The sequence below is a fragment of the Ceratotherium simum genome, chromosome 2 (assembly GCF_057802395.1).
Source record: "Ceratotherium simum simum isolate JZ-2026a chromosome 2, ASM5780239v1, whole genome shotgun sequence".
In the NCBI taxonomy this organism is placed as follows: domain Eukaryota; kingdom Metazoa; phylum Chordata; class Mammalia; order Perissodactyla; family Rhinocerotidae; genus Ceratotherium; species Ceratotherium simum.
Window position 1 is genome coordinate 32,209,065 of NC_141901.1, and position 144,179 is coordinate 32,353,243.

The 144,179-nt window shown below is 38.7% G+C and overlaps 1 long non-coding RNA gene across 3 annotated transcripts; it reads right to left on the minus strand.

Annotated features, from left to right (window-relative positions):
* Positions 1-6,188: 6,188 nt before the first annotated feature.
* LOC147917803 (uncharacterized) lies at positions 6,189-82,818 on the minus strand. 3 transcript variants are annotated; one of them, XR_015554531.1, is made up of 4 exons: positions 82,675-82,818; positions 78,724-78,813; positions 62,778-62,883; positions 61,248-62,619 (listed from the first exon to the last, which is right to left on the minus strand). It is a non-coding gene; the product is annotated as an uncharacterized LOC147917803 (long non-coding RNA). The 3 variants fall into 3 exon arrangements; XR_015554533.1 differs by lacking the exons at positions 61,248-62,619; positions 62,778-62,883 and adding an exon at positions 6,189-6,304 and having other exon boundaries at positions 82,675-82,811; XR_015554532.1 differs by lacking the exons at positions 61,248-62,619; positions 62,778-62,883 and adding an exon at positions 72,241-75,582 and having other exon boundaries at positions 82,675-82,810.
* Positions 82,819-144,179: the final 61,361 nt, after the last annotated feature.

Consider the following 144,179-nt stretch of genomic DNA (forward strand, 5'->3'; position numbering starts at 1 on the left):
TTGCACAATGTGTTTACAGATGCACTTCCTGCTTCCCTGGTTTTTAGTGAGACTCAGATGAAGACATGAATGGGAAAATATTCTATGACAAGAGATTGTAATATATAAAGTAACACTTGGCAAATGCAAGTTCATTTCTCAAACACGGATTGTGTGAATATGTTTTGGAGACATTGATGGATTTTTTTTTTTCACATTTTTTAATTGATTACTTCACTTCTCTGTGAAAATGTTTATATGGGATAGAATGTTCCTTATTGGCAGTAGAAGAATCTTGTGCATCGGTGAAGGAATTTAGGTGAGATGCAGGTATGGAGCTGAGATTACATATGTAGGTTATAAGGTAAATAATGAGGTTATAAGGTAAATAAATGAGCAATAATACTAGCCATATCATATATTTATGGAACTTTCTCCTTTTAACTTAAAAAACATTTTTAGTTAAAATACCTCCTTTGATCTTCATAGCAACTCTGAAGTAGGCAGAGCAAGAGGGTAACATCCCACTTAAACATGAAGACATCGATGTTCAGTAAGATCAGTTACTTACCCTAGGACATGCATCTTAAATACCTGGCAAGGCCAGAGGCCATTTCCACTTCATCATATAAAGAAATATTTAGTTGTCAAATAAAAAGGAACAGAACAGAATATCACAAGGACAAGAATAAGAGGCAAATACATGTAACATTCGTTATCTTTTATCTCATTTTTTTCCTTTGAATCGCCCTGAGATTTCGTCGCTTGCCCAAAGCTACCCGTGCTATTGCTGACTGAACCAGAACTGACATTCATGTTTTCTGATTTCAAGTTCAATGCTTTTTAAAGAAGCCTATTGTGGATGTGGGGCCTAACGTGAGAGGGCAGAGAGTGGGATTAGAGAGAATGCAGTAGGGTACCTGTAGGCTTCCTTGGTGTGTGGACCCTACCGAGGCAAGTTGAGGACATGATGGCTCAGATGATGGCCCCAGCACCTGAGTGTTTCTAGGAGGATTGGGGAGCTGGAAAACTGCAGCAGAAGTGGCTGCAGCCATCACAAGCCATGCTTGGCTGAGTCCAACAGCAGACTCACAATCAGATGCTGCCATATGGGCAAGGCACAGGGGCCGGCTAGCTGAACATATGAAGAAAAAATCCAGGACATGGGGAAACCAAAAATATCAGGCTGATTCCAAATACACATCTGATCCTCATGAAATAAAGCCCATTTTTGCAAATTCAATTTAATTTAAGAAGTATCATTATATGTATGTATAGCACTTATGATATGCTAAGTCCTATGGGAAGCAAAAATGATCCATAAGACTCCACTTCTCTGGACCTCAGTTTTTTCATCTGTGAAATAAGTGAATTGAAATAGATCATTTCAGAGGCACTGTGAGTCTTTCACACTATGACATAGTCACTGCCTGATCTTATTTGCAATCTGGTGGTCACAGAGGTAGAATGTCAGCAGTGGACAGACCCTTAGAATTCACTTGGTTCAAACACGAGGAATAGAGGAGCTGATTCAGGCTGTGACTAGAGCCTGGGTCTTCTGAAGCCAAGTTCCGGGTTCTCTGTACCACAGCTTCCACTAAACACACTACACGTAGAATTCCTGTGTTGGAAGAGACCTTACTGGCCATCGAGTCCATCCGTTCATCCAATGCTTAAACCTGTTCTGGGACAGCCTCACTATGTGGACAGCTCACACAGGCTGACATATACCTCAAGCACAGAAAACTCACTCGATCCAGAAAGAAGCCATTCTATTTTTGTAACGCTACACATTTTAGTTTTTTCCTTAAATTGAGCTTCCACATACTGCCCACCATTTGGAGCCATAGAGAACATATTCATGGTCTCTTTTAGATACCTGACTCATATTTTCCTGACTCACTCATAATTCTTGGCACTGGTCTACACAGCAGGTTGTTCCAGATGGTTTCTGGGATTAACAAGGAGTCAAAATTTGGAAAAAGCTTTGACATCCTTCCTAAGAAACACTTCGTTTTGTGCCAACTAAGAAAAGGATGATGCACTTCACATGGGGCAGAAGATGGCAGCCAGGGTAGCTCAGGACACTTTCTCAACTACAGGACTAGTTTTTCATCCTGTATCTCCCTCCTCTCTTTTTCCTGGGGACACAACCACCCTTTCTAGTACTCTGACTCCTATCAAACTAATACAATTGCATGAGATTTTTGTAGGGCAAAGAAAGGGGACAGACGTTCCTGGGGCACAATAATGCACCCCATTTTTACCATAGAAAGTCTTGTTTATATCAGTGCTGCCTCCTCAGCAGTCTGCTCTGGGAAGGGGCCCTTTCTTTCATCCCTCTCCCTTCCCACACCCTGCACAGGATCTGAAGCTCCCTCACTTCCCACCAGCTCCACTAAGGGAAAACCTAAGCCATAGGCTGAGAGGAGGAAAAAGCAGAATTCAAGGGGGTAAGCGTGAAGGAAGCAGAGGAGTTTAAAAAACAACAAAAGGAAAAAAGAAAACAAAGAGTACTTTAAGGGAAAAAAGAGAAAAGTAGGAGGCTGGGGAGGAGGGACTCTCCAATTCACATCTCAAGTAGAGTCAATGTGGGCTGAAATTCAAATTTAAGGAAAAAGTAGTGGACTCTTCTGCATTATCTATTGGACTTAGCGTGTGCACTTGATTGTCACAGTCAGCCATGGTGGTAATACATCTGCGTAACATAGCAGCCCTCCAAAGATCAAAGGCATAGGAAATGCTTGCATGGAGAGGAAGATGAAGATAGATTTTTCCATCAGCATCAAATGTAAGACATGTAGTCACTGTGTTATGTTAAGACCAGATGACTATTTGTTCATTAATTCATGCCTTTAAATAATAAATTTCAACACTTATGTTCAAAGAACTTTATAGGAACTGTGTTTTATCCTTGTACTGACAGCTTATAAGCTATTTGGGGAAACGAGACATTAAATTGCAGCATACATTAAGAGAAATTTCACAGAAGGATTTAGCCTTATGTATTAAATGAGTGGTACAAACAATAATTGATATGAATTCATGGGAGGATTATACTTTGGAATGATTAGAGAAGGCTGTACTGAGGAGGTGAGTATTCAGTTGGGTCTAATGAATGGGTTGGAATTGGATGAAGAAGAATGAGGAGAGAATCTCAGACGTGGGAAACATGCCAAAAGCACAGGGTAAGAATGAGCGTATTATAAGTGAGTAATGAATAACCCAGTTTAACCGAAGCCAACTTTCAAAAATAATTAGTAAAAGAATAACCTGTAAATGTAGGTTATGGACGATGTAAATATCAGGTGAAGAAAAAGAATTTTGAACATGAAAGGGACATGATGGAAATGATGTTTTAGAAAGAACTTGGAATGAGAATGGATAGCAGTGGCGGGAGGTGGGTGGGTGGGTAGAGCTTAGAGGGTAGATACCCTATATCAGGATTCTGTAATAATCCAGGTGAGAGAATCAGGATAGTGGAATTGGAGACATATAAAAGAACTGTTTCTGATTGCATTGTGAAGAGGAAACTAGTGGGATTTTGTGACTGATTGGATATGAAGCAAGAAGGGACTCGAAGATGATTTAGAGACTTTGAATTTGTGAGTTTTACCATTGACAGAAGATTTTGAAGACTGAACATATAAAAGGATCTGTTGCTGTATGAGAGAAGGAAGGAGTGATTAGAGGAGAAGATTGCTGCCTTGAATTTTAAACAGATTCGCAGTATTATGTCCATGTTGTTTAACCTGAGAGTCAAAGATTTCCAATTTCTGACCCTGCCTTATCATCCTAGTGTCAGATCCTACTTTCCCCTTACAGGAGTGGCTCTCAACAGTGGCAGTACCTTAGCATTACCTGGGGTTGGGGAAGGGGTTTTTAAAAATCTTTACTCTAGCTTTTACCGCAACCAATTAAATTAGAATCTCACACACAATGGAAAAAGGAAAGTCTCTTCAATAAATAGTGTTGGAAAAACTGGACAGCCACATGCAAAACAATGAAAGTAGACCATTATCTTACACCATACAGAGAAGTTAACTCAAAATGGATTATAGACTTGAATGTAAGACCTGAAACCATGAAACCTATAGAAGAAAACATAGGCAATACGCTCTTCAACATTGGTCTTAGCAGCATATTTTCAAGTACCATGTCTGACCAGGCAAGGGAAACAATAGAAAAAATAAACAAATGAGACTACATCAAACTAAAAAGCTTCTGCACAGCAAAGGAAACCATCAATACAATGAAAAGACAACATAACAATTGGGAGAAGATATTTGCAAACCATATATCTGATAAGGAGTTAATCTCCAAAGTATATAAAGAACACATACATCTCAAAAACAAAAAAACTAACAATCTAATTAAAAAATGGGCAAAAGATCTGAATAAACATTTCTCTAAGGATGATATACAGATGGCCAACAGACACATGAAAAGATGTTCAACATCATTAACTATCAGGGAAATGCAAATCAAAACTATAATAAGATATCACCTCACACCCATCAGAATGGCTATAATTAAGAAGACAGGAAACAACAAGTGTTGGAGAGGATGTGGAGAGAAGGGAAGAACTCTCGTACACTGCTGGTGGGAGTGCAAACTGGTGCAGCCACTGTGGAAAATAGTCTGGAGATTCCTCAAAAAATTAAGAATACATGAGTAAAGATATGTTCATTGCAACATTATTCACAACAGCCAAGAATTGGAAGCAAGCTAAGTGCCCATCAAGGGAAGAATGGATAAAGAAGATGTGGTATATATACACAATGGAATACTACTCAGCCATAAGAAACAATGAAACCCAGTCATTTGTGACATTGAGGGTATTATGCTTAGCGAAATATGTCAGAGGGAGAAGGTCAAATACTGGATGATCTCACTCATAAGTAGAAGATAAAAACAACAACAAACAATCACATAGAGACAGAGATTGGATTGGTGGTTACCAGAGGGGAAGTGGGGAAGGAGGAGGGCAAAACGGATGATGAGGCATATGTGTGTGGTGATGGATTTTAATTAGTCTTTGGGTGGTGAACATGATGTAATCTATACAGAAATCAAAATATAATGATGTACACCTGAAATTTATATAATGTTATAAACCAATGTTACTGCAATTAAAAAAATTATTTAAAAAAAAAAGGAATCTCAGGGGATGGGATGCAAGTATTTGTAAATTTTTTTTAAGCTCCTCATATAATTCCATTATGTAACTAACGCAGAGACCATTACTTTACAGGTATTCACTGCCTGCTATTTTCAGTATTTCTTCCTCAGAGAAACATCTTTAGATGTGCAAAAGGCATTGTGATAAACTTTGCCCCATCTCAGTGACCAGCCTATCAACCACCCAAGCACCCAAACCACCAATGTGGGCACATCCTGGCTCCTTTCTCTCTCAAACCTGCATCTAATTACCACCTCTTGCAACACCACTTCTTAAATAGCTCTAGAATTTGATCAATTTCCTCCTTCCCCATTACCACTTCCTAGCCCGGGTCATTATTTCTTGCAATCCAGATATCTGCAAGGGCCTCCTAATTCCTGCAGCCTCACTGCTCTTCAATCTTATAGCAGAACTGCAGCCAGAAAACTTCCTGTAAAATGCAAATCTGGTGTTATCACTTCCCTGTTTAAACTTCAGCAGTTCCGTAAGGCCATGAGGATAAGGTACAAACTTCTTAATAAGATTTAAAAGTTAGGCCATGATTTGTTGTTTGATTACTTGCCCAGTTTTACATCTTGCCATTCCCTCTTCACACCCTGTGGTCCAGCCGTACTGCATGCTCTCTCTCGCTTCTGGGTATTTGTTCATAGCGATCCCTCTGCCCGCAACTCTTTCCCTCCCTTTCCATCCTCCTCCCCTCATTTACTCCTGCTCCTCCTCTTTATCAACCTTCTCCACTTTTCAGCTTAGATGACAGACACTTCCATATGAAAACCTTCAATGGCCCTCTAGGTGTGGATTAAATGTTCCTCCTCCGTCCCTTGCCCTTATTGTAACATTTATTACACTTTTTCTGATCCTTACTAATCTGTTAGTTTTATAAATGCACGATTGTGTCAATTCTGTTCACCATTTTATCACCAGCAATATGCCTAAAACATAGTAGATGCTCAATAAATAATTTTGGGGTCACTAAGAAGTGAATCCCCTACTATTACGGTACAAATAACTTGGAAGCAGACACAGTGACTGATACACACTTGTTCCCATGCAGTGAACGCTGAGCAAAGACATACCAGCAGAGAATGTTTCTTCATTCTTCATTCTGACGTCCACACAGAAAACCAGTAGAAAAGCAGAACACTGCGGTTTTAATCAGTCCGGCCAAAAGCAGAAAAATAGGAGAGTTAGTCACAATTAATCTAAATGTTTATCTCTTTGAAAGAATATTACTAATATAACAAATATGAAGTTATCATCATTTCTATGAGATACACTAGACAAAGGAATAAAACTCATACAAAGTGTTGGCGAGACACCGATCATGAGAACCTCACTGGGATGGATTAAATGTCAAAATTGAATGGTTACATCTATTACTCTTTACTAATCCCACACATTTACTGAGCCCCCATTTTTGCCATTCTAATTGTTCCCAGAATTCAGATGTCCACATAAGAGCCATTCCATTTTCTTATAAGAGAAGATTGAGATGAAATTCTGCTGCTTCTATGTTTTGAGATTAAACTCCTTCAGGAATATGGGAAGGAGATTAAAATGCTTTGGATTTCTTATCTTTTGGTTTCTCACTCCTTTGGCACCCAGGAGAAGATGCTTGACAATCAGGACCAAGTGACCGTACACCATCAGAACTGAACATGTTGCCTTTATTCATTCTTCCAGGGGAGGACATTTTAGGCATGTAGCCACGCCCTCTGAGACACAAGAGTGAATTAAAAGTGGATTTAGAGAGCACCCAGCAATGATAAACTGCAGTTCTGAGAGGAATAAATTCACTACCCAGACTGCCTTAATGCTGCTGAGGGAGGGACTGAGGAAAGGAGCAAAATTCACCTTATACTGGCAAACAAACATACAACTGGGATGGCATCTTCTTATTCTTGCTATTCTACAAATAATCCATTAGAGCAAGAATAAACACCTTGCTTGTATACCTTATGTTCTAATGTTAAACAAAAGTTCAGAATTAGAATCACACCACAAAAAGAATTATCCAGGAATTGAATTCTAACTCACTTAATGACAAGCATTCTTAGAAGTATGGGTGGAAGGGACAAGTAGAGTCATTTAATCCAAGGAGTATCTGATACTGAATTTCCTCTGCAACCCCTGGGCCTTGGGGCTGTCTAGCATGTGCTGTCTGTTGATAGGAAAGTCCTTGACAACCAAGAGTAGGGGAGATTACTGAGAGCGACGGTCAAGGGCCTGCTTTCCTCCTGATCAGCTTAGTTGGCAGCTCTGTGTCAGCAAGACTTCTACTGCTTCTTCACAGGACTCAAACACCATAAACATATAAGAAATGCCACTATGAGATCCTTAGTCTACCCAGCCCAGAACTCTCTCTGACTGTGGAACCAAAAGACTTCTGGTGGGAAAACAGTAATTGTCTTTCATGGTCTCCTCTTAGGGGCTGGGGGATCACAAAGAAGCATCACGTGTTTCCCCATCCTAGACCTCTCAATGGCACACTTCATCTTGCCTCTTTTCTCAACTGACTCAACTCACATTTCTTGAATTCTAACTCTGGGCTAGCATTATGCTAAGTGCTCTCTCCTCTTGTGACATATTTATTCAGATTCTGCATAGAAGAACTTCTTGTCCCATTTAGCCTCTTTGTGTTTCAGGGAGTAGCCCTTCATTTTAGAGAAAGAATAACACTGAAATTAAGAGAATGAGCTCCTCTCCCCAGTAGGTAGAGTATTATCCATCCCTACTTATTGGTTCATTGTGGCTTTATTGCTAGCTTTTATCTTTGCTCTTCATTTCTTATTTTGATCCAATAACTCTCAACATTTTCCACTGAAGTATTCCAAAAAGATAGGCCCCCAGATTCTAGGGTCTGCAGAAAGAGATATATGTTTTAACTTCATAACTGACCTGAATTTTACATTGTATGTCATAAAATATGTAGTGGTTTTAATAAAACATATTTTATATGAATATTAACTAAAGTTAATGTTTATCTGTGACTTCACATTTCTCCTGGCAGATGAAGAGTGACCCTAGGAGACAAATATCTTCCATATTAAAAAGAAAAGGTCTGTAATCCCACCCCTGTAATCTCCTTTGGTCTTTCACAATATCTCCCTTGCCCTCACTGGTACAATCCCCAAACCTGGATGTTCTGGGCCCTCTGATAATTCCAAGGCCAGGAGTGTATCGACCTCCCAAAAAGCCCACGTAATGCTCAGCTGTTTTTCTTCCATACATCCAGCTAATAAATATTTCTTGAGCACCTACTATGTCCCAGGCATTGATATAGGTACACTCCAACTTTCCTTTTCTTTTTTGATCTCAATCCCTTATCACACAGCCCTATACTCTCATGACTATGGAATATAATAAAGAACATCAAAGAATGTCTGACCCTTATATGGGTGTGCCAAATGGTTCAATGTTACAACTTCCTGTCTAGATTCCTCTTTCTGTTAATTAACTTGGTCCAAAGAGTCCTAGTTTTTACAATTGGATCTTCTTGATTTTCCTAGAGTTGGCTCATCAGCCTCTTTCTTATTTTCCCCACATGGGCTAGGTTACAGAGACTAGAGATAATAGGGTTTATTAATTTTACTCTGGCTTAATATTTGTGTGATCTTAAGTAAGCCACTTAACTTCCTGAGTTTCCTTTCCCTCCCTGAAAAATAGGGATAGTAACACCATGTAAAGTTGCTGTTAAAGTGAAGTTTAAATAAGTCGAGCGATGTAAAACTCATATGTGGGCCTGACTCATAATAGGTCTTCAGTAAGTAAATGTATTTCAGAACCCAACTAGTACCAAGTTCCAACTTTTTCTTACTATGAGAATACAGCCATGAACAGGAGACAATCTACTACAGATTAAGGCACCAGCAAAGAATTCATACCAACAAACAATGAGGGAAAAGTCTTAAGAAAAATTATAGATTTTAAAAACATAGTAGTCACCATGAGAAAAAAGTAGAATTTTGATGGAGTTCCTCACCATTATTTTATGCTGAATTAGGGATGTGTGAGGTCGGGAGCAGCAGAGTCTTTTTAGTTCTTACAGCCACTGAAGGTCTTAGGCTGCCTAGTAGACACACTAGAAACTTTGCCTTGCAGCTAAGTGCTCAAAATTAATGCCCATCCCCAGAACACAGTTCTACTTGCTCAGGTTCTCCCCCCAAAAGACAGAGCAACAGTGAAAAGATTCAGTTCTCTGACTTCCTAGATAAAAAAGCCAACAGCTGTTGAGCACATACTCTAGGTCATGCAGTTTACAGGCATCATTTTATGTAGATCTTACCAGTATCCTAGTCTTAGCACTTGAGGAAACTGATGCTTATGGACGTAAAGCCATGTGCCATCAGCTATACAGCTACCCAGGTGAAGAGCTGGGATTTGAAGCTTAGCCTGTCTGATTCTGGAGCCTGGATGCTTCAACTCCATGCTAGACAATCTCGTTATTGTCCCAATACAAAGGATGATTTCCAAGGCAGTCGGTTTTAATACAGTTTAGGGAAAATTGTTTTTCTAGACTGTTTCTTCCAGTGTAAACTTCACATCAATGAACAAAAAAAGTGATGAAGAAAGTGAGCCAGAAGACTGGAATGGGTAGGACAGCAGATTGCACAACCTTAGAAAGAATTTGCAAAATGAGACAACAGAGCTAACCCCTGCCGCAAAGGGGTGCCAGGAGGACTGAGGAAGTAACTGGTGTGAGTTACTCTGTGTTCCTTGGAGGAAGGAGCTTTACAAATAACCGGGGCTACTTTTCTCTTTAAAAGAGAATTAAATGAATGTTGATTGTTTGCTTAACTAGCACAACTTGACCTTTATTGTGAGTGATTTTTTTTTCTTCTCATAAAAGGCAAGTCCCTTGAGATCATAGGGCATCTTCAACATGTGGAGCTGCTGAGAATTTGCATTGAGGGTCCCCAGAAAACCATCTTTGTCCCAGACAGCCTCGCCCAGGCAAGCATGCGGAGTGCATGGATAAGCAAAGGGCTGGGTGCCATGGCATTTGTTTTCCATTGAATAGGATTAGGGATTCTGACATGAATGATTAATCACCACATTGCAGACGGCTGACGAACACAGGAAAGAGTCCACTCAGAATGGATGGTGCATGCAATCTATTCCAAACAGCTGTTCCTTGTTCCTGTCTCTTCCACCTCCCTACTCTCTCCTCAGGTTCCTTCCTCCTAGCTTCTCCCTTGCTCATTCTTTCTCCCTCTTCTCCTCTAACTCCATCTTCTCTCTCTTTTTCTTTTTTTTAATAATCATCTCCCACTCGCCATCACCCAGTCCATCTTTGTTGATGTTGATTCTCCCTCTCTCTTCCTTTCCATTCTCGATCCCCTTTTTGTGGGACTTACATATCAAGCCAGTACTGGGGTCTGGAGCCCTGAGGGAGAGCACACTGAGGGCTTTTTAAGGGAGAGTACAGGAGACTAGACTTGAAAGCATGGGGGTAAATTGCAACTTTTCCCATCACTCGCCTACAAGGCAACGAAGAGGAAAGTGCCCTTCCTCTGACTGAGGTGAAGAAAATGAACAGAAGTGTACAAAGCCACCCACACGATTGTATGTAAAGAACACAGCAAGAGGAACAGGATTTGTATTTCCAGGTGCCTCAACTTCTGGAGGTTTTAAGTAACTCCCTTTTCATGGGAGTAGATTTGGAGGGAGACTATTTTCTCTCTGTTTGTTCTAACTTGTTAATCTACTATTTAACTTTAGAGTAATGTTTCCCTTTTAATCATCTGGGTTGTGGAAAGCTGTGTTTGCTTAGCACCCCTTTGGAAGATGATACCATCACAAGTCCTTGAGTTTTGATGGCCCAGAGCAAGAACTCTGGAGTCTAATTTTCTTGTTTGATTCCTGGCTTTACACTTCCTAGTTGTGTTGCCCTCAGTCAGTAGTTCTCTACCCTCAGCATGCATCAGAATCATTGGGAAAACTTGCAAAAATGCAGACTGCTGCTTCCCACCCCTAGACTCTCTGATTCAGTAAGTCTAGGATGGGGTGCAGTAGTTTGCATATCTGTTTCCAGGTGATCCTCATGCTGTTGGTCTAAGAATCCCACTTTGAGAACCATTTCCCTAAATGACTTCCTAGGTCCCTATGCTGGTGATCCCTTCCACATTTATAAACGCATGCAGGGTCTATAGCCTCGCATTTATAGCTTAGAAAATTTAAGATTACTCTTAGAGAAAAGAAATGTTCTAACAAAGTTGACCAAATATCAGAAATGAGTGTAATGTGGCCAAGAAAGTCATCTAAGACAAGGGTATGAACTAACTAATGGTCGTCTCCCAGTCCTCTAGAATGTTTTTTCCATACACATCCATTCGTAGAGCTCCTTCTTCCCTGTACTGTACTTAATAAGCACTCCCTATGTAACCTCCTCTCAAATTCTTCATTTTCACTCCATCATGTCCAAGATGTTTGTCCATATGGAAATGTGACCTGTGTCTTTGAAGTGTTGCCTGCCTAAGATTTTAAAGTGACGTATATATTTAAACTTAACTAGCCAGGCCAAACAAATTAGCAAGCTGGCAGGACCTCCACCTGCCCAAATTGCAGTGTGACTGCCTGCCACCAGGCGTCCTCTTAGCAGGCTGGGATCAATTAGTGATTGCAATTGAAACTGAATGTCATTATTTACATAACTTTGGGCTGTTCAAATTTTATTTCACTAAAATTACATCATGGAACTTGGGGCATTACAAAGGACTGCCAACAAAACGAAAATTGGAACCAGAAAACAATGCATAAGCACTTGATTCAAGTTGGGTGCTCAAGGTGAGCCCCGTCTGATTACTCTTAGGCACTTTTTTCATCATACTCAAATGAGGATTTCTGTGCATGTGGCAACAACTGTAAATGCTTTGAACCTTCTGATTTACAATAAAGTCGAATAGCTCCAAGTATCGCCCTCTCTGAGGTATTGGCTTAATAAATGCTGTTAGCCCCTTGAAACAAATGGCTCCAAACCCAAGGCTAGCTTTTCAGACACTGGTCCAACAGGCCAAGGGCTGTTGAAGGTATTGTTTTCTTAAGAAACGCACATCAAGCAACCCTGTCTATACTGCTGACCCCACCTACTGTAGAGCTGGCCCAGTGGGAGGAATTGTCTCAACAATTTGAGAATCTACCTCAAGCATAAGCCTAGAGGAGAGAATGAAGGACATTTGTCTTTGATGAGGAAATACGATCTTAAAGCCTGTGGATAGGTGATTGCTGTAATACACATGGTCCCAAAAAGCCGAGCTGTCACATTTAGCTAACGGATGGAAGCATGAAAAACTTCAGAAATATCAAAGCTTAACATTTTTCCAGTAACATTAATTCACTTATACTGTACATAATTTTTTTAGATTACTCATTAAGCTGTTAAAAGAGCTTTATATAGAATATGAGAAATAAGTTTGCTTGTACGTGACTAAGAGACTCTCAGGCTTTGTATCTCCTAACTTTTTTTTTTTTAGTATAAATTTGTACCTGAGTGCTTTATTAACATAGCTTTTTGCATATAATTTCCCTCGTGGTTTTTTGTTTTAAGAGAAAGTATGATTGGAGCAAAGGAACTGCCAGTACTTAATAATGTTTGCATTTAAATATCCTACATAGATTTTGAGGTTAGCACAGTGATGGGGTGCCTGTGTGAGGGGAAGGTAAAGTTCACCATTTCATTCCTTCTGCTGTGTATTCAGAGGCTTCTTTTTAACCAGGCAAACTTGAGAAGACAGGAGAAGAAAGCTTAGAGCAAGATATAGCTTCTCTCTTCCCTACTCTCAATCACCCACCAAGGTATTCCTTCCTATGAAGTGTTAATAGTCTACCCAGAAACTTCCCTGGGTGAAGTCCTCAGACTGGACACGAGTGTACACAACTCCACTTTCCTCATCAGAACCTGGCCCTATTACAATTCTTAACACAAATGTCTTGCTCTCTGTCATGTAGCCATGGTGGATAAATGGGTTAATCTGAGAATGAGTGGGAAGTGAGGTAAAGTAGAATTTCACTGGCACTTGAGTATTCCACCAAAATTCCCTTATGGTAAATTCTCTCCTATGTACAATGGGAATATTCTCTCATAATATTGAGTTGAATAAGTGTCACTGAGTTACAATTACATGAAAGTTCCTGTAACATTGTTTTGCTTTGTTTCCTGTATCTTCACTCCTCTCTCCCCACACACACCAAGAAATTCCAGAGGAATATCTCAACATTAGAAGAGTGTAAGCAGTGATTTTGTTCATGATGCATTGGGCAGAGGCAATTCTTTATTACACATGACAGCCTGGAGCCTCCCAAAACTGTTCCAACCATATCGAGATGCAGTGAATTTTAACAGTCCTCACAAAAAGTTAAAATTTAATGCAGCAACAAAAATTTATTTGCACAAAGCATGATGTAGGGTTCATTGTAATTGGGTAGAATCTCGCTTTGGGGAAGCAGGGTTCATCTGCTGTCATGAGAGCAAGAGAATCCAATATCTTTAACACATACAGTAAAAACCTGGAGCACAGATTGAGGCTCTTTGGAACCTGGGAAGGGCACCTTTTGCTAGACTGAGAGCCAGTTCAGGCTTGGGCTGCCTGACAACTGAGGTCTCCAAGGGAAATGCTGTCAGGAAGCCTGCTTGTCCTCTGTCAGGCCAAATTTGGAAGTTCGGCTTAGGAAAGATGGGCCAACGCTTAAATAAAATTTGGGAGGATATTGGGATATACGGACAGTGCTGATTATGTTCGTTAACGTGCGAGGCCCAACTTCTATTAGAAGTTTAGGTTTCTCACCGTGTTCCCTCCCACACAAACAAATTGGAGGGGGAAAAAAATGCTGAGTTAAATTAAATCATGAAAAAATAATTCGTTCTAATTTTCAAAGTAAACATTAATTTAAGCTTTTTCAACACTCTTCCCTGACCACAAACGAGAGACAAAAAGGTTTGTTTCCAGAGACAACATTCATTTGCAGCGTATGCTCTAGAAAACTGAACTGAGGACCATAGCTCTGCAGGCAGGTTTGGCAATGAATTTGAAGCACTGGGAACCAAAGACCCTCCCTTTCTTGTTTTTTCCTGATGTCAAGACATTGTGGGGAGTATTTTTTAATCTTGGAATTTCTAGCATGTAGCACAGTGCCAAGAACAGAGTATTTGCTTGATAATTTTTTGTGAATGAATGGATGAAATATATATGTGTGAGTCACTTACCAACCTCAGTTCTCTACTTCATTTTACTTATACATATTATTAGGGGCATTTGTGTGTGTCTGTGGGTATTTGTACATAATACAATATATGATTATATTTGTGTATAAGATATCGACATATCTTAATGCCTGTCAGGAAAATTAAGTTTACATGGTCATGTATACATTATTCACCATGATCTTTTATTGAAAATTACAAAGTGAGCCATTCCATTTTTATTCCAACGGATTTGAAAACTAAGCTTTTCTTATTTCTTTTTTTTTTTTTTTTGTGAGGAAGATCAGTCCTGAGCTAACATCCATGCTAATCCTCCTCTTTTTGCTGAGGAAGACCGGCTCTGAGCTAACATCTATTGCCAATCCTCCTCCTTTTTTTCCCCAAAGCCCAGTAGATCGTTGTATGTCATAGTTGCACATCCTTCTAGTTGCTGTACGTGGGACGTGGCCTCAGCATGGCGGGAGAAGCGGTGCATCAGTGCGCGCCCGGGATCCGAACCCGGGCCGCCAGGAGCAGAGCGCTCACACTTAACCGCTAAGCCTCGGGGCCGGCCCAGCTTTTCTTATTTCTTATTAACTTTCTTGTTTTTCACAGCAAAATTTATTGGCCTACACTTGATATTATAATCAATTGCAGTATATGTGCTGATGTGTATATTCATTACGTATAAAATAGATGTTCATGGTTTAAATAGACAACTATTTCTATAAGATCCGATGAAAGGCAACAGTATCCTGCCACAACTGACCTCTTCCCACTCTAAGGCCCATTTCCAAGAAGCATTGACTTTCAACTTTTTAGCAGTCTCTTTTGGAACTGAGTTCCATGCTGTATAATAACCTTCTTACACTGACATGTCTTAATTTTGTATTTGTAGACGTTATCTTTTGATTTCATCCTATGTAAAGTGAAGATTGAGTTCATTCTCTTATGCACACACATTCACACACATACCTAACATTCTCCATCTTTCCCAATGTAACCATTTCACAATTTTTAGTGACATCTATAGGCAGTGTTTAAGTTATGGAGATTACGTAATTATTGCTTAGCCACAGATAGCATTGTGACTACACTTCCACTTCATACAATATTTTGTTTCTTAATAATCATTGCCTTGTTTTTCACCTATGGCCTTATGATGAATTTGTGGTGAAACTTCTGACAGATTGCTAAAAGTATCCCCCAAATCGTCAGACACAGCAGGTAACTTATCAGTTCTGATTTGTTTTATCTCGTCTGTTTGTTTGGGGGACATTCTTCCTGGACCATGTCCCCCTGGCACCCATAAAAGGACTGCTCTCCAGGCCTGTCACACCGGCATCATCCTGAAGTGTTTGCTCCTATACTTTACCCTGGTTCCCGTGTCTTCTTCCTTGATTTCCTTCTTATGTGGGAGTAAGGTATCTTCCAGTAGCTTCTGAAAAAGTGTGCATGGGAAATAAAATGTTGAGCTCTTGCTGTTCTTGAAAGTTTCTTCATTCTACCTTACCCTCTGATTAGTTCAGCTGAGTAAGAATTCTTGGTGCAAATCGAAAGACATTTCTCTTTTGTCTTCTAACTTTCCCCTTGGCTTCTGACTTTTAGTGTTTCTGTGACATAAAATGCTACACGGACTCCCAATCCTTTATACAAGACCTATTTTTTCTCTCCAAAAAGTATCTAGGTCATTCCTGGTGTTCTCAGCTTCACTATGGTAGGCCTTGATGGAGATCTGTTTCCTTGCCTTGTGATGAGCTCTTAATGGGACCTTTCAATGTTTAGATTTGTCTCCTTGACTTCGGGGAAATATATTAAGTTAGCACTTTGGTAATGATCTCTCCTCTTTTTTCTTGTTCTCTTTCTAGAACTCCTATTATTTCAGGTGGTTGACCCTATGCAATGATCTTCAAATTTTATAATTTCTCCCTGATTTTTATTCCTTTGTATTTTTCTGCTTCTTCATTGTTTTTTGTTTTTTGTTTTTTTTTTTACTTTTTGGGGGACTCTTACTCTTTGAAAGTTCCTGTACATAGAATCCTTTCCTTATTTTCTTCGTGTAATCAATATCTACTTGGATATTAATTACAGTATTCTTTTCTTCTATTCCCTGCGATTTTCTCTGTTTTCCTCTGTTTGTTTGTTTCTCTCTCTTTTTGCCCTTCCTTCCTTCCTTCTCTCCTTCCTTCTTTCCTTCCTTTCTTCCTTCTTCCCTTCCTTCCTCCCTTCCTTCTTGCTTTCTTTCTCTCCTTTTTTCCTGCTCATATGTATTGGTCTCTAACTCAGATATTAAGTGTTTTCCTCAAATGTCTGGTGATTCTGGGTTATCCATTTATATATAAGAGTGAGACACTAAAAATTTGATTGTATGTGGGTACAGCTGATAGACTAGTAGCCTTCACAGGAAGGTTATTGGTTGGGGACCTTTTGGGTACCTTCAAAATGGAGATCTATATGTCTCATTTCTTGTCTTCATTTCCTCAGAGAAGAATTCCGATTTCTCTTTAACACAGTTCTTGAAAATAAAACAATATTGGCATCTATAAATATTTTATTGTTGTTGTTTAATTTTGCTATCACATTTTAAAGTAACAGGTCTTTACAAATTTAGTTTTGAAATCATGATGGGAAATATCCTGAAAGCAAAACTGGGAGAAAAAATTTATAATTTGTCATGACCTTCATGACCGAAACTTTTAACAAAAAAGTGCTTTTCATAAGGCAGTAACAGCTGGATTTCTACATGAGATAACTGGTTGGTTTTGTTCTTCATGGTTTTCTCATCTGTTTCACGCGGGCTAATGTGAATCAATACTGACAAGATTCTTAAAATAACAAAATGTGAGGGCCTCCATGGGGCCGGGCCAGGCTTTACTCAGGTACCTCTCACTTGTAAGTGCACACACAGCTCTTTCCTACTGCCTTGGTGCACTGCCTGTTGCTGGCAGGAGAAAAACAAGTGAACAAACAAAAATCCAGCATCTTCGTCAGTACATGGGACTCTTCAGAGCCTGGAAGTCAAGACCACGCAGAGTCCTAATTCTAGTAATTTATTAAATGGAACTGCCCCTGTGACCTCAAACAGGGAGTGCTCTGATACAAAGAAATGAGCAGTGCACTCACTTCTCACTCCTGACAGCTGGCCTGAGATTGATATCTGCCATTTCTGCCTTCACTAGGGTATCAGGTAATGAGAACTGGTAAAGGATTTGGTGATGTCGGAATAAATGCCTTTCATAATACTAAGAACTGTCAGAGTGTTTAAAAAATTGACCATGGTACATTGTTGCCAGTGAGAACTTTCTTGTGGAATGTGATGAGCAAGTGGATATCAACTCATATCAACATCGTGAAATGCTGCACTGTTGGTCACCAAAAAGAGGTGATACATCACACCAGAGATGGATGAAGTTATTTGCACCATTTCCAATGCCAAGGAAACAGAGAGGGTACCTATGGCTATTACTTCAAAGCTATAAACCTTGTGTCTTTGCCCCCAGTAGAATATACTCTAAATTGGTCAGGGTCAAAAGGATTCAAGAAAACCATGAGAAAAGCTGAAGGGAAAAAAACCTTCCCAGATCATTGTTGGACACACACACACACACACACACACACACACTTGAGTGTTAACAGAGAAGGAACTCAAGGTAAGTAGCACAAGAGTTAACAGGTAAACTAACAACTAATTTCTAATATAATCCAAGATTATGGAGCTTTCTACAAGATAGTTGATATTTATAAGCAGAATGGACAAACGAAAGATGATTTAAAAATAATTCTCTGCTTTACAGAAGGATCTACCTCAGAGCTCCTTTCCTGGGTTGAGGTTTTGATGGGTTTTAGGTTATTAACTGATGCAATTGTCAGAGAGTTGGGTTGAAGGGAGAGGAGTATGGGCAGCTGCTGCCAGGTGAAAATTAATTAGAAAAAGAAAATAGAGTCTTTGAATTGATAATTTAGGGAACTGGAAAACTGGAAACTCATTCGCAACAATTTGAGTTTTGCATGGTTTTTCAAAAACATGAACATCGGTAATTGGCAATCTACATCCACAAAAGCTCATAAAAATCAATGTTTATTTCTTGAAGGCTATACTCTGTGAGCATCCATGATACTTTGTTGGAGGAAGGGGAACACTTGTCTTCTTCCTGCACTTACACCAGCAGTTCTGACTTTTAAATTTCATAATCAATAAAATTAAGACAGTTAACAAGAAAAGATTTGTGTGCAGGTAGGTAGGGAGAACAGACACAGGGTGACCAGTTTTCTTTTGTTTTGTTTTGTTTCACAATAGAAATTTAAACAAAGCAAAGTCTGCTATCTTGTTATTTCTTTCATTTCATATAAAGACACAACAAAATCCAAAAAGTAAAAAATTAATAAGTGTAGCCTCAAAATAAAAGGCAGTCCTTCATTGCTTAAAATAAATTAAAACAAAATTTTCACCCCATAGTCTAGGTTTTCCGTCTTGGAACATGCTAGTAAACACCTTTGTATGATGCCGCAATGGTTTTTGGAAGCAAGTTTCAGAGCTACTAATCTAGACATTGCCAGATCCAGGAAGTTGTCTATTAAATCTTGATATAACTAGGCACTGGAGCTAGAAAGGGGCTTAGAAATTACTTTGTTAAATTATTTATTTTGCACTTAAGGAACGAAGGCTTTGTCTTTGTCTAGAGTAGCCCAGCTAACCAGGGCCTGAATGGGGTTTTGTCCAGCTCTCCTTCCAATGCACTTTATGATGTTTTCTGTCACTCCCCCTCTTGCCTGAGATGCTAACATTTTGGCACAGCTGTGCAGGATACGGAGGCTCTTAAGGAAGAACCCCTTTAAGCTGAAAGGTTTTCACTATCAAGAAGTATTCATTGGGTACCTACTCAGAGCGAGTCCCCGTGGAGAGGAAGAGTCTTTTTTTCTCAAGTTGAGTATCATGCTGTCTGGAAGACAGGTCAAGTACATGAAAATAAACCCAACAATGTGCAATAACACAGGATTGAACGTTTCATGAGTAGGCAGACAGCAGGGATCAACAGGGCCTGGGGAGATGGAGTGGTCATGTGTTTCTGAGGAACATTTATAGGAAGCAGTGTTGCCACACGTAATTTGCATCTGACGGTCTAAGCACTAAGAAGCTGGAGCCTTGCTAGACCTCTCACAAGAGCTTTGGACATCTTCACCTTCCGTCATTTCAGCTCTCACAAGACAAAGGACTCAGGAATAGGGGAGTTTTGAAGAGGGCAGGAGGATAAGCAATGAAACATATAACACCCCTTTTTCATTCTCATTAAATGCCGCAACCTTCACTGTTAAATATGCTCTTGACCTTGTAGGACAAACTCTAGAAGCAAATTTCTCATTTGCTGGCCTCTCCCTGGGCCTTCTGCGACATACTGTCGCTCAGACAAGTACCGTTCTTAATGGGTTTATGGGAAAGGCTTGGCCTGCCTTTCCATCTGCACCTTCTGCTGGCTCCCTCCGAAAAGCGCGAGCTTGCCATACGACATTCCCTTGAATTATTTAGATTGGTAAATCTTTCTGCATCTCACATCTTTAGTCCATCTGTTAGCCGGAGCTTTGCCTTTATAGGAAGTGTCCTTTATGCATGCTGGCATCTGTCAGCAGTACACTTCCCTCTTTTATTCATGATCTTCTATGGGAGAGGGTACAAGCCGCAGAAACGCCGCATGCCTGGTATGCATTTCATTTTAATGGAAGATTACATGACTGGGGTGCTGGTTTATTACCTTGCTCCACATGCATCCATTCATCACCTGGCAGCCCCCTCACTCACCCTGTTAGGAGGTGCTGGCCCTTCTGCAGCCCCTTGGTCCCAGCCTTATGCAGGAAGTGGGCTTGATGGGGGAGAGAAAACTGATCCTTTAAGAGAAGATGAAAGATCAGGAGAAAAGAAAAATATGTAATGGAGAATCATGGGCCAGGGGAAAGGAAAAGGTCTTAACCTCAGGCCGATACCCAGATGCAGACATGGAATTATTTGTACAAACCAGTAGCTGCATTAAGGAAAATGTCACCATGAATACCATATCCCAGCCGAATATATTCTCCCTGAAAAACATGCTCCTAAACATATACTTTTTTCTGTTTTCCACTCACAGGATAATTAAATCTCAGCGTGGTCTTCTCATGCAATTTTCTTTCTAATGCTGGAATAGCCTTTATGATACTGTTTGCCAAATGTGGGTTATCCACAAGAAATAATCTTCTATAAGAATTTTCAAATTATTTTATGTTATCATTTTGATGTCAATCTAAAAATAATCAATATAAAGATAACCTTAATGGGGTAATGATATATGCTAGTTGCCTGGAACATTCACAGTTTATGCTTGTTTATAATTGTGTATAAATTAGTGCCCGACAATTATTTTTATCACTCTCCTTTCACTCACAAAAGTGTGCTGGTTTGGATCCTAAATTACGGTCACCCTAATAAAAAATCATGTGAATGACTACTCTATCTGACAATTGCCTATATGATTTCAGTGCCCTTGTTAGAAATTGTATTTGCTTTCCCATTGGTACCATGTCAGGCTTCTTTACTGTCGAAATAATGGGTATGTGCCCAGGAGGAAGGGACCAACATCTATATTTGGAAGATGATTTCTCCTTCCAATGAGGGTCTTTTTCAACACAGCATTCCTTCATTTGCTTAATTAATATTTAATGAGTGCCTACTATGTATCGCATACTTTTCTAGATACTGGGGATACAGTGTAAATAGGCCAAAAATCTTTGCTCTCTTGGGACTTACATTCATTGAAAATGACTAAGATTATATTCCGATTGAGAGCCACTTACAGTTTATTATACATATCTACATTCGTAAAGGACATACAGTGTATGTTTTAGCCCTGGGTGAGCACAGATTTTAAGTAGTACAGATAAGCAGAGTGAGGCAAATAATAGGTCAGAAAGATAATGAGGGCCAGCACCAGTTCAGAGGAACCACGGATACCCAAGCTCTTATTACATGTGAGTTGCATTCCTTATCCCCTCCACAGCATTTGATACATTTTAAAGGAAAATGAAAAGGATAAAGGCTGAGGTCCTGGCACTTGTTATGGGGACCTATGGAAAAATGGAAAATGACAAAGATATATATGAGTTAATCCTGTGAGCACAAGTGAGAATTCTCTGATATTTTATCAAGAGACAACATTGGAAAAAAAAAACAAATCTAGACTTCTGTGAGGCAGTCAACTAGAACCAGGCATGTAAAGATTTGGAAGTATAGTTTACTGAAATTTCCCTCAATTTTCCACCTCTTCCATTAAATTTCTATTTCTACTATTATATTGTTAATTTTCAAGAGTTCTTTCTTGTTCCCTGGCTCTTAATTTTATATATCATCCTGTTAGACATTTATTAATGCAATATAATCTCTCATCTCTCTGAGAATATTAATTACAAATTTGGCTGTTAAAGATTTCTTCTCCTTACAATTGTCTTTGTTTTTTATGAAGTTCTTTTTTTTATACTTGATTTTGGTCCTATCTTTGATGTTAGATGCTTTTTATGAACTATAGTGTGACCTTTGATGGTCCATTCATAAGAGTGAGGTGTTAAAAAGCCAGTTGGAAGCTCCACTTGCCTGAGAAGGGCTTGTTGACTGTTGGGATTCACTGTATGGTGATTGGGCAGGTACCACTTATTTTCATTGGAAGTCAGTATCAGTTTCTGTAAGTCTTTTCTCTTTGACATTCAGCTTCCCGAGAGCGGTAGCTTCCGATCTCCTGCCTGGAGGACCTAAGGTGTTTGCATTCTAAAGGGGAAAAGGAGTGTGGAGACTGGAGAGTCTCATGGTTCAGAGTGAATACTTTCACTTAACCCCCTTTCCCTGTATGGCACCTGATCTCTTATCTCGTGCCAGGATGGGGAGGAAGTAATCACGGATCTGAGAGGATTGGAAAAGGGCATCAGGGAGACTAACTGGACTTCAAATGTACTTTCAAGCAATCTTCCCATTTCAGTCCCTTTGGACCCCACCTTCAGAGAAAGCAGGTGTCTTTCTGGGGTTCTGAAGCTTGAATTGGGTTGCTTCTTCTTCGTCTCCACTCTGAAGGATTGGGTTTGGATATTTTTTCTCTACTGAGTTATAAGCAGTCCATCTGCTGTCTGTTTTCCAAAACGTTATCTATATCCTTGATCTGCCACCATGTTCTTCTCTCTTCTTGTGAATTTATAGATTTATATCTTACTAAAAAATTATATAATTCGGGGCTGGCATGGTGGCGTAGCAGTTAAGTTCGAGCACTCCACCTTAGTGGCCCAGGGTTCGCTGGTTCAAATACTGGGCTCGGACCTATGCACCACTCATTAAGCCGTGCTGAGGCAGCATCCCACATACAGCAACTAAAAGGATGTACAACTATGACATACAACTATGTACTGGGGCTTTGGGGAGAAAAAAGGAGGAAGATTGGCAACAGATATTAACTCAGGGCCAATCTTCCTCAAAAAAAAAAATTTATAATTCTAGTGGAATTTCAGGAGGGAGCAGAGATAAAAATTTGTGTTCCATCTTCCAACTTTAACTGGAGATCCTTTTCTCTCTTTTCCAGGATAAAAGTTTCTGATTACTCTTGCAAGACTTGAAAAAGTATTGAGCTCTCCTGCCATGCTGAATGTCTTTTCATAACACAACCCATTGTTTTCTGGCTTATTTCAACTCCCAACTATTATAAGAAATGTAAAATAAGACCCATGGAAGTAAGGAATTTTTTTTTACATTACCACATACTAAAGTGACAACATAGAAATGATGTATTATGTGACCCCTGTCTTTCAGGTGATGATAATCAATTTGGGTTTTGGTCTCAACAAGTTAGGAGGTTTACCAGAGATCATTGAGAATAAAGACTGCTGCTCCTTACTTTCCCTACTCAGTGAAATCTCAGCTTACCAAATTCGTCTAGCCTTTTGGGCAGGTAAAATATGGGTAGATAAGAACCCCAAATTTCTCCCATTCTACGGATTCTCACTCCATTTGAGCTGGGATGATACCATTCTCTAGGTGGTAGAGAAGCCTTGGTGCACTGGGAAATATGGACTAAGGATGTTCTCTCAGCCCTGGGCATCAGGGCCAGCTTCATGGGTTTCTAATCTGGACAGTTGCTTAGTGTTCTACCCAGAGAAAGACTAATGCTTTGTTTAATGCTCTGCTATCACCATCTTGAAATTCTTAATAATTTTTGAACAAGGAGTCCAGTATTTTTATTTTGCACTGGGCCCTACAAATTACGTAGTTAGTCCTGCCTGACCTACTGCACAAAACCCTTGCAGCTGAGAGATTAGAGGATGACTTTAACCAGTGTGGCCTCCCCGTTGTGAGAAAATAGTTGGGAATGATCATAGGCGCTATCAAAATGTAGAGATTATAAATAACAGGGCAACAGAAGATACAGTACAGTTGCAGGCACATGTATTCAGGTTCCAGCCAGGCAACCTAAATGTGGGAAAAGGCTGGTATAATTGGGCAAGGTTGGCAAGCAGAAAGAGCATGTCCTGTCTAAAGACATTCAAACTCAATTTTAAAAACACTGGGTTGTATTAGACAGAATATACAAATGGATCACCAATTTGCAACCCATGCTTAGGCAAAATCCAGGATGCCATTGCAAATCCACAGTTATTCCCCAAGACACCTTCTTATCTTGCAGTTTTTTCAGAACTAAGATTTTTTCTCAAACTAGGATGTCAGGTTAGTTCATGTATTGATTTTTATCATTCTCCTATAGCGTCCCAATGATATAAATGTATGTTTTACACTTAGGACACTTATTTGGCACTAGGCCTTGTGTTGAATGCTCCTGTTTTCTTTTACTTTGAGCAGCCTCATCCTTGTCACTCAGGCTATATTTGATATTTGCTGTAATATGATTAGATAATTGTGGTGAAGGCATCATTCCCTGAGCAGATGGGCTGAACCTTCAGGGTGAGCCCTGTAGCACAGTGAATGAGAGCACTAAGAAACTGGCGGAAACTGAACAGTGTGCGTGTGTATGTGTGTATGTGTGTGTGTTCACCAAAAACAAGATTCACCCAAAAACAGCTGGCAAAAGTGGTCCAGTCCTGACTGTTGCTGCAGGGACTCCTGAGGGACTGGGGGAGATATCATTTTAGCAGCTGAACACTGTGCTCTTTAATTTCTGAATATTACCCAAGCTACTCACTGATGGAGGTACATTAGTCAGTAAGCAACTCCTTCCCCAATTTTAAGTTGACTTGTCAGCTTTCTCCCAGCATGTTTAAATGCATACATACAACAGAACTGAAACATCCTACCCTGATTCTAGGATCTGAGAAAAAACATTGAATTCTTTATGGCCTTGCAAATTGACTTTTGAGTGCCTAAATATATAAGATGTAGCCAAAAAGGTGAAAGACCTAGGTTCAAGTTCCTATTCTACTTGTATGGCATAGACTTGCATAAATCACTTAACTTCTCTGAGCCCCATTTCTGTATCTGTAAAATGGGACCATAATGATAATTACCTTATTGGGTTGTTGCAAGGATCAGATGAGATAAAGGCCCCACCTGAGTGGGGTTCAACAGAGTTCAACAACTCATTCATAGAACACAGATTGGTAAACGCTACTTTAGATGTGGAATCCAGCAACGAACCTCCTCTGGTAAAATAGGAGAGGATCTTTCATGAATTAGGTGGGAAAAGCTATTTTTATCCAAATAAATTACTCATATAAAAATATGTAACTTACTGGAAATGGGAAAACTTCAGAGGAAAGGGAATACCAGCTGCTTTGGATGTGGCTAAAAGATAAGAAAGGAAACTGAATTTCTTAATCCTTAGGCCTGTAGGTTTTCTAAAGCTCAAAGATCTAGGATTTAGAGATATAAGTTATATCAGTAGACATTGAATTACTGGAACAACACCAAGAGTCCTGTGAATTATGTCTCTTCTTTCCAAAGGATCCTAGTGATATCACTTGGATCATATAAAACCAGAACCATCCTGAGCCAAAGACCTTCCTGCTTGCTACTTTTACATTGGGTGATGGATAGGGGCTATGAACTTCCACTTGCTCCAGTGGTTTCTCTAAGATGTAAGAGAACTTTATCTTTCAAAAATTAAAGCACTCTGAAAAGACCTGTGCACCTAGGAGACTCCAAAGAAATTATACGTTATTGGGTAGGTTCCATACGTGAAGTGGAGTTGAAAGCATTCTGCACACCACCTCCTAATTAATCTTCCTTTAAAAACCATATGGTAGGCTAAATAATGGCCTAGAACCTGTGAATGTTACCTTATATTGCAAAAGGGACTTTCAGGTGTGACTAAGTTAAGGCTCTTTAAATGGAAAGATTATCCTGGATTATCTGGGTGCACCCTAAGTAATAAGGGTAAATGTCTTTAAAAGGAAGTAGGAAATATTATGACAAGTGATGCAAGGAAGGGATCAGGATCCAAAAACTGCAGGTGGCCTTAAGACCCTAGAAAACGCAAGGAAACGGAATGCCCCCAGAGCCTCAAGAAGGAAGAAGACCTGCCAACACCTTGACTTTAGCCCAGTGAAACTGATTTTGGACTTCTAGCCTCTAGAACTACAAGATAATGTGTGATGTTTTAAGCCACCAAGTATGTGGCAATTTTTTCAGCAACAATAGGAAACTGACATACATTGGTTTCATCAATTTTTACTCTCCTAAAAATTAGCAACAGGTAACTCGTAATAATATCTAAAATGTGTTGAGCACTCACTATGAGCCAGGCACTGAATTAAGTATAATATTTTACATACATTATTTATTTTTATCTGCCTGACAACATTTTGGGGTTGATATTAGTGTTATTACCATTTTAGTGAAAAGGAAAATGAGGTTAATAAAGGCTAAGTAACTTCCCCAAGGTCACCAGCTAATAACCTGCCTGGTTTTATTGTTTTGTACCTCTCTTACCCAACTACTAATTTGTAGCCTTTTCAAAGGCAAAGATTATATCTTAACCTCCTGTGTTCCAAATCAGTTCTCATCATAGTCCCTGAATTCAAATGAAAATAAAAATAAAAAATGAAGCCCACCTGAAACCATGATGTTAGCCAATGAGAAAATAATTTTATATGCATAAATTTAATCTATGCCCATCTGTTCAGAATTCTACTAATTACATAAGGGAAGGTGCGTCTGATTTCGCTCAATAGTTCCCTCCACTCTATTTCTTCTGTCTTGTGGCTATGGCCACAGAAACATCTCATCTACGAAACTGGGTTCACATTCTTCTCATTGGCTGGCCCCCCTCTTTATTTTTAAGTGATTCAGTCAGAGGAAGGAGATTTCTTGCAAGAGATCTGTCATGCAGAATCCAAGTGCTTCTGGTATTTCATTAGATGCTGATGGTGTTAGATTTTAAGTTGACACCAAAGCCTAATTAAACATTATGCCAGTGCACATATTCTGCAAATTAAGACACAACACATTACAGAGCCTAGTCTAGGATAAGTTAAAAAGGAAGCTGTCAACATGCAAAGGACCCTGTTAAGTGCTTTAAATACAAATTTTGAATTTAAAATGCAAATAGGTTGAAACCTCCTTTCCTTTCAAATTGGAAAGGAAAATTAAGTGGGGTAGAGAGAGTTTTATTTCATTTTTTACTAATCACTGAGTTTTGACTCCAGTAGCAACCACAGTATATTACAGCAGTGTTAGAAATGGCGAGAAGAACAAGCCTACAGTAACAGCTCACTTTTGGCTCCTCACTGGCTGAATGAAAAGCAGGAAGCAACCCAAACCCATCAATGTTGACAAGTCAACACATGTATCGAAAAAGAAAAAAGTTTTCAGATCGAAACAGGCAGGACCACTGGCACTCTTCAGATCTGCACAGCTGTGGAAAAGTTCTATACCTGACTTCATCAAATTTGGGTGGGTGGAGTGTTGGGAAAAGTGAGAGGTTGTGAAATCCGAGGTGGTGGACGCCAGCCCTGCAGAGCCAGGAACAGAGCTGAGTACACTGGCTGTGACAATCTGAGTTTTAGAGGAAGAGTGAGGAGAGTGGGCCACAGGAAAAACTGATGTAAGAGGTGGGGAGATTTAGGGACTTCTCTGTGCTTTACTGGATCCTACCTCCACCCCAATGCCCATTACTATTAATTATATAAAAATGGGACAGTAGCCAATAAGAGGTTGAGATGAGAGTCCATCATGCTACACCAGCACGTAGTTGCTTTTCTACACTTCCTATCTCCCAGTCCTCCTTTCCTGCTTCTCTTTGAAATGTTATTTGTATTCATCCAGCAAATACCAAGTTTTTACCATGTTCATTCTCTGAGTAAACAAACATGCATGAAATGTGATCGTTCTCCTGAAAGAGCCTGCATTTGAGAATTGAAAGAAGATACAGACATTTACCTTACTGGCCACCCTTCCCACTGATAAATGGCTCAATAGAGATGACACAGAGCGATCCCCACCAGGACAGAGATGAAAAATGTGTCTGAGGCAGCTTAGGGAGGAAGTATCTGTGAAGGCCTCACAGACAAAATATTTGAGTTGGACTTTAAAATAAAAGTAGAATTTGGACCATTGGACCTGAAGGAGAGGTAAGATACAGACTGAGATATTTTGAAAACAATGTTTAAAAGTAAAATCTTTGGGGACTGGCCCTGTGGTGTAGTGGGTTAGTCCAGTGCACTCTGCTTTGGCAGCCCAGATTCACGGGTTGGGGTCCCAGGCGTGGACCTACACCACTAGTTAGCCACACTGTGGCAGTGACCCACCTATAAAGTAGAGGAAGATTGGCACAGATTTTAGCTCAGAGTGAATCTTCCTCACCAAAAAAAAAGTAAAATCATTGGAAGAGTTCAAAAGGGTGATATAAAAGAGAAGTCATGTCTATTCATCTCAACCAAAAGAATGCTAACTTGATTGCTTTCTTTTCTGAGTTGTTTATTTGCTTATAGCTGACTCTAAGCCATTTATATGTCTTTTTGAGGGACTGAAACTGCAGTACCGTCTTCTTCAAATTTTTAATTACTTTTTCTTAATAAATAAAACAGACTTGGGAAGCAGCGATCTGATTGAACAACTAATCCAGAAAATTGGATATAGTTGGTTTTCTAAACCTTGTCATTGGATCATTAAAATTGTTTAAATCTTGTAACCTCTTCAGACAGAACTCCATGAGCCTTGGTCGAAGCTCCATGCCAATAGTCAACTCAATTTATTTTCTTTCCATTAAATTCGGTTCTCACCGTATGTGCAATAATCTGTTAAATAAATGGAGAACACAAACACATATGCACGTGTGCGTGCACACACACACTGTTTTCTGCTCTTAAGGAAGTTAACATTTTGATGTAAGAAAGGGTTTGTGTACATGAACAAACCTATAGAGAATAACATGTTACATGATAAAATACTAGATTGAATACAATTCAGTGCCAAAGTCTGCAGTAAAAGACAATTTCGGTGGGTGGCAGAGAGGGAAGAAATCAAAGCTGGAAAAGCTTAATTGAAACTGTCTCAAGTTACTAATTTTTAAATGTATAAATACTACCATCTTAAAGAAGATTTGATAATTTTATCATGGTATGTAGTTGGAGATCCAAAAATGAAAAGTGACATGGATCCATCAGAAATTGCAATTTTGAAAAACTTGTCAAATTTTGCTTTATTTGAAGTTTTTATTTTTAAAAAACATCTTTAACATATTGAGCTATTGAATTTTCTTATAATTATGCTGGTAAAACTGATTTTTTTCAAATTTATCTTGATTTTAAGGGTGAATTAAATATAATTTACTAAACAACATAATTGTAGGAAAATTGATTGAATGGCATTTAATGGATTTTGCTAACAGAAATAATTATATGGTAATTGCTTAATAATGTCAAATTATTTTCTGCTGTATACAATTATTAATTACACACAAAGAAGAATAGTTTATCGTTTTTTTGGCAACTACAATGACTGAATAAGTTATTTAATAGCATTCAATTAATTGTGTTCTATTGAATGATAAGAGGATAATCGATTGAAAAGTAATAGATGAATTTAATCTTCACACACAGTAAGCAATACTACATGGAATAAAAATCCATATTAAATCAAGAAAAGGAATAAATCATATATTAGGCTCATAAATCAATAGATTCTGTTAAAATTAATTTCTTTTTTACTTGAAAAAGTGAGTTAGAATATAACTTTGTGCCTGTATGCATTTTTTTGCAGAAGAAATAAAAGACATTACCTAAACCCAGCCTAGCCCCTTTCTATGCAGTGAAACAGGGGCTCTTCCCCATCATATGGGGGTGCAGAAAAGAGAATGACATGGTATAATCTCGAATCCTTCATGAGCCTGGGAAAGGCGCATAAATAACAGGACTCATAATCAACTATTCCTGATGAGCCAGACAGGCTGAGACATAATTCTCTTAAACATTCCCAGTATTTTTATGGGGAAATTCTTTCTCTCTTTTTCCATGTTGGGAAAAATGTCCACGTTTCCTTCACTAACAATTCCACCCTTGATAACAGTAGTAGTTAGAGAATCATAAACACTAGAATTGCAGTGAATCTTAAAATCGATCCGGTAGCATTATCTTCCAGGAACAAGAATGCGTCTCCTCTTGGTGCTATCAGTGCACCGCATGGGGCTCAGGGGACTGTGCATCCCTGCTGGGTGAAAGGCTTCAGCCACAGGGGAATGCTCCTTGCACTCTCCATGCAGCAAGAGTTGCCACAGAATCTTCCCCACTCAGTGTAGCAAGTCCTGCCTCCACGTAGTAACTGATGAAAATATCTTAGAGCAGAGGGTACAAAAAGAGAGGAGGAAGAAGCAGCTAATGTTAGGAATGGAAGAGAAGAAGATAAACAAAAATCCTGTGCTGATGGAGCACATTCTAATCATACAGTGAAAATTAACTCTATGTGTATACATAGATAGATAAATGATACATAGATAGATGGGTGGAAGGATAGATAGATAGACAGATAGATAGATAGAAAGATAATAGATAAGACTGAGATAGATAGCTAGCTAGATAGGTAAATATGTAGATATAGATGGATGAATGGATGGATAGATGGATCAACTGATTAATCTTCCTTAGAATTCTTTGGTCACATGACAAAACACCCTCTCTACCTACACTCCCCATTACTGTGATGGCCAAAGGCAGGCAAAGAAAATTTCACATTTTGGAGACCTAAAATTAATTTTGCTGTTAGACTCCTGAATTTTTAATTATATTTTCACTGTAAAATTAAATGTATTTATGATCAGAAATCAAAATAGAAATAATCTCCCATAACCAGCCAATGCATTTCCACCAAGTCCTAGTTCCCAGAGGTACAGACTAATAACTTTTTATCCAGCTTTCTAGAGTTTTTTTTTTTGCAGGGGTGGGGGAGAGTGGAGCAGGCTGTAAAAGTAGGTGTACAAAATTTACACAAAAAATCACCAACAATAATATTCTGTATTTTGCTTCCTTTTACTCTAAAATATAGCTTGCCTACTTAACTCAATTATTTTTAACAGCTGCGTAATATTCTATTGTGTATTTGTACCATTTATTTAACTAATCTGCACGTGATGGATGCTTAGAGTGTTTTCAGTCTTTCAGCCATGCATTTTAAAAACATTCAGAACACTGGATTGAGAGCCAGCTGGTACAGAGAATATTCACTAAACAATAGGCCAGATACATGTGGTGATAAACACAATCTGAAAACAAGAGTGTCAGTGTTCTTTGCTTAGCAGTCAATTAAGACAGCAGCAGAGGTGATTCAATTGATTGCAACATTTAAGGCTGATCATTGGAAAAAAAGTTCAAAATTGGCAAATCTACTTCCTGTCTATAAACACTATCACAGCTACTTTGTGACCTTGGCAAACCTGTGCCTCTTTACCCCCTTCGGGAACGTGATAATAAATCCTATCTTATCACAAACATCCCCATGTGACATTTTATCCAGTTCACAGTCATAATGAATCATTTATATTAAAGAGAATAATTAGGATGAACTTACATGATATTAAATGGACAATGACATTGGCACCATTCTCCAAAGCTCACATTATATACATATTACATAGGAGATGAGATGGAAAATAAGTACTTATCCCTTGGATCCATACTTTGAAACTAAGATTGTAAACAGAATTCTTTTTTTTCTTATTTACCTTGGAATTTCACTGACTCTCACCTAGTCATTCACTAAATACTTTTTTTAATACCCACGATGGTCCAAGCACTGTGCCAAGGGTAGAAATAGAGAGATGAATATGCCCTAAAGTAGTCTGCGCCTCCACATCACTTAAAAGCATTCAAAAATGGGCAAAGCTATTATACTCTTTGCCATTTTACACAATTAAATCTGAATTCTTTCAGATTATCTTGCCTCACACTTTCCAATCATGTTCTCATCTCCTGGGCTCCAATCTTAAGAAATAACGGGTAGTTCAGTGCCATTGCAGCCTGGGGAAGATGGGGACTGGACCAAAATTGGAAAGGATTTCAGCTAAAGAATTTGAACCATATTTTGTAAGCGCAAAGAGTTTCAACATGGTAGTGATGTGATGAAAGCAGTGACTTAGGAAGATACCTGGCAACAGGGTAGACTGAAGAAAAAAACTTTATTAAAAAGCAAAAGAGAGATGATGGAAAGCTGGAAATGATGAAGGCCAGTGAAAGTGGAAAGGAGAAGGAATTGTAGAGGAATTTCAGAATAAGAATCAGAAAGACACAGGGACAACTGAATATTGGAGTGAGGGAAAAGGGCACACACATTTTTAAAAAGCTCATTCTTTTTTTTCTGCGTGTGGTGGGGGGAGGGTGTTCTTTATCTGTGAATGTGTCACTCTCACCGGAGAGCTTCGTGCTGTGTGTGTCCCTGCAAAATGCCCCAGTTTCCATTAAACAAAGTGCTCTTCGTAAATGCCTTCCTTGTAAGACCTGGCTGCCCTACCCCAAGCCATTAGTGGCAACAGAACGTTAATAAGAAGGGACTGTGGTATCTCTAAGAGAGGTTGACCTCCTTCAGCGGAAGCAGGGCACCCATTACAGTGTAATGATAAATCACAGGCTTTTCCTTTCCATTGTTTTCCTAGAAGACTCTTCTTTGAATGCATAAACATCCTGGAAGGAGGAAGAAAAAAAACAAGCAACAGATGAATAGAAAAATGAAAACACAGAGAGGGGGCAGATAGACAATCAGCAGACTCCCAGTGGGATATAAAATAATAAATGCCCCATACACATCCACATATTTGCATGTAGTGAAACTGTAACAAAACCTCATCATGAAAAATCTCCATGAGAAAATGTATAATTGAGCTATAAGACACAAGGTTGTCACTCTGAAAATTATAAATACAAATGACAATTCTAGGAGTGCTTCATTGTATTTAATATTATGGTGCTTTTCTCTTCATTCCTGCAAATTCAGCGGCAAGCTCTACCAAGGGATGGGAGAGAGCATAAATAATCAATAAATTTGTAACTGAGCTTATTATCTACTTTGCCTAGCTGACCTTTCAGGTGTATCTGTGATCCCCTCACATTTAACAGGAATCAGCTTTCAGGGGAAAATATTTGCTGGCTTCTCCTCTCTTGGTATATTGATCAAGAATCAATACTGAGAAAGTATAGACCACTCTTGCTGGCCATACAATAATGTCTACAAGATACTTCAATAACTATTGTCAAAGACCTGCTCTTATATCAGCCATAGCATTGTGGCTCTCAGGTGACTTTTGCCTCTAGAACCTAGGATATACCGGCAAAATACTGAAATGACTTTCAGAGCTCTTGAAAGATAGCTCCTGTTCAATGGAAACAGGATCAACGAGAAAGCATGATGGGAATGAATAAGGCAGGTTCCAAGGTGGCTGATCTGAACACTGTGAGTTTTTATAGTTTGTCTATATGGATCAAAGAGCTCACGGTGAGTGTATGGATTAGTTGGACTGTCTCCACCCAGCTGAGAATATCAGACTCCATCTTTGACTTCTATTCTGCCTCTGATAGCAACAGCTTGTTTAGACTAGATCTCTCCATATTTGAAACTTTATTTTCTACCAATGATCTTTGGCATGGTCCTCCTCAAGTTCTTAAACTTTATTTCCCCTTCCAGTTATACCTAGTATAAATTCTACAATCTGGCTCTAGTCCAATGGAAACGGTCTCTTGTTTGGCCAGCCCCAATTCATTTGTAAGGGGAACATTTGTATAGATGAAGAATTGGATGTTGGACATTAAGGGCACTGGCTTCAAAGGTAGTCTAGCTGTTCTTAGTTCTTTGTATCTCTGGATGCACCTCTCTCCATTTAACCTTCTAGTGGATATTTGATAGTTTGATAGCCTCCAAGTTTTCCCACATCCCATCTAAAAAAACTTCTGTTTCCTTCAGAGATCCACATCCATATGGTTCTGAGGTGGCTGAATTGACCTCTAGCGGCAAAAATAAAGTACATGACCTAGGCAAAGCCAATTAGTACATTCCACCACTCTCTTCCTTCATATCCTGGACAGAGCAATGCTTTCAGGATTGAAGATGCGACCTAAACTGGTCCAATCAAAACAAATTTCAGGATTTCTAGGGATGCCGGGAGGAAGGTAACATCTCTCTTTTGTGGATGTGAATGAGGAAGCATCTAACTGTCGGAGCTGCTGAAGCTGTTTTGGAGTCATGATAAAGTCAGACTTACAATACATCCCCTGGCAGGTAAGGTAGAGTAAAGAAATAGAAAGAAAATTGGCCCTGGAGCGATATTGGACTCTATCTAGCTGTCCTGTAACTAGCCCTACTTCTGGAAATTCCATTTATATGAAGCTTATATTAAATTTGAAACCAGTTTGAGTCAGATCTTTTGTTATTCACAACCAAATGCTCACAAATTTGTTTGTGAAGAGCAGTTTGTATCCCTGGCTTCAATATTGGTTTTGGTCAAGATCTTCCACAAGTCTGGTGTATGATTTGTAAATAGTAAGTGCATTTCCAATGTGTTCTACCTTCAAGCAAAAAGGAATTGACATGTTGAAGTGCATATTCCCAAATTTTTGGTCAATTTCTTTTTTCTCTATCGGGCATCTAGCTAACTTTGGAATTATTTCTCCAACATATATGATGTGCCATATTTCCATGACATCAACCTTTCTCAATTTTATCAGAAAATTGTTTTCCATGTCCCCTCTCCTACTCTCTCTTCTTCGTGATTGCTTTTGGTTTTGGTTCCATAGCTCTTTTTATGACAGTTACAGATATCCCCCCTTTGTTTTAATAAGAATTGCAGTTAGCATCACTTACATGGTAAAGAACCAGATCATCTTTGGCTTGAGCTGAGAAATATTTCCTCCCAGACTACTGATTTATGCCTCAGATTTTTCAAATATTCTGTAACAGTGCCTCCCATCAATAGCTACTTTATATGTACGAAGTATTCATTGCTTGCTAATAACCCAGACAGCTTTTCCTTAGCTTTGTTGCTAACATCTATTTTCTTGACCATACGTCAGTTCAGTAACTCAGTCATTTTTGAGCCATCATGATTTCCATCCCTTTTCTGATTTATTGGTAGACTACTCTCTCTCTAGTATGCCTTTCTTCCTTAATATATTTGTGAAAGACTCTTTGACCCCAGCTGTCCTGAATGTTTTACTGTGCTTGCTGGCCAAGGCTTTTGCAATGGGTGCAGTTTTATGAATCTCAAGATGAGCTTTGCTTTTAAAAGCTGCCCTTTCAGTTCATTTAAATAAAATGTCTTCAGCTGTGTTTATGCTACAAAACCATTTGTAACCATCTTCTCCACTTTGGCCTCAAACATTTTTTATTCACGGACCTCCAGATTGCAGTCACAATGGCTCTTGTTTTTATACTTTGCTATAAAACTATAATAGCACTATTTTCAAGAATTGTCACTTACTACTCTCATATCCGGATCTGCCCTATATCCTGAGTCCTGAGATCAAAATGCTGGCCTCATAAGCAGCATCTCCATTGTAATCCTTCTGCTCAAAGACCCAGACAGTATCTCCTATCACCAATTTTCAGAAGTTCGTGGTGTTCAGTGAGCTGCCCACTTAGTCTACCTGCTGTGTTGCGGGGGTGTCTGGCATTACCAGAGGCCCTTGTGACTGCCTGGAAGGCTACTTATGAGCTAAGGAATGTGGCCCACAAGACTTACGACTGTCTGACTTATGGGTTAAGGAATTTGGACCACAAGAGCTAAAAAGAAATGACAACTATACTAATTTTTTAAAACTATATTTTCTCTATGAGCCATGACAATGGCTCAAGTTAACAGAGGCCCTTCCTGAGTAAATTGTTGATTCTTTGTTTTGTCTTCTCTCCACTATTTTGCTTTATCTTCCATTTTCCTTTCCTATTCTTCCCTGATGCCCTTTGAATATTCCTTCAGTTTCACAGACAGATATAGGAAATCCATTTGAATAATGTCCTCCCACCTGTAACAGTGGTGTCAGACCAATGAAACCAGCAAATACTATGTGGTTAGGTTAGATTTTCCTTTGTAGTAAGAAATGTTGCCAGTTCTGGTAATTATTTTCTGACTGTGATAGAGCATTAACACATTATTCCAGGCAGTGCTGTACTATAGGTTATCAAATATCAACATGGAGCATATACAAGCTTGATCATGGGAACAGGGAAAATTGGGAAGGTGTGACTTGAGGGTCTAATAGTGCAAGGTTTCTTATACCAGGTAGCCCCAAGCAGGAAAAAAAAAAAAATAGATTGATTCTAAGCCAAGTCCTTAAGAGAGATTTGAGGATCAAGCTGGGAAGACAAAATACCAACACTGAGTTCAGAGAAACAGGAAAAAAATTTTACATTGGAAGTAGAGTAAGAAGCCAAGCAAAGAAAAGGATAAGGAGTTGTTATGGGATCATAAAGAAGGGAGTTGTCCTTAGGGTAATAAATGGATTCATGTATGTGATACTAAATATTATTAAATAAACCCTATAAATTTAAGGGATTATGATTATTGGTTAATAGGAAGAATGGTTCATAAATGCCTTGGATAAAGTAGTATGATGAATGAGATACTTGAACAGGTTTTACCATGACCTAGATGTTGCTGCTGCTCTGTGGCATTGGTTTATCTGGAGGTTGACATTATTTAAACTTTGTATTGAACTATTTCCTGAAATATGTATTGGCCTTCTTGGTTCAGCGTTCAAATTTCTTATAAAATAACAGAACATGTGCTGTCTGTGTAGCAGATTTTAAAGACAGATTTGCCTTTATAGTAGTTATTGATTATATCAGGCAAAGTTGAACTTTTTTTGACAACGTACAAAAGATTATGCACAATTGTGTTTAAATTTGATATTTTATCCATAATTCCATGTTGATATTGCATGGTGGCCTTTAACCATAAGCATGATACCTCATCCATTTATGCTCTAAGAGCATGATCATAAATGCCACAGTTTTTAAATGGCTCAAAGTGTTTCCTGGTACATGAAGTCTCTTCTACTCCTTCCTCCACTAATAGATCTTGGTGACCACAATTAAGTTAGCAATAATCTAATAAGCCTATTCACAGTTAACTGATAAAAAAGTTAAATAATTATCTTGTTGACTTTACCTTAATCAGAAAGAACATTCCAATTGAAATTACCTGTGAGTTGCTTGTATTTTAGAGCTTATAGGGATGTCAGAAACCTAAATTTAATAGTTAATAATATTAAGATTTATTTATTTATTTATTTATTTATTTATTTATTTATTTATTTATTTATTTATTTATTTATTTATTTATTTATTTGTAAGGAAGATCAGCCCTGAGCTAACATCCATGCTAATCCTCCTCTTTTTGCTGAGGAAGACCAGTTCTGAGCTAACATCTATTGCCAATCCTCCTCCTTTTTTTTCCCCCAAAGCCCCAGTAGATAGTTGTATGTCATAGTTGCACATCCTTCTAGTTGCTATATGTGGCGGCCTCAGCTTGGCCAGAGAAGCGGTGCGTCAGTGCGCGCCCAGTATCGAACCCGGGCCGCCAGTAGCAGAGTGCACGCATTTAACCGCTAAGCCACAGGGCCGGCCCCAAAAATAATTTAAAAGCAAGTGGTGTCCTAAATTCAGTATGGTATGGTAGATTGGATTCTAGAAGGGGAAAAAAAAGGACATTAGTGGAAAAAAACGGTGAAACCCAAATAAAGCCTGTAGTTTAGTTAATAGTATTGTAGCGTTGTTAAGTTCTTAGTTTTGAGATATTCATCAAGGTTATGTAAGATGTTAACATTTGGGGAAACTGAATAAAAGATATATGGAAACTCTTTATACTACTTTTGCAACTTGTCTAAATCTAAAATTGAAAATTGAAAAATAAATTAAAAAATAAATCGCTTATTTAAAAAAATCAAGTGGTCAATGCAAAGAAGAAAATGTAATTGCTACCATCATAGCTTTGTTATTCCTCTGTGGCAACATTTATGCCCTTTATGTAAAAAAATTAATTTAATTCTCTCTTTTTCCAAAGGAAGAAATTAATGATACAAAAAAATTAGGTGGTTAGTTCTGTGGATATCAACAGTATATGTATGGCAGACATTTCTTTTTTTTTTTTTTTTTAACATTTAAATGGCTTTTATTTGTTTCAAGAATATGCATATAGTGTATATTTTTGATTCTCAGCCTATGTGCTCTCTTCATTATCTTTTGCTTAGGCAAACGTTTACAGCAGCATGTTCTGTGCCAACAGTCTTCAGTTACTGTTCTCTTTGGCACTTCTTTTTTTTTTTTTTATTTTTTTATTTTTTTATTTTTTGTTTATTGCAGTAACACTGGTTTATAACATTGTAAAAATTTCAGGTGTACATCATTATACTTCTACTTCTGCATAGATTACATCATGTTCACTACCCAAATACTAATTGGAACCCATCACCACACACATGTGCCGAATTATCCCTTTCACCCTCCTCCCTCCCCCCTTCCCCTCTGGTAACCAACAATCCAATCTCTGTCTCTATGTGTTTGTTTGTTGTTGTTATTGTCTACTACTTAATGAAGGAAATCATACGGTATTTGACCTTCTCCCTCTGACTTATTTCACTTTGCATAATACCCTCAATGTCCATCCATGTTGTCACAAATGCCTGGATTTCATCGTTTCTTATGGCTGAGTAGTATTCCATTGTGTATATATACCACATCTTCTTTATCCATTCGTCCCTTGATGGGCACTTAGGTTGTTTCCAAATCTTGGCTGTTGTGAATAACGCTGCAATGAACACAGGGGTGAATGTATCTTTACGCATTGGTGTTTTCAAGTTCTTTGGATAAATACCCAACAGTGGAATAGCTGGATCATATGGTAGTTCTATCCTTGAGTTTTTGAGGAATCTCCACAGTGTTTTCCATAGTGGCTGCACCAGTTTGCACTCCCACCAGCAGTGTATGAGAGTTCCCTTCTCTCCACATCCTCTCCAACACATGTTGTTTCGTGTCTTGTTGATTACAGCCATTCTGACTGGCGTGAGGTGATATCTCATTGTAGTTTTGATTTGCATTTCCCTGATAGTGATTTTGAACATCTTTTCATGTGTCTGTTGGCCATCTATATATCTTCTTTAGAGAAATGTCTGTTCAGGTCTTTTGCCCATTTTTTAATTGGGTTGGTAGTTTTTTTGTTGTTGAGATGTATAAGTTTTTTATATATTTTGGAGATTTTTCAGATGTATGGTTTGCAAATATCTTCTCCCAATTGTTAGGTTGTCTTTTCGTTTTGTTGATGGTTTCCTTTGCTGTGCAGAAGCTTTTTAGTTTGATGTAGTCCCATTTGTTTATTTTTTCTATTGTTTCTCTTGCCCAGTCAGACATGGTGTTTGAAAAGATGTTGCTAAGACTGATGTCGAAGAGCGTACTGCCTATGTTTTCTTCTAGAAGTTTCATAGTTTCAGGTCTTACATTCAAGTCTTTAATCCATTTGGAGTTAATGTTTGTGCATGGTGTAAGGTAAGCGTCTACTTTCATTTTTTTGCATGTGGCTATCCAGTTTTCCCAACACCATTTGCTGAAGAGACTTTCTTTTCCCCATTGTATGTTCTTGGCTCCTTTGTCAAAGATTAGCTGTCCATAGATGTGTGGGTTTATTTCTGGGCTTTGGATTCTATTCCATTGATCTGTGTGTCTGTTTTTGTGCCAGTACCATGCTGTTTTGGTCACTATAGCTTTGTAGTATATTTTGAAATCAGGGAGTGTGATACCTCCAGCTTTGTTCTTTTTTCTCAGGATTCCTTTAGCTATTCGGGGTCTTCTGTTTTTCCATATAAATTTTAGGATTCTTTGTTCTATTTCTGTGAAAAATGTTGTTGGAACTTTGATAGGGATTGCATCGAATCTATAGATTGCTTTAGGAAGTATGGACATCTTAACTATGTTAATTCTTCCAATCCAAGAGCACGGAATATCTTTCCATTTCTTTGTGTCTTCTTCAATTTCTTTCAGCAATGTCTTATAGTTTTCAGTGTATAGATCTTTCACCTCTTTGGTTAAGTTTATTCCTAGGTATTTTATTCTTTTTGTTGCAATTGTAAATGGGATGGTATTCTTAATTTCTCTTTCTGCTACTTCGTTGTTAGTGTATAGAAATGCAAGTGATTTTTGTATGTTGATTTTGTATCCTGCAACTTTACCATATTCGTTTATTACTTCTAAAAGATTTCTGGTTGATTCTTTAGGGTTTTCTATATATAAAATCATGTCATCTGCAAATAGTGACAGTTTCACTTCTTCCTTTCCAATTTGGATCCCTTAATTTCTTTCTCTAGCCTGATTGCTCTGGCTAGGACTTCCAGTACTATGTTAAATAGGAGTGGTGACAGTGGGCATCCTTGTCTGGTTCCTGTTCTTAGGAGGATAGCTTTCAGTTTTTCACCATTGAGGATGATATTAGCTGTGGGTTTGTCATATATGATCTTTATTATGTTGAGGTACCTTCCTTCTATACCCATTTTATTCAGAGTTTTTATCATAAATGGATGCTGTATCTTGTCAAATGCTTTCTCTGCATCTGTTGAGATGATCACGTGATTTTTATTCTTCATTTTATTAATGTGGTGTATTATGTTGATTTGCGAATATTAAACCATCCCTGCATACCTGGAATAAATCCCACTTGATCATGGTGTATAATCTTTTTAACGTATTGTTGTATGTGATTTGCTAGTATTTTGTTGAGGATTTTTGCATCGATGTTCATCAGTGATATTGGCCTGTAGTTTTCTTTTCTTCTGTTGTCCTTGTCTGGTTTTGGTATCAGGGTAATGTAGGCTTCATAGAATGAGTTAGGGAGCTTCCCCCTCACCCCTCAATTTTTTGGAAGAGTTTGAGAAGGATAGGTATTAAGTTTTCTTTGAATGTTTGGAAGAATTCACCAGGGAAGCCGTCTGGTCCTGGACTTTTATTTTTGGGGAGGTTTGTGATTACTGTTTCGATCTCCTTACTGGTGATTGGTCTATTCAAATTCTCTACTTCTTCTTGATCCAATTTTGGAAGGTTATATGATTCTAAGAATTTATCCATTTCTTCCAGATTGTCGAATTGGTTGGCATATAGCTTTTCATAGTATTCTCTTATAATCTTTTGTATTTCTGAGGTGTCTGTTGTAACCTCTCCTCTTTCATTTCTGATTTTACTTATTTGTGCCTTCTCTCTTTTTTTATTGGTGAGTCTAGCTAAAGGTTTGTCAATTTTGTTTATCTTTTCAAAGAACCAGCTCTTGGCTTTATTAATTTTTTCTATTGTTTTTTTGGTCTCTATTTCATTTATTTCTGCTCTGATTTTTATTATTTCCCTTCTTCCACTGATTTTGGGCTTGGTTTGTTCTTCTTTTTCCAGTTCCTTTAGGTGCATTGTTAGATTGTTTATTTGAGATTTTTATTGTTTGTTGAGATAGGCCTGTATTGCTATCAACTTCCCTCTTAGAACCGCTTTTGCTGTATCCCATAAATTCTGGCATGTCGTATTTTCATTTTCATTTCTCTCCAGGTATTTTCTGATTTCCTCATTGACCCAGTCGTTGTTCAGTAGCATTTTGTTTAATCTCCATGTATTTGTGGCTTTTCTGATTTTCTTCCTATAGTTGATTTCTAGTTTTATACCGTTGTGGTCAGAAAAGATGCTTGGTATTATTTCAATCTTCTTAAATTTATGGAGACTTGTTTTGCGGCCTAATATGTGGTCAATCCTGGAGAATGTTCCATGTGCATTTGAAAAGAACATGTATTCTTCGGTTTTTGGATGGAATGCTCTGTATATATCTACTAGGTCCATCTGTTCTAGTGTATCATTTAAGGCCAATGTTTCCTTATTGATCTTCTGTTTGGATGATCTATCCATTGGTGTAAGTGGAGTGTTAAAGTCCCCTACTATTATTGTGCTACTGTCTATTTCTGTTTTTATGTCTGTTAATAATTGCTTTATATATTTAGGTGCACCTACATTGGGTGCATAGATATTTACAAGTGTTATATCCTCTTGTTGGATTGTTCCCTTGATCATTATGTAATGCCCTTCTTTGTCTCTTTTTATACTTTTTGTTTTAAAGTCTATTTTGTCTGATATGAGTACTGCTACCCCAGATTTCTTTTCATTGCCATTTGCGTGGAGTATCTTTTTCCATCCCTTCACTTTCAGTTTGTGAGTGTCTTTAGGTCTGAAGTGTGTCTCTTGTATGCAGCATATATATGGGTCTTGTTTTTTTATCCAATCAGCCACCCTGTGCCTTTTAATTGGAGCATTTAGTCCATTGACGTTTAAAGTAGCTATTGATAAGTATGTACTTACTGCCATTTTTTAACTTTTTTTTTTCTCAGTGTTTTAGTAGTCCTTCTCTTTTCCTTTCTTCTTCTATACAGAATTGATGGTCACTTTAGTTTGACCTCTGTCTGAAAGCTGTACTCTTTAACTCTCATCCTCCCCCCCTTTATGTTTTTAATCTCATATCTAACCTCTTTTTTGTGCATTTTTATCCATTACGTCCTTATCATGGAAATAGATAATTTTTCCTATTTGTGGTCTTCTCTTTTCCCCTTAAATCAGTCCCTTTAACATTTCTTGTAGCACTGGTTACTTGTTAACAAACTCCTGTAATTTTTGCTTGTCTGGGAAATTTTTGATCTCTCCTTCCATTTTGAATGATAACCTTGCTGGGTAGAGTCTTCTTGGCTGTAAGTTTTTTCCTTTTAACACTTTAAATATATCGTGCCACTCTCTTCTAGCCCGTAAGGTTTCTGCTGAGAAGTCAGCTGATAGCCTTATGGGGTTTCCTTTGTATGTAACTTGACTTTCTCTTGCGGCTTTTAAGATTCTCTCTTTATCTTTAATTTTGGACATTTTGATTATGATGTGTCTTGGTGTAGGCCTCTTTGGGTTTATCTTGTTTGGGGCTCTCTGTACTTCCTATACCTGGATGTCTGTTTCCTTCCTTAGGTTAGGGAAGTTTTCATCTATTATTTCTTGAAATAGATTCTCTGCCCCCTTGTCTTGCTCTTCTCCTTCTGGGACACCTATAACATGGATGTTAGTGCGCTTGATGTTGTCCCAGAGGTCCCTTAGACTGTCCTCACTCTTTTTAATTCTTTTCTCTTTTACCTGTTCAGCTTGGGTAATTTCTTCTAGTCTTTCATCCAGCTCACAGATCCGTTCTTCTGTATCCTCTACTCTGCTTTTGAGTCCCTCTAATGAATTTTTCATTTCCAGTATTGTATTCTTCATTTCTGATTGGTTCTTTTTTATATCTTCCATTTCTTTGCTGACATTCTCACTGAGTTCATCTATTCTTCTCCCCAGATCAGTGAGCATCCTTAACACTCTTTGTTTGAACTCTCTGTCAGGTAGGTTGCTCATTTCTGTTTCACTAAGTTCCTTTTCTGGGGTTTTGTCCTGTTCCCTTACTTGGAATGTATTCTCTTGCCTCCTCATTTTGCCTCTTTCCCTGTGTGTCTACGTGTTAGGTAGGTCAGCTACGTCTCCTGCTCTTGGATAGGTGACCTTATGTAAGTGATGCCTTAGGAGGTCTGAGGCACACTGAGTGTGCGTCCCTCAGTTCTCCATGTTCCAGGGGTAACCCCTATGTGGGCTACGTGTGTCTTTCTGTTGTGGCCTGTTTGCTCTCCCTGTAGGCACCCAGGGAGGCTGAGTTATTCTCCTGGCCAGCTGTTGTAATGCTCAGCTGCTTGTAGTTGTTGTGGGCCCTTCAGTCTCCTTATCAAGTGTGGGGAGCCCCAGCACAGTTGGCTGCAAGTTCTAATACAACATTTGTGTTGCAGTATTTGTTTTAAGTCAGTAGGCTCCCAGAGTGGCAGGTTGTTAGGCTCAGGGCCTTACAATTGCTATAAGCCTCTAGCCTATTAGGTCTCTTGTCAGCTCTCTGAGGATTGCAGCTGGGTGGGGCTGGCCTAAGGCACGGGAGCACCCAATTGTTTCAGGCTTTGGAAGGTGGGGCAAACCCCCTATGTGGGTCTTTGAGAAGCACAAGTCTTCTGCAGCTGACAAGCCCTGCCACCCACAGGTCCATACTCATAGTCAACACAGTCCTGCCTCATGTGCAAGCCCCGACCTCCCGAAGTGGACCCAGTGTCTCCACGGCAGGAGCCCCACACACTCCACCACCGCCCCACACTCTCCACCCGCTCCTTGTGCATGCCCTGCCCCTCTGAAGTCAGCTCAGTTGCCAGGCTGCAGAGAATCCAGTCACCAATCTATGCAGGCCCACAAGTTGCCTGAGGGCTTGTTGTTGGGTGGGGCCAGTCCTAGGGTGGGCTGCCTGCCCTGGCTGAGCTGGATTAAATCAGTACTCTAGTGGGTGGGGCAGACCCTGGGCTAGCAGGCTCCAGGGAGAACTCCAATGGCGTCTGTGTCAGCATGCCCACACCAGACCACAACAATGGCTGCCGCCAATGTCCCAGTCCCTTGAGAGGTCTCACCTCTCACTGAGATTCATTCAGGGCCTATTAGGTGTGTCTCTTTTCACCACAGCACTGTGCACCTTTCTTTCTGGTGATTTTAGGATGCTTTCTGAAATGGGTGAGTTTGCGTGCAGGTCCTTTAATAGCCGGTTTTAGTTTCTTTGTGAACCAGGTTTTCTGGGGGTACTCCCCAATGTTTTAGTAGCAGGCAAAGTCAAATATTATGCCACTCGTCTCGATTGTGCTGGGTCCACAAAATGCCCACAGCGGGCTCGCTCCCCGGCTTAGGGCCCCTGCCTCCAGGGAGGGCTGTGCACCTGTTGGCTGCTCCCGGTTGGCCGTGAAGCTGGCGGCTTGTGTAGGTGGCGTTTTTCCTCTCCAGAAGGGAGTCTCTGCCTCTTCCACCTCAATTAGGATTGTCCGTTGTTGCAGGAGTTCCTCTTATGCAGTTTTCAGTTCTGTCTCAGGGGTAATTTTTCCACGAGTAGTTGTAAATTGGCTGTGTCCATGGGAGGAGGTGAGTTCAGAGTCTGCTTATGCCACCATCTTGACTTCCCTCCCAGACATTTCTACTAACACAAAAAGAAAACAAAACAATGCAAAGAAAAAAAAAAGCAGCAAAAACAAACTAAAAAACTAAAGTTTAGCTTCCCTTCCTTCTTTTTATATAAACCAAGTTCTCTAAAAGGATGAGGACTTTGGTTCTTGAGTGAGGCCAGGATTCATAAAAACCATTTATCAGGATCCTTTTGGTACTTGACCCAGAATCCTCTGCACATCTTTCTCTATGGAGCAGCTTCAGATGCTATTTGGGCCTTAGTCTGCAAACCCAGTTCCCTTGACAGCTGCAGATGACTTGGTAAGAACAAGTCTCAGTGGAATTCTGATTTGACCCTACCTTGAAGACCTGGCAAATGGTGGCTGCTGAATGAATAAATTAGATTAAGCAGTGAGCTGGGAGTGGAAGCAGAGATGAAAGGGCTCTGCCACCCTGGTCGGTCAGACACTCCATTCCTGACTCAGGCCTAAGTAGTGTCCAATGCTTGTGGTACTATAACGCCCTGCTGGACATTGTCTTGTGCTAGGAACTGAATTTGCTTTGCCCATGAACTTCCCAAGAGGCAAATTTTGTCCGGAGGGAATAATCATACTCTGGGGTCAGAATGGAAGAATTTCTCAATGAGCCTGGTTCTTGTCCTGAATTGGAGAAAGTCAATTGGCTGTTGAAAGTTTGATTTGGTGTGAACAACACGGCTTTGTACATGCATGCATACAACGAAAGGTAGTGACAAAGTACCGTAATTCCAGGAGGAAATTCCTTCGGAACTCACAACTGTCAAAGAGCTGTATGGGCCTGTTCCCTAACATCTTTGCAGTTAAAAAAGCTATTGGTGGGGCCGAGCGGTGGTATGGTGGTTAAGTTCCACGTGCTCCACTTTGGCGGCCAGGGGTTTGCAGGTTCGCATCCCGGGCGCAGATCTGCGGACCTACAGTCCTACGCACAGCTCATCAAGCCATGCCGTGGTGATGTCCCACATACAAAATAGAGAAAGATCGGCACAGATGTTAGCTCAGGGTCAATATTCCTCAACTGGGCCAATATACCTCACCAAAGGAAAAAGAAGCTGTTAGAGAAAATAATTCTGTGACAATTTATAATCCTTTCTGTCACTGCCACTTGTTTCTAAGCAGCTTGTATTTTGAAGCTACTCATCTTTTGTATGGCCAACACTAACAGTCTCTAACTCCAGGAGAGGAAAGAAAGGAAAAAGATTGAGTGATGGAGAGTATGGAATGGAGGTCAGATTCCCAGATGAAGAAATCACAGTTGGGCATTTGCTAAGTATCTCTACTTTTCCCTTTGGCCTCTGTAGGTGATAGTTGCTGCTACATTATGTTTAATAACAACAAAAAAGTTTAGTGATGCATTGTGAGTCTATTATCTACCCAAAAATGAAGAGGAGCATCTATTGCTTGGAAAGCTTTCAAAGGTATAGACTCCTCTCCCTCCAATAAATCTAATTCCATAATTAGAAACCCATTCTTTTTGTCCTAAAACATTCTAGTCTGTTAAAATGCAATTGTCCCTGGGAGAAGTAGCACATTAAGCTTTAGAAACCATCATTGTGGATTAGTTTAGCAGACCTTTTTTGGAGGATTTGGGAGAAGAGAAAAAGACCTTGAGAAAGAAGAGGTAAAGAAGAAGCATTTCTTTTTCTTTTTTTTATTGTGGCAACGTTGGTTTATAACGTTACATAAATTCCAGGTGTACATCATTATATTTCAGTTTCTGTATAGATTACATCATGTTCACCACCCAAAGAGTAGTTATAGTCCATCACCATACACATGTGCCTAATCACCTCTTTCACACTCCTCCCTCCCTACTTTCCCTCAGGCAGCCACCAATCCAATCTCTCTTCTCTATGTGTTTGTTTTTATTGTTTTTAGCTTCTATTTATGAGAGAGATCTATGGTATTTGATTTTCTTCCTCTTAATTATTTCACTTAGCATAATACCCTTAAGGTCTATCCATGTTGTCACAAATGGCCAGATTTCATCCTTTTTTATGGTGAGTAGTATTCCATTGTGTGTATATACCATATCTTCTTTATCCGTTTGTCCCTTGATGGGCACCTAGGTTGCTTCCAAATCTTGGCTATTGTGAATAAAGCTCCAATGAACATAAACATACATATATCTTTATGCATTTGTGTTTTCAAGTTCTTTGGATAAATACCCATCAGTGGAACAACTGGATTATATGGTAGCTCTATTCTCAATTTTTGGAGGAATCTCCATACTGTTTTCCATAGTGGCTGCACCAGTTTGCACTCCCACCAGCAGTGTATGAGAGTTCTCTTCTCTCCACATCCGCTCCAACACTTGTTTCCTGTCTTGTTAATTATAGCCATTCTGACGGGCATGAGGCGATATCTCATTGTAGTTTGCTTTGCATCTCCCTGATAATTAGTGATGCTGAACATCTTTTCATGTGTCTATTGGCCATCTGTATGTTTTCTTTGGAGAAATGTCTGTTCAGATCTTTTGCCCGTTTTTTAATTGGGCTGTTAGTTTTTTTGTTGTTGAGTATATGTATGAGTTGTTTACATTTTGGAGATTAACCCTTTATCAGATACATGGTTTGCAAATATCTTCTCCCAATTGTTAGATTGTCTTTTCATTTTGTTGATGGTTTCCATTGCTGTGCAGAAGATTTTAGTTTGATGTAGTCCCATTTGTTTATTTTTTCTATTGTTTCTCTTGCCCAGTCAGACATGGCACTTGAAAACATGCTGCTAAGACCGATGTCGAAGAGCGTACTGCCTATATTTTCTTCTATAAGTTTCATGGTTGCAAGTCTTACATTCAAGTCTTTAATCCATTTTGAGTTAACTTTTGTGTATGGTGTAAGATAATGGTCTATTTTCATTCTTTTGCATGTGGCTGCCCAATTTTCCTAACACCATTTATTGAAGAGACTTTCCTTTCTCCATTGTATGCTCTTGGCTCTCTTGTGGAAAATTAGCTGTCCATAGATGTGTGGGTTTATTTCCAGGCTCTCAGTTCTGTTCTATTGATCTGTCTCTATGTTTTTGTGCCAGTATGATGCTATTTTGGTCACTATAGCTTTGTAGTGTATTTTGAAATCAGGGAGTGTGATACCTCCAGCTTTGTTCTTTTTTCTCAGGATTCCTTTGGCTATTCAGGGATTTTTTTTGTTCCATATAAATTTTAGGATTCTTTGTCCTATTTCTGTGAAAAATGTTGTTGGAACTTTGATAGGGATTGCAATGAATCTATAGATTCCTTTAGGAAGTATGGACATCTTAACTATGTTAATTCTTCCAATCCAAGATCACAGAATATCTTTCCATTTCTTTGTGTCTTCTATTTCTTTCAACAATGTTTTATAGTTTTCAGTGTACAGATCTTTCACCTCTTTGGTTAAGTTTATTCCTAGGTATTTTATTCTTTTTGTTGCAATTGTAAATGGGCTTGTATTCTTAATTTCTCTTTCTTCTATTTCGTTGTTAGTGTATAGAAATGCAACTGATTTTTGTATGTTCATTTCGTGTCCTTCAATTTTACCGTATTCATTTATTATTTCTAAAAGATTTTTAGTGGATTCTTTAGGGTTTTCTATATATAAAATCATGTCATCTGCAAATAGTGACAATTTTACATGTTTTCACATTTAATCTTCACATGACCCTAACTTCATTTTTCTGATGTGGAAGTGGGAACTCACAAACCTCAGGCAAATTGCCCAAGGACACTCAACTGGTAACTGAAGGATCTGGGGTTTCTGACTCCCAAGTCTGAGCTCTTCTGCTGGAAGAAGCTGAGAGTACACAATTGCAAGTCAGAGCTGGGAACGGCAGAGTGCTTCCGAGAACGCAATGGGGAAGGTGGGGTGGAAAACAGAGAGTGGCCATTTGTAAACCAGTTGCTGGATCCCAAAGCCACCACTGGGTTTAGTCCAGCCTAATATTTCTTTTTTTTAAGTTTTTTTTTCAACCTTATAAGGAAAAAGATTAGTGCAGTGATTTAGCTCACAGGCTCTGGAGTCAGAGCGAGACCTGGATTTCAACGCAGTCCCTGCTTACTAAGTGTGTGACTTGGAAAATATACTTACTTCTTTTTTTCTTGTTCCTACATTTATAAAGTGCAAATATTAATCAAACCTCCTTCATAGAATTATTGTGATGATTAAATGAAATACTGCATGTAAAGCGCTTAATACCAAGATTGAGACAGAGTAAATGCACAATTAATGTTGGCTGTTATTATTTCCACAGGGAAAGACAATGGGGTGGTATCCCGTTAAGACAGATCCTTCCAATCTTTCTCAGAAAAAGGAGCAGCCCCTGACTCCTGACTTTATACAATGAGGCTTGATTTTTACGGTGATATTTGAAACTCTCTTTTTGGTGTTTTTTTTTTTTCTTCCTATATGGGGCTTCTCATCATCTCATTATAGTTCTGGCATCTTCCTATCTTTGAATATGGAGCAAAAAAACACTCTAAGTGCAATTTTCTCAGAGAAAAGAGAGACTGAGGGAGGCAGGCAGAGAAGAGGTATCTGAAACCGCTGAAGGATCTGGGAGTAGGTTTGTGCCAACTCGTGCCTTTTCTTCAAGGATGGTCAAATATTTCCAATTTCCCTTTACTGTTCAACACTGGTGTGTCTGTTAAGGGTATAGGTAGGGGTGTCAGTAAATGGGAAAGAGTAAGCAGGAGGTTTTCCAAAAGATACTAGAATCATTAATTCCTGTGTGAAAAACTATAGTTACATAGCATGAGGGAGGGGCAACTTTTCCCTATCCTTCAGAAAACGCATCTGGTCACAGTGGGGCATGCTAACCAGTAAGAAATATTATTCTTTCAGAGGGTGCAATTTTAGATAGAGGGAAATAAGGGAGAAGGAATAAGATCTTGCAAGGCACTTGGATATTGCCACTGAAAATGGATTGGGTTGGGGGTGGCCAGGAAGAGGAGGGGAGGGGAAAAGGGGCTGAAATACAAAATAAAACAAAGCTGAAACACTCAGGAGAGTCCCGGCCCCTTAGCTTGTAATAAGTCAGCTTTTGTTAGCTTGGCTTTTGAGTTTTAAACGCTCAGTTCATCTCCATTGATTTGTAATGAGGCTGGGAGGCTCACAAAGCCTTAATCAAGCCAGGATCCCTTTAAAATGAACTCTTCTGCGAAGAGAGCTGGCAGATAGCATCTGTGGAGGAGCTGTGTTGGAGAGAGCTCACTGTCTCCATTGTGAGGCTTACACTGGGCCAGAGAATGGGGTAGGGGCTTCATTAGTCTGATAAAAACAGACAGGCCAACTTTTCATTAGAGGGGTGCACAAATCCACTTTACTTGGCTTTCCTCCTTTACATTATAAAAGCATTATCAGGCCCAAGCTTATGGGACTCATTATTCCACACAAACACCCAGCTGAAGGTGCGGAAGTACAGGAGCTGAGCCCTCCATCTTGGAGTGGCGTTGACGATCTCTGCTAGCTTTTCAAAGCAAAAGCACTGTATTAATGGTAGAGGCCAAACTTCCCAACCCGTGAAATTAAGATCCAAGATAATCTTCTACTTTTTTTCTACAGTCATACAAGAGAACGTGGTAGAACTTTTGACCTTTTGCAGTAAGGATAATTTCTTCTGAGATTTATGCTTCAAGATTCTGGATTATAAAGAAATTCTAATGCTGATATATCTCATGATCTCTAGTAAGATGATTTTAAGCAACTTAAGTAAATCATACTGCTATTGTTTTTTTTCTCTGCATCATGTTTCATTATGAAATTACAGATGACGTAAAATTTTATAGTACATTTAAATTAAAATTTTGGGGTGGAGACACTGATATGGTGGGTTGGATCAGTATTCCTAATTTTTTGTGTGCGTGTGTGAGGAAGATCAGCCCTGAGCTAACATCCATGCCAATCCTCCTCTTTTTGCTGAGGGACTGGCATTGAGCTAACATCCGTGCCCATCTTCCTCCACTTTATACGGGACGCCGCCACAGCATGGCCTGACAAGCAGTGTGTTGGTTCGTGCCCAGGATCCGAACCCAGGCCACCACCAGCGGAGCACGCACACTTAACCCCTACACCATGTGGCTGGCCCCCCTAATTTAACTTTAACAGCACTTTTCAACTCTGGCCTCTGCCTTCTGCTACTCTGTCTCTTTATCTCACTTTTTTTTGTATACTCTCAACTCTTCAACATCTGCTAAGCTAAGGAATTGGCACTGCCTAATGTGCTCCTGTCAGTAAGCTAAAAACTCCTGAATCTTCTTTTCCCTCTCTCCTTTACATATAATGATGTGTATTGTTTCATACATATCCGGTGTTACTGTCTGATATTGTCTTTAGACTGAGGCTCCACATTTTGTAAAATAATAATAATAACATGCTTTATCAGTATGATATGCCCCAAGTTTTGCGAGATAAGTTTATCCAAAATAAAGCATAACTGAATAAACTTCCCATTTGCAAAAATAAAAGCACTTGTATTTACTTTTTAAAAATCATATTGAAATCTTAAAGGAGGCATCTGATAGAGTAATGGTAAACTCAAATGTTAGCTGTACTCGGCTGCTCCCTACTAAACAAGTAACTTGCTTCCGAGGCCAAGAATGACCCATAGCTTCACAGAAAAAGATTTAAGTTGGACTTGGAGGAAGCTGGCATTTACATGGGGAACCAAGGATTCATTGCATTGCAGGCCACACCTGAGGCAAAAGCATGACTTCACCTGGAGCTTCCTGATGTCACCATCCATTCATCTGCAGACTTTTGTCTAATAATTCAGTGATGATGAAGTTTATCAAAAATGGCAAGGCTCTGAACCTGCTCTTGGTGAATTTTAGCATCTCCACAGATGTAGGCATCAGTATTTCCTCTGATATGTTAACAATAATACACTTTATCTGGTCCTCCCTTTGGTCCTGTAGGGGAAGAAAATAAATCCTCTTTTCCTCTACTCTCTTAGATTCAGAATCTGGGGTCTGCAAATTAGACTGACAAAAGACAGAGTAACAGGAGAAAAAGAGTTTATATACAAGTACAATGTGCATACATGTGGGACAACTCAATGATGAGTAACAAAGAGGTGGTTAGAATTGGGGGCCTATATACCATCTTAACAAAGGGTGATATATTTGTGGAGAAGTGTCAAAGCAAGGAAAAGGGGTTTGGGCTTCAAAGAGTGGTAAATTGTGGGAAAGTAAATATATGGGGAAAACTAATAGAAGATGGATTATTTTAGTGAAGTTTGTTTGTGCAGAACCATCTTGGTGCCTACCTTCTGTCTCTCGTGATAATGTTGATTCTGCTGGTACAGGAGAAGGGAGGGCAAACACCTTCACAAAAGGAAATTTATGTCCTGATTTTAGGCAGATAGGTAGAGGGCAAAGAGCTCTTTTTGGATTTGCTGCTGCTTAAATGCCTTTAGCTCAAAATAATCCTTATGTCAAAATGGGATATTTTGGGGTGGCATGTTCTGATCTGCCTCAGTGCCTTAGGATCTGACCTACATGGGCCAGTGCTTAACACAGTGTTACGTGCTGGAGTTATGTAATCAGCCCACATTTACAACAGCCATGATGATGATGATGATGATGATGATAGTGGTAAAGCAACCTGATCCACTTTTCTCTCTCTTATATTTTTAACTTCTGACTCAACTATGACAGAGACTGAAAAGCCAAGATCTCAACTGTTTCTATGGGCAGAGATTAGGTGATTCAGCACCTCGGGGTAAAATTATTCAGCTTCTAGAGGATGACTCTTTCATTTATGGCATCCTCTCAGGACATTTCCCTGAGTTAGGCACTGGGATCAGTCAGACCCAGAAATAACAAAATGTGAAGTACACAATTCTCCAAACTGTGACATGACAAGTTAGGAAATAGACATTATGGTTGTTTTCAGGAATGTCTGAGTTTAATAGACAAAGGCCTAATTTTACTTCTAAGAGAGTAGAATTTGGGGCACTGCCAGGTGTATACAGATAATAGCATGTTTGAAGAAAGGAAGAACCTGTCGTTCTTAGCTTGTGTAAATATCTGTGAGATCCTATCAGTTTCTGCTCTCTGAATTTTTGCCTGAAACAAGGGTTACCCGTGTTTACAATCAAAGAAGAAGATAAAACCCTGACTCTTCCTTTAACTTTCTCTGAGCTGGGACTGGCATAAATCCTTCTGGCAAATACATAGGTCCTATACAGGTCTACACCTGAGCCTGAATTAGTGGGAAGTTAGGGGTTTTTGCAGCATCTGCTTGAGACCACACCATGGTGCATGCCTAATTGAGACAAGCTACTTGGTCTGAATGTTAGTTTTCTTCTTTCAATCAGGAGTTAAACTCCTTCTCTGTTGTATAACTGGCACTAAAAGGCCTGAGTTACTTTGTTTCTTTTAGTGATAAATCTAATTGGGTCTCAATCCTGAAAACAACCTCTGGTTTGGCACTTGTCCCACGAGAGATGGAATGTGGTATGCAGGTTAAGCAAAGGGTGATAACTTTGGGAATTTATGGATCATACCTTCAGCTCTGTTACTTTAATTGCTTTTTAGCATCACCGTGAAGGAAGACCAATCCAGAATGATCAAGCACTTAACAAAATAAAGCGAGAGCTGAGGGCATGACAAACAGGAATAGGCAAGCTCCAGTGTGAGGTTTTCTGAGGTCAAATCACGTTTAACTCCAGCTTTTTCTGATATTAGCAATGGAATAAGTGAACGTATTGTAGTCTTGTAGATGCCGAGCCTCTCAAAGTAGCTCTGATTCTAATACAAAGTGTGGCTGGGCTAATATCAACATCTGGGGGAGTTGTTTTGGTGGGTGGGCAGTCTCACAGACTGCTTCGGACTCTAGCATAGGATTGGCAAAGCAGAAAAAGTGCCCCAGGGCAGTAGAGAAGTGGCGGAGAACAGTCTGGTGGTTCTGCAAGTGCCTCTCAGTTTGGACAAGAGACCCAGGGAACTTGGATCTTGACCTTGGTGGAACTTCAGACACTTCCTCTGAGGAGGCAATGAAGATGAGTGCTGATACCCCAAAACCAAGCATGCTGAGACCCTTCAAATCAGATATCCTTTTCCCTAATGCCGTGATTACCATGGTGAAAAGAATAGGAAAAAAGGGAAGGAAAGAATACAAGAAACTAATTATGTAGTTAACCAAAAGTCAGAGGATTTATGGATCAAAGGAAGATTTATATGAATTGAAAGATTTTTGTTTTCTGCCACTAGCAGAAAGTTATGTATCTGCACACCTGAATCTTGTGACTATAAGAGCTTCTATAAATGTCAAGGAGGACTGAAGATGTTGTGGAAGGAAGAACAATTATCCAGTAAGATAAGGATTGACAAGGATCCTCAGAAAAAGGCAACGTTATGGTTTTTTAAGACTTTGCTGAGAGATCTTCAATGTATTGGTGGGAGTGGAGGGCATGTTGAGAAGTGAATGGAAAAAGATGACCTGGAGATGGTGTCTGTAGCTGACTCAAGATCAGGAATGGAAAGGAAAAGAATGAGATTGGAGAATAGATATAAAAGAACTTGGGGTCAAATAGAGGATGTGGGTGATTGGAATGCTTGGAGGTGAAGGACAAAGCCAACAGAGAGATAAAAGAAGCCACAGGAAAAAGAGAAGATACCTTGGAGGAGGTGGGGGATATGGGATGAAGTGACATGTGGATTGGTTATTGTGAATAGGAAGAGATTTATTTTATTTCCTCAGACAGGAAGAAAGTGGGTAAGAATGGTTATACTGTACTTTATATAAAGGGAATGAGAGGTTGGGGGAGATAATGGTTGATCATATTTCCCGCACGGAAAGCCTGCAACATCTCAACTACACACCTCTGCATGGTAACTATCTCCTTTTGGTGAATACTTTTAACTTCTTTCTCTCTCTTCTAGCGTCTGAGATCATGACATCTTATAAAAAATCATTGAAATCTCTTTTATCAGCTTCTTACCCTCTCTTTCAACCTTCTCTCTCCTTCTCTCTCTCCCCTGCCCTTTCATAGAATCTTACCTAGTCTCCACTGCTCTGCACAGAGTCTTCAGATTGGTTGCCTGCCATATTTATAACTGGGCGATTTCCTGATATGCTGCCCCCAATATTACTCCATTAGTTTCATAACGAAGTGGGCAAGGTACACTGCCCTGCATGTCTCAGGTTTCTAGCCCATCCACCCTGGGACTCCACTTATGTGAGAGAGGTAGAGGTACAAGAAAAACCTTTTGCTGCTGATTTTTTAAAAAATACATATACCTTCGTCTCTTCCTTCATCTCCCTAAATTGTTAGCATAATGAAAGTTCTTACTACTAACTGCTGACCATCTTGGAACTCTGTTGGGCATGCAAAACATTTAGAAAGTTATAAAAAAATAGGAAATCTGAGATTGAGCTTTTGGCACTCTCTTTTCTTCCCTGGAACCAAGGAGATGCTATTGCTTGCCTTCTACTCTTCTAGAAGCTGCTGTCCTTCAAAGAAAAAGGATTATACCGATAGCTTGACAAGTCACCCAATCTGATGACCCGGAGATGGCCTTTTTTTAATAAGGTGGAGATTCTGAATCCTAATAATATTTAATTTCATGGCAAGAGAAGCTGCCTGGTCTGTATTATAGCCTAAAATCCACGAAAGTTTCACAAGACGCTTACTGGTTGTGCACAAATGAATAAGGTGAATACTTGGGGTCACAATTTTCTCACCTGAACAATTTAGATCTTCAATGATGAAAACCGGGATTCAAAGAAATTGCTTTGTTTATTTCTGTATAAGCAATGAGCATCATGTGAAACCTTTTAGGATGTGACCTTTTATAAAAATAGGGTACACTCAATAGGAAAGAATCCTCTCTTTTAATAATGGGAAAAAAATCATATTTACACTGCTGTTCCATAAATCAAGCTTTGGAGTCAGACTGAGCTGACTTGCAACTCAACCCCTCACTAGTTGTGTGACCGTAGGTAAGTTACTCAACCTCCCTGAGCTTCAGTTTCTTTTATCATCAAATGAGAATGATCATACCTAAGTTTGTCACTTCTCTCTTAGAAAAGACTATGATCAGGATCCTGAATTCCTAAATCTTGTTCTACCATCAACAGAATATAAACTATGGAGGTTTCTCCAGTCTAATAACATTCTTTATGGCTGACTGATGCTTTAGCCTCCAATTCACATATTATTAGTCTGGAAACCTGTTTTCCTGCTCCCCTAATATCTAAAGTAGAGGCAGGCCTGACCAGTTTGCCCCATGCCTCCTTTCGCTGTGCTCCTCCTGGCCCCACAGTGCCTTCCAAAGGTGAGGGCAGCTCCAATTAATTGGTTCCTCTATACCTACCTTACCAAATAAGATGTAGCAGAGGGAAGAGAAAAAAAGGGAGAAATCAATAGAAAGTGTTTGCACCAGCTAAGTTCTACTTTTAATCCCTTATTCCTCCCATTGTGATTTCTCCATCTTATGCTGCATCTCCCCTTGTTGTTCAATGGAAAACATTTAACACAGAGACTGGAACTTAGTACTCAATCAGTGATGGCTATTTTTATGTCACCACTATTAATATTCATTAACTTGGTCATTGCCAATGGGAGCTACAATAAATAGATCCTTCTTGAATAAAAGCCCAAAATGCCAGACCACAGGCATTTTTCTCTATGTAGAAGGAGCTTGGAAGTCCCACCTGGCTTTGGTTAAGCTGTCATTAATGTCTTAAACAATGTGGATGAAGGATCTGAGCACTGGTGTTGCGAGGAGTAGACAGTTTGAGCGGACTGGGCTCTGGGCAGCCTCCCTCTCCCCTGGATACGTACAAAAAAGAGAGTCTTGGGAGACTTGAGGCTGAATGTCTCTAACTGTGCACAGTTTTCACCCCAGATTGATGCTGCTTTGGACCCACAGGCCAATGCTTCTTCTTTAAGAGTAACATTTAGCCAGGAGTGGAAAATAGGGGTTTACGCAGTGATAGAGCATATTGGGCCTCACGTTAATGGGTGCCAGGATCAGAGCCCCAAGTGCCAGTCAATTACCAGATCGCCACCAAGTCTGTAGTGTGGACTGCTTGCTTGTGCACTGTACCTGACTCAGAAGGAGCACTTGCCTTCCTGGAGACGTAGAGATGCTACTCCTGGACAGCAGAGTGCTCTGGCCCTGGGTGGATGGCAGCTCTCTCACTAACCTTCCATTTTCCCTTTTTCAAGGTTCACGGAGGTACCGTCCCCTGACACTATGACAGAGAGCCCTGAACTTGTTGGCAGTGCTTCCTGCGAGCAACAAGTACCAGCTGCTGCTGCCGGGGCAAACCTGCGAGATTCAAAGTTGCAGAGGCCACTGTTCCCAAGCTGTCTGGCTCCACCCCAGCCCCAGCTCCAGCACAGATCAGCCTCAGGAACCTGAGCCCGCAGTCTACAAGGGACAGATTGAGAGGTCTGGGCTGGTGCAGACAGCAGCTGTGCCAGGAGGGCTGGGTTAAGGTCCCCATGTGGAAGAGAAGCCAGGAGGGAGGTGCTTTGACCTCCAGGTTGCTGGTGGGGCATCCTATAATAAACCAGCCTATGAGCAGTACCGGACAGCTCCTGAGTCCTTTCACAGAATGAGGCAATAAATATATCACTGCGCCATGAAATGGCCTCTGGGTGGCTATAGAACACTTAATTATTGATTAATATTCATTAATTAATGAATCTGAACATGAGTGCTGCTAAACAGGAATATGAAGAATCAGTGGCCCATGAGAGAAGAGAGGGAAGGGCTTGCTGTGCTCCCAAGGCAGGGGAGCCTGCGGGGCGTGGACCACTGCCTGAGGAGCGGCTGGCCACTCTTGTTCTAGAATGCGACCACTAGAGTTGATAGTGCCTGTGGGTGCCACTGCAAGCCCAAGACTGGATGTAAAATAAGCTAGGTAATATAATGATAGCAAAGGAGGAAGGAAAGAGAGAAATGGAGAATGATAGGGGAAACAGCGATTCAGTTCAACTTTTATTTAATAGCTACTTACTATTTAGCAGGAATTGAGGTTTCAAAGGTGAATAAGAAAGTGCCCTGCTTTTCAGTTGTGTACAGTTTAGCAGGAAAAGTAGATTTCAATTTAATGTCCAACACACATATACTCAGCACTGCCTGGAAAATTCTAAAAATATAAGATAAGATTGGAGGGTGCTAAGCAATAATGCAAACTTAACACATGTACCATTAGGTTCATAGAGGCTCTGAGATATAATAATAACAACAACAATAATAATAAATGTCTTCCTTGAATTGGGGGAGGAAAACAAGTTAATTATTTATGAATGCAATCCCATCCTTTTCTCTAGAGCTGTGCAGGAAGCCCAGGATGTCATCAAAGGCAGCACAGCGGGTAGATGCTGGCTTTATTAATTTCTGGCTCTTGGGCTCTGTGCAAGCTACTTCACCTTCATGGCCTTTGGTTTCCTTGTCTGTTTAATGAAGATAATTATACTCTCTTTACAGGCTTGTTGCGAAGAGTGGAGATGATCGTGTTGAAGATATAGAGGTCCCTGACATGTAGGAGTCATGTATAAATAGTCTAAGAATCATTTATAAATAGTAGTAATTAGAGTTCTTATGCTGTTTGGCAGTGTAAATAATAATCCTTTCCTCATGTGACTTCCATGCTCAAAAACCTTCCATATTCGTTAATGATCATAGGAAAGGAACTGTGACACAAGGAAAAGAAAGGCGTTTCCGCCTGCAGAGAGAGACAAACTAGTGTATATCTTAAGAGCGGGGGTCCTGCCGTCAACTAGTATGGCCTTGAATTCGACCATTGCCATTTACTAGCTGTGTGACCTTGGGCAAATTACTTTACCTTTCTGGCCAGAATCTCAGTTTCCTTATCTGTTAGATGAGGATAATGATATCCTATCTCTTACCTTTGGGATACGGTTGATATCCTATCTCTTATCTCTTGGGATTGCAGTGGCATCCACAGATAAGGTTGAGAATTAAATGTGATAATTGCGTGTAAAGCACAGTGCCTGGCATTTAAAAATTCTCAAATGTTAACTGTTAAAACAATTATTTATAATGTTGTTATTAGAGGGGATCACAACTAAGTTCCATGGGGACAAAATATTCTACTACTTGAGGAAAAAGCAATCTCCTCCTCTCTCCCACCCACTCCCTCCTTTTTCTTACTCAGACCCTCTCACACACACTCACCCAAACCCTTTTAATTTATTCTGTTGGGGTGAATTCTAGAACATCTGGAGAGGCCTTTTCTCATCTTCAAGCTGCAGTGGTCTAGGAAGATGCTAACTCGCAAAGAATCACAGCAGGACTGACCTCTGTGTGTGTTGTTACACTGAAAGCAAAATTACAATGAACCATTCCAGGACGTGGTTTCAAAAGTGTAGCTTTTGTTGGTAGAAGTTATAGGAATGAATAAGACAGTTTTCCTACCTCCTAGGTGTTTATAGTTTAGAAGGAGAAATAATGCCTCTATAAGTGACTCAAATATAAGCCTGACTGTTTTACAAGCTAGGAAACTGGTAGAAACAAAAAGCAACAGGAATTTGGAGGAGAGAGTGAGAACCTATCTCTGGGGGATAAGGTGACTTTTCAGGGAAGAAGTGGCATCTGAACAGTGCTTTGAAGGATACGTTGGATTTCAATAAAGCGAGAAGGTGAGTAAGGTTCTTCAAAGCTGGAGAAATAGCACGTATACAAGCATAAAGGCACAAGAACATGGGGGACACTCTAGACATGCTATATTTGTCATTTTTAATAAGTGATTTTCATAAGTATGTTGTTTATTTTTACAATTTCTTTGTTTAAATCTGAGTCACTGTGTCAGTTCTTAGGACTCACAGAGTTTCATGTTATAAAAGTCTCTTTTCAGTTCACAGGATGTATGGAGATAGAGCCATCTTTCTGGTTCTCTGCGGGAACCCATTTTGTAGACAATGTCAGCTGGAATCTGGGACTGGCCCAGGAGAAAGATGGCTCCTAAGAATTGCTAAGAAAGAATTTTCTTAGCGTGACACTCAGATTTCTTAGCATGCAATCTGGGTTGGATATCATTCAAATTCAAAAAAAATAAATAAATAAAACAAAAAAAGATAAAAAGAAAATTCCAACCCAAAGAAATACTTCCCCTGAATCCATGGACAGGCTGGAAGGGCCGCTGGTGACAGCAATCTGTTGAGGGACAGAATGAGCTGGGGCAGTGCTATCTTCTGTGCAGGAGCACAGAGAGAAATCACTACGACGTAGCCTCAGCCATCTCCCACATCCTCCCCCTTGCTGTACCACTGAATGCCTGGGGGAAAAGAAATAAATAGCCAGATAGGGTTCAAACCAGAAAAAAATGGAAACCAGATTCTCTGAGGAAAAAACACAATCAACGCCACAGCGAGCAGTGAGAGAAACCTGGAAAGCAGAAATGCTAAAAGCGAGTGAGAGAGGCTCTTGCAAAAGGAAATTAGATATGAGCTGCCAGGTGATATAGCAGCTGAAAGGTCAGTGCTATTTTGGGCTGAATATGAAGAGGCTTCAGGCATCTCAGGACAAAAAAAGTACAAACTAGAGAGGGTTCAGAGAAAGGCAACAGCATCGATTAAAGAATGGCTCTTGGCTTTGTGGTGAAAGATTAAAGGCATGAGATAGGCAGGCGCAGCCAGGGAGCTTGGTGCCAATTGTCTATTAATAGCACTTTGTGGTGACAAAACACTCAACACCATGTTTATTTCTTATCTCTCACACGGTTGTTCTCTCCTTGTAAAATGTATTCATTCATCCAATAGTCATTTATCCACCACCTGCTTTGTGCCATTTACTGTGCTGATGAGTCAAAGTTAAATAAGCTACAGCCTCAGTCCTTGAAAAGCTCACTGGCCAACAGAGACAATGACAAGCAGTAAGTGAAATGCCATGGGGTAAGTACTCAATATGTACCATGAATTCAAGAAAAGGGATTATCATGGTGCTGTAAGAGGACAGGAAAAGTTTAAAGAGAAGGCAATATTTTAGCTGGATTTTGCTGGATTTTGCCGAATGAATAGGTTTTCACAAAGTGGAATGGGTAGGGTGGGGGGCGGGGGCCATTCTAAGCAGAGGAAACAGCATGATCATGATTAAATACACAGATTATGTATTTGCTTCCAGCACGGCCCCATGAGGCTAAGCCTAGGACGCACAGACAGAACAAGGAGGGAGTTGTGGAAAACAGAACACAAAAGGAATCAAGTATTTGTTATAGTATGTTCAAGTGTGCTGATTGACATAAACCTCGCCAACAAATATCCTGGAAGGTCTACAACAAAGCTCTGTGCTGGGCATTGTAGGAAATTACAAGTGCGCATAACGTAGTCTCTGATCTGAAGGAACTTATCAATCAATCAATAAACACTTGTTGAAATCTTAGCATGTCCCAGGTGCTAAGCTGAGGATTCATCCCAAACAAGACAAGCCTCCAAAAAGCTTTCAATCAAGATGCTGGCAAATAGATCAACTACACAAATTATTAAAATTTTAAAAATGAATAGAATAGCGGCCCACAGATATTGCAACATGCCAATAGTGGGGAGGGAGGACAGTATGTGGTGAGTTCCTGTTCCAAATATCTACAGGGGTAAAATAAACCTCCCCAAATTTTAGTGGCTTAAAAAACACTTTATTGTTATAACTCCTGGCTCTGTGGTTTGACTGGGCTCAGCTGGGTGGTTCTAGTTTGGGGTCTCTTTTGCCGTTGCTGACAGATGGCAGCTGCAGTTGGAATCATCTGCAGGCTCGACTGGGCTGGATGTCCAGAATGCTCGTTTACTCCCATGTGTGGCGCCTCTGTTGGGATGGCTGGCACAGATGGGGCTACCCAGGCATCTGCCTCTCTCCACATGGCATCTTCGTGTGGCCACCTTGCACTTCCTCACAGCACAGTAGTTTCAGATGGTGTCAGACATCTCACATGACATTTGGCTTCCCCCAGAGCCCATACTCGCAGATGGAGTGTTTCTGGAAGCTGAAGGAAGAAGCTGCAAGGCTTCTCAGGACCTAACCTTGGAAGTCATGCAGTATCAAGTCTGTCACATACTATGGGTCAAAATGCAAGTCACAGGGACAGCCTGCTAAGGGCCTGAACTGCAAGAGGCATGGGTCACTGGAGGGCCATCTTGGGAGACAAGCTACCATGGTTCCGAATGACGATGAGGACTACAAAGGAGAAGGACAGATTGTGCAGTGGGCTGTCAGAGAGAACACTTCACTGGGGAGGTGGAGCTTACATTGAGCCTTGCAGGAAATGTGGGTTCCATCTAAAGAGAGAGAAGGCTCATGGTGAAAAAAGCATATATGCTCAAGGATTTGCATTTGAATCTTGCTTCAATCACCCACTTTCCAACCGTGTGCCTTTGGGGGCAATACTTCACAGTGTAGTTGAAGAGAATATGATAATGTAAATAAAGAGCCTGCATCCTAGCCAGAACTCATAAAAAAAAGAGTTATTATTATTAATCACAAAAGAGGATATTCAAAACTGTTTAAAAATTAAAGACACATGATATGTAGAGGACACAATGAGTGACCTATAGCACTATGTTAGTAATACTCAGAATGGATTAGAAGGGAAAACTTACAGCAAGAGCTAAGATTCCACAATTTCTGCAGTTGTCACAAATTGTACTTCCTAAAACGTTATATGTAGATAATAATCTGGCCAGACACCATCATGGTATGATTAGAGAGCAAAGAAAGACTGTCTTATCCCAAAATGTCATCTTCTATAATATGCCCAAGAGTCTTCTACTCCATCATTAGCAGTTCATTCTTCTCAGTTAAGATATCTTGTCCCCTGGGATCTCCTATCACAAAGGAAATACTCTGGAAGAGGTAGTATATTAAGATATCATCAATTACTAACAATGTATTATACTCTTGAGATTACTTTTCAACTGTAATAGTCAAAATATTCCAAGTTATACAGTGCTAAAAATATTCTCACAATCTTAGTTCCTTTTAATACAACAGAACTCACTCACTAATACAAAGGCCCTGGCATGTCCAGGCAACTCTCCTCCATATGTTGGCTCAGCACTACAGGCTCCTTTGATCTTATGGCACCTCTGTATCAACCTCCCATGATCACTGTAGCAAGAGAAGAGAAGACAGGAGAGTCATGCACTGGCAATTAAATGCTCCTACAAGAAAGTGATATGCATCACTTCTATTCACATTTCACTGGCCAAAGCAAGTCACATGGCCACATCTAGCTTCAAGGAAGGCAGGAAACATAAGCCTCTCATGTGCCCAGAAGAAGAACTAGATATTGGTTAAGGGTGATACGCAAGACACATTGATCAAAGAGGAAATTTAGGGAAGGAAAAAATTAGGCTGCAATTGAAAAGATTTTTGATAGTGAAGTAGAAGGGAACTGTTAGGTGCAGAGTAGGAGGCAGATCTGATGGGTCATCATGATGGGTGTCCGGAAAGTACGTAGATACATAGGATGTCACCAAGCTCCTAGAAAAAGAGGAGGTGTCCAGAATAGAGAGAGAAGTTCCCAAGAGGGAGAAAGAGGAGCACATAACCAGCACCAGCACTGGCTCCTTCACATTTAAGCATCAAGTCATTTGTCTTCAAACACTAGGTCGTGGTGTTCATCATCGTCAGAAAGCCAACATCTGATGGTAATCTTTTACCAATAGTTAGTAAATGGAGAGTGATGGGGTAGGCATTCTGTACAAGCCAGAAAAGGAGGTAGGCTGAAATGAAGCAGCAGAAACCGGGCCAGAGTTGGAAGGTCAACAAAAGAGATAGGCCTGTAAAAAAGAGAAGGTTGTGTCTGGGTATCAGGACATATCACAATGAGAAACCAGAAAAGCAAGGATAATCTGAAACTGCCTGGAACTGATTTCAGTTCAGGGTTCTGGGATGAAGGTGGAAAGGCCGGTGCTTCTTGGGGAAAAAAAGTTATCTTTAGGGAAGGTAGCATCAGGGAAGAGCCCAATGATGCTAGTGGGGATCTACCATGCTTGTAACAGAAATATCCTGAATATGAGACACGGTCATCTCCCTCATCTCAGGACTGCTGCCCGACTATGTACCTGTGCACGTAGGCAGCTCGAAGGGTTGATATCTGCCACCCTGGCATGACTCTTACCATCATTCACCCTGTAACTTTAACCAATAATGGGGTTACATTAGGTGATGGCAGGCTGATGTTTTTGTTTTAATTTTTTATTTTAGAACAGTTTTAGATTAACAGAAAAACTGAAAAGATGGTACTAAGAGTTCTCATATATCCCATCCCCCAGTTTCCCCTATTATTTGCATCTTACATTAGTATGGAGCATTTGTCACAATTAATGAACCAATACTGATACATTACTACTATTATTAACTAATGGGTGAAAACGTTTAAAAGCTAGTTCTATGTATGATCTAGAAATTGGTAATGGTCGCAATATATATTTGTAAGTGAAATAGAAGGGAAACAAACAACTTTACATACAAACAACAGAGCACTTTAGCAACCTTACCTTTGGTAGGCAAACAACAACAAAATTACATACAAAAAGGGTCTCCAGGGCCAAAATGGGTACTATTTCATTTACACACTAAAGTTCAAACTCAGTGAGGTGGAATGAATCTAACAGGACTATTGTCCATGATATCTCAAAAATAACAAGGAAAAAAACCTAGTCACCAGCAAGGACTGTGTCAGACTCTATCTGTATCATCTCTTCTTGGCTGCTGACTCTGGAGACTTTGAGCCTACAGTTCCTGGGTCTCTCTTATATAAGCTTGGCAATGAATTCAGTAGCTAGTTCCCATAGGTGAGGAGGTCTAGAATTACTCGTGTTGCTCCAGGGTGGGTGTCTGATAGTTTCAGGTGAATCTCTGCGTGTTTGTGTATCTTCTAAACTAAGCTGTCTCCACAAATTCCTGACATGTTCACAGATCTTAAACCTTGCCCTCCTGATTCGCTTCTTCAGCTCTCCCCTGCAACCTTAGCCTGCTTGACTGAGGATGTAATGGGTCCTTCCAGATGTCTCACCGAGCCAGACTTTGTGCCTACCTATAGTTACTGCTTGGGGAAACTATTTTAAGATAGATAGACCTCCTATTTCAAGCCAGAAAGACAATTCTGACTATGAATATTACTACTTCCAAAGATACCAGCTGCCATTTCTTAATTGTTCCTTGAATATCCACAATAGCTGAGATCAGACCCAAGATCACTGTATCTGTTTGAGCGCTGTGATCCAAACTGCTGGCTGCCTTCCTTTGTGTACAAACCTGACCACTGTTGGAAAGTCTGACATCTCAACACAAGTATCCATCGCTGTGTGGTTGACTTGAGTAGACGTGGAACCACTGAGGGCAGCACAAGTAGTTTTGTGTGTGTGTGTATGCATGTGTGGGGGGGTTATTGCTGGAGTCTATAAAAGGAGCTATAGGACACAAGTATAACGGTTAGGGAAGGTCATTGATGGGGAGAGACTTTGGGGTGGTAGACAGGGTTTAGGGATAAGAGAAAAAGGAAGCAGTTAGAAGAAGAATCAAAGGTCAGCATTATTTCATAGGCTCTCTATGGAAAGAACAGGGAGCTGGGAGATTATCAGACAGAAAGGAAAAGAGACAGATTGATCACTAAAGTAAAAGAAGTGAAAGAGACGGTCCACCTTTTCCTGAAGTTGGATATCTGAGTCACACCCAGAGACTCAGCATCTGTCTGCAGTGGCCAAATCACTGCTTTACAGCATTAGATTCACCTGTCCTCAAATTTCATCTGCAGCTAGATTTGGGGCACAAACCACAGGATCACTCGCTTTAAACTCGCATCTTTGATTTCCAGTTTTTAGTCATGTTCAAGGTTTCCATTTCATTAGTGGAAAAATATGAGAGCCCTCCAGTGGCCAAAAATAAAACCTATAAATTTATGCCTCCTCTAAGTAAAGCCTCTTTAGCCTTGTGGAAAAAAAGTTGTCTCCATATATCAAAGGCAGAGAATTCAGTGTCAGATAAGGTGGAACTTTTATTGTCATTCCATTGACTGTCAAGTAACTTGAGCAATTCTTAGCATTGCCAGATAGAGGCACAGCATTGGAAATAGGATCAGAGGTGAAACATTATCACACACAGAAAAAAGCCTCTTGGTATATTTCCTTAAATGGAGATTTGTTGTGTAAAAAGAACGCAACAACAAAGAAGAGTTAACATTCATTATGGTCAAGTTAAAGAACTCATGTACAGAGGAACTTAGAGTCCTGTCTTTGAAGATATAAATCTGTAATCATGAGGAACTCTGTCTAAATTCCTAATAGGGATTTATATTAGATATATGGCTGGACTGGTTTTTTTTTTTCCCTTCCCTCTGGCTTATCTATGCAGTACACTTTCTCTTATCCAGGCTAATGGAGAGGATCAGTAGTGCAGATAATTGAAAGGTTGTGTGCCAACAAACTGCTTTGTGGTGGCTGCCAAAAACTCCCAAGTGTTGCATGGTTAATGAAAAGTCAGGCAACGGCAGGATTCTCGTCACATAGCAGCCCAGTATAATAATAATAGCTATTATTTATTGAGCCCTCACTATGTGCCAGATTAAGTACTTTACATCCTATTATTTCATTTTATCCTCACCTACAACCTTATGAAATTGATATCTTTTCTCTCTTTCGTGGATGAGGAAATTGAGTCTCAGAGGTTCAAGTAACTTCCAATGGTCACTCTACTCTTTAAGTGGTAAAGCTGTTTTCTAAACCAAGTTTTTTACAAAAGTCAGGTCCACACATGCAGATATTTTGCTAACCCACCTCCAAATACGAGAGCATATCATCCCAGATTTGGGGGAAATGTTCTGCAAATATAGGATTTTGGAATTGGATTTAGAGCATGAGTCCTGCTCTAACCCTCCATAAAGAAATATTTCCAGACTAAATTATTGTTCATAGGCTTTTTGGATTTAAGTTACTCCTAAAATTTTACTTAATCTCTGTATGAGGGAAGAATTTGAGGTTCCATATGCAATGCATACATTTTAATCTTTATCTTATTGAAGTTTTCTGTCGAATTTGGCTTAGTAATGGCTTCCTTCTTAAGTATCTTTCTAATTTTAGCTTCGGGACCCCATTCAATCTTGATTCTTTCTTTACAACCACTTCTACTTTCTTTCATTGTCTTCTCTTCCTCCACCCATCCCTTAAATATTGGTGTTCCCCATCGTGTTGCCCTTTGCCCTCTTCTTGGCTTGTTTTAAGTGTTCTTGACATAACATCAACCAGAACCCAGATGCTGGTGGTTTGCCTGTGTTAATATTCAACCTTGATCTCACTCTGTTGTCCAAGCTTCATGCTTCCAACTGCCAACTAGTTATTTCCATTTGAATATCATATTGGCACCTCAAACTCACCAATTTTGAGTGTATTGCTTAGATTGTTAAGAAAATTATATTATTACTTAGCAACGTGCCTTTCTATGTGATACGTATTACTATTAGCATCATTGTCAATAAGCAATGGATGAATAAATGTGTAAGGTTCAAAATTCTTAGCCAAGAGTATAGTGATTTTCTGACCCTGGCTTTGTATCAACCTTCAATTCCCTCTATTCTGACCCCACTCTCAACTACCCTCAGGGGCCGGCCCCGTGGCTTAGCGGGTAAGTGCGCGTGCTGCGCTGCTGGCGGCCCAGGTTGAGATCATGGACGCGCACTGACGCACGGCTTCTCCAGCCATGCTGAGGCCGCGTCCCACATACAGTAACTAGAAGGATGTGCAGCTATGACATACAACTATCTACTGGGGCTTTGGGGGGAAAAATAAATAAATAAAATTAAATCAACTACCCTCGGATACTCTAAGTTCAATTCTTAATTTTCCACAACTAAGTATATATATTTTGATTCCATGCCTCTAGTTCTATATTTTCTTCTTCTTTCTTTTTTTTTCCTGTTTTCTTTATTTTTCTCTTTATCTTGTGAACTTTTGCTCATCTTATAAATTTGACTCCAAATGTTTTCTACTTTTGCCCAGGTCTTTCAGGCAAAGTTAGTACTACTTTTATCCTTGATCCTATAGTACCTTGTACACACTGGTAATATGGAATTTGTATTTTAATGCAAAAATTGATCAGAGTATCTGACATTTCCACTATGAGCCACCTGAGGTGAAGGATTGAGATTTATGCTTCTTCTTATTTTTATTATCAGACACAATTCCTCAGCACACAGTAGAGGTTTGATGAAAGAGTAAGTGACCCATAACCATATCTTTGGCATATCCTGGTATACACAGTGTTTAGAGCAATCAGAATTAACTGAATTAATCTCACTCACATGCCCAATCAGAAAGGGGAAGAAGCTTCAGAAATTAACTCCACTTTTGAAATTATGTAGCATTTAGAGTAAAATATAAAAGGGAATTTCTAAGTAAACTCTAAGAAGAGTGGTAGAGAGAACTAGAGGGGTGAGTGAAGAGCTAAGAAATCAATAAAGACAAATAATTAAAATTTAAATGAGATACAGGTTGGCACAAAAGATTAGCATCTCATCTCCTTTCTTGCTACTCCAAACCATGCTTCATTTCAGTCAATGGTAGCATAATTCTCTTAGCACTCTCTCCATGGCCCCACTCTCCATTTGCCGAACTTGAAGAGATTTGTGCTCCTTAGTCTTCATTGATGTTATGCTCTTCTGGTTGCATACATACATACTCGAATAACCTCAGGAGCAAAGGAACCCAGAAAAAGCAGAAAGAGCAGGCAGCAGCAGGAGTAGGAAACAAGTTAGAATTAACTACTGTGTACGTGGGAATTAGAATAGAGCTGGTGCACAGGAAAACTGGACCTAGAAATCGATGCGGATTAAGGTATCCTCATAGACATCAGCAGTAGGAGTTCATGGATATTCACTAAGTGTCCCACTTGTTAATCTACTCCATTATTTTTGCACAACTAACTGACTTCTTGTATACTTACTCTCTAGCTTTTTTTTTTTTTTTTTTTTGGTCTCAAAGCTTCTACTTATACATATATTCTGATGTCTCAATTTACTCATAATTTCTGTCTCCCTAGTTGGACTTACATGTTTCTTTGTGGCAGAGGTAGCTCATTGTCCCCTAGTTTCTGTTTTCTCCTTCCATAGTAGAGATTTTCAATCCTGTCAGAATAAACATCCTATTTTTACACCGAATATTTTACAATGCCCCCTTTACTATCCTGAGATCTACCTTACTTATACAAATACCTTGAAAAGAACCAATAAGCCCCTAAGTCTAATACAAAGAAAATGAGAAAATAAAAATAATTTAAAATAAAACATTTTACGTTATTTATTTAAATTAAATTAGTTAATTTAAAATATAATATAATTGAATATATAAATGCTCAGGCATAACTACACTAGAAAATGAAATAAAGTAGTGAGATGATTATACCTAAATGTGAACCAGGATGAACGTGGCACTTACAAATGGGGACTGACATGGTGTCTTATATTGATGACTCAAATACCATAAGCAGCATTATTGTAGATGATGTGTTTTTTTCTGAAGTGATGAACAACTCTGGCTAAAGATTAAAATATAATAAAGTACAATTTTTCCTTGACTGAACAAGTAGGTACACCTCTAGAAAATTCAGTGAATGTTACAACTGCACATTTATGTGGAAAATGGAGTTAAGCTCTACACTTAGAAAACTCAAATTTTTTTCCCACCCACTTGGACATCCTTCAGGATTTTCAAAAGTTGTACGTACAGAATACAAGGCAACTCTTTATTACACAAGGCTATTCTGAACATTGCAGTTCATTCAACTTCCAATTAAATGACAGCAGGACCTTCTAGTCATTGTGTCAAACAAAACACCACCACACATTTCTAAAATTCTACCTAGGCGATGAGTTGAAAACTACTGTTTTATATGAATAGAATCCCTGATTTCTACCCAGGGACCCAGCTGCTCAGAACATGCTAAACTGCATTTTTCAGCCTCCATGGTGGTTAAGTGTGAATTTGTGACTAAGTTCTGACCATGGATGTGAGCACAACTTTTGTATTTTGCTCTAAAAGGAAAAGGTATATCCTCTCCTTCATTTTCCCTTTCCCGCTGGCTTGAATGACAATGCATTGGGAGAAATTTTTTACCATACAGTGAGGGCCTCACCTTAGGGATGGAAAGTAAGGAGACAAAAAGATCCTGAGTCACTGATAAACTATGGAATTGCCTTGCTTGTGGTATCAGACACCTCTGCTGTCCTACCTCACGTCTATTTATCCCTGACTTCAGCTGCAGCTGCTGTGGAAAGTTCCATGAGAATTTTGACTCACTTCACACTGATAGTGTCCTGCATCAAGTATATTCCATATGTCTTCACTTTCTGCCATTTGGCTTGTCCTATGATTTGAACACCAGAAGGAACTTGCTCAGCCAGCACACATGTGCAACTGGGAAGTGCAGAGGTGTCCGTATCCTTGGAGAAAACTGTCAAGCAATTGGGAATGTAAAACATTTGGTAAATTTTTCTGCTTCCCCATTTTGGGTGGACAATTCTGGGAGACATTCTGAACACTACTCATAAGGTCCATGGAGAATCTAGCCCCTGGAGATCTTAGCTTTTATTAACTGCTGTGGATGCTTTAAGGAAATGAAACCACCAACTCAGGGTACAGGATTAAAACAAGAGGCCTCCATGGCAATGATTAAAGCAACCTTATCTCTGTATCCACAGGTCAGAGAGTGCCCAACATTAGGAACAGAATTTTATTGTAAGGTCTAATTGTAAGGGATACGAAGGATACAGGATGTTCAGCCACAACAGGTCTCTTCTGTCAGAGACAGAGGCTGATAGGAAAGAATTGGTACCCTAAGACCTGGGATGGGAACATTTGTATGAATGAGTCCTAGAGTCTTGAATCCCTATGTTCCCTTGAAACCTCTGGACCAGCAGAAGCACCCCAGCCCTAGCTGGAGACCCATGCAAGTGCCTTAACTGCGGTGAATGATACAAAAGATGATACTTGTTATCTGTCCCTACATTTCCTCATTGCCTCCAGACCAAAAACTAGGATCAGAGCTCAGTACACCCCAAGAGGGGAAATACAGTCCATGTTCCAGGAGGAAATAGTTTATTTAACCAAAAGAATTTGAGGGCTTAGCTAGTGAATACAAACACATAGTTGATCTTAAAGGATTTAGACTTGGGGACAGGGGAAAAATATACAGCTACATAAACTCTGTAGTTATTTCCCAAATGCAAAATTGAAATATATATACTTAGTAGCTAGCAGAATGTTCACACCGGTTTTCTGACCTGTGGAGTTGAGAAGCCATTGTGGCAAAAAGGGCTAATGGAAGCTCCGGTAACCGTCCCTCCAAATCCCACCTTGCTGTTATAGTAAAACAGAAGTAATAATTCATCCTTGAAAGAATTGTAAAGATTAATGTCATTCTCAAAAATTTAAGTTTGGAGGAGTGTGGTCCTCATCACATCCCCATTTAGTTCAAAACTGGAAGAATCATAACCAGAGGCAAGTAATTATGAATCACCATAAACTTAATCAATTGGTAGCCCCAATAGCAGCTGCTATGCTGAATGTGATATCTTTACTGTAGTTGATACTTGATATGCCTGTATTAATCTGGCAAGTGTATTTTTTCTATCTACCAGAAGCTGTTCACATTTGCATAGAGACAACTGCTCTACATATTCATTGTCTTGTCGAAGCACTAGGTTAACTCTCTTGTTCTCTGCCACAATATAGTATGCAGTGACCTTAATCATCTTGACATTCCTCAGAACATCGTGCTAGTCCACTATACTGATGCATTATTGGATGAATGAACTACTTCCAGAAAGAAGTGGGGAGGGGACTATGGTAATAAACACAAGGTTATTCCTCCATGTAAGAGCGTGAATGAGACAGTTTCCCCTAGAAGGAGCTGTGAGCCTAGTCAGGCTCATGACTGATTGGAATAACACAGTCCTCCAAGACGCCAAATCTTCCCCAGGCATCTCTTATTTCCACCCCGTCATCTTGATTTCTACTACCACAGAGCCACCCCATATTTATTAAGTTTGGGTAGATAACACAAAAGTCTTCTACAATAGCTTCCATCCATCCAGTTTCATCACATTTTTATTCAGCTTTCAGAACTGTGCCATATTAAGCTTTCCATTTTAATCATTATCCTCCCCTGTGCGAGTATCTACTCTAGACATTTCTTGCCTATACATCAATTCTAAACCACTAAGCCTAATATTTAAAGACAGCCATAAACTACCTACTGGAATACAAGTTTCTTTAGGATACGGCTATATCTTCTGTTCCTTTAAATAGCTCCTTGAGTCTCTATAGAGTTCTAGGCAAACAAGTAGTGCTCAGTAAATGCACACTGAATTTAATTTACTAGTGCTTCTGAATCTTTCATCTATCATCTTCTTAGGCACTTAAGGAATTCTCCAATCTGAGAAAACAAATATTTTCCAAATGAGAAATCGATCTAAACAACATAAGAAGAGTATATAGCATTAAAAAAAAGACTATTAAGTGATATCAACAGAAACTGGGAGAGAACAAAATAGATTGTATATTGGCATAGGCTATGTCCAGGCAATAGGTAATCCCAGAATGATTCTTGATTTTTTACCCAACTAAAAGACTAATGTACATTGTTACCCGATCAATTTCATTAATTCCTTTGTAATTAATCACTAACATGGACCAAAAGAAGTCGATGAAAATTGGTCCACATGAAAGACACAACACAATGTTCCTGAAAAAAGATCATTTAACTGAACACCAGTAACTGACTTTTACTTACTGTAACTTTTTGTTATCATATTTTTAAATGTCTCTATTTTAATAATAAAGATTGTAAAAAAAATGACTTTATGTGTGATTAAAGTTGGCGTTTTGTTATAGTTCGGTACTGCTAAGGGCAAGACAGTTTAGCCATTTAACTCCTGTAATAATGATCAGCAGAGTTCTACCTGTAGTCAAGTCAGGTAGGAAAACTCATTCCCAATAGCCAATGAGACTTCCAGTTACCAGACATGGAACCCTTTAGATTCTGTTGAAGATTATGGAGTCTCTCCCTAGGGGAAGAAAAAAATTTATCCATGATATATTGCCTACAATTCTTGGAAGTGAGGAGGTCATGAACACCCTGTAACCCATTCATTGACCGTTGGGGGGTTTTAGATTTCAAACCTCTGCCTTAAATGCTTTTAGGGAAGATGGTTGCACATTCATTCAACCATCATAAGGCCCTTCCATGTGTTAAATACTGTACCAAGTCCTAAAGAAACAGAAAAATAAAACATATTCGTTTCCCTAAGAGCATTACAAAAGGGTATGGAGAGACTAAAATGAACAGAAGTGCTATGAGATATTCTGAATACTAGGATACCCGCACATGCTAGGAAAAAACAATTTGTGTAATGGTAAAAGGTAGAATATGGAGTCAGACTGCCTGGGACTGAATCCTGCCTTGGCCTTTTAAAACTAATATGATTTTGTGCAAGTTATTTAAGAGCTCTGTACCCCAGTTTCTTTTTCTATATATTGTAGGTGATAATATATGCAATTCATAGAGGTTTTGTGAAAATTAAATGAGTTGGCGTATGTAAATCATTTAGAACAGTGCCTGGACCATAGTATGGACTCAATAAATTAAGATTATTAAATGAAGATTATAAATTATGTTTATTGTACTCATCGGGGGAGAATGCATTCAGCTGGAAAGCCCCATCACATGACTGAAAGTGAGGGAATGGTTAATCGGGGGGCAGGGGTCGGAGTGGAGTGAGGAGCAGCAAATGTAATGCACTGTTTTCCTTGTCCCTAGAAGTTCTCCTTTGAGGTTTATAGAAGCGCAACCTTCCAGTATTCTCCAGAGGACTCTGATGTGTGATGCTTTTCTCTACGAAGCATCCATCACTCTCGTAAATATTTGCAGCAAGCGGTGCTGTGTAAGCTGAGTAAGTGACTTGCACAAGGTCACGTAGGAGAGTGCCCACAGAAACACAAGGAACCTCCTGGTTCTTGCCTGGTTTCTTCTCCAGCACACCAGATGGACTTCCAAATGAAAATTCATTTATTTGATTTATCCAATGAAACACATATCCTTTTAAGATGACAAAAATTACCTTGGACAGGCATTCAAGTAGAATCTTTTTTCTGAGGGCATGGAGCCACCATTTGCAATATAACAAGAAAGTCATCAGAAGTATTGCTGTGATATGATAGGAGAATACCAACTATTTGCTGTTTACTTGAATCTCTCCAGTAATGTTAGCTTATTTTAAGAAAATTAATCCATGTCCTTTTAGTTATATTAACAAACATAATTTTCATAAAACATGAAGCACCATTTTTTAGCTAAAAGTTCTAATATAGGCTCCAATTCTTAGAGTACTATTTTTAAAAAGATTTTTCTATATAAGCCAAGCTAAAAGTTTCAGCTATGCTTCTTGCTCCTTTATCCTAAATCTTTGCTTTGAAAATTGAATGAGATGATGTATGTAAATTACCTGTCACAGTGCTTGATTTAATAGGAACATTATTAATAATAATAACAATAATAACAACTAGTGTTATTGTTCTCATAATATGTTTACTATGGCAACAATAGTGACATTTTTAATGCACACACGAAAAATGTTTACAGATAACAGTGGGTGAGCCACACTTGATCCACAGAGGAGACAACAGGTATAATTTCATGGCCAGCAGGGAAAACTCATTCCTTTGAAAATCCTCCCTCATTTTTTGCTTCATATTTGGAATTCCATAATCAGAATTTCAGACTTGATTGCGTATTTAATATCACAAGTATCCATAAAAACATCCCCCAGCTCTGCCATTGTAGACTAGTAATGTAAGTTATCCCAGTCTTTTATCCTAAACATGAAAAACAACCCAAAGACATTCCATCAGGGTTGCAGGCACAGAGACTAAAAATGCAGAGTATAATGAAAGTTAGGCATTCAGATCACACTGATTCAGGGGGAGGGCTCAAGCTATGCCCTTAAATACTGTTGTTTTCCAGGCTTCTGATCTTGAGCCTCTTCTTTTATCCTCCACTTCGTGTCTCCCTCCCTAGTGATCTCATTCACTTCAGGAATGAACAGTCTACCAGCTGAGGATCTCAAACTTCCAGACCAGATTACCATGCTGAGAGGCTGGTACAACTGCCTATAAGATCTCTCCACTTGGAAAAGTCTTCCATGAGCCTCTTGGGGAGCATCAATGTTCTCTGATGGGCCCCAGTACACATTGCCCATCTCTACCATAGCACTCATCATGATGAATTATAATGGTCTCTTTACTGGTCTATCTTCCCCACTGGACTGGGAGTACCTTAGCAGCAGGAACTATGTCTCTTGTTCATTCATTCATTCACTCAAGGAATGTGTGATTCATGTTTAGATCCCAGGGAACAGAACTGTGCTTAGCCAAGTAAGGTGGTCAATGAATGTTTGTTGAATGAATGAATAAATAAATGTTGAAGTAAGTGAATAAATGAATGACCAAAACAAAGTGGCTACAACACTAAAGACAAACCTCTACTTCGCAAGAAGACTCAGGCTGGTTCTGGCTGCTGATAATCAGACACTGCCATCAGAAGCAAATGTATGACTGTCTCTCTTCCGGAACATTGTGTAGCAGGGTTCAGGAAAAGGCAGTGTGATGAGAGTGAGATTAAGCAGTTTGATAACATCAGTCTCCAATCACCATTTCTCATGGTGAACTGAATGATGAATGTGGGTCTGTCATGCATCCATCGAAATTCCTGGAGCACCTGTCTTCTGGCTTCCAGGGTAGCTCTTCTCTTCTATATCTGAGCAGAAGTGAAGAAATGCATTTCAACCTTAACTTTATCTCAGAAGCTCAAAAAACTGGATTTATTTCTTGGAATTTCCCATTAGAAGGTTGTTTTATTGTACTTCTTTTGACCTCCTGAGTAGCTGGAACTTGTTTGGCATGTTGATTGACTAGATCATTAACATGCCCATAGATGGAAGAGAGGGAAATATACCTTGAAGCATTTTAAAAACAAGTTTTACAGGGAAGAGTAAGTATTTTTTATTTGAAGCCAACATCAGAAAATGAACTTGGGGACCAAAAATTGGCTAAGGCATTTGGCTCAGGCTCTCTGAGATGCAAAAGTGAAGAAGAATCCTGGTTTTTCCAAAAGGATTCACATTCTGTAGGCATCCTTATTGATTTCAGGGATAGAAGACAATCATAGGCTGTTAGAGCTAGAAGGAAACAGTATCTAATTCAACTTTTGCAGATTACAGATGTTGAAATTGAGTCCCAGAATTTTGAAGTGACTTGCTCAAAATCATGCAACCATGGTGCTTGTAGAACCTATAGTAGAACAAGGTTTGTAGATTCTCCCCCATTCTTTCCCTTCCTTTATTTTGTTTGGTTTTATTTTGAACTATACCACACGGTCTTCAGAAAATTTACTGTGTTCTGACGTATACAGACCATACAGATTTCTTCCATATTCAACAAGACTTATAGAACATTATAATAAGTAAGATACTATGCTCAACATTATGGAGGATTCAAGGATGAATTAGACATTCACTCAGTCTTCATGAAGCATAGAGTCTAGTCTCTAATAGCATAACATGATAGTTTCAGAAATGATCTGTACTGTAGGACCAATGAAAGAAAAGGTTTCTTGGGGACCTGGAAACTGAATCTGCTGTAGCACACTATAATAGAATCTGACTGCATTGCCAGCTATCATTTTGGTAACCATCCTTACAGGCAACCAGGGAATCTCCTTTCCGGGTGGTAAGCAGGATGCACATTTGTTCACCAATCTTGCACTTTCCATTTCTTAGAACTGTCATCCCATATTTCTCCAGGGGTCTCTGGCTTTACTCATCCAAATCTCAAATTAAATCTCTTGTGATCATTATTACTAAGTGGAAGAAGCTATCCTCATAGTAACCGGGAAGTCTCATATGTGCGTTCAGCAAGGATTTGAGCTATAGGGATAGTTAAAGCTTAGATCAGACATTGAAAATTTGCCTAAAGGTATATTTTGTTTGACCTATCAAACCAGTTCTTCAGACAGAGCATGTTTCTAGCTTGCCACAGTCCCCATTACTTTTGCAAAGCAGAGGCCCAGTGTAAGATACCATTCAGCATTTATCACCTACTGGCCTCACTAGTTTATGTCAACATCTGGCTCTGCAGATATTGAGCTAATCTTACCTGCTTTAGGCAAGAATGGCGATACATTTGACTAGTTTAGAAGTTATTTATGTTAGTTTACTTTTAATTAGTGTGCAATATTTACAAATTACTTTCTCATAAGTTACAGACCTCACAAGTCCATGAAATGTGTGAGAAAGTTATAGTTGTGCCCATTTCTCAGCAGAAGACATTGAATCTTGGATAGTTAGAATACTCGCCTAAGAGTATGCAGACATCCTCAAATTACCCAGCCCAAGGCTCTTTACATGACATCTCCACTTGACAATCATGGTGATAGAAGCTAACATCCTAAGGGTAAGAAATTAGTGCGCACTTGTCTTTTGGTTTCTGTATTACCATACTGCTGTTGAAGCAAGCCTGCGTTAATATATAACAGCAGTAATTTCAGCTACATTGAAATATCAATATTAGCCTTTAAGCTTCATTCAGAATAAACTGAATTTTCTAATTGAAACATTTATTATTGCAACTGTTTAAATTTTAAATCAAAATCAACCATTCAATGTTAAAGCCATAAGGAACTTTGTGTATAACTTAGTCTACCTCCTTTATTTTACAGATATCAGACTAAAATTCAAAGAAATGAATGGTTTATCCATGGTCATATGGACATTGCCAGAGTCGGCATGAGAACTCGGGTCTCCCAATCCTAAAAACACTCTTCTCGCTCTTCATTGTGTTATCTTTATTCTTTAAGAAGGACTTAATGTAGGAGATAGCAAATAAATTAAAAACGATTCTTACTTGCTCTTAAAGAGCTTAAACCTTCTCTATGGAGTTACAAAATAAAACTCATTAGAGAAACCAACACAGGATTGTATTTACTTCTGCCATGTTATACAAAAGATGTATTACATATTATGCTATGGGTGATACTAGAAAAAGTTCTTACTAAAATCCATACAGATTCAGCTGCATAGAGTTTTCAACCTTTTTTTTTTTTTTTTGAAGATTGTAGGGTAGAGTACACAGAGATTATCAAATATAGTCTGGAGCAAAGGAAGTGGAATTCAGGAGCAGAGAGAACAGGGTTATGGCCACTAAACCACCTGTAGGGAGAGAAAGGAAATATATCCAGCTGAGGAGGAGCATCTAAGATAGCAGGTGGAAGATGACCATGGGGATGTAGGTAACAGTTTTGCCTCAACATCAGGAGATACGACATGAGTCAGATCATAGGTTCACCTATGAGAGAAAGAACTCTGTCTGCAGGCAGTGGGACTCGACATAAAACATAACTGAGTTAATGAATATGTTTAGCATATTTATACATTTTTCACTCTAGTATGTCAGAATGTTAGGTTAGGGGAGGCTCACCATAGTATGAAGGATGGGTATAGGGTGATGTGTTCTATGGCTCTTGGTGTTATGGTATGGGAGCAGAGCCCAGGACTGTTAGACAGTTTATGAGGAGAAAGAAGAATTCTATCCAAGATTCCAGTGAGGGGCTATCTCAAGGGTATAGTAGTTTACCAAGGCTTTATCCAAGCAATCAGGAATTTATCTTCAAACATAGTCTGGTAGGATACAAAAGTGCTAAGCAGAGAGACCAAGGCAGAAGACAAGCCATGCAAACTGTGTCAACAGAAATGAAGAAGTCACAGCTGAGGAGGTGGAAGAAGGCTGAAAGTCAATGGATAAAGACCTCTCAGTTTTATTAATCATATTCCAGACTCCCATTCTATAATCATGAAGCTAAAATCAGACGCTATCGGCTGATGAGTATAGAAAGGTAACGTACCTCTAACTCTGGTCATGATCACCTCACAACCTGAGCTGGTCTGGAGATGACATCAGTGGCTGTCACTGGGAGAGTCTGGGGACACTAGAGCTGGAAAATAGGGATGTTAACGATTTTATATTTGATTCTATATGTTAGAAAAAATAAAAAATCTCTAATCAGTGGAATGTTTATCACACACATTGCAATAAATCCAAAGATAGTGAAAATTTAAATTAAGCATTATCCCACGTTTCTCTCTTAACAAGAGGTTATACATTTAAATAATTAAGTTTTTTCATTTGTATGATGTGTCTGCCACTGACGTTACATTCATATTTCTGAAAACATTAGCAAATTACATAGGAATATTAAGAATTTCAATCACCATTCTTCATCTTCCAAAAAACAACTCTGTATTATTGTGGAAGAAAGAGTATTTCTTTAAAAAAAAATCACTTTATCAGCTTTGGAGTTTTGCATCATAATTTGAAAGCATTAGGAATAAGAACAAGAGAATGAAAGCATGTACACTTAAATTTTGAATGAGAACTCGGCTCCTCAGAAACAAACAAAAAAAGCTAATTGATCTTCCACAGTTTCCCTGTGCTCGATTCCGCATATTTAACAATGCAGAGGCCACTGCTTTCTGTAAATTTGAAATATATGAGAAGATCATTTGATTTTAGTTTTGCTCTGGGATTCCTCTCTTCCCACAAGGCACTGAGAGAGAAACACATCTCAATCATCTGCAAAGGATTATCTACTTTGAATTGGTACACGACAAATCTTTCAGAGACAGGGAAAGGCTAGTTTGCTATCTACGTCTTAATAAAAACAACAACAATGCCTGATATCCATATAGTCTTTATAATTTACATGGTGTTTTCACATCCACTTTCTCGTTTCATTGCCACAGAATCCCTGTGAGACCAGTAGGGCAAGTATTATCATCTCCATTTTATAGCTGCATTAACTGAGACACAAAGACGTAGCTTGCACAAGATTGCACTGCTAGTCCACTTGTAGAACACTGGAGTCAAGACTTCAGAACACTTTGTGTACGTGTTTTTGTGTGTCTTTATGTGTACATATTCTGTGTGTGTGTGAGTATTCCACTTTACCCCTCTTATCCCAATAAATGAGAGGAAATAATTTTTTGTTTCAATTACTCCAGGAAAGGCTTCGATGCAAAATTCCTTCCTTTGTTCTCTAAAAAAATGGATGAACTTCCCAGAAGGAGAGTTAAAGCCAAACACAGCCGTTTTCCTTAGGCTGAACTGAGTTGTGGGAAGGAGGGGACTAGGAGAGGTGGAGGGAAAGGAAAGGAGGGTGGGGGGCAGCAGAAAAGTATTGAGCAGATGTGGGAGAATTAAGGGCAGCCATGATGGAAAATGTAGTTGGATTTTTTTCCCTTCAGAGTGACACTTTCATGCTTTCTTGGATGGAAGTCCCTGAACATCAATTCAATCCGTTTCAACATGTATTTATTGAACACACACCATGTGTTCAGTCACGAACATGGCACCGTGGGGGACATAAAAGAACATATTACACAGTCCCCACAAGATAAAAGAGGAAGCAATCTTGCAGAGAGGAGGGGAGATGGTGGCAATATATATGAAGCAGTTGGAGAAAAATCTAAAGACAATATAAAACAAAGCGTTACTCTGAAGCACTGAACAAATAAAAGACATACCGAGAAATCAGATAAAGGAGAAATTGGTATTCACAGAAGTTTTGAGTTGAAAGCTCAAAATGGTGCTGAAGATGAATAAGCAAGTATTGAATCATTGAGCTAGAATCGGCAAGAGCTGATTATAGAGCTCAACCTGCCACCCAGAGCCAGAATCTTCTACAAAGTTTTTAATAGCCAGGCGTCTAACTTCAACTTGAATAGCTCCAGACAGAGAGATTCTTGCTACTAGGAGACACATCCGACTAGGCCTTAAGACTGTCTCTTAAACTTGCTCTTGGACAGTACTTCCCTATTTTCAGCTGAATTCTACCTCCTTCTGCCTCTCGTTCTTTGGCTCTGGCTGTTCTCTCTGTTTCTAGAACCACACGGAATGATCCTAGTTCATCTTCCACAGAAGAAACCTTCAAGCATTTGAGGAGAGCCCTCCTGTCCCCCCAAGTCTTCTCCTTTGCAATCTGAACATCCCAAGATTTCCTTGCCAGGTCTCAGTCCAAAATCTTTTAAGTGGGAGAAGAGAAGGACTGAGAGACGTGGTCTTTCTTTTGTCAGCTAGGAGCCATTTCCTTGGAACATAGGTCTATAAGAATGCAGGTATTAGTAAGGAATATTATGAAGGTCCAGGTGGGTGGAAAGATATTTCTCATTTTTAGTTTGCTGCCTTCATAGGACCAAGTTGCTGGTTTTGTTTTTTGTCTCCCCTCTTCTGTGATTCTTACATTATCTTCTGATAGGTTAACCAGAGGTTAAGAACGTCAGCCTGAGCAAATAACTCATGTGTACGACACTTAAGTCAGAATCTGGAATATATCCTTTCATTTTGAAGGAGCAGAAGCATTTTTAACGTTGAATCTGTACTTCTTTAGACACAAGCCTTTCACTCTTGATACACAGAGTGATATTCAGTACTATGTACAGACACAACTTTTCCAGGGTTACTGCACACAGAGTGCTCTTGATGCCAGCATGAAACCAGAGACTTTGATAACTAAAAAGGTCTTAAGACATCACCTGATTCAACTTTTCTCCTTTATTTATAGATACAGAGACTAATATATCCAGTGTTTTATCCCAGAAACTGTAGAGAATATGCTTCACATGGGTTTATCAATCCCCGTCAATTTCTCTAATACCTCCTAAAGTTAGGCTCAATTTTTAGACTGCAGTGATCAGTGTATTTTGTCCTACAAAGCCCCCTAGAGATCCATTCAGAGGCCTATGATATGCCAGCCAGGAAACCATTATATGTGCCTGGTTAGATGCAGGGCTTGTGGTAGTGCTTTTCAAATTGCTTTTAGGAACTCATTATTGAGTCACTACCTGCACTGAGTTAGCAGGATGGGAAGTAGAGGGCTGGACAAGGTCTCGCATTGTGAAAAGGAGTTGTTGAGTCCAAATATCAGAGTAATTGGACCCCTGATCAATTTTATTGCTACTCAAAGTTAGATAACCCAACATTATTTACTTCCTAACGTGAGATATTACACAGAACACAATACCAACTGTGAAGTATTCCAAAAATAAATTGAAACAGAATCCAGTCAAAGTCTTAGTTGTAACTTTCATTCCATAGGAAGTATAAGGAATAGAGAATGTAATTAAATGACACCAGAAACAGACAAATCCAGAATGTGGAACATTCTGACCTAATTTTTTCGATAAGTTGACCAGTAAGCTAATAACAGGAAAAAATTAATTAAAAAGAGAAGGATACTATGTAGTTCTGGATTAAGAAAAATTTAAAAGATATTTACAGATATAATAATCAAATAAGAGTCAAGATGGCGGCGTAGGCAGACTCTGAACTCACCTCCTCCCGTGGACACAGCCAATTTACAACTACTCGTGGAAAAATTACCCCTGAGACAGAACTGAAAACTGGATAAGAGGAACTCCTGCAACAACGGACAATCCTAACTGAGGTAGAAGAGGCAGAGACTCCCTTCTGGAGAGGAAAAACGCCACCTTCACAAGCCGCCAGCTTCACGGCCGCCGGGAGCAGCTCACAGGTACGCAGCCTCCCTGGAGGCGCGGGGCCCTGAGCCGGGAGCGCCCCCGCTGTGGGCATTTTGTGGACCCAGCACAATTGAGACCAGCAGCATAATATCTGACTGTGCCTGCTACTAAAGCATTGGGGAGCACCCCCAGAAAACCCGGTTCACAAAGAAACTAAAACTGGCTCTTAAAGGGCCCGCGCACAAACTCACCCGTTCCAGAAAGCATCCTAAAATCACCAGAAAGAAAGGTGCACAGTGCTTCGGTGACAAGAGACTCACCTGATAGGCCCTGGGTGCATCTCGGTGAGGGGTGGGACCTCTCCAGGGACTGGGACATTGGCGGCGGCCATTGTTGTGGCCTGGTGTGAGCGTGCTGACACAGACGCCATTGGAGTTCTCCCTGAGACCTGCTAGCCCAGGGTCTGCTCCACCCGCTAGAGCACCGATTTAATCCAGCTCAGCCAGGGCAGGCAGCCCACCCTAGAGACTGGCCCCACCCAACAACAAGCCCTCAGGCAACGTGTGGGCCTGCATAGATTGGTGACTGGATTCTCTGCAGCCTGGCAACTGAGCTGACTTGAGCCGAGCAGGGTGTGCATAAGGAGCGGGTGGAGAGTGTGGGGCGGTGGCAGAGTGTGTGGGGCTCCCGCCATGGAGAGACTGGGTCCACTTGGGGAGGTCGGGGCACTCACACGGGGCAGGACTGTGTTGACTGTGTGTGTGGACCTGTGGGCGGCAGGGCTTCTCAGCCTCAGAAGACTTGTACTTCTCAAAGACCCACATAGGAGGTTTGCTCCACCTTCCAAAACCTGAAACAATTGGGTGCTCCTGTGCCTGAGGCCAGCCCCACCCAGCTGCAATCCTCAGAGAGCTGACAAGAGACCTAATAGGCTAGAGGCTTACAGCAATTGTAAGGCCCTGAGCCTAACAACCTGCCATGGTGGGGGCCTACTCACTTAAAAGAAATACTGCAACACAAATGTGGTATTAGAACTTGCAGCCAACTGTGCTGGGGCTCCCCACAGCTGATAAAGAGACTGAAGGGCCCACAACAACTACAAGCAGCTGAGCATTACAACAGCTGGCCAGGAGCATAACTCAGCCTCCCTGGGCGCCTACAGGGAGAGCAAACAGGCCACAGCAGAAAGATACACGTAGCCCACATAAGGGTCACCCCTGGAACATTGAGAACTGAAGGAAGCACACTGGAAGCCTCCTAAGCCACCACTTACATAAGGTCACCTATCCAAGAGCAGGAGACGTAGCTGACCTACCTAATACGTAGACACAAGCACAGGGAAAGAGGCAAAATGAAGAGGCAAAAGAATACATTCCAAGTAAGGGAACAGGACAAAACCCCAGAAAAGGAACTTAGTGAAACAGAAATGAGCAACCTACCTGACAGAGAGTTCAAACTAAGAGTGTTAAGGATGCTTACTGATCTGGGGAGAAGAATAGATGGACTCAGTGAGAATGTCAACAAAGAAATGGAAGATATAAAAAAGAACCAATCAGAAATGAAGAATACAATACTGGAAATGAAAAACTCATTAGAGGGACTCAAAAGCAGAGTAGAGGATACAGAAGAACGGATCTGTGAGCTGGAAGAAAGACTAGAAGAAATTACCCAAGGTGAATAGGTAAAAGAGAAAAGAATTAAAAAGAGTGAGGACAGTATAAGGGACCTCTGGGACAACATCAAGCGCACTAACATCCGTGTTATAGGTGTCCCGGAAGGAGAAGAGCGAGACAAGGGGGCAGAGAATCTATTTCAAGAAATAATAGATGAAAACTTCCCTAACCTAAGGAAGGAAACAGACATCCAGGTACAGGAGGCACAGAGATCCCCAAACAAGATAAACCCAAAGAGGCCCACACCAAGACACATCATAATCAAAATGTCCAGAATTAAAGATAAAGAGAGAATCCTAAAAGCCGCAAGAGAATGTCAAGTTACATACAAAGGAAACCCCATAAGGCTATCAGCTGACTTCTCAGCAGAAACCTTACAGGCTAGAAGAGAATGGCATGATATATTTAAAGTGCTAAAAGGAAAAAACTTACAGCCAAGAATACTCTACCCAGCAAGGTTATCGTTCAAAATGGAAGGAGAGATCAAAATTTTCCCAGATAAGCAAAAATTAAAGGAGTTTGTCACCAAGAAACCAGTGTTACAAGAAATGTTAAAGGGACTGATTTAAGGGGAAAAGAGAAGACCACAAATAGGAAAAATTATCTATTTCCACGATTAGAACGTAATGGATACAAATGCACAAAAATGAGGTTGGATATGATATCAAAAACATAAAAGGAGGGAGGAGGGTAGTTAAAGAGTACAGCTTTCAGACAGAGGTCAAACTAAAGTGACCATCAATTCTGTATAGAAGAAGGAAGGAACAGAGAAGGACTACTAAAACACTGAGGGAAAAAAAAAGTTAAAAAATGGCAGTAAGTACATACTTATCAATAGCTACTTTAAACGTCAATGGACTAAATGCTCCAATTAAAAGGCATAGGGTGGCTGACTGGATAAAAACAAGACCCATATATATGCTGCATACAAGAGACACACTTCAGACCTAAAGACACTCACAAACTGAAAGTGAAGGGATGGAAAAAGATACTCCACGCAAATGGCAATGAAAAGAAAGCTGGGGTAGCAGTACTCATATCAGACAAAATAGACTTTAAAACAAAAACTGTAAAACGAGACAAAGAAGGGCATTACATAATGATCAAGGGAACAATCCAACAAGAGGATATAACACTTGTAAATATCTACGCACCCAATGTAGGTGCACCTAAATATATAAAGCAATTATTAACAGACATAAAAACAGAAATAGACAGTAACACAATAATAGTAGGGGACTTTAACACTCCACTTACACCAACGGATAGATCATCCAAACAGAAGATCAATAAGGAAACATTGGCCTTAAATGACACACTACAACAGGTGGACCTAGTAGATATATACAGAGCATTCCATCCAAAAACCGAAGAATACACGTTCTTTTCAAATGCACATGGAACGTTCTCCAGGATTGATCACATATTAGGCCACAAAACAAGTCTCCATAAATTTAAGAAGATTGAAATAATACCAAGCATCTTTTCTGACCACAAAGGTATGAAACTAGAAATCAACTATAGGAAGAAAATCAGAAAAGCCACAAATACATGGAGATTAAACAAAATGCTACTGAACAACGACTGGGTTAATGAAGAAATCAAAGAAGAAATCAAAAAATACCTGGAGACAAATGAAAATGAAAATACGACATGCCAGAATTTATGGGATACAGCAAAAGCGGTTCTAAGAGGGAAGTTTATAGCAATACAGGCCTATCTCAACAAACAATAAAAATCTCAAATAAACAATCTAACAATGCACCTAAAGGAACTGGAAAAAGAAGAACAAACAAGGCCCAAAATCAGTAGAAGAAGGGAAATAATAAAAATCAGAGCAGAAATAAATGAAATAGAGACCAAAAAAACAATAGAAAAAATTAATAAAACCAAGAGCTGGTTCTTTGAAAAGATCAACAAAATAGACAAACCTTTAGCTAGACTCACCAAGAAAAAAAGAGAGAAGGCACAAATAAGTAAAATCAGAAATGAAAGAGGAGAGGTTACAATAGACACCTCAGAAATACAAAAGATTATAAGAGAATACTATGAAAAACTATATGCCAACCAATTCGACAATCCGGAAGAAATGGATAAATTCTTAGAATCATACAACCTTCCAAAACTGGATCAAGAAGAAGTAGAGAATTTGAATAGACCAATCACCAGTAAGGAGATCGAAACAGTAATCAAAAACCTCCCCAAAAATAAAAGTCCAGGACCAGACGGCTTCCCTGGTGAATTCTACCAAACATTCAAAGAAGACTTAATACCTATCCTTCTCAAACTCTTCCAAAAAATTGAGGAGGGGGAAGCTCCTAACTCATTCTACGAAGCTGACATTACCCTGATACCAAAACCAGACAAGGACAACACAAAAAAGAAAATTACAGGCCAATATCACTGATGAACATCGATGCGAAAATCCTCAACAAAATACTAGCAAATCGCATACAACAATACGTTAAAAAGATTATACACCATGATCAAGTGGGATTTATTCCAGGGATGCAGGGATGGTTTAACATTCGCAAATCAATCAACGTAATACACCACATTAATAAAATGAAGAACAAAAATCACATGATCATCTCAATAGATGCAGAGAAAGCATTTGACAAGATACAGCATCCATTTATGATAAAAACTCTGAATAAAATGGGTATAGAAGGAAAGTATCTCAACATAATAAAGACCATATATGAGAAACCCACAGCTAATATCATCCTCAATGGTGAAAAACTGAAAGCTATCCCTCTAAGAACAGGAACCAGACAAGGATGCCCACTGTCACCACTCCTATTTAACATAGTATTGGAAGTCCTAACCAGAGCAATCAGGCAAGAGAAAGAAATAAAAGGGATCCAAATTGGAAAGGAAGAAGTGAAACTGTCACTATTTGCAGATGACATGATTTTATATATAGAAAACCCTAAAGAATCCACCAGAAAATTTTTAGAAGTAATAAACGAATATAGTAAAGTTGCAGGATACAAAATCAACATACAAAAATCAGTTGCATTTCTGTACACTAACAACGAAGTAGCAGAAAGAGAAATTAAGAATACCATCCCATTTACAATTGCAACAAAAAGAATAAAATACCTAGGAATAAACTTAACCAAAGAGGTGAAAGATCTGTACACCGAAAACTATAAAACATTTCTGAAAGAAATTGAAGAAGACACAAAGAAATGGAAAGATATTCCATGCTCTTGGATTGGAAGAATTAACATAGTTAAGATGTCCATACTTCCTAAAGCCATCTATAGATTCAATGCAATCCCTATCAAAGTTCCAACAACATTTTTCACAGAAATAGAACAAAGAATCCTAGAATTTATGTGGAACAACAAAAGACCCCGAATAGCTAAAGGAATCCTGAGTAAAAAGAACAAAGCTGGAGGTATCACACTTCCTGATTTCAAAATATACTACAAAGCTATAGTAACCAAAACAGCATGGTACTGGCACAAAAACAGACACACAGATCAATGGAATAGAATCGAAAGCCCAGAAATAAACCCACACATCTATGGACAGCTAATCTTTGACAAAGGAGCCAAGAACATACAATGGGGAAAAGAAAGTCTCTTCAACAAATGGTGTTGGGAAAACTGGATAGCCATATGCAAACAAATGAAAGTAGACTCTTACCTTACACCATACACAAAAATTAACTCCAAATGGATTAAAGACTTGAATGTAAGACCTGAAACTGTGAAACTTCTAGAAGAAAAGATAGGCAGTACGCTCTTCGACATCAGTCTTAGCAACATCTTTTCAAACACCACATCTGACCGGGCAAGAGAAACAATAGAAAAAATAAACAAATGGGACTACATCAAACTAAAAAGCTTCTGCACAGCAAAGGAAACCATCAACAAAACGAAAAGACAACCTAACAATTGGGAGAAGATATTTGCAAACCATACATCTGATAAGGGCTTAATCTCCAAAATATATAAAGAACTCATGCATCTCAACAACAAAACTACCAACCCAATTAAAAAATGGGCAAAAGACCTGAACAGACATTTCTCCAAAGAAGATATACAGATGGCCAACAGACACATGAAAAGATGTTCAAAATCACTAACTATCAGGGAAATGCAAATCAAAACTACAATGAGATATCACCTCACGCCCGTCAGAATGGCTATAATTAACAAGACAGGAAACAACATGTGTTGGAGAGGTTGTGGAGAGAAGGGAACTCTCATACACTGCTGGTGGGAGTGCAAACTGGTGCAGCCACTATGGAAAACAGTATGGAGATTCCTCAAAAACTCAAGGATAGAACTACCATATGATCCAGCTATTCCACTGTTGGGTATTTATCCAAAGAACTTGAAAACACCAATTTGCAAAGGTACATGCACCCCTGTGTTCATTGCAGCCTTATTCACGATAGCCAAGACTTGGAAGCAACCTAAGTGCCCATCAAGGGACGAACGGATAAAAAAGCTGTGGTATATATACACAATGGAATACTACTCAGCCATAAGAAACGATGAAATCCAGCCATTTGTGACAACATGGATGGACATTGAGGGCATGATGCAAAGTGAAATAAGCCAGAGGGAGAAGGTCAAATACCGTATGATTTCCTTCATTAAGTAGTAGATAATAACAACAATAAACAAACACATAGGGACAGAGATTGGATTGGTGGTTACCAGAGGGGAAGGGGGGAGGGAGGAGGGTGAAAGGGATAATTGGGTACATGTGTGTGGTGATGGGTTGTAATTAGTATTTTGGTGGTGAACATGATGTAATCTATGCAGAAATAGAAGTACAATGATGTACACCTGAAATTTTTACAATGTTATAAACCAATGTTACTGCAATAAACAAAAAATTAAAAAAAAAAAAAAATCAAATAAAATAAGTAGATCTTGTTTATATTCTGATTGAACAAGCCAACTATAAAAAATTATATTTTTAGACAAATGGAGCATTTAAATATGAAATGGGTATTAATTGGCATTTAGAAATTGTTGTTAATTTTGTTCAGTATAATAATAGTATTTTGATTACATAAGAAAATATTACCTTTGAAGTGCAAACTAAAGCACGTAGAAGAAAAATGAAGTCTAATATTTGATTCGAATTACTCTAATAAAAAATAAATAAATAAAGGTGGGGAGATGGGAAGGACAAATGAAACAAAATGGTGGTGGTTATTGAAACTGAGTGATTGCATGCTCTGCTTTTTTTTGTAAGCTTGGGTTTTTTAATAAGAAAATATTTTTTTAAAAATTAGGGTGGCAAAGAGGAGACATAAAACTGAAAATTTCATATTTTAGATCAGTGACATTTAGCAAAGTGATTGAGTAGTGACATTAAAAATGTTTTGAGGTGGGGCTGGCCTGGTGGCATAGTGGTTGGGTTTTCACACTCCACTTCAGCAGCCTGTGGTTTGCAGGTTCGGATCCCGGGCGCAGACCTACACACTGCTCATCAAGCCATGCTGTGGCGGCATCCCACATACAAAATAGAGGAAGATAGGTACAGATGTTAGATCAGGGCCAATCTTCCTCAGCAAAAAGAGGAAGACTGGCAACAGATGTTAGCTCAGGGCTAATTGTCCTCACCAAGAAAAAAAAAAAGCTCTGAGGGCATTTCAAGTGACCAGTGATGACAGCTCTGTTTGGCTTACGAGATGTAGTGAGAACTTGTTCTTGATTATAAGTTGAGAAAATTGAAAGTTCATTCATTAGAAGACATGTTGATTTTGAGAAGAGGAATTCTAGTAGTGATTATAGAGATGATTTTATTCCCAATCCTACTTCTAGCCTGGAGTATCTTTTATCTTAATCATCTTAAAAAAAAAAAAAAAAGGTGTCATACTTTAATTGCACCAGGTTAGGAAGGAGAATTTAAAATTAAAAAAAGAAAAAAGCTGAATGAGCACTATATTAACAGGAAATGAGAACATTACCCTAAAACCATTTGTGTTTGTGGATTTATTGTGTGCATCAGGACCCCTCCATGCAATATTAGATATAGGAGGAACAAACCATTTAAATGGGAGTGAGTACAGGAGCACCCTAATGGCCACACTAACTTGACTCTGCTTGCCCAGGCCTCCAACTGGTGCCAATTTGAACACATTTTTTTTTTTGCTCACCAGATGATCATATCTCACAGGCACAGCCAATCCTATTCAACCGGCTCTTTTGCCGGCTGCCCATTTGGCTGAAAATTGTTGGAAAAATGGGCTGTCAGCTGGGAGGCACAAATTGCTTTTCTCTCCTTGTCAAGGGTTTGAGATACCTGTCTTTATGGACAGGCAGGAAATTCTCTATCCACTAGGTGCTAGTGTTCACAGAAATCTCCCTTTGTTTCATCCAAGAAAATTGATTAAGGGGTCTTTATTTCTTTAAGTAGAAAAGCCAAGAGTGGCTAATGTTGACACAAAACTCCATCAAACACAATCATAGAATCCCTTACTGCTTTCTTGGTCATTCTACAGTTTAGGCTGAACTCTTGACTGCCCACACCAGTTGACCAGTCTTAACATTTGGCTAACGTGAAGGCAAGGGAAAAATATTCTTCATTCAGTCATTCATTTATAAGAACCTTTTCAGTACCAGGCACAGTGCTAGGTGATGGGGACGTGATTGTGGAAATGACAAGCATGGTTCCTACTACCACAGAGCCAATAATGGAGGGGAGAGGACAGAGTTTAAAAGGAGCAAGAAGGATTTTTGATGTTGGACAGGGAGGTGAGGGAAAGCCTCTTTACGAAAGGACATTTCAAGTTGAGATCTAAAGGATAAGGAGGTACTGTTAGTAGGAGGAGGGAGAGGAGTGGAGAAGCCATTTACTAGGATAGGAAGAACTGTAGGTGAAGCAAGAGGTATAAGTTTGCTCCCTAGAAGAGTGTCAGTCACACACCAAATATTATTAAATTACTGGATTAAAATAGCTACTCAAAGAGTTGTAAGTTTCTGTCTGTTTTTTTAACATATTACATATATAATATGTAGATTAAATATAAAGTATGAAAATATCTAGAATTTTTAACTTTAGCTGGAATGGGTTTGATCTACTTTATTTTTCTTATGGGGTTCATTGATCTACAGTGACCCACCATAACTTCTGCTCCCATTTATTTCTTGTAGCTTTCACTGTCTGTACCATTCACTGTGTGCTTGGCACATTACACACCAATTCAGTCAGGGCATTAAGATGACCTTCTGCTCACCCACGTTGAGTATACATATTTTTTTAATTACTAATAATACCACGAGCTACATCAATTAGAATTAAAATTGGTGTGCATAAACTAGAACATCTAAATAATAGTGACTTAAATGAGATAGAGACTCATCATTCCCTCACATAAAAGAATTCTAAAGACAGATAATCCAGAGCTGAGATGACAGCTTCAAAGTAATTCTGGACAAGACTCCTTCCATCAATTGGTTCTGCCATCCTTAGCACATGTCTTTCATCCTCAAAGCCAATGTGTGGTCAAGATGGCTACTACAGCTCCAGCCATCGTGACAGAAATTTGAGCAGCAGGAATTAGAAAGGCAGAAGGCCATACCTGCCAGTTGAGTCAGCTGAGTTAGTCTCTTTTTAGAGATTCCTCAGAGGCCCTATCATATGACTTCATACATCTCACTAGCCATCATTACCTGTGTTAGAGGCTAGGAAAAATAGGCTTGACTGATTGTTTGTTTATTTATTTATTTATTTATTCTTTCTTTCTTTCATTTAATCTAGGTGCATTATTTTGCTCTTAGTAAGTAGGAATTCTGTTACTCAGAAGAAAGGGAGAGCATTTGTTCTGTAGGAAACAGGCAGTCTCTTATCATAGTAGCTATCATTTGATGGGTACTCACCATGTGCTAGGCACTCTCCCAGACACTTTAATAATGTTATTTTTGTTTAATTCCAAATCATTCTTGTAAGGTAACTATCATTATCCCCATTTTGCAGATATTATAAGCTAAGACTCTTTGAGACAATGTGCAGACACAGCCTGGCGGAGTAAAACGAGGCTGTAGGCAAATATTGTTGGAGATTTTCACACAAAAATGTCTCCTTCTTTTATATTTCTTTATGCATTTATGTCCAAGCTCTCTGTAATCTAAAAATCCAAGGTTCCTGAGTGAAAAGAACCCTTTATGCTCATCTCTTTACCCTGTCTTGTAAGGACTACACCATACATACAAAAGGTGTTCATGAAAATTTGCTTTCTAGGTGTCTGTTTAGAGCCAGGATAGAGTTAGGCATATCACCCTCTTACCATCCTTTTCTATGCCACAGGTATCTCTACCAGCCTTCTTACTATTCAGAGTCAAGCCTATCTGCACAGGAGATTGCAAACAGGACCAAGAAATCCATGCCTATTCATTACTACCAGAGGTCTGGCTGCTTCCAGCTGCTCCCTCTATCCAGGCACAGGCAACTCTGAAAGGAACAAAAAGTAGTTCCTCTTGTTTCCACAATGCCAGAGGGCGAAAAGCGGAAGGTTTGGAATAAAACAGAGCCTAATTTATAGGCAAAGTTTTAAATCATACTTATCTCATAGCCAATGCCTTCTAAATCCAGCAGTTCTACAGAGAAATAAACACTAACAGTGCAAAAGAGATTCATTTGCAAATGACTCATATCCTGGTATTTTCTCACTAAAGAAACAGTCATATGGATCTAGACTACTTCGACTTTTTTACAAAAATGCTTGAACAACATTAGCTATGAATAATCAGAGACTAAGTATATTTATTCAAGATATTATTTGTTCAGTTCTTGCATGTTACTGTGCAGAGGAAAAAAAAAACTACAAATGCAAGGATATATACAAATGGCTTCTGCTATCAAACACTGCTCCCAGTAATATAGACAGAAACACTGGAACGTGTGTCAGAAAAAAAAACAAAATCAGAAAACCTTCACAACACGAAGGTTAGAAATACCTTCAATCTATATGAAGCTTTCTTATGGAGTGCTCAGGGCTCTTCTTTTGCTCATCTCAATCTCTTTAATAGTGGGAGTTATAGAGATAATCCATAGGTATAAAATTAGGAAGTTTTTTTTCCCCTTTCCTTCTCTCTTCCCATTTCACTCCATTTCCTCTTCCCTCTTGTGTCACATCTAATGCTAGTTGTTTAGGGGATAACATTTATTATCCACCTCCTGGGTTGTTTGTCAAGTCTTAAATGAGATAGACCATATAAAGTGCCCAATATAGATATATCACTCTTTTGGAAGTAGTGGTTTGTAAAAAAATTTTAAAAATTAAGGGAAAGCTAATACTTTATTGAATCCACTAAGGCTGCTATTTTCAAACCATGCCTTCTTGGGCCCTGGATTTCCTGAGGAGGTGCCACAGGAACAGCCTGGGGGAGGTGGAATAGAGGGATGGTGACATGTCACATCTACAGACTTCTCTTTAAAAGCCATTAAAAAAAACCACTAGGCGAAACAAACGTTATTTTAATGTAAGCTTTATGAATGCAGCCCTTTATCTATTTCAGTCACCTCAGACTCTCCAGTTCCTAGAACAGTGCTTATCACTTAGTAGGGTTTAGGGTATACATGTCAAAAGAAAGACTGAAAGGGTCCCGAAGTGAAATCTTTGGGACACTGCACAGAACTCTTTTTAATTTCCTCTACAGTAAAAAAAAATTTAACTGGATTTTAAAAATCCTGATCTACCCATTTCTCTACATTTTCGTATCTATAAGAGCAAATGAGCCGTTCATTTATTTTCCATTTCCTTGAAGAAACATTTAATGAACAACTATAATATCCCACTGCTAGGCATGGGGAATTTAGAGATCACCTAATCCCTACCCTCAAATTGCTCATAGTCAAAAAGAAAAAAAAACACAAACACCACTATTAATATAAGGAGACACGTTATAATTAAAGAACAATGTGCTAAAGAGGGAGATAGTCAATTTGCCTAGAGGTGCTCAGAAAAGTCTTCTTGAAGGAGATGACTCTTAATCCAGGTTGTGAAGGATAAAGAGGATTTCACCAATTGCCATGTCCTCAAGGCAAATGACTTAATCCATTGTGAAAATAAATCTGTGGCATAGTGAAGTGCTTTATAATAAGGTTTGTCATATGTAAAAGATAATGGGAAATACGATCTAGACAACAGTGCCAAACTCACAGAACTCTGGGATTATGCATTCATCTGCTGGTGGTGTTTAATCCTTGCTGGCAAGGTGTGGTTGTTAGGCTGCTCAAAAGCGGTAGGCTAATTGTGATAATAATCACGATCTGGCCAGACCTTATTTCTTTAAAGCAATCAATGATTGCCTGAGACATGCTGAACCCTGTGGAAGTTGAAGATGAACAAATATCCATTAAATCATCTTGGCTGTTTCCTCTGGAGGCCAAATTCAGAATCAGATTGGGTCATGGTATCTATCTTTGCTCTAGACCTATAGTCAGATCCCACGGAGAGAGGGAGAGAAGTGACCAAGACAGCTGTTACCTGCTTCGTGAGTTTCACACAGAAAATTTCTTACAACCTAGAATTCCACTTCCCTCTTGGCTCTGAAGCAACCGTTGTCCAATTTATTTTAAATCAAAAAATATTTAGGTGGTAATATAAAAATATGCACATCTTTAAATTGTGCTTCCCTGGTCTATTAGCTTCTCAGTAAGGGAACATCAATGTAGAATCTCCTTTTAGTACAGGATGCAGAAGTGTTTACAAAACTATGTAAAATTTTGATACTGATCATTCTCACATTTATTTTCTCGCCTTGCCTTAATACTCACAACCTTCTGCCTTTACCACTTACCCAAGTACCACTCCTGCCATCCTGAATCACCCATCGCAATCAGGGAAGAAAATTTAACTCTTGCTTGGCCTAAGAGGAACCTCTTCATCGTGTTCACTCACGGTTCATTTATTGACTTCCTAGGATTTTTTGTCGTGTCCCTAGTAAAAACACACACACACACACATACACACCCACACATCGTCTAATTTGCTTGCCAAGTGGCTAGAGTTAGACTTGTTCATTTACTGGTTTTCCAGGACTCATCTGAAATTGTCCAAGTTAATTCAAGCTTCTGGTGATAGTAATTTTACTCCTTTGATGTTTAGAGGGCACAGCAGAGTTGGCACCATCAGAAAGTAATGTGCAGAAAACCAACCCTCTCCATTCCCAGAATGAAGGAGTTATGTAACCATCACCAGTCCAAAAACAAGGCAGAATCATCCAGTATTTGAATAAGCTTGTTTAAACGCAGCCATATTTTTCTTCTCTCCCCAAAACCTTCCATATAATTATCATGGTTTCCACAGGTAAACTGGAGTCTTGCTTAATCTAAAATTACATAAAATACATTAATAACAGATGCTGTGTGAAGAAACTAAGAGACCCAACTAATTTTCTTGGTAAAGCTTAAGAAGTCCCCTCTATTAAAATAATTGAGGATCATTTTTTCAATCACTCGTTCAACAAATATTATTGAGCACTTTCTCTAGTCACTGAGAAGTGTCTTCCTGGCCAACATCATTCCCTTTCCTGCTGGTTTGCCAGGTTGTGGAATTTTCCATCAACAACCAGAGGGCCCCTTCAGAGGAGAAATTGCAAACAGACACGCTATTGGCTTATCCACTCACAGATTTGTTATTTTTTGCCCACTTAAATTTCTTTCAATCAAATCTGTTTCTAACATGCTAGACTTGGACCATGTCACATTAGCAAAAAAAATCTGTATTTTTAGGCTCCGTTAAAAAACTGAAACACCCAGAAATGTTGGCTTTGCCTTCCTATGGCAGCAGTGACTACAGCCATGTACTGATTGCCTCCACGTGATAGCTCCTGTGCTCTCCAATTTGCCACAGTGTCTTGCACTCCCCATCCCAACAAACTGCCTTAACATTTGAGTTTATGATATTTGCTTGTTTCATCCAGAAAACTTCTGACTGTGAAGAAGAGGTAGGAAGTCAAAGGAAATCCTAGGGAATGAAGGAGCTGAAAGAAGAAAGCAAGGAAAGTAAGGGATCAGGGAGAAATATGGAGTCAGACTCCACCCTATTCACTATTGTATGTGGTTTATCACCTCCACAGACACCAATCAAGGAGATATCTTTTCCTCAAGGCTTAAAGACCCAGGTTAGAGATTTAATAATTTCCAGAAGGAACCATGAAAGAATCAATGCCATCATCTTACTACCAGACATATCATTGGCAGCAGTAATAAGCTTCCTGCAAGATTCATGATCCAGGCAAAATTGTGACTTAGACCAAGTTTGAGTTTGGTGCCGGTAGTGGACAGACTTTAGAGTGACCATCAATTTCCTGATGTTCACACTGTTGTGTAACCCCTTTTACTTGAGTACGGGAGAGACCTGTGGCTTGCTCCTAACAATGAGAGCACAGCAAAGGCGTTGGGATGTCACCCCCATGATTACATTTTGTTGTATGACTCAGTCTTACAGATTGGAGCTAGAGAAACTCCTTGTGGACTTGATGAAGTAAACTGTCACGTTGGAGTGAAGCCCACGTGGCATAGGACCTGAGGGTGGTCTCTGGCCAACAGCCAACAAAAAGCTAGGGCCTTTAGTCATACATTCACAGGGAAACGTATCCTGCCAAAAACCTGAATGAACATGGAGGAACATTCTTCCTCATTTGAGCTTCCAGATGAGAACAGCCTGGCTCACAGCTTGATTGCAGCCTTGTGAGAGCATCAGCAGAGGATTCAGCTAGGCTGTTCCCAGATTCCTGACCCACAGCTGTTCCTAGATTTGGTATGTAAAATAATAAATATGTGTTTGTTACCGTTAAGTTTGTGGTACTTTTATTACACAGAATCAGAAAACAAATACATAGCCCTTCTGCCTTCCTTCTGTTTACCACTTCCTTCTCTCTTGGTATAGTTCATCTTGCATCTCTCCAATATCCACATGAATTATCCATCTGCCCAGCATCTCCCTTATCCCTGTCCCTCACAGTGTCATTCCACAATGCATTCCTCAATATGCTTTATTTTCTGAAGTGCTTGCCTCGACCCTCCCCACTTTCCATTTAATCTCTATTTGCTTATACATTTACCCAAATGTACCCTTCTCCAATCCTCTGTGTATTAGTTTCCATTGCTACTGTAACAAATTACCACAAATTTACTGGCTTAAAACAAAGTACATTTATTATCTTATAGTTCTGTAGGTAAGAAAACAAAATGAATCTCATTGAGCTAAAATCAAGATTTCAGCAGGGCTATATTCTTTTCTAGAGGGTCTAGGGGAGATCCATTTCCCTGCCTTTTCCAGCTTCTATAGGGCCCCCGCATTCCTTGGCTTATGGCCCCATTTCTCCAACAACATTGGACTGAGTCCTACTCACGTTGCTATCTCTCTGGTCATCTCTCCTGCGTCCTTCTTTTGCTAATTAGGGCCCTTATGATTACTTTGAGCCCACCCAGGTAATTCAGGATAATCTCCGTATCTCAAAGTCAGTGGATTAACAATCATAATTCCATCTGAAACCTTAATTTTCTTTTGTCATGTAACCATGTAACATCTGGGGATTAGGATGTGGACATCACTGGGGGGCTATTTTTCTGCCTGCCACACTCGGTGAAAGCTGTAAATTTAACAACGAACTGCAGGACTCATTGAAGCCCTGGTGCTAATGGTTGACAGTGGGTTAACCCTCCCAGGGGAATTTATACAATAAAGATAGCTCTCCAAAGTACATAGAACTTACATATCTAAGGAATGTCTCTTAAAGGGGAGAATTTCTGGCACTGGGGCAAGTCTGTGAGAGAGATATTTTAAGCAAGGGGGCATTTAATGGTTCACAAATCACATCATAAAAATGACTGCTTGCTCTGCCTTCCTGTAAAAATATTTCCCATTTTGGTCTTCCTGGTCCATACCAGTATTAATCTACTGTCATAATCTAGATAGGTTAGTGGTTGTAGGCTCCAACTATGAGGTCGTTACATGGGAAAACTGGGATGCTTCCCACGAGCTGGTGCAATGACTACACTGCCCCAGGGAGAGAGCAAAAGCAGTCAACCATTTCAGCTGTTATGACACCCAAGCAGCAATCAAATTCAGGGGCTCAGTTTTGTAACTCCCCAGCGTGTATCAATTATCTCAACGGGTGTTCCAAATTTTCCAATAAATCTCCAAACAAAATTAATTTTAATGGCTCTAATTAGCCTTAATTGTATTATTACTATTATTATATACGTTCCTTTAGTGAGGTTGGTGAGAAAATACTTTCAGAGAAACAAACCAACAGGCAAATGAGGGATATGATAGGTCCAAACTATTTGGATTGCCTATATGTCTTTTTCTTTATATTTCTGAGACTGAAAATAGGTCAATTGTCAATCACAAATGGTTATGGCATATACACATATTCTGAGACAGGGTCAAGAACCATAGATTCTGATTTATTTCTCTTCAAAATAGCTGTTTCCTCCCCCAATAGACACACAAGCAAGAAAGAAAACCACACACACAATATATTTTTTTATCTATGTTTTTCCTGGTCCTCTAATTCATAATTCTGAGAACTGTCCTGTAGGTCACTGTTTCAACTCTCCCCCCCTTTTTTTTTTTTAATCTGGCCATGGTTGTCAAGAGGAAATTAATCTTTTGCAGCCAAATGAAATTTGGGCTTCCCAGCACTGGCCACTAATGAAAAATGCATTAATGGCAAGCATCAGAAAAACCCCTGGCTCTCAGTACCAGAGGGTACATTTAAATAATTCTATGAATATAAATCAATAAAACTAATTTACTTATAGCCTTTGTGTGCAGTATTCAAATCTGAATAAAAGTCATTTGTATTACAATGTTTTGTATTAATTTGAGGTATCTATTCTTTTACATATTGGATTAACCTTGGTCTTTAGACAGAACTTCATATACGATATTAAAATATGAGGCCTGGGATTTGATATTAGCAATGCTATGATTTCATAATTCAGCCTGGTTTGCCTGGATGTCATTTGAAAGGCTGGGAGATGTCCCAGAGGGCCAGCCCTGAGAAGCCAGGGTTAAGTTGGAGAGAGAGCGGAGGGTTTAATAGTCAAGCATGCAGCATATCAGCAGCCATGCCCAAAGGCCCCCTGGGGGTTTGGGGGTTTGGAACGGGAGCCCACTGAGTCGAGATGTGGGAAGGGCGTTCATAAGCATCTCAGTGTTCAGAGCCTGAAGGGACGGCTCCAGAATGTGAATATCCTGACTCAAATGCTGGGATCAAGATATTACTTCCTGTTTCAGTGAAGATCATTCTTCATTTATCAAGTATTTATCTAGCGCCTTCTCTTGACTGGATGCATAGAGACAAAGAGTAAAAGACATAAAATAAGATTTTAGAAGCTTAAAATCGACACAGGCAAATCACCTGGCAATTGTGATTCAATATGATAAGTACTGTGCCAAGGAATAAGTACAGGACGCTCCAAGAGCCCAGCCCAGTGCTTTCTGGACTTATTTAGCCATGGAATCCTTTGGAAAAAAAAAAAAACTATTAACATCACTTTAAACTCTGTTCATACATAACTGTGGATGTAAAACAATGACATAGTTAACCACGAGGCAGCAATAAAGGTTAAAAATTCAACCCAGCTTTATCCCCTGCAAGAATAACAAAGCAAAGTGTCCTCTCCTACTCTGGCCCCCGCAGGCCTCCTCTGCAGAAGTTCTCTACTGTGCACCCTGCGAGACTTAGGTCCTCGGGCCAGACGCTGCAGGGGCTTCCCAAATGGTAGCTATGCCATGGCCGGGGGCTCCAAATAAACAAATAAGAATTTCCTGAGGACCAGTGGTAGCTCTGATGTTTTTGATATTTTTGGTTATTTGCTTGAAATAATGTAGGGACTGCTGTTAGTCGGCTAATCTAGATATGCATCATCTTCCACATCAGCACAGTTTCTTCAGTGCCTGTCTCTCCGTTTTAGTTATGATGGCAACTCGAAGTGAACAAGCTTTGTGAAACACAGTTTGTAATACATTTAAAACATTATTATTATTATTACTACTGTCAAGAAAACATCAAGAAAGGAAAAGAAATTGCTTCTCTCACCCCATAGCACTTCTAGGATTCTGAGACAGAAGGAATTATGGGAAGGTCGCACCTCCATGCCTTCCTTCACCTCGGTATCCCTGAGGTGAGAGTTAAGGCCATTTAGAGAATGGAATTAGAAGGGATAAAAGCATTCTGTGTGCTCTCTCTTATTAAAGGTATGACAAACCACATCCCATCTTCTCTGAGCCTCAGTTTGCTTTTCTGTAATATGAGGATAGTAGTGATCGCCAGACTTACCTCACAGAGTTACCAAGAAGATTGAAAGTAGAAATGAGATGATTTGTGTGCAAGTGCTGTGTGGACCACAGAGCTCTATATCATTTCATTCATTCACATAACCCCTGTGCTAGTTAACACACTGCACTAGTTGCCAGGATAGAACAACGAGCAAGAAAGACCAAGTCCCTGTCTTCAGGGAGCTTAGAGTCTAGCAGGCAGGACCATCTTCATGTGATCTGCGTGGTCACCCAGGTCCCTGCACTCAGAAGGGTCCCACATCTGGTTTATTCTCTGTAGTCATTGTCTTGAATTTCTTAATAATTTTGAACAAGGAGCCGTGCATTTTTATTTTGCACTCAGCCTCACGAAATATGTTGTCTGTTCTGCTGGTGGGTATAAGATGTGACTGTTGAAAACAAGGGATAAAGGGCTACCTGTGTTGAGTTATACTAAGAATGAAAAGCAAAGAGCACAGAAAGAAGATCGAGAGGACCCACTCTAAACAGGGACAGTGTGGCAAGGTTCCAGTGCTCTAGACTGATGAAGAAGAGAGACACCAAAGATAGAAAGGACACACAAGCGAAAATGATGCTTGCTAACAGACCCATGTAGAAAAAGCTCATTTAGCAACATAAATAAATATAGAAAAGACATGGAGATGAGATCAAAATAAAGAAGAGCAAAGGGAAAATCACACCTAAGGGTGAGGGAGGAGAGCCACAGTTGATAGAGGGGTGGGGACAGGGGTGGAGTCTGGGACAGTGTAGAGGTCACACCACATCATCGGAATTGGAGCTCTGTCACCTTGGCATAGGCAAATCTCATTAGCCTCACTGTGCCTGAACCAACAACTGCTTGGGGAGGAAATAGAGCTCCTTATGGATGATCCCTCCTGTAAGGCAGGGGCTCCTGCTTAATATAGTGTTATAGTAAGATCTGCTATTGAACAAATATCTGAGCCTTCTCTGTACCACCAGAGGCCCTGAATTTGCATAATTATGTATTCCATGTAGTTTGAAACTTGATAGCCCTTCTCTCCAGATTACCATGTACAGCAGCCTGGGTTGTATGTTCTACTAATTCCCTTGGTCTTTTTTCATAAGAAAACATTGGTGAAAAATGGACAATTTGAACTTAATCATAACATTCATGTGACTGTAAACTAGATAATACTGATGTCTATCCCTGTGCTCATGAGCTTAAGTTTAGTAAGAAAGAAAGATATGAAAAGATATGACTGACATATTGTGCAGTACGTATAATAACAGAGGAGTATACACTGGGTGGCAAAAGGAACAGAATGATAAGCTCCTCTTAAGTGTATCAGGAAGGTACCCCAAGGAGCAACTTCCCCATACCTATCCTAAGCAGGGTTTTGAAGGATGTATTGGAGCTTGCCAAGTAGATGAGTGGCATGATATGCTGTGAGAAAATCACTACCACCCAAGAAAATACAGAGGTTGAAAGGTTTACGTAAAGAATTAAAATAAAGAGGTGTATGAACAAAACCCACTCTTCATCATAAATTCTAAACGTTTTTTGCACTGCACACACATACACCACAGAAGTAAGCATATATGCCCAGTGAATAGCATGAGTTGGAATTGTCATTTTTCTCCTTCTTCTTTTTCGTGTTAGTTCTAATATTCTAATATTTTCAACACATCACTACGTTGTCAGCAAAGATATATAATGCCATTTTCTTTCCAGAATCTTCTCTAGAAAAACAGAAATCTTTGTATTTGCAACTCAAGAACTGGAGTATATATCCCCCCATATATGAAGCTTTATAGACTTTAAAGAACAGAAACCATAACAAATGTATGTGGCATACACCTCCCAATTATCATCATTATCATTTTTATTATTTTATTGATTTTATTTTATTGATTTTGTACTATAATAAATAACAATAATATTATCTCAGCTGTGTAAAGGGCTTTGTACATTTTAAATTATTTTCACAGCCATTATCTGATTTGGGTTAATACTCAAATTCTGTAAGATTAGAAGGAAAAATATTGTTCTTCTACTATATAGATAAGAAAACTAGGGATCAACGAGATTAGAATTACCCGAGGACACAGAACAAATTACCAGAGGTGAAAAGTCTAGATCCTATTTCCAGTTCAGGGTTCTTTGACACCTACAACCTCATTGAATATTGCTCTGTAGGGTACCGTATGTAGGACTGACAAGCTAGTCACAAAATATTGTGTCAGAGGATTTAGTACCATTAAAAGGGAAAACATCTCTAGCTTCTCTAACATGCTAAGGAAAGCAACAAAGGAACTTGCTTTCTTAGCACCTCCCAAGAGGACATCACTATATAAACCAAAGGCTTACCTCTAATTTTTAAAAACAGGAGAGTCATCAAAGGGTAAACACCAGGGCACTTGTCCTAATTATTTTCTAAGTATCTGAACAGATGTGGGTTCAAGTACATACTCTAGTACCAATCACATAACACTGGATTATTAATTTTAAATTAATTATTTTCAATAGTTAATATATCAAATGGAACAAAAGTCAAAAAGAGCAAACTCAGTACGAAGTGAGTTTCCCTCCCACTCTTGTCTCTGGAGTATATCACTCTTTTGCAGCAGCTTTATTAAGATATAATTCACATATCATATAATTCACCTGTTTAGTGTTTACAATTCAAGGTTTTTAGTATATTCATGGAGTCATGCAACCACCACAATAATCCAATTTCAGAATATTTTCTTTACCTGAAAAAGAAACCCCATAGGCATTAGCAATCCTTCTGCATTTGCCCTCTCTCCTAGGCCCCATAAAAAAATTATCTACCTTGTATCTCTATGAATTTGCCTATTCTGGCCTACACAGAAATAGAATCCTATAATATGTGGTCTTTTGTGACTGGTTCCTTTCACTTAGGATAAGTATTCGAAGTACATCCACGTTGTGGCATTTATTAGTAATTCATTCCTTTTGATGGTGTAATAGGACTCTATTGTATGAATATACCATATTTTATTTATCAATTTATCATTTGATGGGCATTTGAGTTGTTTCCATTTTTGGGCTATTATAAAGAAAGCTTTCTTGAACATTCGTGACCAAGTTTTTGTGTGCTGTATATTTTCATTTCTCTGGGTATACACCCAGGAGTAGAATTGCTGGGACATATGACAAATCTATGTTTAATTTTTTGAGGAACTGCCAAACGCTCTTCCAAAGCAGGTTCACCATTTTACATTCCCACCAACAAAGTATGAGGATACCACTTTCTCCCCATCCTCAGCAACATGTGTTGCTATCTATTTTTGTTTTGTTTTTGGTTTTTGGTTTTCTTGGATTACAGCATTCACAATAGGTGTGAAATAGTATTTGATTGTGCTCTGATTTGCATTCTCCTAAATGACTAATGAGGTTGGGCATCTTTTCCTGTGCCTAGGCTCTGTGTATACCTTCTTTGAAGAAATGTCTGTTCAGATCTTTTGCCTATTTTTTTCAACTGGGTTATTTATCTCTTAATTATTGAATTATGAGAATTTTTTCTTATATTCTAGATGCAAGTCCCTTATCAGACATAGGACTTGTAAATATTTTCTCCCATTCTGTGGATTACCTTTTCACTTCCTTGATGATACTGTTTGCAAGATGAAGTTTTAAAATCAGATCCAAATTATCTATTTTTTCTTTTGTTGTTTGTGCTTTGGTGTCATATCTAAGATATGTTTGCCTAAACCAAGATAACAAAGACACACACCCATGTTTTCTTCTAAAAGTTTAATAGCTTTAGCTCTTACATTTAGGTTTATGATCTGTTTTGAATTAACTTGCGTGTATGATACAAAGAAAGGGTGTAACTTCCTTTTTTTTGAATACAACTTTAAGTGATCCTCTAAGCACTACTTTAGCTATGTCCTATAAATAACTGGATATCCAGTTATCCCAGTACCATTTGTTGAAAAGACTCTTTTTTACCCCATTTAATTACCTTGGCGTCCCTATTGAAAATCAATTGACCATGAGGTAACAGTTTATTTCTGAACTCACAATTCTATTTCATTGATTCACATGTCTATCCATATGCCAGTACCACGCTGTTTTGGTTACTGTACCCTTGTAATATGTTTTCAAATCAGGAAGTGTGACTTCTCCAACTATGTTTTTCTTTTCTGAGATGGTTTTGACTATTTTTGGATCCCTTGCATTTCCATATGAATTTTGGAATTAATGTTTATATTCAATTTCTGAGTAAAGGACAGGTGATATTTTAATAGAGATTAAGTAAAATCTTGCAGATCAATTTGGGAGTATTTCCATCTTAACAATATTAAATCTTATGATCCATTAATATGGGCTCTCTTTCCACTTAGATTTTTCTTTAATTTGATCAATAAATTTTTTTGTAGTTTTCAAGTTTGTTTTGTACTTCTCTTGTTAAATATATTCTTAAATAATTTATTCTTTTGATGCTATTGTAAATGGAATTGTTTCCTTAATTTCAATTTCAGATTATTCACTACTGGTGTATAGAAATAAAATAGATTTTTGTATATTGATATTTTCTCTTGCAAACTTCCTGAATTAGCTTATTAGTTCTAAGAGTTTTTTAGTGACTTCCTTAGGATTTTTATCTCTATAGGATCATGTCATCTGCAAATGATGATATTAACATGATAATAGCTGTTAGTTGTTCACAGATGTCCGTTATCAGGATGAGGAAGTTCCCTTTTATTCCTGGTGTGTTAAGTGTTTTTATCATGAATGAGTGTTGGATTTTGTAAGATGGGTTTTCTGTATCCAGGGAGATGGTGGTGCGGTTTTTGTCCTTTATTCTGTTAGGATGGTCCATTATATTAATTCATTTTAAAATGTGAAATCAATCTTGTATTCTTTTGAAAAATCCCACTTAGTAATGGTGTACAATACTTTTTATATGTTGCTAGAGGTAGTCTGTTAGTATTGTGTTAAGCACTTTTGGTCAATTTTCATGGAGATGTTAGTCTGTAGTTTTCTTTTCTTGTGATATTTATGTCTGATTTTGGTATCAGGATAACACTGGATTCATAGATAAATTGGAAAGTATTTCTTCCTCTGTTACTTTTTTGAAAAGTTTGTGAAGAATTGTTATTAATTCTTTAAATGTTTGGTAGAATTCACCAGTAAAGTCATCTGGACCTGACCTTTTCTTTGTGGGAAGTTTTGTGTGTGTGTGTGTGTATGCGAGAAGTTTTTAAATCACTAATTCAATCTCTTCACTTGTTATAAGTCTGTTTAGATTTTCTTTTTCTTCTTGAATGAATTAATTTTGATGGTTTATATCTTTCTAAGAATTAGTCCATTTCATCCAAGTTATCTAATTTATTGGTATATAATTGTTCATAGTAAACTTTTATATTCCTTTTTATTTCTATATGGTTGGTGATGATGTCACCCCTTTCATTTCTAATATTAGTAATGTGAGTCTTCTCTCTTTCTCTTGGTCAGTCTAGCTAAAGTTTTGTCCATTTTATTGATCTTTTCAAAGAAACAACTTTTGTTTTTCTGTTCTCTATTTCATTGATTTCCATTATAGTCTTTCTTCCCTTCCTTCTGCTTGCTATAAATTTACTTTCTTCTTTTTTCAATTTCTTAAGGTGGAAACATAGGATATTGATTTGAGAACTTTTTTTTTCTTAATTAGATACTTATAACCTTAAATGATCCTCTAAGCACTACTTTAGCTGCATCTTATAAATTTTGGTATGTTGTGTTTTTGTTTTCATTCATCACAAAATCTTATCTAATCTTCCCTGTGATTTCTTCTTTGGCCCACTGATTATGTAGGAATGTGTCATTTTATTTCTACATATTTATGAATTACCCAAATTTCATTCTGTTACTGATTTCTGATTTCATTCCATTGAATGAAATGTCAGACAATGCATTTTGCATGATTTCAAACTTTTTAAATTTATTGAGGCATAGAGGCTTGTTTTATGGCATAGTATGTGGTCTTATTCTAGAAAAGGTTCCACGTGCATTTGGGAAAATGTGTATTCCACTTTGTTGGTTGGAGCGTTCTATAAATGTCTGTTAGTTCCAGTTGTTATACAGTTCTGTTCAAGTCTTCTATTTTCTTGTTGATTGTATGTCTAGTCCTATCTGTTATTGAAAGTGAGATATTGAAGTCTCCAACTTTTACTGGTAAATTGTCTGTTTCTCCCTTGAATGCTGCCAATTTTTGCTTTATGTATTTTGGGGATCTGTTGTGAGATGTATATATGCTTATAGTAGTTGTAACTCCATCACAGATTGACTCTTTTATCATTATGAATTGTACCTCTTTATCTGTAGCAACTTTTTTTGTTTCAAAGTCTATTTTGTCTCTGATATTAGTATAGTCACCCCTGGTCTCATGTTTCATGGTACGTATTTTTCCATTATTTTACTTTCAAACATTTTGTATCTGTGAATATAAAGTATGTCTCCTGTAGACAGCACAGAGTTGGATCTGGTGGTTTTTATCCAGTCTGACAATCTCTGTCTTTTGATTGGATTGTTTAGTTCATTCACATGCAACATTATGGATACAGTTGAATTTAGGTCTTCCAGGTGACTTTGTTTTCTATAAATCCTATGTTTTTGTTTGTTGGCTTTTTTTGTCTTCTATATTTTTTCTTTATTTCTTTATATTTCATTAATTAAATATTTTCCACTGTAACCATATACATCTTAAATGATCAGAATCTACTTAAGAATCCAATTCCAGTGATATATAGAAACACTGCTCCTATATAACTTTATTCCCTCTTCCCATTTTTTTTTTTGTTTTGTGAGGAAGATCAGCCCTGAGTTAACATCTGCCAATCCTCCTCTTTTTTTGCTGAGGAAGACTGGCCCTGGGCTAACATCCGTGCCCATCTTCCTCCACTTTATATGGGACGCCGCCACAGCATGGCTTGCCAAGCGGTGCGTTGGTGCGCACCTGGGATCCAAACCGGCGAACCCTGGGCCACCACAGCAGAATGCACGCGCTTAACCGCTTGCGCCACCAGGCCGGCCCCTCCCTCTTCCCATTTTTGTACTGTTATTGTTATGCATATTACATTTCAAACCCAACAATACCTTATTATACTTACTATTTTAGATAATTTTATGTCTTTTAAAGAAGCTGAGTAAAGGAGCATAAGCACACGTTTATAGAGTTGGTTATATAACCTTATCATTTTTAGATCTCTGGTTCGCTGTATTTCTTCATGTATATTTGAGTTACCATTTGGTTTCATTTCCTTTCTCCAATAAACCTTTGCTTCCATGCCCCTCCTTGTGCTGTTATTACCAAACATATTAAATTTTTAGGTTTTAAGTCCAACAATACAACTATACACATATTTTTATACATTTGCTTTTTAAATCAGTTAAGAGGAGAAAGGATAAGAAATGTGCAATTATACTGTCTTTTATCATTATCTACGTAATTACCTTTACTGGCACTCTGTTTTTTGTATGTATTCACATTACTGTCTGGTGTCACTTGCTTTCAGTCTGAAGAATTTCTGTTAGTATTTCTTGTAAGGTAGATTTGTTAGCAATGAATTGTTTTAGTTTTTATTTATCTGGGAATGTCTTTATTTCACCTTCATTCTTTTTTTTAATGGCCATTGTTTTTTTTAATGGATTTTTTGGGGGAACGGTTTTAGGTTTACAGAAAAAAATTGAATAAAAAGTATAAAGTTTTCATACTCTTCATCCCCCACCAATTTCCCCTATTTTTAATATATTACATTAATGTGGTACATTTGTTACACTTGCTGGGCCAATATCAATATGTTATTATTAACTAAAGTCCATGGTGTACATTAGGGTTCACTCTTTGTGTTGTATATTCTGTGGGCTTTGACAAACATGTAAGGTCACGTATCCGCAATTACAGTATCATACAGAATAGTAGTTTCACTACTCTAAAAATCCCTTTTACTCCACCTATTTATCCCTTTCTCCCTCCTCCCAAATTCTTGGCTACCATTGATCTTCTTACTCTCTCTGGTTTGTTTTGCCCAGAATATCCTAGAGTTGGAATCATACAGTATATAGCCTTTTCAGTTTTAGTTCTTTCACTTAGTAATACACATTTAAGTTTTCTCCATGTATTTGCTCTTTGGTGAGGAAGATTGGCCCTGAGCTAACATCCATTGCCAATCTTCCTCTTTGTGCTGAGGAAGATTAGCCCTGAGCTAATATCCGTGTCCATCTTCTTCCACTTTGTATATGGGATGCTGCCACAGCATGACTTGATGAGCTGTGTGTAGGTCCATGCCTGGGATCTGAACCTGTGAGCCCCAGGCCCACAAAGCAGAGCACACAAACTTAATCACTATGCCACCAGGCCGGCCCCTCCTCCACGTATTTTGATGGCTTGATAGTTAATTTCTTTTCACTGCTGAATAATATTCTTTGTATGGATATACCACAGTTTGTATATTCATTCCCCTATTGAAGGACACCTTGGTTCCTTCTGAGTTTGGCAATTATACATAAAGCTGGTATAAATATTTGTGTGCAGGCTTTTGTGTGGATGTAAGTTTTCAACTCATTTGCATAGATACCAAGGAGCTTGATTGCTGGATCATATGATAAGAACATGTTTCGTTTTGTAAGAAACTGTCACTTTTCCAAAGTGGCTCTACCATGTTGTATTCTCACCAAGAATGCATGACAGTTTCTGTTGTTTCACATCCCTGCTGGCATTTGGTGCTCAGTGTTTTGGATTTTGGTCATTCCCATAGATGTGTAGTGGGGTCTCATTGTTGTTTTAATTTTCTATTCTCTAATGGTATATGATGTGGAACATCTTTTCATATGCTTATTTTCCACCTGTATTTTTCTTTAGTGATGTCATCTTCAATTTTGAAAGAGTTTTTCCGAGTATAAGTTTCCTGTTTGACATTGTTTTTCCAATACTTTAATATGTCATCCTATTGCTTGCTGATCTCCATTGTGCTGACAATAAGTCAGCTATTAATCTTATTTGGGCTTCTTTGTTTCTCTCTTGCTGCTTTCAAGGATCTCTCTTTCTCTTTCTCTTTCAATATTTTGACTGTTATGGGTCTGGTTGTGGATCTCTTTGTGTTTATCCTACTTGTCTATAGTACAATACAAGAAGAGAAAAACTAAAGAAGGAACTATTAAACATAAAGGATCCAAAAATTGCTCATTTTAAAATATTTTAGTCACTCCAGATGGCAAACGTTGCTGCAATTAAGAAATGGCTTCTAAGCTAAAGGGACATACTGGCAATTATAAACATAGCTTCTAGAACATTTGAAATATAGGACTTTGTGTGAATATATTCTTTTTTTTTTTTAATTTGGGAAAACACCTAAAAGTGATTGTTGGGTGATAGGCTAAATTTACATTGAACTTGATATAAAATTGTCAAATAGTTTTGTAATGAGGTTACAAAGGGGTATGTGAAAGCTTTGTGGAGTGTTTTATTCCCTTCAGGCTGCTATAACAAAATACCACAGACTAAGTTGTTTAAAAACAACAAAGAAATTTATTTCTCACAGATCTAGAGGCTAGAAGTCCAAGATCAGTGTCAGCATGGTTGGGTTCTGGTGAGGGCCCTCTTCTGGGTTGCAGACTGCTGACTTATCACTATGTCCTCACATGGTGGAAGGAGGCTAGGGAGCTCTGTGGGGTCTCTTTCAGAAGAACACTAATCCCATTTATGAAGGCTCCACTCTCATGACCTAAGCACCTCTCAAAGATTTAAACTTCTAACCCCATCACATTGGGCATTAGGATTTCAACATGAATTTTGGAGGGATACAGACATTCAGACCATAGCAGGGAGTAATGGCCTTGTTCATCATATTAATTATGGTGATGATTTCAAGTGTTTTTATGTGGCAAATTTATCCATTTGCACACTTTAAGTAGGAGGAATTTATTTTATGTCAATTAACTCCAATAAGCTGTTAAATATTTTTAAAAAGAAACAATTTAATTTTCTTTGTGGTTATTTCTTTCACCTAGGTCTTATTTAAAATTGTGTTGTTTAGTTTACATAATTGGGAATTTTCCAGATATCTTCCCCATCTTTATTTTATTTCAATTTCCTTGTTGTCAGAGAACGTACTTTACATTATTTAAATCTTTTAAAGTTTAAAGTTCTGTTATCACCCAGATTTATATCCTATTTTGATAAATGTTCCATATGCGTATGAAAAGAATATACGATTTCCTGTTGCAGGGTGTAGTGTTCTATAAACACCAATTAGGTCAAGTGGTTGACAGTGTTGTTCAAGTCTTCCATATTGTACAAAATACATATATTCTACCTAGTCTATCAATTACTGAGAGAGGAATATTGTAATTTCAATTATTTAATTGTGATTTGTCTACCTCTTTTTTCAAGTTCACATATTTTGTTCATGAATTCAGCTCATGTATATTGAAACTTTGCTATTAGGTGCAAACATATTTATGATTGTATTGATGCATTGATCCATTTATAAATACGAAATGTTCCTTTTTACTCCTGGTAACATTCCTTGTTATGAAGTATACTTTCTCTGATATTAATATAGCCACCACTTCAGCTTTGTTTTGAGTAGTGTAGCATGATGTATATTTCCCATCCTTTACTTTTAATCTATTTGTGCCTTTATATTTAAATTTGATTTCTGATAGATAGCATTTACCTGGATCTTGGTATTTTTTTTTAATTCAATCTGACAATCATTTTTTAATTGTAATGTTTAGACCATTTACATTCGAGGTAATTATCAATAGAGTTGGTTTAAACCCTCCATTTTGCTATTTGTTTTCTTTTTTTCTGATCTGTTATTTGGTCTTCTTTTCCTCTGTTCCTATCTTCTTTAGAAGAATTGGGTATATTATAGGAATTTTTCTCTCCAATATTGACTTATCAGTAACACTTCTTTTATTTTTTGTGTGGTTGCTCTGGGGTTTATAATATATATCTTTAACTTATAGTCTACCTTCAAATTATATTATACGACTTTGCACATAGTGTAAGAACCTTAGGATAGTATAATTTATCCTCTCCAATCCTTACTTTTACAGATTTTATTCTGACATAAATTATAAACCCCCAAATTCATTGTTATTATTTTTCATTTAAATATTCAATTATCTTTTGAAGTGATTCAGATGAGTTGAAAATGCATTCTATATTTACTCACATATAACATATCCAGTGCTAATTTGTTTCTTTGTATAAATGTGAATTCCCTCTGGCATTATTTTCCTTCTGCCTGAAGAATTTCTTTTAACTTTTCTTGAGGTGCAGATTTGTTGGTAATAAATTATCTCATGTTTTATTTGTCTTACAATATCTTCATTTTGCTGTGTTTATTGAAAGATATTTTGCTCAGTATAGAATTCTACATTGCCTTTTTTATCTTAAATTCCTTAAAGTTGGACTGCATTGTATTCTGGCTTGCGTAATTTCTGATGAGAAGTTAACTATTATTCTTATCACTATTACTCTGTACTACTTTGTATATATGCATCTTTTTACTGTGGCTGCTTTTAATATTATTTTAATATTTAAATTATTATTTTATTTTTCTCTTTATCCTGAGTTTTTAACCACTTAGTTGTGTGTTGTTTGGTGTGAATTTTTAAAAGTTAATACTGTCTGGGTTTTGTCAAAGTTTTAGATATATGGGTTTATAGTTTTCATAAAATTTGTGAAATTTCTGGCCTTTATTTTTCTCACATAATTTTTTTGTCCCCTTTCTCTTCTCCTTTTAGGACTCCAATTACTCTTATTTTAGATTATTTGACATTGTCACACAATTATTAGCCTCTGTTCACTTTTTTACTCTCTTTTGCTCTCTGAACTTCATTTTAGGCAGTTTCTTTTGCTATGCTTTTACCTTCAGTGCCATTTTCTTCTGCAATGCCTACTATGATGTTGATCCATTACATCCAGTGTATTTTTAAATTCAATATTGTATTTTTTATCCCTAGAATTTCCATTTGGACTATTTTTATACATTTCCATTTTTTTCTTACCATGTTCATATTTTGCTTTACCTTCTTTAAAAGATGATTCATATTTATAACAGCTGTTTTAATATCATTTACTGCTACTTCATTTCTGAGTCTGTTTCTATTTATTATCTCCTTTTCTGATCACATTTTCTTGCTTTTGTGCATGCCTGGTAATTCTTGTTCAGATGCCAGGCATTTTGAATTTTATGCTAGTAGTGCTGGATTTTGTTGTGTTGCTGTTGTTATTTCTTTAGTTTTAGACTTTGTCCTGGAAGGCAAAGTTGTTACTTATTATTAGTTTGATCTTTTTGAATCTTGCTTTTATGTTTGTTAAGGCAAGCCAAGGACATTCTTTAGTTTAGAGCTAATTTATTCCCACTAACAAGGCAATACCTTTGTGAGTACTCTGCCAAATGATCCATGTTTTAGGAGGCCTTTCCACTCTGGCTCTTAAAAATACAAACTATTCCCTACTCTCTGTGAGCTCTAGGAATTGTTCAGTATACTATTTGCCAGTGTTTCCTTGCCTTTACACCAGTAGTATTTTTTCTCATGTGTCCACAGATCACCACTCAATAAGTGACTCAAAGGGATCCCTCTGCAGATTTCCAGAGCTCTCCCTGTAAAATTCTTTCCTCTCAGATACTCTGTTCCAAAAATTTTAGCCATTTTAGTTTCCCTGAACATTAATCTTCGTCTTCTCAGTTTAGCAAGACCACCAGGCTGTGTTTGGGTTCTCCCACTCTGTTCTATGGCCTACAAACTCCAGGTAGAAAGCTGGGGCAACATAGAGCTTCTTTCATTTGTTTCCTATTTCTCAGTGATCACAATTCTGCATTGTCTCTTGTCCAATGACTAAAAACATTGTTTCATGTATTTTATCTTGTTTTCTACCTTTTTAAGCTGAAAAGGTAAATATATTCTCTATTACTACACCATGGCTGGATGTGAAATTCCATATTTTTGTTTCTTATAACTACCTTTGGTAAAGTAATTCACTTTTTTGAGTCTCAGTTTCCTCTTTTATAAATTAGGAATACTAATATCTATTTCACAGGATTATTGTGATAAAAATATCTACCATAGAGCTACATCTATGTAGCTAGGCTATGCAGTAGGCATGAGATAAACAATCATTTATTTCTCCTTCCTTTGATAATCAAGAGACACAGTATTCCTCTCTACTCATCCAAATCACTTTCCATCCTGGCAAGAGTCAACTGAAGCATATTTTTTTTTCCTCAACAATGGCCCTGCCAGGCCTAGCCTAAAGGTCTCTCTCTTTTCTCTGAAATATTTTAGCAATTATTGTCTGTCTAACTTGTTCAGTAATTAATCATAGGTTCCCTTTAATACATAGCTGCTGTTGTCTAGAAATGCTATTTAAATCTTTTATTGTTGGATATTATCTAATGTTTGTAGTCTCTCTACCCAAGAAGACATAAGCTTCCATGAGGACAAGTAACTCATCATAAATGTGTTAATATCCCTATAGTTCCTGAATCAGTGCTCAGCACATAGTAGGAGCGAAATTATTAATTTAGTTTTAACAACATGTGGTCAGAGTAACTGTTTATTCCTTGATTTTTTCCCCTCACATTTATCTTTGTACATCATCCTCAAGGACTAAAAATTTTGTTCTAGAAAAGTATCATGTTAATAGTATAAAATTTATACATGGCTCATGGGAAAGAATCACCCTCCCCTCTTCAAATTCCCCTCAATGATCAGCTTCTAATCTTTTGTTTCTGAGCGCCATTCTGTGGCATTCTTCAGAGAAATAAATGGGTGAGGAAAAGACCATAGAACCCAGGAGTAGAATGTATGGGATAGTATATGCCACTGAGAGGACCAGTAGGTCCTCAAGACTGAAGAGCCATGTCATTTTAACTCTGTACCTTGCGTGGAGCATGGGGCCTGGCATCTCCATCCATCCAAAATAAGATCAAGAGGTCAAAACAGGCAGATAGGTCTTTGTGTTTAAGACTTCTTGGTTATGGTCAAAGCTAAATCATGTACTAATTGTATAAGTTGTAGGATTTATTGTGCTACATGTTGTTAATATTAAAGAGAGATCTTCCCCCCCAAGAAAACCTGTTGTTGCCCCATGAGCTTGAAATCTTGATGATAGGCCAAACACATCAAAAGTCATCTACAACACTCTTTGGAGGGACAATTGGTATCTGATTTTGCTTTCTCTACCCTCTGACCATGCATCACTTCCCCTTGAACTGGAAATTTCCAAGGAGAAATGACACTTTAATGAATGATGGTGTGGATTTGGAAACCTATTTCATCTTAGTGACTTCCTTGGAAATTGGATGTTTGCTAGTCATATGACAACTGGTATGACGGAAAACTCCTGGAAACCTGCTCAAATCTGAAAATTCTCCTCCATTCTTGTGGCCCTGGCACAAAATTCAGGTACATATGATTATAATCTCATTACAATTATATAGGAGATTAATGGAGCTTAAAGAGTCAGAATCCATCGTCTAAACTATTAAGTCTGGTCTCAGTCACTTCCTTTGAGGTGAATAAAAGTAAGAAAGAGCTATTCTTTCTTACATCCTGGGAACTTGAAGCATTACGGGAAAAAGAAATTTGCTTATCATGGCTCATCAGTGGGACTAGAATGGAACCAGGAAAGATTTATTCCTGTCACAATATCTTCACCAGATCTATAGACTCTTTTACTAAGGAAAACTATGAAGTGCACTGAATATCTCTAATTTCACCTGGGCTGTCGAGGATGTCCCCTTCTTCTGCCTCAAATACTCAATACCCACATGTTCTTTTCCTTTCTCTTCCATACCTTACTATCTAATTCAGGGGAAGTCTTTAAAAATAATTTGTTCACACATTATTCAACTCTTCTCCTTATCACTTTTTTTACATGGCCAAAGCCTTAACCAAAAGAGTTGACTCTCTAACAGGTCATTTTCAAATAGAAATTTAGGGTCACAGAGGCTTTGTCATAGTTTATAATCCTAAATCACTACAGCTACTCTCCATTCTACCATCTCCTAAGGGTGGTCCAGCAGGGGTGCTCAAAGAGCATTAGCTGCCACAGAGTTCTCTTTCGGCACACACAGAAAAGCCAAATAAAAATGGTCCATTTCCCACCAGCATAGTCAGGAGGGAGCCTGCTCTGTCACGTCTTTCACTCAAGTAGCAGACTTCCCTTACTTATGAAAAAGCCTTTCTCTCTCAAGCCCCTCCTGGTGCCCTCCTCCAGGTCTTCATTTGCACGATGGCTACTTTGTCCTTTCCTTGACCTGTTCTCTGGGATAAATGAACCAAAGACTGGGATAGCTGCTTCCTGTGTGAGTTAATATGCTTCACAGGGGGAAGAGGAGAAGGCAGAGTGGTCTCTGATTTCAACCTTCTCTATGTCCATTTTTCACGTCCATTGAATCCCTAGCTCCCTCTGGCTTCTCAAGGGTAAGCCCTACTTTCCCTCCATTGTTAATACCTGAGTCCAGCCTCCCTCTCCCCAGCCCCTCTAGCTCCCCATTAACACACTGAGCCCCTCGTGTTTCAGGAAGTTTGTGAGGGCAGTTGGCGAGGTGAATTGTGCTTCCTGACAAGTATGCAAAGCATACTTGTGGCACATACATCCAGTATGATATACTGGATCTGGAAGCCCCTATTATAGGAGATTTACTATTCTGTTCTAAGGTTGCACTCCAGGTTGAAATTGGCTGACAAGGTCTCAGCTTGGGTAGGATTTATTCCTACATATTAAATTATTTTTTTAATTAGTTCAATGCCCCAGTCATTTCTAAACCAAAGAAATGTGAAATAAATAAGTTCCTGAAGTAAAAAGGAAATAGGCCACGGTTTGAGTTAGTTGTTCAGTTTGTACAAAAACGTCTGCAGCCCCCAAGCCCTTAAGCACTTCCATACATTGGCTTAAGCACCAAGGAGCCACATACAGCCTAGACCATCACAAATTAATTCCTATTGCAACCTGTATCCTTGGCCTCTGCTTACAGATCAACATTTTTTTTTTTAGGCAAGCATGAAGTGCATGTAAAATCTTGGGCAGGAAGACAGAAACTGAACCTTTTCATTCTCTCTGAAATCCTTTCCGCATCCCTGGTTCAGTGAGTATATAAGCATGGGAGAGGTCGATGGAGGGTGTCTGTGCCTGGCAGATTGTGGGGAGGAGGTATTATTCCCCATGCTCGTGCACACACAGACACACACAAACCCCAGATGGTAACTCAATGAGGAGAAGGAGCCAACAACACCAGGAGTTATTTTGGGAACAAAACTAAGAATCTGCACATGGCTAGATTTTTCATCTTAAATGTTGCTCTTGCATATGACAAGCTCTTTGGTGAGGTGGAAGCCAGTCCATTGATCAATTCAAATTAATTTCCTAGAGTCTAAAGCTTTGGAAGTAGAAGGACAGAGGTGTGTGGTCCCTTTAACGGGATCAAGATATTGCAAATGCCCCAGAAGAGGCCCTGTCTTTTCCCCAAAACTCTTTTCTCTCAGTACAGATACACAAGGACCAGTAATGGCAAAGAATACTTAAAAGTCAAGTAAAATTGCTGGAATTTAGCAGTTTCTTTCAGCCTTTGGTGGCTAGTTAGCTGTGTTGATTATGGAATATTGCTGGTAAGAGAAAATCATGTGTTTGATCTGCAGTGCAATAAGTTTTGCTAATGTTTCACGTTCACCAACTGTGCCCTAAACACTGGTCAGCAGGTTCACAATTTCAGCTGTTCAGAAAAAAAAAAAAGTGTCAGTGGCACAATATAAATTCTTTACTTCTCCTGTTACCACTACACAAACCCAAACAGAGCAATAATGATAATTCATTAACATCATCTTTTTATATCAATATTATTATTATCCATGTATGGAAACCCTAAGACTATAACTTACTCCCTATCTCCCATTTCATTTTTCTAGTCAATCAGCAAACATCTCTTGAGGGCAGCTATGGAAAGAATGCTGTGTGTTTCAGGAATGATCTTACTTTTCTATAACAATATTTATCTGAAATGCAATAGAAAGGTTTTTTTTCTTCCACAGTGTTGTTTGAAAGACTTGCTGTTTCTGTGACTTGGGAACAGGGTTTCAAATCAAGAAATAATTAGTGTTTTCTCCTCTAGCAGGAGATAGAATGCCACTAAAATAATGTGCCAAGCTATGTGCCAGGAGCTGGGCATACAGAAGTGATGAAGACACAGTCACTGATCTCAAGGAGCTCATAGTGTACAGATGAAGACAGGCACATAAATAATAATTACAAGGCAATGTATTAAGTGGTTTACCAGATGCACATATTTATGCTAGAGGAGCACAGGGGAATGAGTCATGAATCAGAGTTGAGGGGTATAGTAACGATTCCTGCCCAATTTCGTATCCTCAGCGTGAGGCTTAGCTCAGTGCTTGCATAATAAACTCTCATTGCCCTTATGCAAAACTTTGGGATGGCATGGTATCCACAAGGCTCTGCATAATTTTTATAACAGCAGCATAGCATGCATCTATTGCTTTATCTAGTAGGTATACCTCCTTTCTTCTGAGAACAGCCTCCGCTTTGGACAGGAAAATATTATTCCCCTACTCTTCAAATGTGAGATTCTACTAGGGGTAGTCAATCATAATAGTCTACTCACTGAGGCCCAGGGTTCTTCAAATTGAAACTATGAGAAGATAAGTAGTCTCTCAAGTGCAAAGAATTTAAATACAAGCCAGGGATCTGCCAGTGGACGTGTTTCCAACTTTTGGAGAAAGGCCTCTAAGAGAATGAGGACACAAAGAGAAACAGAAATGAGAGATAGAGGTAGCAAGAGAGAGAAACTAATGGAGTTCACAACCCAGTTTCTGGTCATTCCTGAGGTCCAACTGCCCCTCTCACTGACACTTCACTTTTTGCCTTAGTTAATTTAAATATGTGTTCACCTTTTGTATCCAAGATCTTTTAGATGGCCAAAAGAATCAACACAAGGACTTTTCCACAAACTAGAGTCCACTAATCTATAGGTGAGATCTGTCTCTGCAAATTTCAACTACCTGGTGCTAATGACTTCTTTTCCAGAGTGTTCCTACTATTCCTAGCAGGATGCTACTCTAGGCTGCATTAAGCTACACCAGAGTACAACAGAGTCCTGGGTTAAGAATGGTTTAGAATTCAATTAGAATAGAGGGGAATGTACTGTGTCATGAGTTCCAAGCACACATCCTCTTCTGAAATGTGTGCTAGCGACTAAGTGTAACACCTTACTTCAAAAGTGTGGATCTACTGTAGAAATGGAACTTTCTCTCTAGAAATAATGGTTGATAGACAAGTGAGACAGCTATTTGGAAGCAGTTTAGGAAATTAGGACTGGTCTTATTCACGAGAGCTTCCAATTGAACCTGTTCAGATCCAACTTATCATTTGCTCTCCCCAACTGCTCCTCTTCCAGTATTCTTCATCTCAGTTGGTGGTACCACAATATACCCAGTCCCACAAACTAAGAAATGAGAGTTTTATCGCTGATGGAGCTTTCTTCCTCAGCCCTGGGATCTAACCACTCACCATCTCAGTTAATGTTAACCCTTATGTATTACTTCTTTCCATCTTTACTACTAAAGCCCTGGTTCAAACACTCTATATTTTATCAAGTCTAGTTGAATGTTTACATGCCTCCATTCTTGTCCTTCTCTAACCCATCTTTCCACACACCTGCCAGAGAGATTTGTCTGAAATGCAAATGCGATCCTATTACTTTCCTATTAATGATTGTGCAGGAGTGTCTCATCACTATAGGATCCTTAGTGTGGCAGAATAGCCAAGCTTTGTCTTAGAGTGGTTGGTCTATGGTCTGCTTCTGCCTACCTTTCCACTTTCATTACCTGCCACTCTCCACCACTAAGTTTTCACTTCAGCTGTGCTGTCTTCTTGCAGATGCCGTCTCTTGTTATTCTTTTTTCCTGGGATACTTTTTGCTTAGTCTAGAATTAAGATATCCAGAAGCCCTAAGCATGGAAAAAATTAGGATGCTCCATTTAAAATTCAGAATTTAATAATATTAAAATATAAATCAAGTCCAACATTGTGCTGATTTGACCTTAATGACTCTTTTCCTTTTTTTCCTCCATTACATCAAATATCTAAGGGAAGTTTTATAACATCTAAGGTATACTGTGGTCTGGGTCAAATGGTAGAATAAGGACTCTTGGTGGATTTCCAAACACTGAGTAGATGGGACCTCTGAAGTTACAACTTGCAATTATTCATGGCTTGCTTTTTCTCTTGGTAATAGACCCACACGTAATACCTTTCAACTCATCTGGGAAAGAAAGAGAGAAGCTGCCCATGTGTGGAGCCTTCCTGATAATGCCATTGCCTGCCCAGAAGGATAGCTTGATTTTTTTTCCCCAAGCAATTACTTAAATGGTGTTTTGGCCCCTTTTTCTCTGAAGCAGGACATAACCTTTATTGACATTGTGGCTGCTGCCACATCTGTTACGCTGACAGAGAGAAGGAGCTGGCCTGATCTTTATGATGAATTTGGTGTTGTCAAACCTTCAGCACAATTTGTCATGGGGGCAAAAGGAAGCCTGTTGTTAGTGGAAAGTTCCCCAGTGCTTGCAAAATGGGAAGTGGAAAAGGACTGTGCCTCTCCTCCTATCACCGAAGTCCTAGCATCATCTCTGAAGTGAACCAGAGAGAGATTCAAACCCCGTTTCTGGGAGAGTATATCACTTTTCTCTGCTGTTGAGCATAGGAACCGGAAGCAGCTCAAAATACACTGAGAAGAAAATGTCCTCTGTGCCTGCATAGAAACTCTATAATATCTCCCAGAGCCCAATAAACGTAGGAAGAAAATGAGGAAGAAAGTACCCAGGCAAGATCTACTGAACAGAGACAGCTGTGGACAAAGATCCATGTCAGTCCACGAATAATATGTGGCAGGGTTTGTACTGGATGCAAGTTAACCCAGTGCATTGTGTAGAATAAGTTCTGTCTGTGCCCACAGTCTAGGTCATCTCTACTCCAGTGCAGAGTACTTTATGATTTAGGAATCCTAACCAGACTTGGCATTCAAAGGAGAGGCTGTAGTTACAGACCATACTGAACCGAGGTCCTCTGGAGGTAATAAAACACTGAGGAGATGCTATCTCATGGATTTGGAGCATGTCATTCCCTTGAAAGTCAAGGAGACAGCTGATTTAAAGTTTCCAGCTAGGTCACAGAAAAGTCAGTGGCGGCTGCTTCCAGCTGAGTTCAGAGTTTGAATATTTATGGTGTCAATCTGAAATCCAGATAACCACAAATAATATAAATCCATTAACTCCCCCTCCATGAGAAAAGCTTTTTGGCTGCTAATGCCTTGATTGCTAGGTTACTGCAGGACTGGTGCATGGATTTCTTGCTTTAGAGCTTTCTTTTTCTTTTTCTTTCAATCTCTCTCTCTCTCTCTCTCTCGTTCTCTCCATACCACCTCCCTCTAGTGACTATACAGTTGTGCCAAGCTACTCCAAGCTGATTGAGGCAACTTCCCAGGAAAATTAGGCAGGAACAGCAATGTTGGGAATGTCTGGTCTCCTCTGTGCTCAGCATTTATTGTTGAAATGTTATAGTTTTTATAATCCATCTGACAACCACAGTACTGGACCATTCAGTTTCTAACATTTATGTAGAAAACGTATATTTTCCAGCTCACCAGATTATTGCACCAGAAGTCTCCTGGCTAATTAGTTTCCTCTGTAAGTAGAATTTTTGCCCATCAAATGGCAATCATATCTTCTCTGTTCTCAACCACATAGAAGGCAGTGAGTGGGAGTGTCCAGTGGTCTGGTAAAAAAACAAAATAGCATGGGCCTGTACAATTATGTGACACTCTCACATATACAATCTTGTTGGAGCTTTACAACAATCCTGTGAGATAGAGATCATTATGCCTCTATTTTGGATGAGGAAACTGCAGTTCAGCAGCCAGGTGAGGATTGCATAGCCACATTAAGAAGGATTTGAAGCTCTTACCCAGAGAAGCTTGTGTTGGAACCATTCGCCAAACTGTTGAGCGTGAAAGTCAACACTCACGGAAGGCTTCAGAGCGACCTGGTTGGGAGAGTGCGCAGAGGGAACAAGATAGGGCCTGCAAAAAGCAAAATCTCACAAAGAAACAAGAACTGTGAAGGTATGATTTGGGCGGATGGGGAGCCCTATGTAGTACTCCTCCAAGTTGTACCCCTCCTGACTCAGTATCCTTGACTTTAAAAATATTATTGTGATCTTGAAGACAGTTGGTAAAATTCAACAATTATTCTTTTACTCCAGCCTCCCTCATCATCACCATTATAGTACGTTGGGCCTGTGTTAGAGACTTGAGTGTGAATGGCAGCAGAGAAACACCCTAGCATCAGGAAAATTATAGCCTTAGACAAAATAATATAGGCCTATTCAAAACTTCTAAATAATGAATGAATCATGAAAATGTTATAGGATCAAACAATTAAACAAACTCACAAATATCTTGACGTATGGCACGCAAAGTCACTCGAAAGCACTGGTTTTCAAGCTTTAGCTTGGAGCAGCAGTTCTCAACTCTCTGTGCATTGGAATCACACCCTAGAAATTTTAAAAAATACAGGTTGCTGGGATCCCACCCTAGACAACCTGATTCAGCTTGCCTAGGGTAAAGCCTGGGCAGCTGAATTTTAAAAAGTATCCTAGATGATTTTCATGTGCATCCGGGATTGAGAATCACTAGTTTAGATATTCTGATTTAGCGGATTCAAGAGCTCAGGCTCTTCAAAGGATTTTTATGCTTACTAATAAGCAATACTTCCAGGGCACATATTGGCCAGGCACTGTTTTAAGTACTTTATGTACATTAACTCATTTACTCCTCATAATAGTTCTATGAGCAAAAGTGCTTCTATTATCCCCATTTTAAAGATGAAGAAACTGAGACACAAAAGCATTAAGTCGCTTGCCCAGAGTCACAGAGCTGGTTAGTGGCAAAACTGGGATTTGGACTCAGGGTGTCAGAGACTTGCTCTGGGTCACTACATCATAATGCTTCATGAGCCCTCTGGGACCCTCATTTAGAAATTTTAATTTCAGTATCTGACTCTTGAGTCTGTTTATTTCCATTCAGGGGACATTTCTATTGACTTTGGTGCAAAAGAGATCAGTGAAAATGATCAGAACAGACTCCGTTAGTCTCTCAGTCTCAGTCTCAGGGAAGAGATTTTTAAAGTTCAGAATCTACTTATGCAGCCCCAGTGTCCTTTTTTTCCTATGAAAAGCAAACTTGTGGAGTTAAAGCAGATTTGTTTTCAGCGATATGTCACTCCCTGCTCTTAAGGCCAGGAGACCTTTTAAAAGCTTATTTTAAATCCCAAGTTGCTTCTCAAGCAGTTAACATGTCTTACAAAGTCACATTTAGACGAGTCCAGGCTAAATAAATCAGAAAAGTATCAATTACATAACCTTCGACAGAATGCCCTCTTCCTTAAGAATGGAAAGGAACAGTCTCTGAAACTGGCTTTTTTTCACAAGCTTTGTATGTCTGAAAAGGCGTATGAAATATTTTTCAAAACCTTAAATGGTTTTGTACTCCTTATTCACTAATAACAATAATGAATGACTATAAAAGTCTAAGTCACCTTTTCATTTTTCTCAAAATAAAATGTCACTCAAGGAAATGCAAACCATTCTCATCTCTGTAAGTGAGAGCCAGAGCAGGAAGAAACAGGCTTAATTAAACAGAATCAATGCTTTTGTCAATTGCCAAAGATGTATTTAGTGGCTACAATGTGCACAACCTGTGGCCGAATACCAAGGAGTTACCTGTAACATACAGTTCCTTCTGATATGATTAGCTGGGATAACTCACTTTCCACTTCTAGAAAGATCTCCATTCTAGCCTCAGGGAACAATTCTGACCCAAGGCAGGTTCATATAAAAGCTACTAGACCTATGGTGCAATGGTCAGTGCAGTTAGCCTTGCTACTTGCTAATTCAAATTTAATTCAATTAAAAAAAAATTTAGTGACATCTCTCCAACCCAGAGTCATGCTACTCTTCATTCCATCCCACATTTCTTCCAAGTCCTCACCTCCAAATAGTGTGGCCAACTTGTCCCATTTTGCCTAGGACTGTCCGAGTTTTAGTACTAAAAGTACTATGTCCCAGGAAACCTCTCAATCCTGGACAAACCAGAATGGTTTTTCACACTACCCCCAACACATCCCCAAGTCTCATCTTATCCTTGAGCCTCATCTTGTTTAGGGGCCCATGCAAGTGAATATTGTAGCTTAGATGGTTCACAGGGGCACTTGGTATCTAAGTCACCAATGGAAAACCTAGAGAAAGACTGGGTATCTGTAAAGTACAAGCCATTGGGCACAGGATTACCTAGCACTATCTGCTTACTTAAACTATGGCAGAGTTTCACCCCAGTCTCAAAACCGGTTCTTTTGGGGACTAGATTATTACCTGCAGCACCTACTGATAAGCTGAGATAAATGAGAGTAACTCAGTTTAGACCAACACAGTGCATCTAATCACTCCAATGTTCCATGCTCTACTGGCCAGGCCTAAATCCACACTAAATTGGCTGGAGCAAAACATCTTTTGGCTTTGGTGGTTGAGAAGGGGTGTTATACTCTTCCTTCCAGGGTAGCATTCTCCTGCAAAGGAAGCATGGGGTTGGGGGTTATACAGGGAGTCTATCCTTGTCAAAAGGAATGGAAGGGCATTGATGTTTTTTTGTGTCTCATAAATCACTTGCTTCCATACTTGAAAACCTGAAATACTCAGCCAGAATCGAGAGATGGTCCCTTTGCCTTTGGCAGCATGATACCAGAGTCATTTACAGAGCAGGTACCAACAGCCCTGCCAACTGTGTGTCATGTCATCCATCATGCGAAACTAAACCAACAAGGCATGAAGAGGTGGTTGTGGGAACTCTTGTCAGAGGGGTCAGACCACTTCATCAAGGAGGCAGGGCAATGTTTAGGATAGCAGGCCAATGGGAAGGGTTGCTCAGGGCGGATTGTTAAGAGTTGCTTTCTCATACTCTAAAAAGAAAATCTCAGGAGGCAGAAACTCACCTTTACTTTTGGGCACCAAACTATGTTTGAGAAAGTATTCTCACTACTACACTACTAACTCATTCTTCTTCCTTCCTACTGGTCCTTTTCCATTTTTTTCTTTGCTGTCAACAACTGAAGTGACTACCTTGTCAAGTTGAGAAGTAGTGCTACTTTAGAGCATTATTCAGATTTTGTGAAAGATGTACATTGTGCAGTAGACTTGCCCACTGAGCCATTCCATGATACTATGGCCTCACTGCTTGCATGTGACATTTCACGTATGTCCTCCAGGTACACACACAGAGATAGATATGGACATTGATTGTATAATATTGGAATTTTAGAGTTGGAGAGAACCGACAATTATCCAGTTCAACTCCTATGCCCCCAACACTTTATAGAGGAGAAACATGAGGGTCAGAGAGGAGAAGAGATAGGCTAAAATGATGTGGCCAGTTAGTGGTGGGGACAAACTAGAACTACAGTCATGTGTTCTTTGAGCAATAACATCTTTTGGTTCCAATGAGGCCAACACGAACATATTAAACTTCAAAATACAGAATCTCACAGGAAAATCAAAATTTTTTTGAGTCAACATGCAATGGGCTTTGTGTAATCCATGCTTGGCACATACTTAGGAGCTCAAATATTATTTGTTGAATAAGATGATGAAATGGATGCAGGAAGAATATAATACTACTGCAGTTACCATATTGCACTGATAATTACTGGTATTACTGGTCTGTAAATAATAATAGCTAACATTGATTGGGAACTCACTGTGTGATGGGACTATTTAAATGCTTTACACTTACTAACTTATTTAGTTATCACTATAACTTGGTAAGTTTTAATTCCCATTTTATAGATGAGAAAACTAAATGATAAAGAAGTGAAGTAACATTCCAAAGCTGTGCAATTAGTAAGTATTTTGTCACAGGTGCCCCAGTTCCAGAGCCCAAGAAGTTAAACGTGAAGATAAACCACATCCACTATATTGTACTCTTACTTGTGATGCTAATGTGTCACCCAAGCCTCCTTTAAAAGACACCTGAGATTTCCACAAATCCAGTCAAGAAAACAAAAGAGAAATGTAACTATATAAAGCAAGCTGTGTCCTAATTCAGTTATGTTTGTAACCTGTTTTAGGTAATTTTACCCTACCTCCAGAATGGTTAGCAAGAAGTCTAGAAAGACAGGAGATTATTAATAGACATTTAATCAGAGTGTCTCCAAAGCTGTGGAAGATAAAGTGAGTTCTCATTGAGATGATTTAATATCAGTGAAGAGAAATAGTTAAAATGAGGAAGAATACATTTAGTTACTCTAATTTGATAAAAATATCCCATAAGAATAAAATATTCCAAATATTCTCAAACTTTGCTCACTAAAAACTGATTGACCTCTACTGTGTATAGATTTACTTTGGTGGATTCTGGTCTCTTGGATGGATTCTTTCTCTAGTTGAGGATTCCCAAAGAAAACAACCAATTCAATTATCCCGATAGATGTAGCCCACTTTGAATCAATGGCCATTGAGGTGGACTGATCAAATACGCAAGTATAAAGATAATTGGAGCTGGGTTTCTCACTGTGTGAGAAGGGAGTTACAAATATAGGAAGAGAAAGAACTAGAATTAATCTCTATAGTGTTGGATTGGAATTGGAGGCCTCCATGAAATTTGTGGTATCTCTATCTCTATCTATATAGTATATTACATATACATAATAAAATATATATGTGCATATATAATATCATATGTATTAAATACCATACATATTAAATGCCACATATGTATATACACAAAAAAATAAATATAAATGTAAATAGGTATATAAAAGTGCACACACACACACATACACATACATACATATTGTATTAGATTCCCAGGGCAACAATACAAATTATCATAAACTTGGCTGTTTAAAACAACAGAAATTTTTTCCTTCACAATTCTGGAAGCCAGAAGTCAAAGTTAAGGTATCAGCAGCATTAGTTCCTTCTAAAGGCACTGAAGGAGAATCTTGTCCATGCCTCTCTCCTAGCTCCTGGTGGTTGCCATCAATCCTTGACATTTCTTGGCTTGCAGCTGCATCACTGCAATCTCTGCTTCCATCATCAGATGAACCTCTTCTCCATGTGTGTCTGTGGCTCTGTGGCTCTGTGTCTCCCTCTCCTTTCTCTTACAAAGACACCAGTTATTGGATTTAGGGCCCACCTAATACAGTATGACTTCATCTTAACTAGTTACATCTGCAAAGACTTTATTTACAAACAAAGTCACATTCTGGGGTTCTGGGTTGACATGAGTTTTGGGGCAACACTATTCAACCCATTACACACATATTCCCTAGCACTGCCCACTGAGAGGGCTTGGTAGTAGTAACACACCAATGAGCATGCCTAGCTTCAAGATCTTTGTTTCTAAATGCCATTCTTTATTAAAAAGAACAATGGATTTTTTTGGGGGCGGGGAATGGCTGATTCCAGGATTGGGTCAGGGAAAGAACTAGGTGGAGATTGAATATCTTGTGAGAGAAAGCAAGACAGTTTTCAAAGAATAACTGAGGATATTCAAAAAGACACACAAGTCAGTTTGACAGAGCCTCTACTAGACAAATTTAGAATAATTTGAGCATGAAAATAAATAATAGTAACAGATTATAACCTCTCAAATAATAAGAAAACCATGACCCCATACTTATATATATAAACATTTACATATATACATACATATATACACAAATTGAAAGTGAATATACATATTTGTCATTTCTTTTCCATCTGAATATTATTCCAAAATATGAATATACTGTAGTTCTTATAACCATTCGTTTACTGATTTGAATTGTTTCTATTCCTTAGCTATTATAACAGTATTGCAATGGATAGCCTTGTAAGCTCCTGTTTTTAAAGGAGCACTAACAAACTGGGATGCATAAATTGGAAGTTGATGAAAATGACAAGGGGCATAGAAACTACATCTTAGATTAAAGAATTTAGGATATTTAACTTGAAGAAAAGATAATTGGAAGGTAAGTTACTAAATGGAAATTTCCAAATGTTTAAAGGGAATCTACAGTAATAATAGAGCTTACTATATCTCAGATACTATTCTCAGTGCTTTATATTTTATATGTTAGTGCACTTAATCCTCACCATGATTTCATGAAGTAGTTATTTTTATTATCCTAATTAGATGAAAAAACTGAGGTACAAAAGGGGTAAATAATTACCCAATGTTACATAAAATAAAAATATTAAAAAGTGACTACTCTTAGCCACTATTTTTTTTTGCAAAAAGCAATATTGTTTAACAGACATTGTCCCAATTAGTCAAAAGTGAGCGTTCAAATCTAGACTCATCCACTTATTAACTGTTTGACTTTGCTTGAGTTATATAGTTTTCTATGCCTCAGACATTTCAAAAGAGATTAAAAGTGATAAGTTTAGGGGGTCAGCCCTGTAGTGTAGTGGTTGAGTTCGCACACTCGGCTTGGTGGCCCGGGGCTCACAGGTTCAGATCCCGGGCATGGACCTATGTACTGCTCATCAAGCCATGCTATGGCAGCGTCCCATATAAAGTAGAGCAAGATGGGCACAGATGTTAGCCCAGGGCCAATCTTCCTCAGCAAAGAGAGGAAGATTGGCAATAGATGTTAGCTCAGGGCTAATCTTCCTCACCACCCCCTCCCCAAAAAAAGTGATAAATTCATTTATTCGTACAAGAAACAAGTATTTATTGAGTACGTACTGCATACTGGAACAGTATACAGGTCCTGTTCCAAGTGCTGGTGCTTCAACTGAGAACAAGGTTCCTGTTGTCCTGCAAGTTACATTGTGGAAAGAGAAGATACAGAATAAACAAGTTGATAGGTAAATACATACAGTAGTCTCCCCTTATATGCAGTTTCGTTTCCATGGTTTCACTTACCCTCAGTCAACCACAGTCTGAAAATATTAAATGAAAAATTCCAGAAATAAACAATCCTCGAGTTTTAAATTGCATGCCTTTCTGGGTAGCATGAAGAAATCTCATATCATTCCACTCCGTCCACCCAGGACGCCCATCATCCCTTTATCCAATGTATCCACGTTGTGCAGGACAACCTGCCAGTTACTCACTTAGTAGCTGCCTGGGTTATACAGAGTTTGGTACTATCCACAGTTTCAGGCATCCACTGGGGGTCTTGGAAGATATCCCCCTCAGATAAGGGGAGCCTACTGAAAATAAAGAAAATAATTTATATCATGATGAATGCTATGAAGAAAGTAAAACAAAACATTAGCATGAAGAGCGGCGTTTCTAGATAGGACAGTCAGAGAAAGTCTTTTGGAGGGTATTTCATTTGTACCGAGACCTGAATGGAAAGAAGGCAGCCAGAAGATCTGGTAATAGAGAATTCCAAATGGAACAAACTCCAGTGAATAGCACTGAGGGAGGGCCAACTGAGAGAGGTTGATGAAGAGCAAGATAGCCAGTTTGGTTGGAGTTTAAGGAATGAACAGCGAGTAGAGAAAGAGGTTGGAGAAATACGAGGAGTTCCCTCTGAAGTTACAAGGAGCAGTGTGAAAAGCTACACAAATGAAAGGTATTTCTGATCATCATAAACCATGTTATACTTCTCATCTCGGTGTTGGTGCCTTGCTGCTGCCGAGGCAGGGTACTGCACCTGGCCACAGGGATGTTCTCAGGTAGCACTGCCAAGCGCACCATGGGTAGCAGTTATCTCCTCTCATTTCCCCTGTCCCCGGCACAGGAAAAATGCCTAGCATAGGCCAAAAGGGAAATATCTGAATGTATGTCTCATTTAACAAATGCATCTTCTACCAATATAGTTTGTAGCTATGCTTGTTAGTATGCCTACAAAAACAAACACCTTCATTCAAGAAATTAAATGACCAACCCGTCACTTCCTGATGTGTGCAAATCAGTGCCATTGTACTTAAAGCAATAGAACAGCATACAGACAGGCAGTTAAAATTATCATATGGGCTTATTAAAGGGGTGGGCAGGGAGCAATCAGCTGGGGACGGTGGAGATGTGTTTACAAAATACAAATGGAACTCTGATATGGGTCAGGTATGACCCAATGAGAAAATATATATGTTGTTTTCATATCATTCTTAAAGTTGACTTTTCCAAAGAGCTGATACTGTCTTGCCTTGTTCAATAACGGAGTGTTCTTGAGAGATCAAATACATCTCTGACACGCGTGGGAGCCAAACCAAAATTTTTCTTCTGAGTCTACCTGTGTGCAAAGTACAGTGAAGAAGAGACCTGTCTCAGGCCTCTCTCCAATGGGATATATCTTGCTTTTAGCAAAAGCCTTGGGTGCTAGATTTACAAAGTTTTGACTCTAAATCAGAGCTCAGAGAAACTGGAAGCTAAAATCGGAATCCACTGAGCAGTGGAGAGTCAGACAAGAAGGGGCCAGGGGTGGGAGTAGAGGGCAGAGCTTTCTACTGGAAGTGCTATACTTGAGCCTTTGTCACCCTCTCTGTGATTAATTGTTTGTGTGAATGTGGACAAAACACTTAGGTTTCATGGCTCTAATCTCTGCAACGAGGTTAGAATAAATTCCTGGATGAGGACTATAATCTCTTGATCTCCCTTTCAGCTTTAGGAGCTATGTATTTATGAAGCACCTATGACATCGCAGTGACGCTCCTTAAGGATGCTGAACACTCAGTGAAACAGAACACTTCTGCTGAAAACTGTTTGGGTGGTCTTTGAAAAAGTCACGTCACATTTCTGTGCTTCTGTGTCCTACTTTTCATAGGAGAAGGATATTCTAAATCAGTGGTTTTCTAGCGAAAAACTTTCTTTATTCTAAAAAAATATTACACCAAGTTCCAACGCTTAAAATTTTAAAAGTAAAGCTGGTCTGGTGAAAATGGGCATTAAAAATTTGGAGCTCCATGACTCAACACTCCTAGATGGAGCTGTTAATCCCAAGGGATGGCTCAGATTAAACAGTCTATAATTTCAAACATCATCAAACTGATTTACTTGCAGTTTTGGAGAGCTATATTTTATCACGTAGAATGAGACACGCCTGAATTCAGCTCTGGTCTCCTGAAAAAATTTTTTGACAAGTCAAAACATGGTGCCCTTTCCCAGCCCAACTCTGAGAGATTACCAGAAAATCACATGCTAAATTCCAGGACTCTTTTATCCTTTACCTAGGGAAGGCCGTCAGGGCACTCTGAGACCTCTCCATGACCCAACTCTGTTCTATCTCAGAGAAGAGAGGTATCTCTCTGTACTAGATAAACTTTTCCTCACAGGATTTATGACCACCCACTCTCGGGCCTGCAGGTCAAGGCACAAATGAAAAAGAAGGTCCCCTAGGGGAATTGCTAACAATTTAATGAGACAATCAGGATTTTGGCCCTGAGGTTAAATGTCTTTGAAGATTTCAGGTTAGTTCTCAGGGAAAATGTTTCTAGCTGTGGCTATGACTACCACTCTTACAGTCACCTAAATTCTAATGTCATTCTTCCTAATAAATGACATAACAACTCTTGGCAAGTTTTTTCCCCTTTCTGGAACCTCAGCTTTCCCACATTTGAAGGATATTGGCTCTCTACAGGCTGCACTGAGAGGCTCCAGAGATTAAGAAGATAAACATAAGTAAAGTGCAAGTTCCTTAACAAAGGGATGTTACAGAAATATCAAGCCCTATCATGATTTAGAGAGGAATTTGCCCCAAACAAAGGTTCTTGGGTAATTGTTAAGGCTCAGTGTGTGTACTGAAGGAGGGGTAAGGACTGAGCCTTCTAGTTGATACATATGGTTTCACTGCTATCAAGTCAACATCGCACAGAACGAAGGGGCAGGGCAACCTTTACTGAATTGATGACCGAGACGTTCATCCAATACTTACATGTTGAGAGTGGAATGTTAAGTGCTTTTTAACAATTGCTAAGCACATTAGAGCATTTACATCATGGTCCTTTTGTCTGTTACCAAGTCCCTAGTAAATAAGCATGGCATTGAGGTTAGATGGAGAAAACTATTGAACTCAAACTTCTCTTCACCACCTAGGAGTTCTAGGACTAAACTGCAAGAGAATTGACCATTTGGAGGAGAAAGATAAGTTGAAAATGAATAGAATCTTGGTTCAACTGCTCATGTGCCTGGCTTTTTCAGAGCTGCTTTGCTGGGACCTGATTCCTTAAAGGGCTCAGAATTCCGCAGCGCCTCTAACTCAATGCTTTCTGTAACAATGGATCATGGAGATGGCCCCCAGTGAGGCACACTAACCACTTAGTGTTGAAGTCGACTTTAGCTCGGAGGGAGAATTTAGCGAGAGAGAGAGAGAGAGACAGACAGACAGACAGACAGACAGAGACAGAGACAGAGAGAGACAGACAGAGACAGAGACAGAGACAGACAGACAGACAGAGACCGAGAGAGAAAGATTCATACGCGTACTCACTAAGAATTACATATTTATGATAAATGATTCATATATCATGTAAATAAGCATGCAGATAGGTTCATCATGAGCCAGACCTCTAGAGATTTTACCAACCTTTCACATTTGTCCCTATCTTCTCACATTGTGACAGAGTTGATATACCTGATGGAAACACACTTCAGTTCCCTAAACAATATAATTGAGTAAACACTTTATTAGCCTGCATTTTGTTGGCTTAAACCCCTCTTACACCTCACTTCCATGCATTGACAGCACAGTAATAACAGATGCTCGTAGCCCTGTATCTGAGGTAGAGCGGTATTTCAGAGTCTTTTGAATTTCTAAAGAAAAATTGTCTTGTGTTGAATTCACTTTTGGTTTTGCAGGAGTTTTGCGGTCTATACGGGGTGAGCAAATTATGGCTCATTAGCCAAAGCCAGCCTACCCTCTGTTTTTGTAAATAATGTTTTATTGGAGCACATCTACCCCCATTCACTTACTTATTGTCTATGGCTGCTTTTGCCCTACAATGGCAGAGTTGAGTGGTTGTGACAGAGACCATGTGCAGTGCAAAGCCCAAAATATTGCCTATTTGGACCTTTTCTGAAAAAGTTTGCAATCCATGTTCTATATTAATTTGAAAATTAGCATTCTTGGCATCATCTGTGTAGTAAACTATAGCTTGCCAAAGTCTGCTCAGCTCATGAGAGCTGATGGTGCACATCTCACCTATGCATTTAGTGATGTTACATTTGCCATGTCAAAATTATCAAGCACTACAAATCAGATTTTTTACCTGCAAAGAGCTGGTTGTTAATATTTACCAGCGCACCACTGGTGGTAACCCTTTATTAGTCAGTACCCTTACGTATGCTAGATAATGGATGTGCTGGCGTCAGACAGAAATCCCATTAGCAACTTCGACCCAATTTATTTTAAAGAACCTCACTGAATTTTGAAGAATTTGATTTTGCTAAATACAAAACTAATTCAGCTTAATGTACAAATCTTAGAAAACACAAAGAAAAACATACTTATTAGCTCACCAGCATACATACTATGGTAGAAATTTTGATAACTTTCTTCCATTCACATTATATAATTTTATTAAAAAATATGAGAACATTCTATTTATAACATTTGTAATTTTGTTTTGACAGAGAGTTTTTTCATGTTGATAAATATTCTTCTGCAGCATCATTTTGCTTGGCTATCCAGTGTTCCATATCATAATTCAACTAACTCAGTCTCTACTTTAGTATATTAAAAAGGCTGTGACAGAAACCACTATAAATACATAGGTAGTCACGATTCTGCAGATTTCCTTAGGATAAATTCTGTAGCCTCATTTCATCAAAGCCCAAGAGTTAAGGTTAGAACTTTTCTTTTTCATTTTTCCAAGCTTGTCTCAATCATTAATTCATTAACAAATTCAGGATAAGATTATTATGTATGATATTTTTATAGGAGCTGGGGAAGGAGCAATGAAAAAAAAATTCTTGCCATCTTGTAGCTTTCCTTTTAAGAAAGGGGGTTGTAAAAAGAATTTAATTAATTCACAATTTAATTTTATTCAATACAACACAAATTCATTGAATACCTACTATATGCCAGACACTCTTAAGAAAATATCATGTTTAATTGCACTAGCACTGACAGCTTAGTGAAAAAAAAAACAACAAAAATCATCATGTATTAGTTAGAATCCTGGTTGCAATCAAATCCAGAGTAAACCAGCTTAAGCCAAAAGGGGAATATATTATGAAGATAAAAGTATATCTCTAGGAAAACTCAATTATAAAAATATAACTAGACAATAAAGAAGATAATGCAACTGGGACTCCAACTCTGTCAGAATCCTCTCTCTTTCTCTTGTTCCTTTTCCCTTCTTTGTGTCTACTTCAATCTTCCCACTCTTCACAAGCAAACTTCTTCTGCTTTCTCCTGTCACCGATGGTAAACACAACTCCTGATGGATATATCTGCATCTTACATTTCAGCATCCAAGAAAGATTATGACTGCCAAACCCATGAAGCCCAGTTCAAATAATGGTGGGCAGAGTGGAGTGTCCATATGTAGCTTTGTGGAAAGAAGGAAGCAGATGGGAAATTCCTACATGTGCCAAGCAGAATATGCATAACTTGCCTATTCCTCTCCATACCATCTGGATAACTTAATTTAACATCATTAGTACCTAGGCTATTCCCTTACCCCTACTCGACTCATGAGAAAGCTCCCTCCATGTAATTCTAGCATCCATTCTTGCATTGCAACTCACATATAGCCAGAGGCAGAGCAATGTGCAGATTGATACAATGGAAAACTCTTATAGGTTTTGAGGTCAGAAGCTTTGGGTTCAAATCCTTACTCCACCACTGACTAACCCAACAACTCAAGGAAGTTGCTTAACCTCTATTGGTATACCTTTCTTAATCTGTCAAAAACGAGGAGGTAGGTTTTCAATACAACTGCGTACACTTCTACTAGACCCTAATTTCACATTAAAAACAACTATAAGCTATGGGGAAAATATAAAATAATGATATGGAGATAATGGGAGTGAACAAATGTAAACAGATTCTGAAGAGAAGACACATTTTTGAAAAAGAGACTTATGTGGGGTGATTTTCACATTTTTACAGGCTGTAGCCTGATGGCTGCCCAGAGTCAGTGCTGTGCTGGGCACAGCACTTTCTGAGATAAAGAACCAGAAACCAGAGTTTAGGGTAAGTACTGGGAAGTGAGAGGGCAATTCATAAAAGAGAGAGCCAGAGAGGGAAGCCCCCAAATTCTATGTACAAATTCTTCCCAAATCTCTCGCTATTTTCTGGATTACGCATACAGGAAATTGACTCAAAGCAGCTTGCCCAAAGGCAAAGTATCTAAACTCAAATTAGAATGGCTATCCAAGACAAAAAATTTGAATTTGAGCCCAAGCAATTTAACTGCCTGCTAAAACAAAAGCATCAACACTTTTTGAAGGAATATAACAAAAACTATAGTCTATAACAGAAACCAGTGTCTATACAACATAACATTCACAATGGCTGGGGTACAATTCAAATTACTTTTTCTACACAGAACTAGGAAAATGTAACCTAGTCTCAAGTAAAATCACAAATAACTGAGACTAACTATGAGATCATGAATATATTTGAATTAGGTAACAAGAATGTTTGAAATAGCTGTTACAACTATGCTCAATAATGTAAATTTAAAAATATGTTAACAATAAATTGTGTGATAGAAAATCTTAGGAAAAAAATAGAAACTATCAAAATAACTGAATGAAAATTCCAGAATTAAAAAGTATAATATCTAAAATAAAAAAATTACTGGATGTACCTATAAGCATAATAAAGATGAAAGAAGAAGTAGTTGGTTAAAACAAAGAGAGAACAATAGAAAATATTTAATCTGAAGAAGAAAGTGGAAAATTATTGTGGGGTGGGGCAGGGAGGAAAATAGAGCTTTAGAGACCTGTGGGAAAGTATCAAAATGTCTAATATATTTTTACTAATCATTCACAGAAGGAAAAGAGACAGAGAATGTGGCAGAAAATATTTTAGGGAATATATGTAGAAAACTTCCCATTTTGATAAAAGACATATATTACCAGATTCAAGATGCAACAAATCCCAAGCAAAATACACATGAGAAAACCTTGCCTAGTAGTGTCATAGTCAGACTGATCAAAGCCATAGATCTAGAGAAAAGCGCGAAAGCAACCAGAGAAAAAAACACATTTCACTTGGGAAAAATTATTACTCATATAATTTCTGATTTCTCATTAGAAACTACGAAGGCCAGAAGACAATGGAAGAAAGTAGAATAACATCTTTAACATGGTGAAATTAAAAACACACACAAAAAAAACAAAAACTAAGGGCTGGCCCGGTGGCGCAAACGGTTTAGTGCGCGCGCTCCGCTAGAGTGGCCCGGGGCTCGCTGGTTTGGATCCCGGGCTCACACCGACACACCACTTGGCAAGCCATGCTGTGGCGGCATCCCATATAAAGTGGAGGAAGATGGGCACAGATGTTAGACCAGGGCCAGTCTTCCTCAGCAAAAAGAGAAGGATTGGCAAATGTTAGCTCAGGGCCCATCTTCCTCACACACACAAAAAATAAACCACAAAAAGTGTTCACTCAAAATTCTATATCTAGCAAAAATACTATTTAAGTATAAGGGGAAATAGATATTTCCGATGATAGAAGGAAAAATTGTTGTAGATCTTCTTTATAAGGAAAGCAAAAGAGACATTCATCAGACTGAAGGGAAATAATAGGAGAAAATGAAAAGCTAAATGTCTGTATAAATATAAAAGACTACTTTTTTCTTGTAATTTTATTAAATTATTAGCTATATTCCATTTTTCATTAAACATTGTCTTGTGGGGATTATAAAGTATGCAGATTTAATATCTGTGGAAAATATAGAATTAGGGCTTGGGAGAATGATAAATAGATCTCTCTAGCTATAGATTTCTACATTTTACAGGAAATCATACAGTATGAACTCTAATCAGACTATGAAAAGTAAAATATGTATGTTGTAATACCAATAGCAACCTCTAAAAGCAAATAATTAATAATGAAAAGAGAGGATTAGTAAGAATTAGTAAGATCATAATGGACAAATATGTTCCTAGATAACAAGCATAAACTTTGAACATAATAAAAAAAGAAGCTATCTGAAAGCACTGGAAAGTGAACAGAAACAGGAAGTTTCTTTTGGGGTGTCTGTACTCAGAGGAGGGTAGTTGTTTAGAGTTACCCATTTTCACTGCTTTTAGCATGAGGGCAGACACCGTCAAAATGGTGCAGGTGCTGGAGAGATCCATGGAAAATAATTGCAGGCATTCTTGCTTGGGTATCCAGAGTACCAAGTCTGGGCAACTCTGGCAACTGAAGTGGGGATGTGAGATCCTTCAAAGAAAAAAGCAGAGAGGGATTTCTGAATTCTGTCTGGACGATCTTTGGCTGACCCCTGAACAACACACGCCTGAAGTATATGCAAAGAAACTCAGCTATAGACAGAATATTTCAATCAAGAGTGAAAATATTATCTGAGAAACAGAGTAAGCAGTTTATGTCAAACCAAGATACGCCTATTAAAACAAAAGAATCAACACTCATTGGAGAAAAATAATAGAATCCAGAGTTTCAACAACTTAATATTCATGATGCCCAGGATATAACTCAAAGTTACCTTGCATATGAAACTGGAACCTGGTCTCAAGAGAAAAGACAAATGACTGAGACCAACTCTAAGTGATCCAGATGTTGGAATTAGCAGACAAGGATTTTCAAACAGTTAATAAAATTATTTTCAATGAAGTAAAAGAAAACAGGTTTGCAATACACAAAAAAATAAGAAATGTCAGCAGATAAATAGAAATGATGAAATAGAACCAAATGGAAACTCTAGAACTGAGAAATACAATATTGTAATTGTTTTTAAAAAATCACTGAATGAAGATGATGGGAAAGTTTCAGTTAATATTAAGCTAGATCAATAGAAATCATGCACCATGAAGAACATTGAGAATAAATATACATAAAAAACCAGAACATCAAGAAACTATTAGATAATATGAAATGGTCTAAAATATGTATAATTAGAGTCCCAGAAGAAGAGGAGAGATATATTAGGGGGAAAAAAACTTTTCAGAAAATAATGGCTAAATATTTCCAAAATTGATTCAAGACTGAAATTTACTAATTCAAGATATACAATGACCACCAAACAAAATACTAGATGAAAAAGGTCATAACTAGGTACATCATAGTCAACCATTGGAAAAAAAGAGATGAAAATTAAATCTTGAAAATATCAAAAGAAAAATTAAACATTACATGAAAGAGAACAACAAATCAATTAATAGCTAACTTCTCATCAGAATCTACAGAGGCCAGAAGATAATAAAATGTTTTCAAAATACTGAAAGAAAAACCATCAATCCAAAATTGTATACGTAGGAAAAATATCCCTTCCAAAAAGAGGAAAAATAAAGACATTTTAGGTAAAAGAAAGCTAAAATTCACACTACAAGAGATACTGGGTAAGCTTTTCAGACAGAAGAGAAACAAGGATCCAAATAAATAATAATAATCACTTTGTTGGTATTAATAGAAACTCCCACTCCTATAACTACAGAATGCACACTTTCCAAGTGTACATGGTACAATCAACACGATAGACTGCATAGTGGACCATAAAACAAATCTCTCTAGTTTAAAAAGCTTTAAATAATACAGAGAATATTTTCTGACCATAATAGAATTAAGCTGGAAATCACTAAAGAAAGATATCTGAAAAATCCTAGAGCATTTGGATATTAAACAACACACTTCTAAATAACTTACGGACAAAAGAAGGAAAATGAAATGTAAAAATTTTTAGTTGAATGATAATGCAAATGCAATATATCAAAATACAAAAGCAAATACACAGCTAACAAGAAAATTTTTGAAAAAGAAGAAAAAATTGGAGGATGAATGCTGTGTGATTTCAAGATTCCTCCAAAGCTAAAATAATCATGGTAGTGTAATACCGGCACAAAGTTTGAAAAATAAATTAATGGAATAAAATAGCTAGTCCAGAAATAGACTAACAATCATATGGCATTTGATTTTCAATAATGCACCAGAAAATGGGGAAAGAAAAGTCTTTCCCACAACTGGTGCTGGAATAACTGGATATCTATATGGGAAAAAATGCATCTCATAACATACACAAAGATTAATTTGAAATGCATTATAGACTTGAATATAAATGCTAACACCTTAGAGCTTTTACAGGTAAAACATAGGTTTAGGCAAAGGTTTGTTAGACAGGTTACAGAAATCTAATTGATTAATTAGACTTCAAAATTAAAATTTTCTGTCACCCAAAGATACCAGTAAAGAAAAGGAACGGGCAACAACAGACTGGGGGAAAATATCCAAAAAAATCTGACAAATGAGGGTATCCAGAATATATAAAATCTCCTACTCACCGAATGTCTAAAATCAAAACGAAACATAAGATCAAATGTTAGCTGTGATGTAGAGCAACTGGAACTTCATACCTTGTTGGTGGAGGTGGAAAATGGTTCAACTACTTTGAAAAAATTTCTGACAATGTCTCATGAATCTAAAAATATGCCTACCTTATAACTGAGCAATTCTATTCTTAGCTATTTTCTCAATAAAAATGAAAGCATATGATGACAAAATCCTTGTATAGTAAAGCTTTATTTACAACAACTAAACAACTAGAAACAGTTTAGATGTTTCAAAAATAGGATAATTGATGAATTAACTGAAATATTAATACAAGAGAATACTACTCAGCAATAAAAATACATTCTGATACACACAATTGTATTAGTTTTCTATTGGTATCATAAAAAATTACCACAAATTTAGCAGCTTAAAACAATATAAATTTATTGTCAGATAGTTCTTCAAGTTAGAAGTCCAGAAAGGATTTTACTAAGATAAAATCCAGATGGCAGCAGGACTGTGTTCCTTTCTGGATTCTCTAAGGAAAAATAATTTTCTTAATCACTCAGTTTTTTGGCAGAATTCATTTCCTTGCAGTTGTAGGACTGAAGTCCCAGTTTCCTTGATGGCTATCAGCTGAGGACCTTTGACAATTTCTAGGGACCACCCACATAACTTGGCTCTTGCCCTCTGTATTAGTTGGCTAGGGTGCTATAAAAAAAAAACAAAGAAACTTATGGCTTAGAAAAACAGAAATTTATTGTCTCACTGTTCTGGAGACCAGAAGTCTAAAATCAAGGTGTTGGCAGGGCCATGCTCCCTCTGAAGGCATAGGGAAGGATCTGTTTCACGCCTCTCTCCTAGCCTCTGGAAGTTTCTAGGCTTGTGGCAGTATAACTCCAATCTTTATATGGCATTCTCCCTGTGTGAATGTCTGTCTCCTCACGTAGCACTAGTCATGACGCCAGTCATGATGAACCTACTCCAGTGTGACCTCATCTTAACCAGTTACATCTGCAGTGGGTCTATTTCCAAATAACGTCACATTCTGAGGTGCTGGGGGTTAGGATTTCAACATCCGAATTTTTGAGGGACATAATTTAACCCATAACAACCCTCTTCTTCCTTCTTCCAAGCCAGCAATGGTGGGTCAGGTCCATTTCATGCTTCAAGCCTCTTCGACCTCTTCTTCCATCTTATGTCTCTAACTCACTCTTCTACTTTCCTTCCTCTTCCACTTTTAAGGGCCCATGTGATTATGTAGGACTCACCTGTATAATCTAGAATACTCTCCCTATAAGGATAATCTCCCCATATTAAAGTCCTTAATTCTGTTTGTGAAATCTTTTTTGCCACATAACATAGCATATTTACAGGTTCCTGGGGTTAGAGGTTGGACATCTTTGGGTGCCATTACTCTGCCTACCATATCAGTGCTCACTGTAATATTCTTTTCAACACTGTTTGTAATACGTTGAGAAAAAGAGGGAGTACAATAATATCTACCTTGTCTAACAACAGGCTTGTGGTAAGTTTCAAGTGAAATAAGTAAACAATGACATAAAGTGGTATTTAAATAAAATCTATCATCCTATTGTTCTGCTTAATAGTCTTTTTTTTACATGAGGTATTTGTTGAATAAAAAAAATTATTGAATGGATTGCAAGTAAATCTATGATCTGAATTTTGACTTCTCTAATCTCATCCTTTCCAACTATCTGACACAATCTATGTCTCAACCAGGAGAATCTTCTTTTAGTCTTGAAAACTCCAACTCTTTCAACTATTGGGCATTACTACTCACTGTGTCTGGAGCACATTTTCTTCTCTTCCTTGGCTTTCCAAATCCTGCTGCTTTTTCTCTGCCATGCCTTCTTGCAATTCATAAATTTATATTTATCCTTCAGATTATTAAACTTTACTTTTGGGTATACTTTCCCCAAACCCCTAAGTTAAATTAGGTCTCCTTGCTGTGAACTTCATATTTATTGAATATATAAATAAATTATTGATTTGGTCACTTCCCACACTTTATTCTAAATATACTTTTTAATTATCTCTTTTCTATGGCTGATTCTAGAATCTATGAAGGGAAGAATATTGTCTGTCTTGTTCTCCACTGTATACACAGTACTTATCACAGGACGTAGCCTTTAGTGGCTGCCCAATAAATATTTATAAAATGAATCACTGAATGAATGAAAAAATGAATGAATGAATGAATAAGGAAAGTCAGTATTATCTTAGAATCAAAATTCAACTTTGTGGCCTCCCACTGCTATTGTAGTTCTTGAACATTTTCTGATATCCTGGAACGATCTTTCCTATGAGGTACTTTGTTCACATTTCCTGCCTTAGCCAACTTCCCAAAATATTCCCTCTGGACCAGAAATCCTGTGTTTCCTACCTGATCCATTCAGCCCTGTCTCATCTTAACTTCTTGCTTGACAAATAGAAGATATCTGTCAGAACCATCTTGCAAGCCAGATTTCTGATTCTGGACCTTTCTAATCAGCCATGCGGAATTGCCTCACAGGCACTCCTCCCAGGATAACCTTAATAATAACAACAAGCAAAAGCAAGACTTATACATTGCCATCCAGTGATAAGATATCTTTATTAGAGTTCTTATTTATTTTTAAGCTTTTCCCTAAGGCATTTCAACTCCTTCACATTACATCCTATTATATCCTATTATTGTAATTGTCCACTGAATAAATAAAGAAAATCACAAGATTGTCCCTAATATAAACACAATGAATATGTGTTGGAGACAGATGTAAGTTCTAGCTATGCAGCTGCAACTCACGCAGAACAACACAGGGTGGGAAGATGCCAGGAAGATCCAGTTTTAAGAAATGACTGACAAAACCACAAATAATCATTGCAGGGTAATCATGGCTCAGGGGCTGCTCCACACAATTGTTGGTGTGGCTGCCTATGAAGATATGATCATAGGACAGCAAAGTCCATGTAGCTGGACTCACAATAGAGTGGAATTCTTTGCAGAAAATTGGTGAACCACTGCCAGCTCCCAGGTCCAAGGTAAATGAGAACAGAAAGAATAGATTTATTTTCTGTTTAGACTCTCATGTAAGCAGACTAACATTTGTATTGCTGAGGATGATAGAGGGAGTTAGTTTGGATGAAAGTTCAGATCTCTGGTTCCCATGTGCCCTCCAACTCAAACACATCTGGTGGGGAAATGGGGTGGCCTCCATCTGGAAGTTGTGAGTAAAGAATCTCCCAGTATCAGTGCACCTGATCCTCTCATCAAACCTTACTAGCTCTAGCTTGAGCTAAAATTACTTTGGAATCTAATTCTAGTCTGTGAACATACTGAGGTTACATACAAAAGGAAGGGGGGACTTGACTTGGGAAGAGTAGCTGCTGAGTCAGTATCCTCCTACAGGACTTTAGCATTTAGACAATGGTTCCTTATTGGGGATCCGAATATTTTTCCTCAAAGTGTGGTACCTGGCTCAATTGCATCAGAATTATCAGTTCTGAAATGTTTAAGTGCAGATTCCTGGTAGACCTAGTGAACTCTGATTTCAGGTTGTAAGGCATGGGATTCTGCTTTTTAACAAGTTCTCTAAAGTGTTTCAAGGGCACATTAAGTTTTGAGAAGCCCTACTGAAGGAGGTCCATGGATGGGTTTCAAGGGACCCTCAAAGCCCTAAAATTGCAGGCAAAATTTTATTCAATTTTCAAAGAGAGGGACCATAGCTTTCATGAGAATTTCAAAGGGTTTTGTGGCCTCAAAATATTTTAAACCATCAAATTTTACCATTTTCTGAAGAGTGATCTGGCTTTTGTTGACTCATACTCATGCTAACTACAGCCTTTCTCTAAAGTGTTAAAAAACAACTATCAATGAATTCTCATACAATCCAGATCTAAAATTGTTGCTAGGTGTGAAAGCCACAGGGAAAAATCCTTCGGTTTTCACCATGATCATTTCCTTCTCTTATCTCCCCACTTTCGCCTTCCTGTAGTTGAATAGGTAGATGTTCCCAGGCTCAAATCCATTCTAAGTCTGAACCATCCTAACAACAGTAGGCAATAATCAAGAAGCACCAGAATCTCATCTGGATGCAACTGGAATAAGTTTTGCTACCAATAGACCCATAATCTTGGAAACATATTTGAGCCATACGTACCTCTGTAAAATCAAAGTTACATTTTCTACCTATCTTCTTTTCCTTCTTCTATATGGGCTTTTTACCCATAGAATTTTACCCATAAGAATTACCCAATGTAATTCTTATACCACAAAACCAGCAAGAAATAAATGTTCACTTATTTTATTTCCTTTCAATTAAATCTGGGCTCCAAGCTTCCAGCCCTCTGAGATTGAAAGAAATCAAACTTCAGCCATTACTGCATTCCTCCAAACATCCAAGACTGCGCAAAAGTCCTGGGATGTCTTATCCAGAAGAACATATTAGGCAAGGGCCTTCCAGGTATTAGGCCAAATTGATTACCACTGAGATATCCATTGAGCCAGGCTGCTTGGTCATATTGAGTTCATTACTTGTGCTTATTCCGTGTCTTGTTGGGGGACAGGAAACTTTTCTGAAGCTGGAAACCCTGGTGTCTTAGATCCATCTTGTCCATATGAATCATGTGAAGCCTAGAAGTACTGTCACCTCCTTATGGTACCTCAAAGGGTATAGGCAAAGGTTCTCATGATTTTTATAACTCCAGATTTCTATTTGTCCCCTCTCTAGGTCTGAGAAATTTCTTTTTTCCCTATATCTTGTCATTACTTCTTACCTTTGTCTGAATGTTTGTGTCTCCTCCAAATTCATATGTTGAAAAATCTTAACCCTCAAGGTGATGGTATTAGGAGAGGGGCACTATGGGAAGTGATTAGGTCGTAAGGGCAGAGCCCTCATGAATGGATTAGTGCTTTTATAAAAAAGGTTGAGAGCTCCCTTGTCCCTTGTGCCATATGAGGTTACAGCAAAAAGATGGTCATCAGTGAAGCAGGGTGGACCCTTCCCAGATACTGAATCTGGTGGCACCTTGATCTTAGACGTCCCAACCTCCAGAACTGTGAGAAATAAATTCCTGTTGTTTACAAGCCATTTAGTCTATGGCATTCTGTTATAACAGCCCAATGGACCAAGACACTCCTCATCCTCACCTCCCTGCCCCCCATTCCCTCTGCACATTCTTGTCTATCTCCTCTCCTGACTAGCATAATCCCAGCAAAGTGTCAAATTAAAAACAAAACAAGAAGAGTGATTATTACGTGCAACTTTTGCTCTTGGCTTTCCACATTAATGCCGCTAAATCAAGGTAAACAGAGAGCCTAAAAGCCTTCTAGGACTAGAAGGAAGAAAAAAAAAACAGAAGAAATAAAATATAAACCAAAATCTTAAAAAATTGTTCCCCTAATCGTATCTCATTCTCTAGGAACCTGTT